Raw genomic sequence first — 144,179 nt, 5'->3', positions numbered from 1 at the left:
TTCAAAATTACTTCTACTGATGCACCGGCATACATCCGAGTATTGTGTCGTATTACGGAATGCCGTTAGGGCCATCGCTTGTGAATGTGTTGATTTGAAACGCGATACTCGATAGTACGATGGTGAAAACTCGAAATCACGAAACTACGATGGTGGAAACGCGACAGTTTGATGATGAAAACGCGATAGTACGACAGTACGATAATGATAATGCGATAAACTATGCGTTAGCAAAATGTTGCCTTCCGACGTTGCAATTATGACGCAATTTATCACGTGGTATGTACACACACCGAGAAATAACGTTCTGCCTCAAGTTATAAAAGGAGTCGGATAGCAAGAGAAAATAGAGTGGGCTGGGAAACCGAAAACAAACATTTTTTTTTATTCGCGCCTTATTTTTCTGTTCCATTCTTCCGCGTAATATTGGACAATATATTGAATAACAGTCAAAGTTTGTTTTTGTTTTACATGAACCATCCAGTGGCATACATTATACATAACTGATCTTAACAGAAGTGGAAAGGGGGCGAAAAGAAATGGCAAACTTCGCCATCAGCTGTATGACCCTTCTTGGACTGCATGCGCTACAAGTGCATTATTAAATTATATCTTTCACATTGGCTTGAGATGTAAAAAAGGACTAATTTCGATGGTCAATGTATTAAGTTAAACTCATCAGTGTGAGTACACCACGTCATCAATGCTTCGCCAGAAGGCAATATTTTGCTTCGAATGAAGACTTTCAGCAAAGATATCTTTACTACTTCTCCACCAGTTTAAATGAAATAAAGCGCAGTCTACGCTGCTTACAGAGCCCCGCCTTAGGTCTTTTACAAGAGTTTAGTATCTGAAAATACTTCGACAAACTTTCCCACAAAAGCGCCGCCTGATGGAGCACTGTCAAAACATTACTTTAGAAAGAGGTTTACCGAAGTGTTTCGGGAAACTAATCACATAATCAAACTCCGATAATTAAACGAAAGCGGGGCGCTTTAAGCCGCATAGACTACCCTTTGTTTCATTGAAAATGGTGAATAATAAGAAAAGTTATCTTGATATCATTCAGTTAAGCAATATCGTTTTAAATCAAGTCAAATTAATAATGTTGAAATTATTCACAGTGCTATACAATAAGCCCTTTTCTGCCGTGGCATTATGTCTCCCTTCTGCAGCAACCAGTCCTTTTTCAAAATCTGACTCAAAGCCTAGCATTCGGAACTCCTCGGCCATTTTCCATCGAAAACAACCTCGAATGTATATGGACGGTTTACAATGTCAGAAATCTTGACATTTTAACTACGCCGTAAGTGGATCGCGTAGTAATTTCAATTTAGCAGTTAAACTTAATGACTTTACTCTTGGGAATCTTAATTATTTATGCACTAATTCACTACATTTGCAATCAGTTTAAATTAGATCTACAACGTACATGTTAAAACACTTCAATTAATAAATACATTTACTATTATTCAAAAATTGAAGAACTACTTCTACTGATGTACAGGCAAACATCCCATGTTGTTTGTTATGGGAAATGTCCGAGGAGTTCTTAATGTTATAAATACTCCCGTTGCAGTGCAAAACGTCGATGCTCTCCAATGTTACTCTTGTAACCCTTACATCTCCTTGTTTGGGGGCGGCGAGGAATGTAAGGACCCGTTTACCGGTGTCGATGTCCAGAAAGAGGAGTGCGAACCTGATCAAAATAGCTGCTTAAAGTTCAAAGGAAAAGATAGTGATGGAGTTGAAGGTAGGATAATAGTAAATGGTAGTTGTCGCGGTTTCAAAGTCACTAAACCGCGGGATCTGTTTTTTTCACATATTAAACCGGAACTCGTTGTAATATACTCGTTCACATTTATTCCATACAATCAAAAAGTCAATCAGTCAGCATAACAGAACGTAATTGAACGCTAAGGGACGTTGGAACGTATGAACGTATGAACGTATGAACGGTTATCTGAAATAACCCAAACACAATAATCAAGACACATACATCATATACACAATAATAATCCAAATAATGCAATTAACATAGCAAATAGATGTTCACAGAGTATTTTCAGGACATTCAGAAATACTTAAAGTTACGAAAATGCTCTGAAGTTTTGTAGCTATCAAAATTGCCTTAACTAACCTTTCCGTTATATATTGTAGATTAACTTCATTTATAAAAAACAAAAATGTTACAAAATATAACTTACTAAACATTGGTACGTATTCCGATTTATTTAACCAAAGCCCAAACATTCGTTCATGTCTTTTCACTCGCACCTCACTTACTGACCAAATTTACTTTCGCCCAGAGCCCTCGCAGCTGCCAGCCAATCAAAACACAAAACATTCTCATGGTAACCATGCTAAATATATTTTGTATACGTATCTTGCATATCCCAAGCAAATAATCTAAACAATGGGTCTGATTAATTTGTTCTATTATTACTACAATGAATCATACTCGTTAGCGACCTACAAAGCTGATGAATTTAATAAACATATTCCTAGCTGCGGCACATCGCCCCTCAATGAACCTTCATTTTGAAGTTCATTCAATAATTTACCTAAAGCAACTAGGAATTAAATGCTCCAAAAACAAAATAGGATCTTAAGGTTATACAATGCGTGATTATAAGACGTACACAAATACATGTTGTATACTTACCAACCAACATACACTACAAGATCAACGGCTTACTTGAAAACTACTTCTACCCTTCTATCGTTTTAAACATGAACGTGTTTATGCACTGTTATCTAGCAGACATAACTTCGTAATAGGTCTCACCTTCACTGATCCATTCACACGTACCCTACATGAGCGAACCAAACCGTCTCGTCCCTTACTTACCTCGTTTACCAATCCAAGAGGCCAACATCCACGTGGTAGTGACTCATCACACACCAGAACAAGATCATTTACCTCGATATTTCGTTGTACATCTTGCCATTTTTGCCTCTCAAGAAGATTTGGTACATACTCTTTTACCCAACGTCGCCAGAATACGTCTGCAAGATACTGAGCTTGACGCCACCAACGCTTACAATAATTGTCATTCCTGCTAAAGACACCAAGTGGTATACACCAATTTTGGCGCAAAAGCAACAGTTGGCTCGGCGATAGTGCTTCTGGATCTCTGCTATCATCACTTACCTTTGTAATCGGTCTGTCATTTACAATCTTTCTGTCTCCGTCATGAGAGTATTTAGTGCTTCGTCATTCAAAAGCTGCTCTTTGACTACCGATTTTAAGGCTCTCTTTACTGACTGAATCCGTCTTTCCCACACTCCACCCATATGACTCGCATATGGCGGAATGAACTGCCATTCTATGTCTTTCTGCACCAATTCATTCATGATACGACTCTGGTTCCATTCGGCAATTTCTGCTCTTAATTCCCTTTCTCCGGAAGTAAGATTAGTACCATTATCGCTGAAAATCTTTTCTGGTTTTCCCCTTCTACTCATGAAACGTTGCAATGTACATACAAACGAGTCTGTTCCTAAACTATGTGCGATTTCAATATGTACTGCTCGTGTCGTCAAGCAGGTAAACAGGCACCCGTATCGTTTCTGTTGGCTACGACCGACCTTGACAGACATAGGCCCGAAATAGTCCACACCAACATACGTAAATGGAGGTTTGTCCGGAGTAAGCCTCTCAACTGGCAACGGTGCCATCTGCTGTCGTTGTGTTTTCCTGAAGCGCCGTTTACAATCCATGCATGCACTGACTACATGTTTCACTGTCCTTATTCCGTGAATTATCCAATACGATTGTCGAGTCAACGATAATACATGATGAGCTCCCATGTGATGATTAACCTCGTGATATTTCCGTACTATAAGTTCTGTCACGTGGTGTTTGCTTGGTAAAATGATCGGATGTTTGCTATCCTCGGAAAATTCAGTGTACTGAAATCGCCCGCCAACTCGTAACAGACCCTCATTAAGCACTGGACACAGTTTTACTAGCGAGCTTGATGTTGCTATCTTCTTATTTGAAGTCAGTTTACTAAATTCGTCAACGTAGGCACTTTCCTGCACCTTCATTAGTATCAACTTCCTAGCAGTTTTAATTTCTTTCAGTGACAAACAACCACCTGTAAATATCTCCTTTGTTTCATGTTTCAAGTATCTGTGTATCATAAATGTCTTCAACCTAAGCAGCCAAGCAACAGCTCGTTGCAGTTTATACCAATCTGAATATCTGTTTAGGATATCAGATACCACGTCCTGGCATTGAGACTGGACCATACTAGTCACTACAGCTGGTTTCATTTCAACATCTTCGTACTCCGTCGTGATTCCATCAGGTTCATGTGGCCAATCATCTTTCTCCATGTTCAGAAATTTTGGTCCGTTCAACCATATGAAAAGTTTCCCTCCTTCCTCCGGGTGTACACCCCTGGAAGCTAAGTCAGCTGGATTCATGTTTGTGGGCACGTACCTCCAATCATGTGTTTATGCACTGTTTTCTAGCAGACATAACTTCGTAATAGATCTCACCTTCACTGATCCATTCACACGTACCCTACATGAGCGAACCAAACCGTCTCGTCCCTTACTTACCTCGTTTACCAATCCAAGAGGCCAACATCCACGTGGTAGTGACTCATCACACACCAGAACAAGATCATTTACCTCGATATTTCGTTGTACATCTTGCCATTTTTGCCTCTCAAGAAGATTTGGTACATACTCTTTTACCCAACGTCGCCAGAATACGTCTGCAAGATACTGAGCTTGACGCCACCAACGCTTACAATAATTGTCATTCCTGCTAAAGACACCAAGTGGTATACACCAATTTTGGCGCAAAAGCAACAGTTGGCTCGGCGATAGTGCTTCTGGATCTCTGCTATCATCACTTACCTTTGTAATCGGTCTGTCATTTACAATCTTTCTGTCTCCGTCATGAGAGTATTTAGTGCTTCGTCATTCAAAAGCTGCTCTTTGACTACCGATTTTAAGGCTCTCTTTACTGACTGAATCAGTCTTTCCCACACTCCACCCATATGACTCGCATATGGCGGAATGAACTGCCATTCTATGTCTTTCTGCACCAATTCATTCATGATACGACTCTGGTTCCATTCGGCAATTTCTGCTCTTAATTCCCTTTCTCCGGAAGTAAGATTAGTACCATTATCGCTGAAAATCTTTTCTGGTTTTCCCCTTCTACTCATGAAACGTTGCAATGCACATACAAACGAGTCTGTTCCTAAACTATGTGCGATTTCAATATGTACTGCTCGTGTCGTCAAGCAGGTAAACAGGCACCCGTATCGTTTCTGTTGGCTACGACCGACCTTGACATACATAGGCCCGAAATAGTCCACACCAACATACGTAAATGGAGGTTTGTCCGGAGACATTTCAATTTTGACAGATGACAACCTTGGCAAATTTGTAAGCCAATCACACCACTTTTCTATGTCGGATTCATTAAGTTTTTGATCCCACGTTAAGCCTTGACGACATGCGTTCTGTAGTATCAACTTCGGAATCAATGTCACTGGAGCTACAAATCCTAACGGATCGTATAAGGAGCTCGCTACAGATAAAACTCCTCTTCGTGTAGGCGCCTTTTCTTTCAGATGTACGTCAAAAAAGAAAACAACATCTCGGATGTTCCACTGAAGACCGAGTGTTCTTTCGAACTCGTTGTCATCTTCTAGATTGACAGTTAGGGACGGTTTTGCTCGCTCTTCCGGTGGGATTGAATCAACAACTTCTTGGCAGTTCGACATCCACTTTGTAAGTCTGAATCCACCTCGACCGAGCATTTCTCGGAGATCCTTACAAAGCAAAACTGCATTTTCCTTGTTGTTTGTTGACTTTAATAGATCATCAACATAGAAGTTCCTCTCCAGTGTTGTGGTTACTTCCGGTGCATACATTTCTGCATTGTCAGTCGCCGTTCTTCTTAATGCATACGCTGCGCAGCTCGGCGAGGAAGTTGCGCCAAACAAATGCACTTGCATCTGGTGGCATTCAGGCTGTCGAGTTAAGACCCCTTCGGGCCACCACAGAAATCTTAGCGCTTGGCAGTCTTCATCCATCACCCGCACTTGGTGAAACATAGCTTCAATATCTGCCACTAACGCGATCCTTTCCTCTCTGAAACGCGTAAGTACTCCGACTATACTATTTACTAAATCAGGACCTTGAAGCAGCCGATCATTCAGTGACACACCTTTGTATTTTGCAGCGCATTCAAATACTACTCTTACCTTTCCTGGCTTCCGGGGGCTTACAACTGGGTGATGCGGTAGGTACCAAATCCTGTCACTTTTTCTCTCTGTCTCACTTTCGCATACTCGTTTTGCATGACCTTTTAATACATATCCTTCCATTGTATCACTATACATTTTATGCAAATAATCATTTCCTTGCAATTTCCTTTTCAGGCCTGCTAGACGTGTAAGTGCCATGTGTTTGTTATGTGGAAGACATTGGTCATCGCGCCAAGGTAGTCCAATTTCGTAATGTCCATCCTCTTGAGTTATTGTCTGCATCATTATACCTAACGCTCGTCGGTCGTCTTGTGACATCTCTCGTTTAGCGTCAGCTACGTACTCCGGAAAGTCTGTAGACCAAAGTTTGTGCATTTGCTGTAATACATCGGCTTGTTGATAATGCACATTGACATATAAATTTGTAGACACCTTACCTGTAGGCCCAATGATCGTCCAACCTAAAATCGATCTTATAGCATATGGTTCGCTGCGCTTACCTCTTCTTTCTTCTTCCACCCAGAAGGCTTCCGGTGTGTCACTGCCAATCAATAGCCCAACTTCATTTGCGTCTATATTAGGCAACTCAATGCCAGCTAAGTGATCCCACTTAGCCAATTCCGATCTCCTCGGGAGGGAATCCAGAGACACAGGCAAACGTTCTACAGACCACACTCTTGGAAGGGTCAAATGCCCATGTCCGTCAATAGAACTTACCTCTGCATTAAACTCTATGCCCGTTTTCTTCTCCTAACTTCCATTGACAGTTGTTATAGAAAACTCTAAGGACTTACTTTTGGCGTCTAGACTTTTAACTAGGGAATCGCTACAAAGTGTGACGTCAGACCCGGCATCCAACAAAGCATAGGTTTGCACTGTCTTCGATCCCCGATGCACGGCTACCGGAACGATTCGTAGACATACCTTTGTGCCATAACCACTCACATTCGTCGATGTACAACTGCCCGTCGCTATACTCTGGTTACCTCGATGCAGCATGGCATGATGTTTCATTCTGCATCCCGGTACGTCACATCCGCTCTGCTTCCTACAAAACTTTGCAATATGCTTGAAGTTTAAACAATTGTCGCACATTTTGTGCTTCCTTACAAATGCTATTTTGTATTCAACATCCTTTTGTTTAAATTCATTGCAGTCTATCAGTTTATGCCGACCCTTACAGAATACACATGACAAGATACGCGCTGCTGGCCCAATGTCATTATTACTTACTGATGTGGCTAAAGTTGTAACTCTCTCACTTTTCGGCCCATTCACACCAGCTCTATCTCTCCCTTTACTGACCCCATCACCAGCTAAATCTTGCCCATACATAGTATTTGTAACGGTAGCCCGCTTCTTAACAAACTTCATCAAATCATTAAAGTTTGGTTCTCGGCCTTCGTCAATAATTGAACTGGCCTTATCAACCCATTTTGTTTTAATGTGCATAGGTAGGCGTATTACTATTTTCCTCAAATTTTCAGAGCTATTAACATCTGACATAAAACCTAACTGAGATAGTGTAATCTCACATTTTTCCATTTCTAGGGATAATCTCATGAGACCCTGAACATCATTTGCTTTTAACGGCTGACCATTAACTAAACGATCTACATGGGACCGCGCGACAAGATGCGGCTTACCATACCGTGAAGCTAAAATTGCCTTTGCTCTTGAAAACCCATTTTCAGGTGAAAGTACAACGCAGTCCTCAATAGATCGCTTAGCCTCACCTTGACAATATTGAATGAGATAAGACAGACGTGACCTAGAATCAGTAACTCTACTCTCAATGTTTGTTTCAAAAGTTCTCATAAATTCGCAATAATCTGCCGGATAACCACTAAAAGTTAAAATGTCAGGTCTCGGTAAATTAAAACTCTCCTGGATGGTATTGGCCATCGCTTGCAACCCCTGGAAAATGCTTCCATCTCCGCCGTCTCCTCGAGGTGCATTCCCGCTTCCACACCTAGCCGTCAGTTCGTCAGCACCGCCGTTCTGCTGCCCTACAACGTCACCAAACGTTATCCCCCTCGATGGTTGTTCAGTGAGAGGTAACGCTGCAACAGAGTTGTTCTTATCATCTGTGTCATCGTGTTGCTCCGTGAATATTGGCAATTGAACAACAGGTTTGATGTCTGCCAAACTGGGCAAGTCATCTTCGTCACATAAAGATTCTTCAAGTTTTGAACGTTCTATTTCATTGATTAATGCTTGTTCTTCTATTTTCATGTTTAACTCCTTTTGTTGTAACTCAAGTCTTTGTCTTTCCTTTAATTGTGAAAGTTTAAGTTCATACAGTTTTCTCTGCATAGAAATATCTCTTTTACTTTTGGACGACACCGATGAGCCAGTCTCATGTTCTTGTCTAACGCTCCGGCACCAGTCTATAATCATGTTATTCTTTTCAACAAATTCCATTTGTAACCTTTTAAACGACTCTCCCATTTCATCTCTGCCCTGCCCACTTAACGAGCTGATAAGCCTCTCATAGGTAACAGCCAGAACCTCGTATTGTTCTCGTATTTCTTTCTGTATGCCAATTAGCGAGGTGTAATTTGACACGCTCTCGCTCACCATACGTAGCTCTGCAGTTTTGTACTGCCTGTCTAACAAAGCCGAATTCCTAGCTAGATCATGATTTAGCTGTTCACCGTCGATCGCTGCTCTCTTACTGCCTTCTTCAGAGACGTCGACGTCACGTATCGAACCAGTTGACATCGTAATCCAAATAAGCACTTAATCCACTTTGCACATTGCAAACTTCAATGTTTAATAACTGTCGCGGTTTCAAAGTCACTAAACCGCGGGATCTGCTTTTTCACATAATAAACCGGAACTCGTTGTAATATACTCGTTCACATTTATTCCATACAATCAAAAAGTCAATCAGTCAGCATAACAGAACGTAATTGAACGCTAAGGGACGTTGGAACGTATGAACGTATGAACGTATGAACGGTTATCTGAAATAACCCAAACACAATAATCAAGACACATACATCATATACACAATAATAATCCAAATAATGCAATTAACATAGCAAATAGATGTTCACAGAGTATTTTCAGGACATTCAAAAATACTTAAAGTTACGAAAATGCTCTGAAGTTTTGTAGCTATCAAAATTGCCTTAACTAACCTTTCCGTTATATATTGTAGATTAACTTCATTTATAAAAAACAAAAATGTTACAAAATATAACTTACTAAACATTGGTACGTATTCCGATTTATTTAACCAAAGCCCAAACATTCGTTCATGTCTTTTCACTCGCACCTCACTTACTGACCAAATTTACTTTCGCCCAAGGCCCTCGCAGCTGCCAGCCAATCAAAACACAAAACATTCTCATGGTAACCATGCTAAATATATTTTGTATACGTATCTTGCATATCCCAAGTAAATAATCTAAACAATGGGTCTGATTAATTTGTTCTATTATTACTACAATGAATCATACTCGTTAGCGACCTACAAAGCTGATGAATTTAATAAACATATTCCTAGCTGCGGCACAGTAGTTCTATATTCTATTTTCGTTCTTTTAAAGTGAGACTCATATTCAAAATATTTACACCCCAACTTCCATTCCTTCAATGAACTGCCTTTCGGCAATTGCGTTTATCAATCGATGAACGCAACATCTTCGGATATGTTCGGATCGTAATTCATTGCATAACTATATACATGAACACTATTGTGTGTGTATGTTAACATGTATTTCTTTAGACCTTGCGGTCAAGGATAACCCGTGAAAGTGCAAGCACTTATTTCCAACGGGGTCCTTTGTTTTTGCTGAAGGGACAGCACGCTGAAGAGACAGTGGTGGGATACAAGGAAGTCCGGGTGCGATACCCTAGCTCTTTTTCGAAGAGACCCCTTGGTTCTTTTACGTGCTCGGTGTAAAGCACCGATACATGGGGTACAACTTTCCTGGGTTAAACCAGTACTGAGTACACCACTTTTCCAAGCACTACCCTTTAAATGCCAAGCGCCAGGCAAGGGAGCTACTTGTACCAATTTTTAACGTCTTTTGGTATGATGCGGTCAGGGATCGAACCCACGACCTCCCGCTTCGTAGGCGGACGCTCAACCACTAGGCCACGGAGATCTTGTTATTCTATGTATTGTGTCAGCAGGACCCGTAAAATATAAATCAACATTTTTAAAAGTGTTAATTTATTACATTTTAAATGTATTGTTGCCAGAAGTGTTTCAATTTTACGTTTTAAAGTGATTTCAAGTGGTTGATCTTTTCCCGCGTTATTGTGACGTCATTTGAAAAATGTTTCCGGTTACAGTCGGGTCGTTCTATTTACAGAATGGGTAAGATAGGATTACTGAAAGGTTTCCTTAAATGAAATGAAGTATTTTTTAACAATTCTTGAATGAAATAATGAACTATTGGTGTAAATATAAGGAATAAATTGCGGGTTTGATGTCATTATCGGGGATATGAACGCAATTGGGTTGGTCAAAGTACGCGTGGAGTCCTCCACACACATTGACCAACCCAAATGCGTTCATAACCCGATAATGACATCAACCCCGCCATTCATTCCTTAAATCAATACATGTATTTACACATGCATGGCAAATTTAAATTTTAAGTGATGAACCTGAACTACTTACTAAGTAATGCAAATTATGGAAAATATTAATTACTAATAACAAAGAATTATTAATAACAAGATATTGACCGTGTATCAATAACTGAAAACGCAAACATATCTAATGTTTGGTGAGTGCTTTAAGATTAACAGTGATTTACTATCGTCTCATAGGGTAGAAATAGCGTGTTTTCTGCCGCTTTCTTCAAAATTCAACTCGGTATACTTCATAAGAACCATTGGTTTCGACATGTATTCATCATTTTTGGTATATTAAAACATTTGTATTAATTGTGGTAAATCTTATTTGGGAGTAAGAGTGCATCTTTAATATGATAAACATATTAAAGTCAAATCTCACCTAAATATCGCCTCATTTAACCACATAAAAACCTACTATGATTTAAAATATGTACCACTTTACTCTTTTTAAAAGCGTATTTTCTAATAGAATATCTTGATAAAACTTCGTGTCAATATTTCAAAAACGAACTTGAGAAATTTCTCTTAAACAAAGTGTTGTACTCAATTGATGTTTCGGCGCTTGCTTTTAAAGCTGCACTCTGGTAAACAGTGATATAATACTGTTGATCAAAGATCAGATCGCAGTTTAACGTATAAATTTACGTTCGAAAATTGATGTTTTATGCCGAAAAGCTCAGTTTTCTTTAAGCGTTAGTAACGCTTTAGCCATTTAACTTAAATTTTGGACCGTAAATGTTAAAAACTTCGATCTGATATGTTGTCATCAGTAATAGGTATATCAATGGATTCCAAATATTTAGTCGAAAACTGGTTCATTCCAAGACAATAAAAAAAATGTCAAAGTGGTCAATCTGTGTGAGTGCATCTTTTTAGTAACTTTTGACTTTATATTTTAAAGTGAGTTGAGATTAATATTAAGATTTGACTCAATTTTTTTTCTAATATGCAACGGAATGAAAGGTATATAACAATTTGCTTCATTTGTTAATACATGTGTGTGTGTGTACGATTTAGTGATGTTGGTGCATACTGGCAGAGTTGGCAATATCAGAGATGGTGAAACACGCTTTGTGTGTGGGGAGGGCGTGTGGGCGTGTGGTAGTGCGTGTGTGCGTGCGTGTCGTGCCGTGCCGTGTCGTGCGTGCGTTGGTGTGTGCGTGTGCAAAAATACATCAAGAGCTCAATACCCTAGGTCTTCAAGCCGATACCTCTTGTTTTTTAGCGTTTTCTTTTACGTACTCGGCATACACTTTCAATCCTTCCTGGGTTAACACCAGTACTCCAAATATCCCAGTTGTACCTACCCTCTAGTGCTATCGGAACACCTCGGCAAATTTCTCAATCAAACATCTAGGCCATTTTCCAGTCAGAAACCCTCGGCCATTTTACCAATCGGATCACCTTGGCCATTTTCCAAATCGGAACAGCTCGACTATTTTCCCAATCAGAACACCTCGGCCAGTTTCCCAATCGGAACACCTTTGCCATTTTCCAAAACGGAACATCAAGGCTATTTCCCAATTGGAAACCCTCGGCCATTTTCCCAATCGGAACACCTAGGCCATTTTCCCAATCGGAACACCTGGGCCATTTTCTAAATCGGAACAGCTTAGCCATTTTCCCAATCGGAACACCTCGACTATTTACCCAATCGGAAAACCTCGGCCATTTTCCCAATCGGAACACCTCGAAAATTTTCCCAATCGGAACACCTCGACTATTTTCCTAATCGGAAAACCAGGCGCTCGCAAAGAAAAATGGCCGTTATTGACAGAAAATAAATAGCGAAAAGTTGTTTTGACTGAGTTCGGATGTTAACCCAAGAATGGTTGGGTTTTATTGATGCATTTACCAAACTTTGTTGATATATGTTTGGAACAGTCGATGAATTGTTGCTATATGCAGCCTGTGCATGATCTTGACTCTAATCACAGTCACTGTTTTACGTTGGGTTCTATAAACATTTCACACCCTTGAAAATCGCACTGACAGCATTAATTATTTGCTCGATCTCTTTTTGATTGCTTATCAAAAATGTTTAGATTCTGCCGGTTGTGTAAAAGAAAACAGAGATCAAAATTGATTTTGGGCGTATCCGTAATGCCGATCATTTCTTTAATGATAGTATTAGTGAGAGGTCTTTGTCCGAAATTGTTGTTTTTGTCAGTATTTGGTCATTTAATGACTTAAATATATCATTAAAAGCTGTGTAAATATCTGCAAACGAATCATTTAAGATTGCTGACAAAAAAAAGATCATAGATTTTCATATTTCCGTTCGAAAACTAATGTTTAATGGCTTAAACCGTCACTTACGGTTTAAGAAAGATGCAAAACATCAATTTTTGAACTTAATATAAAAATCTGCGATCTGATTTTTGTCAGCGTCTTATATAACTGGTTTCCATGGATTTTCGCAAAAAAAAATGGCTCGTTCCAAGGCAAATAATAAAAAAAAAGTTGTCAAAACGTTCAATCGGTGAGAGTGCAGCTTTAAGACCAAACACTGACTCTAATTCCTGTTGTTGCAGTGATATAAGACGAGAATACAATTGAATACTGCATGAAAATCGGAAACACCTCTCGTGAATTTCACTTGGTTCAGAGCCGGAATGTTCGTCATAACGAGACCCAGAGAAATTTTTCGAGATAACGAACATTCGATTTAACCGAAATTCAAATGTGTTTAACAATACAAAAAAAAACGAAAAAAGTTCGACATAACCAAAACATCGAGATAACAGAGTTCGACATAACATATTTCGAATGTATCTCCAAATTAATTTTCAAATTACCAACCATGAATAGTAAACCGAACATTTGGCTAAATAAAATTTTAAGCAAGCCGAATATGCATGACTGTAACTGCAGATGATGGATTGCATAAATGAATAAATAAAACATAGATTAGTTATAATTCATTTAAAATCAATTAAGAACATGATATGTTCGTATCATAAACAAATACTTCAAAACCATGCAATCTGTTCATCTTGATCTTCTTCGTGCTGGTAAGTCAATGGCCTAATCGGTCAACGCTGGGAACAACGATTTAAAACTTTCGTTCGAGAGCCACATTATCGCCACGTGCTAGCCACGGTGTCACCTTGATGCAAAACCGCTATGACACGTTTGACATGCCAACCGAAATATATCAAATTCGAGCGCATGTCTCGTTCCCGCCACGCTTTAGTTTTGCCCTCGTAATATTGTGCCACGTGGTGCCTCGCTATCCATCGCTGCAACTACGTTCAGTATATACTCGACACGTACATGGTAGCTGGTCTAACCATATAATTATTACTTATTTGACTGCCGCGCGAGATGTACAATATTGACGTCACTAACGGATGGGGGGGGGGCGCACCCGGCAATGACCCCCCTTCATAAAATCGTCTGTTTTGTAGGCACACGCATTCGAGGAAAAAATAGTTTCTATCTTCATGGTCCACGTGCCGCCTTTAAATAGGTTTTTATATCAGCAGGGCTCTGAGGACAAATGCATCGCCAGTAGTAGTGTAGAAGGGACTGTACCTGTTGTCATGTGTTATATTGTCTGATTTAGGCGAGGTGATGTTTCGATTGGGGACGATGCAGTTTCCGAGGTAATAGTCACTCCGGTGCTGCATGTTTGAGCGGGAAAGACGATGCTGAGTGCTGACTCACTGGAACTTTTGATCAGCGTCCACCAATGCCATATGGGCAATGGAGCGGTGTAATCGGCATCAACCAGTGCCATATGGGCGATGAAGTGGTATAATCAGCGTCCACCAGCGCCATTTAGGTGATGGAGTGGTATAATCAGCGTCCACCAGCGCCATTTAGGTGATGGAGTGGTATAATCAGCGTCCACCAGCGCCATTTTGGTGATGAAGCGGAATAATCAGCGTCCGCCAGCGCCATTTAGGTGGTGGAGCGGAATAATCAGCGTCCGCCAGCGCCATTAAGGCGATGGAGTGGTATAATCAGCGTCCACCAGCGCCATTTAGGTGATGGAGCGGAATAATCAGCGTCCACCAGCGCCATTTAGGTGATAGAGCGGAATAATCAGCGTCCACCAGCGCCATTTAGGTGATGGAGCGGAATAATCAGCGTCCACCAGCGCCATTTAGGTGATGGAGCGGTATAATCAGCGTCATCCAGCGCCATTTAGGTGATGGAGCGGAATAATCAGCGTCATCCAGAGCCATATGGGCGATGGAGTGGTATGATCAGCGTCAGCCAGAGCCATATGGGCGATGGAGTGGTATAATCGGCGTCCATCAGTGCCATATGGGCGATGGAGCGGTATAATCGGCGTCCACCATTGCCATATGGGCGATGGAGCGGTGCCATGTGGGCGATGAAGCGGTCTCCTCTAGAACGTGAATTTTTCCTTCTATTGTTTTCTTATGACCACGTGATTTTCGTTGAGTGCACCGATAGCAAATCAAAAGGCACCTGTTGTTAAATAATACGCAGCACCTCGTTAATCATCAGTAGCAGTGGGGATGTTGAAGAACTTTCAGAGTACTTGGATACAATATGTCTCCTATGGTTGTTTTGGCCATGCAAAAGATGATGGTATTGGCTACTCTTAAGGAGTACGTACATCAGGCGTCGACCCGCAACAGGATTCCGCTCATTGTCTTGTGTAAACGTGTTCCAGTTCACCACTTGATAATGAATTTGCGGACAAGATTTCAGCTTTAACACTATTTTTCCCACGAATTATGAACTCTTGTTAATATAACATCAGTAAAAATATTTTCATTTTTCTGCTATCATCATTTCTATACAGTCACTCTCTACAACGTCCATGTAGGCCCGATGATTCCATGTGACTTTAAAATTATGCACATTACATACTTGCAATGATTACAATAAAATCAAGCAATAAACACTGCATGAAGTTTAAATAAACACCAAACTTGCTTTGGTTAAAATAAAACAAACTTTTGAGTTGTTCAAAGTGTTTGTGTAGCTATTAGTTTCTATTGCATTTCTGGGTTATTGAAATTTTGCCATTTTTCAAAAATGTTGTAGGCCCATGCCTACAAGGCCTATATGCAGCTACGCCACTGCCTTTTTAAAGCATCTTGGTGTCAGTATGTTCACCAACTCCGGGACTTGGAGTCGCTAGACTTTGAGAAATTCTTGAAGGTGGTCTCTTCCTCGCTCCTATGAGTTGGCGGTACTGACCGAACTGTTCACGGCTCTTGGGTCAGTCGCTTCTTACCATGATGCGAGGTGCCCTCTCTCCTCTTCTTGTTCTTATGTCCTCTGTGTAGGGTAGCATTCGCGCGCTTGCGATCCAGTGCTGAGATTCAACATTTGGAATGATATAAATGAGTTCAGGTCCTGGCTGGAGGGGTATACATATAAACATATAATTGGTTGTCTTGTTGGGACTTACCGAATTATAGTTTAACCGTAGGAGAAATTACCGTTTTGATTATTTACATTTTCGTACAATAGGGCAAGTGATTTTGCTATTGTTAATTTTGACAGTTGTTTGTTGTCGTTTGTGACTTATGACGAGTGAGTGAAAACATGCAAAGAAACCTGATTTTGCAATGAGCAAAATAGCAATTGACCATTGCTTTTTAAACTTGGAACTGTTTTTCAATGTTTAGAAATATTAGTGTGTTTAAAGAAGACGAGATAGACAAAACAAGGTTCATTGAACTCGCGTCCTTTCAACCTCGAAGATTGTGACAAAGGTAGACGCTAGATAAACAGGATGCGGGCGTCTTAGGTGCAGAACGGTGATATTCACAGTGTTTGCTGTTAAAAAAGATATACCTGTCGTTGAGAAGAGAGTGTCTGTGATGTCAAGACGAAGAAGGACATTGTTTGAGGAATATGATGGCCCTGTTGCCCACATTACTGTGTACAAATATGGAGCCATGTTCACACCAGTGGAAAGACACAAACAGAACAGTAAACATAACATCAGCACACAAATACTGGACAGACCTGCCATCATATCAAAAATCTACCACCTTTTAAGTATTCACCGACAAAAAACAGAGGAAGCGCTACAACAAAATAAAATTCTTAAACAATGTCATTTGAAACCATGTCATGATTGTTCATCAAGTTTGCACATTGCTTTGCAAAAAGCTATACGTCTTTGTTATAACCAAAAAATTGGAGAAAGTCGACTTTATCCAGTTGGTGAACTTTTCCTAGAATTGTTCCATTGTGGCGGAGACACAAGTGCGTTGTTCAGTCCCTTGCTGGATGCAAATCTAATCAGGCGTTCACACTCAGGGAATGAAATCCTCTACCCTAAAAAAGATGCCGCCAATATTCACATAACATTTGAATACTACCTGAACCATGTATGCAATATCAACACCACTGTTATCAGTGATAGTCAGTTTGCTGCTAGTATTAAGAATACAGATCTCATCAATAAAGAAATTGGACATAATTCAGGTATTCTCCCTCTTTCTGCTGCCATACACAAACGTGATCCTGCCTTTGTGCTGATATTGCTCAGATATGGAGCTGATCCATTTCATAGTCTTGAAGCAAACAGTTCAAGTTATGAAGACCACATACGGAATCCCACAGAGAATGTTATTGATGATCTGAATGGGCTGTTCTTGTTTAAAAACACAGCTTTTAGTGACAATATTTGTGCTCAGTTAGCAGCAGAAGAAGCGAAAGTATGGACATGTTTGACATACATCAGGCGTGCAGTTCCAGGAATTGACTTGACGTCTTGTACACACATTATCACTTCTTCAGGTTATGATTCAGATGACAAAGTAAATGAACCCAGAAAGCCAGTACCAATGGGACCAAAGTACAATCTTCTGCCAAAACTAGCTGATAAGATAGATCTCAAGTTCTTTAAGAAAACATCCTCTTTGAAGCAGTTATGTAGGTGTGTCGTAAGACAAAAACTGCAAGCAAACTGTAAAACAATTGGCAGTATTCCAAAAGGGATCAATCTCTTACCCCTGCCTCGACTGCTGAAAGACTATCTAGATCTACAGACAGATTAGAATCTGTAGATGATACTAGATCCGTCAATAAACGAATTAAATTATGAAAGAGCAGTTTATTTAGCTGTGGTATTTTGTCTGTCATGGCAAGCCTCAGAGAAAATGTGCCTATTAAAATAGTGTTGCAATCTTGTGATAAATCAAATCAGAGAAAAAATCCAAGTACATGTAATATGGTTGCTGTTATATTATCAAAAATGCAAGTCAACTCTACAAAGCTACAACATACAAAATATTTTTTAAGGTATGTCTTGAATATGTTTGAAAGAATATAATTACTATTATGAAATCATATGTGATGTTACCAGCATGAAATCACAACATTATATCTTGTAAACATTCATTTAATAGTGTGATAATTTGTTACGTAAAAATGAGGGTGCTATATAGAGAATTTTATGTATTTACCACTGTAAATTAATGAAATAGTACTTATGATGTGAACAGGAACAATTTAAGAGTGTATTCTCATTGAGTGTAATATTAAAGAATATTTGCGTGCTCCAATTTAGAGTCAATCTTTTGCATCATAAAAGTAAAACTCAAATAAAATGTACATATGATTTCACATATAATATGAAAATGATTAAACCTGTTTACTAAAATTGATAAAAAAATCAGCATAACCAAGGCACATTTCCATCCATTTAAAAAAATCCATTTTGAATGACTTGTGTGATATCCTCCTCATATTTATGCCTTTCTTAGTTTTTTGATGCTAGAATTTGATTTTTAATTTGAGCATAACAATATTCACTTATTTACACTTGATAAAAGTACCCTCTTAAAGCTGCACTCTCACAGATTGAACGTTTGACAACTTTTTTAGTTTTTGTCTTGGAACGAGCCAATTTTTGCGAAAATCCATGGAAACCAGTGATATAAGACTGCTGGCTAAAAATTAGATTGCAGATTTTTCATATTTAAGTTCAAAAATTGATGTTTTATGCATTTTTTTAACCGTTAGTAACGGTTTAAGCCATAAAAAATTAATTTTCGAATGGAAATATGAAAATCTGTGCTATGATCTTTTGTCAGCAATCTTTTATCATTGGTTTGCAGTTTTTCATGCAAAAATTTGCTCTTTCCAAGACAAAAAATAAAAAAGTTGTAAAAACGGTAAATCTGTGAGAGTGCAGCTTTGAATTGTGTAGAAGAGTTTATATTGTGCCAAAAAAATTAGATTGTATGTCGGTAATTTATTTACCCTATCAATACAGCATTATGCTTAAAGACTGTAGTGAGAAATAATTATTTTAAGAAAATGATTGTATAAACATGTATTTTATCTTTTTGACTTCTCAATATTTGTTTAAATTATTTATTTATTAATAGCACATTAACATATCTGTGATCTCTACTATTTAACTTACATGTACAAATGTTCTTAAGTTTTATTTACATGTACTGTTATATAGGGTTTTTAAAGCCAGGTTTTAAAAAAGGACAGGATGCCTAAGAAAAGGGGCTGGGTGCTAAGGGACAAAAGCTAGGGCACATAGTATTGGGCTATGAATGATTTAAGCATTATGATTTTCATAGAAAATGTTAGAAATATGGTAGTTCTTATTTATGTAATGTTAGGTTTCAACTACTAAATAATTAAAGTCGGTTTCAATGAATTCAAAATCACATTTCAACTTTTAATCAAAACAAAAGTAATATTTGACTATCAAGAGCATTTAAATCTTTGGAGGCAGGAGGTTGCACATTCTGGTCTCCATGATCTTCCAAAAAAGAACAGGTTGCAACACCCTCCAATAATGCACCAGTTAATTGTAACCCCCCCCCCCCATATACCGGGGATAACCTTCCAGGTGGCACTGCAATGCCGGGTGAATGCGGTGGTTTTGTCTTCGCGCCAGATATAGCTGGGAACAGTTCTTACCTAGGGTTCCTGGGGTGCTGAGGCATTTGGCAGGGATTTTACCAGCAGTTCATCCCCGCAGGGAATTTTACCCGGGCTTGGCTGGAGCATAAATCATAGTTCACCCCTATTCCCCAGACCGGGGGGGGGGGGGGGGGGTCATGGTTACAATCAACTGGTGCATAACCCCCTAGCTAAAACCTTATGTAATACCACTTAGTGTTTACACTCATGCCTCCACCAATGAGTTTGCTTGGCAGATTCTGAATTTTATCATTTAGAAAGCCTACTTTCAATAACAACCACCATCTTTCCATTAAGTTGTCAATAGTTTTATTGATAGGGCTGTTTAGCAATTCCCGATAGCTAATATACATTGAAGACTGTCTACGCATTCATGCCGATTATAAGAAAGGTATTATTTTTATTATACATGGTGGGCACCGCCCTTAAATCGTCCAAGTTCCCTGTTTTTTTGTAATATTGGAGAAAAAAGTAATAAAATATGCCTAAAATGCACCATTTCAAACAAGAAATCATTAATTTTTTCTTGGCAGGGTACCCTCAAACCCCCTTGCCACCACTTCAAGCCAAAATAGTCTGAAGGTTCTGAGGGAAGGGTACAAGTGAACAGCTGACGTCCTTAAGTTTTGCCCCCTCTAAAGTCAAAAACTGGACCACCCCTGGTTATTACAACATCCTATTAATCACTCTTGTGGGCTTGATGTTCCCTGGTGAATATTGACACAGTGACTCAAACATGAGTGACTTACTGAATTATTTGTTAAAGTTGCACTCTCACAGATTTACCATTTTTATAACTTTTTTTATTTTTTGTCTTGGTTAGAGCAAATTTTTGCATATAATATGCAAACCTATGATATAAGAATGCTGAAAAAAGATCAGATCGCAGATTTTTATAATACCATTTGAAAATTAATGTTTTATGGCTTAAACCCTTACTAACGGTTAAAGAAAAATGCATAAAACATCAATTATGAACTTAAATATAAAAATCTGCGATCTAAGTTTTAAAATTGTCAGCAGACTTATATAACTGGTTTCTATGGATTTTCGCAAAAATTGGCCCGTTCCAAGGCAAAAAATAAAAAAGTTGTCAAAACGTGCAATCTGTGAGAGTGCAGCTTTAAGTGTAACTTTTAAAATTAGTGCCATTATGCTAGGCTTTATGCAAGTTTTAAAAAGGACTGGGTATTGCAGAAGAGGGACATGGTACCATGGGATTAAAGGGCATTTTAATTTGACCAAAAAGGATAGTGTTTAACTGAAGTAATATTAGGTTGACAAATAAGTATACTTTTTAAAGCTGCACTCTTACAGATTGATCGTTTTTAGCTTTTTTTATTTTTTGTCCTTTCAGGAGCCAATTTTTGCGTGAAATATCTAGAAATCAGTGATATAAGACTGCTGACAAAATATCAGGTCGCTACTTAATCATATTTATGTTCGAAAATTCATGTTATATGGCTAAAAGCTTTACTAACGCTTTAAGAAAAATGAAATCTTCAGCAGTTTACCAAACATTTGAGATCTGACCTATTGAAAATTATCTAATATGACTAAATTGAAGGCATTAAAGCCCAAATCAGCAGATTTTGAGACAAATATTTTTTAAAGTGTCAAAACTAACCACTGGTGAGAGTGTAGCTTTAAGAAAAAAAATCAATTCCATATTCAATACAAAGTCAAGTTATAACTGTTGTCAAGTATTTACTTTAAAGCAAACTTGGTCATGTGTTAGGGTTAGGTCAGTCTCTTTTCACTGAGCATAGAAACTGGAAGTATATGTTTCAAAATAGACATTTGTTATTATTAAATAGCATTAAAGCTGCACTCTCAAAGATTTATCATGTTTACAACTTTATTGTTTTTTGTCTTGGAAAGAGCATATTTATGCGTAAATACCTGCAATCCAATGATATAAGGTTGCTGACAAAGGATCCAATCACGGATTTGCATATTTCTGTTTGAAAATTATTGTTTTATGGCTTAAACCGTTACTAACAGTTTAAGAAAAATGTATAAAACATCAATTGTTAAACTTAAATATAAAAATCTGTGATCTAAATTTTTGTCAGCAGTCTTATATTACTGGTTTCCATGGATTTTCGCAAAAAATGGCTCTTTGACAATTGACAAAAAGCAAAAAAGTTGTCAAAACGTTCAATCTGTGAGAGTGCAGCTTTCAAGCTTTAAAAAGTGTGGTTTCAAGGTACATGTAGTTGTACATCTTTTATTTCCTATTTAATTGAATTGTGATTGTTATTTGATTGGACTTATTTCAAGTGTTTCCTTAGTGGGTAATGCTCATACTAGATGTATACTCATCAGTTTTTGTGTTGTTTTGCAAATGGTGCAAAAGATGTTTCTGTAAAAAAATGTATATGGCGTTTTTGTTTTGTTTTTTGATTTCATATCCATTTTAAAGCTCTTTTCAAAAGATTTTTACGGTGTGCGCAGACTGAACATATCCCAGACTTTATGTACAAAATATGTTGTGTGTGTGTGTGTGTGTTTCTTATTTATTTTCTGGTCATAGCAATATGCATGATTTAAGATAATTGTACTATTAAATGAAATGATGGTAAAACAGAAGCGGCACTATTCAGATATATTTCTAAAATGTAATTTGTATTTTAACTATGAAAATATATTTTAACAAACTAGTGTTTGGAAGCTTTTTAATTGTAATTTTAACTTATTTATTATATTTATTGAATGATGGAGTTAAACTGTGATTGACAAGGGAAGATCTTTTAAAAGTATTAAAATACATTATAACCTTTGGATTTTCTTTTGAATATTTGGTTGGTCTGTTTTGGAAGAATTGTCCATTTTTAGCTTGACTATTCGAAGAATATGGAAAGCTATACTACTCACCCTGGCGTCTGCTTCGGCGTCGACGTCACACATTGGTTAAGATTTAGAATGTAAGCTCCTTTAAAGCTGCACTAGCTCTCACAGATTGAACGTTTTGACAACTTCTTTATTTTTTGTCTAGGAACAAGCCCACTTTTGCGAAAATCCATGGAAACCAGTTATATAAGACTGACAAAAAAATTAGATCACAATTTTTTATTTTTTTAGCCATAAAACAATAATTTTTGAACAGAAATATGAAAAACTATGATCTAATTTTTTGTCTGCAATCTTATATCATTGGTTTGAAGATATTTACACAAAAGTTTGCTCTTTCCAAGACAAAAATAAAAAATTGTATATCTTTGAGAGTGCAGCTTTAAGTCAATATCTCAGCAAATACATCATGTATTGCATTGAAACTTTAGATATATATTCCCAACTATCTCACCTACTAAATTCATTAAGTAAGATAACACTAATTTGAATATAATGCAAATAATGGGCTTTTATTATTTTACTTAGAAATTCTGGTTAAGGTTTTGCATGTAAGCACACATAGGTTAATATCTCAGCAACTACTTGATGTATTGAATTGCGACTTAATACAATGGTACTCAACCATCCAGCCTACTTAATTAACCAAGTTAGATAACTCTAGTTTGCATTAAATTCAAATAATGGCATCATTCTAATTTAATTTTACAGTGATCCATGCATATTTCGACAAAAAATTTCAATCCTTTCACTGAAAAGCGGCGGAATAGTCGAGAGCGCTGTCTCTTTTGACAGCTCTTGTTTGTGTTATCCGTGTCGTCGTTATTGGCGTTGGCGTCGGTATTTTGTTGGCGTCATTATTGGCATTGACGTTATTATTGATGTTGGCGTCGTTATTGGTGTTGACGTCGTTATTGGCATTGACGTCGTTATTGGCGTTAGCGTCGTTATTTTGTTGGTGTCATTATTGTGTTGGCGTCGTCATTGGCATTGACGTCGTTATTGGTGTTGGCGTCGTTATTGGCGTTAACGTCATTATTGACGTTGAGTTAGTTATTGGTGATGACGTTTCTATTGGTGTCTACGTCGTTATAGGCATTGACGTCATTATTGGCATTGACGTCGTTATTGGTGTGTGTGTCTTTATTGGCGTTGTCGTCGGTGTGCAAACCTGTAACCATGGTCATTACTCAGAAACCATTCAAGATATTCAAATCAATTTTAGAACACATGTTGCCAGAGACAACACACACGGTACAGCGATATCTATAACCCTGTTTCGAATTATGTTTGAGTTATGGCCCCTTTTCAACTGAAAAACAACTGATGAGAGTTGGCGTTCGCTCAAACTCTTGTTAAGAAAGGTACAGCAAGTTCAAGTAGTGTATCCTTTCACCCAATTGCACAAAAGGAGGTCAATGGTATAACGTTAGAAAATGTATCAAATGCTTATAAAAAAATTCAGCACAGCACTGGAATGTGGTCTGACTTCAGCATTGTGTTTGATAACATGCAAGTAATAATTTAAAGTTTAGTTACAGTCAAAACTCGCTATGTTGAAGTCGTTGGGCCTCTAAAAATATTTGTGATAACGATCATTCGATAAAAGCGAAGTATATCAAGTTAATAATTAAACTGAAAAAAATGAAACAAGTTCGGTATAGCCGGAGCAACGAGATAACAGAGTTCGATACAGCGAGTTTCGACCGTTTTTTTCAAAATTCTTGGCCATAATGAATCCATTATGAAAAGGTCAAGAATGGATGTAACTTATGTCCTGTCAAGAAGCAGGTCACTAGGTCAAGTAACAAACAACACCACAATAATCCAAAGTTTCCATTCAATCTTTTATGATGAAACTTGGCCTGGTTGTAGGTCTATGTAAAAGCTCAAAAGTCGTTTGACCATCGCGAGTATGAAACTGCGGCACAAGGTAAGCGTGCAGACAAGCTTTCTCATACTCTTCGAGACGATATTTTTAGAAATCGATTGATATTTAACACTAGTGTGGTAATATTGCGTCATAAGTGCTGCGTCGTAAGGCAATATTTTGCTTTGAACGAAGACTTGAAACAATGATTTCTTTACTATTTCTTTACTATTTTAAATGAAACATTACGCAGTCTACGCCGCTAATAGAGCCCCGCCTTCGGTCTTTTACCAGAGTTTGAGTGAGAGTTTATTTTCTGAAAACACTTCGACAAAACTTTTCACTAATCCGCCGCCTGATGGAGCACTGTCAAAATATTAGTTTGGAAAAAGGTTTGTCGAAGTGTTTGAGGAAACTAAACACCTACTCAAACTCCGGTAAAAACACGAAGGCGGGGCTCTTTAAGCGACATAGACTGCACTTTGTTTTATTTAAAATGGTGAAGAAAAGCATATGTGACGTAGCTAATCACGTGGTATACGCACACTGAAGATACTTGGTGTATCTGTGAAATCTAAGTTTCTGTCTGGTTAAAAAGGAGGTCACTAAGTGAAGGTATCAAAGACTTCTGGTACACGACCGGTATATGACATTGAATAAGTTTTTTTTAAAGGGGGGGGGGGCTCTGTACGCAATAGCCAAAGAATCCTGGGATGATGATTAGTTAGCAGAGCTTCGAGTCCATATAAACAGCCGCTTCAGAGTCTTTGGTGATTTTTGTGTTGGCGACGTCTACGATAAGGGAACATAATCAATGGCCGAACGTTGAAAAAAATCCCTTAACGCGCATTGTTGTGGCTAGCTGAGCTCCATGGCAACGACAAGAAAAACAACAACAAAATCTATTCATGTCGAAAACCGATGGTGTGATTGTCAATTATTTCACATAAATGACACATTAATTGACTTAAAATAACTGCGTAAATCCGAAGTAAATCGATTCTTTGTTGCATGCGCAACATCCGTGAAGAGTTTCATGGTCATCTTTATATATCCCGACCTCAAGTGCACGATGTTCTGTAAAGTGTTGCTATGTTCTTAACAAGGACAATGCATACCATTTGCATAATTTTAAGTGGTTGAAATAAATCACATCATGCTTAGTAAGGGACTTGACACGAAACAATTGCAAGAAAAAATAAAATTGTCAAAAACTAACATAAAATTGACATCGTTGTGTACAATGCATTGAATCTTACTTACTGATGTATCACATCGCTTATGACGCATACATCTTTCGTAGTTTTTGCGCAATTTCCCAATTCTAAATTGACTAAGGATGTCTAAACATATACGATTTAAACTGGAAAACCATTATGCGCTATTTTTAAAATGGTAAACTCAGATGAGACAGCAACCTCCTACTAGCTTGCATTGAAGATTCTAGACATGTTTTGAGGAAATACTGTATTTGCTGATTTTTGGACAATCTGGTGTCTGGTCCCTTTAAAGCTTAAGCTGTAAGGTTAAGGTCATCGGTTGTATCCTGTTTTTAGAAGAAGCGGCATGCGAAACCCGTTGCAAAAATAAATAAATATATATAATGATACAAGCAAACTACTACTACTACTACTACTACTACTACTACCACTACCACTACCACTACCACTACCACTACTACTACTACTACTACTACTAATAATAATAATAATAATAGTTGTAATTATAGTAGTTATGATAATATAATAATAATGATAATAATAATAATAATAATAATAATAATAATATTATTATTATAATTATTATTATTATTATTATTATTATTGTTATTTTATTTATGATAATTTTTCAATAAATAACTAAATAAATAAATATATAGGTAGAAAAATAACTAAATAAATAAATTGATAAATAAATAGATAAATAAATAAAAAAATAATTGATAATAATAAATTTAGTTAAAGAATTTGAAATAAATTAATAGATAAATCAATCAATCAATCAATCAATCAATAAAAATAGTTAGTAAAAATATATATGAAAAAATAGTTTCAGAACCACACAATTAGGTGATGTTTTATTTGATTGTTTTTTAACTAAAATTTTTGGCGTTACGCCTTCATCAGTAAATAAATAAACCATCACAGAAAAAATATGTCAAGGCCATACAAATCACGTCGCTTAGCGTAAAACCAATGAGTTGAAAGAAACACACATGTGATATATAGACACATTTTTGAAAAACAAACAAACAACAACGCATTATTATATAAAGTTCCTACTTTCAAGTTTCAGAAATTGTAGAAAAATAACCATTACAATTATAGCTTTGTATGGACACCCTGAAAAGATGACGTAATGATATTAATTTCCTACTTTCATGAGTGAAACAACAGTGTCTTCGTGTCAATAAATGTTTAATATGCGCGTGGTCACAGAAACCTCTTCAAAACACTTGATATTTAATTATGGCGCATCCTTCTGAAGCGCATGAGAACATCATATGAGTAACAAAATGCTATTTTAATACATTTATTAATAGTACGTGGGAACTCCATTGTAATCATGATCTAAAATTATATAAGACAGTGGAATTTGAACAATCTTTACAATCTCTTTCGCCCCCTTCAACGGAAAAAATCCCAAACATCTTGTATATATAAGATCGTTGTTTTTAATTACTATAAACATTAGAGAGAGATTTGATGAAGTATAAGTATTGAAAAAACTGTCGGTCTTTGTGAAATATTTTACATATAACGTAACCAGCTACTGGATCTAGACGTTTCTTGACTCGAGTGAACGTCATATTGAGACAAGTGTTCAACGGAGGGGAAAAATAAAACACTTTTTTAGACGGCGTTAGTATCTTAAACATTACTGATTCATGGAAGTCACCGTTACCCAAATGAAAAGTTCTGAAGAACACGTTACATTGCTAAGTGAAGGTGAAGTGTTGCACAGCCTTCCTGTTTCTGAATGTTTGAAAATTATGATTTACGTTGGAATCATTCTGTGCGGACTATTTCTGAACACCCTTGTCGTTGTCGTGTTTTCCAAGACGTTGAAGAAGTCAACAGACCTCCTCACAACATGTCTGGCTGTTTGTGACATGGTCAATTGTGGGGCTCTGTCAATCGAAGTCGTGAAACTGCTGCGTGTTTTACCTACTGAACAAATGGACGTTTTGTGCGTTATTCAGGAGTACGTTACGTTCACTGGCACGGTGACGTCAGGAGGCCTCGTCGTGTGCGTTGCTCTTGACCGATACTTGCGCGTGCGTCATCCACAAACCAGTCTCTCCCGGAAGTACAGCTGCGGCCTTGCGTCCGTTTTCTTGGCGGCGGCGGCCATTGTAACCCTTCCCTACATCGCGGTCCATTCTTCAGAACTCAGACACGACCTGAGTCATCGTGATCACTCTAACTATGCAAGTGTCGACCATTTGTGTTTCAAAAGTACAGCAAGGAAATCGGACATTAACACCATGGAAAGAAGCGACCCCAATGTCGGAAGTTTGAATATTAACTTAAACGGTCATTTATTTTTGGTTGTGTTTATTGTTATTATTTTAGCGTGTCTTCTCTGCTGCATGGTCGCGCTAACGATCATATACTCTAAACTTGCCCGTGTCCTTTCTCAGAAGAAAATCATACGAATGTCGTCACAGCTGGTGTCTGCAACGTCGAGCCACGAGGTGTCCAGTGTGTACAGCGAAAGTGATGAGGAAAGCTCCCCTACCCCTGAGCGCCGCTCATCGCCCCCGGAACCGGAAAACAGGACAGTACGTGCCTCCCGGGTTGAATTCGTCGATGTACCCTATGGAACTGTACGGGGACAAACTGTCCACCATCAATTAACCGGAAGCGCGAATACTGAACTCCATTCAACAGACTTAGGATCTGTGCCACCGCCACCTCAAAGCTGTATAAAAGTAAAATACGAAAACAACGCCACCAATGGTAGGCGTGTCTCAAAAACACCATCCATCGCCTCTTGGTCAAAAACTCAAAGATCGTCATGTAGAATTGTTTCGATGATATTAATAGCCGTTATGTTGTTTCTCTTTTACTTTCCTGGGTTTTGTTTACAATTATTTTTGCTTGTGAACAGATCTACATGTGAAATGCTTTACGCGGACTATCATATAGTGTTCGAAATTGTGTTGCGCCTCAATGTTGTTTGTTTTCTTGGAAACCCTATTTTATATGCATTTTTGACCAGAGGGTTTTTGAAAAGAGTTAAATCTTGCTGTTCTAGTCAGTATCGAGGACATTTAAGAAGCGCTTCTATTTATTAAATCATTATGATAGTAAAATCACTCGTATTATCATTATGTATCCGTGTTGTAAATAATTCGTCTTAATTTATTTGATTGACTTTTTTTTAAAGAGTAAAATCTTACTGTTTTAGCCAATATCAAAGACAATTAAGACGAATTTCTATTTATTGAAATATAAAAAATAATCATTTATGATATCAATTTATATCCATGCTGTAAATTATATTAAGTTTTAATTTATTTGATTGACTTGGGGTTATAAAAGAGTAAAATCTTGCTGTTTAAGCCAATATCGAATACAATTATGATGAACTTTATTTATTTATTTATTTAAATATAGAAATAATCATTTATGTTATTCATATGTATCCATGCTGTAAATAATATTAAGTTTTAATTTATTTGATTGACTGTCCTTGTAAGTTTTGATGAAAACTTTGCAGGACATATACAGTTGAAAATAAAATCAAAATATTGTGTCCATCGACTTATTTTTCTAGTTCTGCCTAACCTTGGTAATTTACGGTATATTCCCTTTGAACTTTTGCCGCTGCTTATTCCGATAAGTCTGAAGACGATGGAGATATTTTTTCCACGAGCTTACGATACAATCTCAAAATTGGGACATTCATGAGAATACAGCGGTAACGACAGAAATCGAAAAACAGAATTTACTTGTAAATTCAAATAAACTTAATACAACATTTTTAGATGAACTATTTATTTCAAAACAGTTTAAGCTACAGCCAGCCAAGAATAAAGGAATCGAAAGTTCGATCGTAAGATAAAATGGTTGATTAGAGGGCGCTATTATTTCAGAACGAAAAAAATAACAAGTAAATGAAAACTTTTAAATAACTATTTCAAGTACGTAGATGTGTCAGACCAATTACAAACCCCATAACAATAGTCCCTTGTATTTGAAAAACGAGAAAAAACACTTGAACACCAGTTTCGTCACAACCGGAAGCCTATTATGTGGTTTCGTCGGGCCGTGGGCGAGAAATGGCTGTCGGAAGCCGCCTCTTGACACCACTGTATACCACTTGTCCCAGGGTCCACCGCGTGCTTTGTTACTGGGGCTGCAGCGCACGACTGTTTCTATTTTCTTATGTTTGAGCGTTCTGCATTCCTCCCCTTGAGCTTAGTCATTAGGACGTTTCTGGTCCATGACTCGCACAAACATGTATTATGAACTAGCTCAAGTTGCACTCTTACAAATTAACGGGTTTTTTTTTGACAACTTTTTTAAATTTTAGTTTGTCTTGAAACGAGCCAATTTTTGCGAATATGCATGGAAACAAGTTATATAAGACTGATGACAAAAATAGATCGCAGATTTGTATATTTAAGTTAAAAAAAATAATTCTCTCAAACCGTTAGTAACGGTTTAAGCCATAAAACATCCATTTTCAAACGGCTATATGAAAATCTGCGATCTGATCTTTTGTCAGCAATCGTTTTTCATTGGTTTACAGATATTTATGCAAACTTTTGCTCTTTCCAAGACAATTTTTTTTATGTAAAAACGGTATATCTGTGAGAGTGCAGCTTTAAGTAGCTATGTTTTTTGTACGTGTACAGAAGAGTGACCTACTTCTTAACACTGCATGATTTATACGGTTGTGTAAGCTGCACTCTCACAGATTGACATTTTTGACAGTTCTTTTAAATTTTGTCTCAGAATCAGCTGATTTTGGCATCAATGCCTTTTTATTCAGTCATAAACGTGAATCCACAATAGAACATACCTCAATTGTTTGTAAAACTGTCAAAAAAATCGTTTTTCTTAAAGCGTTTTTTCCTTATAGTATTTAAAGCTGCGCTCTCACAGATTGATTATTTTGACATTTCCTTTTATGTTTTGTCTTGGAATGAGCCACTTTTTAGGTAAATGTCTGGAAACCAGGGATTTAATCTTACCACAAAAATGCAGATCGCAGTTTTCATATTTACGTTTGCAAATTGATGTTTTATGGCTAAAAGCGTATCTAACGCTTTTAGAAAAATGAAATTTGCGGCAATTTACCTATCAATTCAGATCTGTTCTATTGTGGGTTATCTTATGTGACTGAATTGAAGGCACTGGTGCCAAAATAGTTCTGAGACAATTGTTTTTTAAAAATGTCAATTTGTGAGAGTTCAGCTTTAAATTCACTATATACATATTATTCGTTATTTACCAGCTTCAATTTACATGATTAATGTATTAATATCTGTAAGAAACTCTAGTTAAACCAAGTTATCCGACACATACATATATAAAAGTATTATATGCGTGGTGACCCCGTTTTGTTTTGGTATCATTGGAATGGTTTTGTGTGCAGAAATATAAGTTTTTACCAAAACTAATATTACAGTCATGTTTTCGAGGCCTGTAAGATTAGCAAAATATGTCAATGACTTCCGATAATGTGTAAATAAAGGGTTTTATATTATACCAAATGTAATAGCTTTATGTATGATGTACTTTTATCTATTTTACACAATAGAAATCAGACAGCAAATACTTTAAAGGCGCACAGTAAAGGTTTATTCAAAAAAGTTTTTAATGTTAATGCATTTTTCGGATTAAATTAATCAACTTTAATGACAAAATAAAAACAAATGGTTTAGGTGCAGAGAAAAAATATTAACCCTCATAAATGTTTCTTTTTTTATTAATAGCTACGTGTCCATATATTTCCAAGTTGAAAAGGCGCCCAAACATCGTCTGTACCTTAATTTATACCTTAATATACCTGTTTAATCGTGCAAGTCAAATGCATTAAACACGATAATGCATTAAAATAAAATGAAAAAAGCATCAACCCATACTGTGCGCCTTTAAAGCTTCGCTCTCACAGATTGAACGTTTTAACGGTTTTTTTTTTTTTTAGTTATTTTTTTTGTCTTGGAACGAGCCAATTTAAGCGAATTGCATTGAAACAGTGATATCAGACTGCTGACAAAATCAGATCTCAGATTTTCATATTTAAGTTCAAAATTTTATGTTTTATGCATGGTCCCATATAATATTGGTTTCCCTTTAAAGCTGCACTCTCACAGATTTACCGTTTTGACCATTTTGTTGTTGTCTTGGAATGAACCAATTTATGCGTAAATGTCATGAAACCAGTGATCTTAAATTGCTGACAGATCAGATCGCAGTTTTTCGTATTAACGTTCGAAAATTGATGTTTTTTGGCTAAAAGCGTTACTGACGTTTTAAGAAAAATGAGGTTTTCGGCACTTTTTCATATAATTGAGATCTGTCCATATCATAAATGACTGAATTGAATGCATTGATGCCAAATCAGCTGATTCTGAGACAAAAAAACAAAAGTAAGAGTGCAGCTTTAACGGTCCAAAAGAATGTTCGCCTGGTGGGGCTCAAATCCTCGTTCCTTTGGAGCACCTCGGCCATATCCCATCTTTTTTTTCAACTCCAAATGGCCGAGGTGTTCTGAATGATCCACGTCCCTTCGGATGAGAGGCGGTCACCTTTACCTCAGGACCATTCACATTAGCATCCACAATTGAACTTAACACACAGTCTCGCGCAACATCGTGCCAACGAGAGTGACTTAGTATAAGCTATCATAGCTTCCATCACAATCGTTGTAAAATATATAATGGTTAAAGTAATTGAACTAGACAGGCACGGAATAACTTAAATCTTTATACGAATCAAAGTGTTCTAACTTTATTATGCATCAAATGGGAAACTTCAGAAACAATGCGGAGTAGTGGACATGCAAAAGTATTCTGCAGAATTGTAAACTACATTGTATTAAGGCTGCACTCACATATGGACCATTTTGACCACTTTTTATTGTCTTGGAATGAACCATCTTATGCGTACATGTCTTGAAACCAGTGATATAAGATTGCTGTCAAAAGATCAGATCGCTGTTTTTTTTTATAATTACGTTCGAAAATTGATGTTTTATGCCAAAAACTCCTTTTTTAAAGCGTAAGTAACGCTTTTAGACATTTTCGAACGTAAATGTTAAAAAAAACCTCTGACATTATGTTACAAGTATTATATATCACTGTTTTTCAGATATTTACGCCAAAAATTGATTCATTCAAAAACAAAAAATAAAATAAAAAGTTGTTAAATTGGTCAATCTTTGAGAGTGCAGCATAAAACTTAATAAATATAAAAAAACACAATAAAGGATCAATAAAAAAAAGATACCAAAAACAATTTTATGGAAAGTACAATCTCCTTGTATGGCACTTGATCGCCTTTGAAATTTCGACGAGAAGTAATTTGCACTCCCGGCGATATTTTGCGTTCATGAAGCTGTAAATGATCGGATTGACAGCGTAACTGACGACAAACGAATACTTAGCGAACAGAAACAGCGAGTATCCCACATGAGACATATGTTTTGTAAAGTCTTGATTGACCGTCTCCACAATTGTTATGGCAGCGTATGGTAAGTGACTGACAACGAAGGCGATTGTTGCAGAAATAAACATGACCGTTGTCCGACTGATTTTCATGCGCCTTTTCAGCTCTTGTAGGCTCGGCATGGACGTCTTCCTACCGACGTTCGATGTCGCCCTCCGCGGCTTCCGTACCGGAAGTGTCTGCATTCCGTTGTTATGGAACGGTACGGAGGCACCGTCATCTATTTTGCAGAACTGATTCTTATCTAAAGATCGTGACAGTTCTCTCACATACACTGGCCTTTTGAAGGACGAGTCATTCTTAGCTTCTGCCGCCTCGCCATCGCTAAAGCCGCTCTTATTTTCTTCCGCGTTAGGAACAGGTCTGGCGGGTACAAATGTGAATGTTTCAGAAAATCTTGGTTCCGGAGAATCCGGGCTTCCGGTATCGTCCGAAATAATAGCTGTTTGAAAATACTCCGAGGAACGCACGACGCGATTTTGTTTAGATTTGCGACCTCTGCTCCAACGTCGAACTTTAATTCCCAGCAATATGTACACTGTCAAAAGAATTATAACTCCAACGACGAATGATATTAAAATCATTATGTTGAAGAAAAGAGGCCACACAGTGTCCTTTATGCTATCCGAAATTCCACACCTATGACCGTGAATGTTCGGATATTTCTCAAACGTGACTACTTTTGTTCCAAACACGAATATTGACAGAGATGAGATAGCTATTGATGCAATGCACGTCGCAAGAACCGCGATTTTCGCCCCCTTGACACTGAGACCTTGGTGGGGACGGGCAATTCGCAGATATCGGTCAAAAGAGATGCAGACGATTATAAAACCAGACGACAGATCGGCGGAGAAGCCGAAAAACCTATGAAAGCTGCAAATAAAGCGGTGTTCGTTGGTGAACGGGTTCACGAGATTGTAGATCTCCAGTGGCAACGCTATGGTGCAGTTAATAAGGTCAAAGGTTGCCAAGCAAAATATAAACATGTTTGTTGAAGATTTAGACACGCGTTTTACGTATGTACATATCACTAGGAAGTTACCGATTAATCCAACGAGCATTAATAAACAAATAAAACACAATACTGGAATCGACAATGCGAATCGCTCCCTCGTAAGGCTCCGTAAAAGCTCATCGTCCGCTGAATAGTTCCACGAGTTTGATAAGTTTGAAGTCTCCATCTTGTCCTTACTCCCCGACACTGGTATGTTGTTTTGTTTGGGGAAATATTTATAACACGGTACTTTAGGTCATTATCTGAACAATCAATACTAGACTGAAGTGTTTGACGTCCATTACACCGTTAAAATCATAAACGGAAGAGAGTCATATCAAAGTCCGTGTTTGTTGAATATATTTTCTCACGAGCTGAGTTCGTTGACATATGTCATGATAGTTTGACCAAGGTTTCTTATTTAGAACAGATATAAAGTACAAAACACTCACACGTAATACTTTTTTATACCGTATTCTTAAATGGTTTTCGATATACGTATAGCTGGATTCATTCCAGACTGTTAATACATGTTTAAAGTGCACGTACTTGAAAAAAACACACAGTGCAACGCACTTTCAATACTGCTTATTTGATCAGTCCCGAAAGAATGAATCGTCCTATTATTTCTTTATGTTGATGCACATTCACTGCAAAATTACATTAATCGCACTAGTTTCAAGTTCCTACGTCGAAAATGAACACACTGTACATTAACTGCAAGCAAGTTCAAGTCCATCAGATATAATCAGAAAATATTTACATCCAAATGAGCACAGTGCTGCAATTTCGACGAAACCTGGTCCAATTGGTTGCAAGCCTCGATTTTCACGTGGTTGAGATCTGTCGCCAGATGTACTTTGTCCAAAGGAACGTACTGCTGCTATGTCAACGAAACCAGATCACAATGATTATTATTATTAGACGAATCTGTTATCCGATGTATTCGTTTTACTTTTTTCAAATGAGCACGTTGCTTTTTTGTCGACGAAATCCTTGGAAAATCACATTTATTTACAAGTCCCGATGTTCGTAAACTATGTCATTATATAGATGTAATTAGTTTACTTTCTATGTCCAAGGAAGCGCGATGCTCCGTCTAAGACCAAATCCGCAGTTGCTGCTGACAATCTTTGGTGAAAATAAAGCTCTACTTGAAATCCAAGACTTTATATGCGGCACGATGATTGGTCCGGAGGTTTCGTCATAAGAGTGCGATGATTGTTTATGTTACACGCGGACACGTTTCTTGCTAAAACCTCATCAGGTCTAAGAGTGCACTAATTCTGTTCGAAAATTGGAAAATAAAAATAGCCCGTTTTCGTCCATATCCATTACATTAAACGTTTGGTCTTTAAACCCGCCTAGCACGGTCAGCTATCAAGAGAGTTTATCAAGTATCCTTTATAAATAGAGACGATTTCACTTCCGTATTTTGCTTCAAACACTTGTCAATTTCAAGTTAAGAAAACTATGACTGTCTGAGTTCGCTTTAACGTTTAGTACACTTAATATTTCACATCGAATACCGGTATAATCTTCCGGATTCAAATTTGTGAACATGTTTTTTATATAAATTCAAACTGTTTTGAATAAGGAAAATAATTCTTCCCAGGTATAATTACACATTTAAACAGGCGTTTATCGCATTTAGCAAACACTGAATAAATGAAAGTCATCGTGTTATCATGATAAAGGTAATGATATGGTGGCCTTAAGATGACAAAATATGTGCAATGTAATGGTTAACGGTTGTTAGTATGTACATATTAACAACCTTTAAAGTGACTTATTTAAAATCAATACATACACATGTATAACAAAAATATTTTTTGAGTGATAAACCTTTAACTACTTACTAAATACTGCATTTAACGAAAATATTAATTACTGATAACAAGACTGTAACCGTGTGTTTAATAGCTGTAAACGCAAAAAAAAATGTTTGGTGAGTGCTAAAAGATTTACTGTTATCTACTATCGTCTAACAAGGTGTAAATACCATGTTTTCTGCACCTTTCTTTCAAATTTAACACAGTATCCTTCACAAGAACCATTGTGTTCGACATTTATTCATCCTTTTCGGTAAATTGGAACAGTTTTATTAATTGTGGTAATTCTTATTTGGGAGTAAGAGTTCATCTTTAACTTGATTGTGTGGTCTACCAACTATTGTGTTATCTACCCACCCACTGTTTATATCTATCGATTCACCTGATTTAAATCAATAACGGCGGACTGCACATTTACTGAAATACATTTATTGGCAAATTTGAATAATACTGCCTTCTCATTGGACAAAAATTATGTTGACAACTAATGTATGTAAAGTGCTTGTTTTTGCATACAAATGTATTCATGACGTCATATGTTGGGTTTTTTAACAAAAAAAAGTATTAACTTTACTTAAATTGTAAAAAAAATCAATGTTGAAAAAAACGGGAGAGATAGCACGTTAAAATAAATAATCTATTTGTTTGTTCAACCACAGCCATAGTTAAATCTTAGCAAACTTAGAATAAAGAATATAAAAATGTTATCATGAGTTTAAAGGGGCATAATATACGTTGATGAAACTGTTTTTATTTTAATACACTATCAGGCGCGTAGCTGACTGTACGCAAGTGTGTAATGTAATGTAATTTTGACTGGTTTTGTCATACCAAACCCCCGAATTTGAAATAAAAACCAAAGGGGCTGGAGGGTGGGGGTTAGGGGGTAAAAGGAATTATAAGCTGTCCGTCATAAATCTGCGTAATCCTAAATTGGCCAAAAGCTGCGTACGCGCCTGCATTATTATGTTTAACTCATTTGTTTCTTATGATAAAAAGAAGATAAAAAGAAGAATATGATTTGTATACAGATGCAAAAGATAAGAGCGATATGTTGGCGCTTAATCAACTGGGGTGTTAATTGAAAAATCCCATTTATAAGGGATATTATTTATTATTTTCTTACACAAATCAAATGTTGTTATTTGTTGCTATCATTATTAACGTCATATGAGGTAAACGAGTTAATCCATTAAAATTAATATATACATGTATATGTTTGCAACAACATATACTCTGTCCCTTTAAATGTATCTAATCTAATCATAACAACCCTTGTTTTATTGCAGGGAAAGTCCCTTACAGATATAAAACTTAAAACCCAACATGAAAGAACATGCATGGATTTGAACTAATGTTAAAGTAATAAAACCTTAAATGATAACAATGATATCGCTATATTGATCAGGATCGTTAAAAAGTTCGTTTCAATAAACCAGGATGTCTTATTGTCCCTCTCCAATATCAAATATCAATAAAATTGAGAAAATTCCTCCAATTTAAAGATTAAACAGAAAAAAATGGATACAGTTAGTAACGCAACTTTATATAATCAATTTAGAAACTTATAAAGAAACACCTATTACTTAAGCTGGAAGACTTTTGAAACATCTATTAAATGAATTAATGATTTAATTGTAACGTAACCAAATGTAAATTATGTTTAAGACATTAACGAACGTAATTAAAATAAACAATAATTACTGTTGCATCGCATACATGATAACAGAAGCCCCTCTGGTTATAAACGAGTAACATATAGTGTTTATTATTAGTCTTTTAAACAAATAAGTCGGCAGGCATGGCGCAGCACGTCGCCGACTTATCGTTTATAGGACAAAAAATAAAATGATAACTTTCTTAGTATTCGGCGCAAAATGCCGATCGAACACCTCTATACTAGCTAGTGGGCATGTGCGAGCTTCTATAAAAAAAAAAAAAAAAAAATGACTGAATTGAAATTTGGTGGGTGTTTTCGTTTCTTCATGGAAAATTGGCGGTTATAATCGACTTAATCACTTATTGGATTTTTGGATTTCTGAGCTTTTCTAGATCTGTCCGGTGATCCTATTTACGGAGGCATGACGCAGAACACGCACAAAGCTAAGAACACTTATTACCGCTTTCATATTAGTATCAAAGTCATATTGCTGTCCTCAAACTTTGAATATAACGCTGCGTTCATATGAAAATGATGAAGATACTTTACAAACTCCAAAATACTTAGGGGTGTCAAGTAATCGACTATTAAGTGTCATTGTATCAAAGGAAAGGTTTAAGATGTGCTAATGACAAAGAGAATGCACCTTGAAAGTAAACTGTGACTTCGCTTTAAAACAGAGAGAGACGGAGCAGGTTATTCAGAACGAGATCGTAGTTAACTTTGAAACGTCAACTATTTGATCATGTGCTAACATATTTTTAAATAAAAGAAATACATTGTACAGATGAAACAGCCTTGCTAGGAATAATGCAGATCTGGCCCCGATTTCTCGAAACTACTTAAGCTTAACAGGCTTAAGTCGCTTATTTCAATTAGCCTAAATACATACTAAAAATGGATTTTGATAAATAAAAACATTTTATTGTCATTATTATTTAGAATATTCCTACATAATTTCTAAAATCTCTTTAAAAATTAGATAATACGCATTTTATAGAGCAACAAAAATAGTGAGATTAGCTTAATCCTGTCATAAGATATTTATAAGAAGTTTCGAGAAATTGGGACCGGAAGTGTATTCTTAAAACTTCCAAAGCAGTAAATATTTTAAGGTTAACAACGCTGACGTTAACGTCGTTGTTAACTTTAACAACGTTCGGTACAATCGACCCAATGTAGTATTAACAGGGATTCAAACAATTCGGAAATGAATTGCAGGGGTCCGTTTGAATATGAGGGATTCATGCCTAAGCAAGGTAAAGGGTCTTAGACCCTTTTGAAATGGTTTCAAAAGTTATTGATATTCATTTCAAGCTACTCCCTACTGTGTTGGATGCAAATATCCGAGCGTTAAACATTTTTTTAAATATTTTACAAGAGTCTGAAGTTAAACGCTCTCGATCCTGATTTCATGATTAATCCTGAACTTAAGAACCCCTGTGCTAAGTTACTCATACCGGTATGAACTACGGGCATGTGGCGTTATATTGACATTTCTGAGTAGCTATACTATCTATTTAAATACTTTTGTCTTTATATGTTAGGTACGGCAATGTTTGTTTGATTTTGCAAGCAAAAACTCTATTTTATTTGTGACATTCTCTTAACATTGATTTGATTTTGTTTTATCTTTTGTACCTTACGAAATTGTGTCGTACACTCATTGCACTTACATGTACACCATTGTGTCTCAGTAAGGTCATGCTGTTATGCATGAATACCTTTGTTCCGCAGTAAGGCCATGCTGTTATGCATGTACACCTTTGTTCCGCAGTAAGGCCATGCTGTTATGCATGTACACCTTTGTTCCGCAGTAAGGCCATGCTGTTATGCATGTACACCTTTGTTCCGCAGTAAGGCCATGCTGTTATGCATGTACACCTTTGTTCCGCAGTAAGGCCATGCTGTTATGCATGTACACCTTTGTTCCGCAGTAAGGCCATGCTGTTATGCATGAATACCTTTGTTCCGCAGTAAGGCCATGCTGTTATGCATGTACACCTTTGTTCCGCAGTAAGGCCATGCTGTTATGCATGTACACCTTTGTTCCGCAGTAAGGCCATGCTGTTATGCATGTACACCTTTGTTCCGCAGTAAGGCCATGCTGTTATGCATGTACACCTTTGTTCCGCAGTAAGGCCATGCTGTTATGCATGTACACCTTTGTTCCGCAATAAGGCCATGCTGTTATGCATGAACACCTTTGTTCCGCAGTAAGGCCATGCTGTTATGCATGAACACCTTTGTTCCGCAGTAAGGCCATGCTGTTATGCATGTACACCTTTGTTCCGCAGTAAGGCCATGCTGTTATGCATGTACACCTTTGTTCCGCAGTAAGGCCATGCTGTTATGCATGTACACCTTTGTTCCGCAGTAAGGCCATGCTGTTATGCATGTACACCTTTGTTCCGCAGTAAGGCCATGCTGTTATGCATGAATACATTTGTTCCGCAGTAAGGCCATGCTGTTATGCATGAATACCTTTGTTCCGCAGTAAGGCCATGCTGTTATGCATGTACACCTTTGTTCCGCAGTAAGGCCATGCTGTTATACATGTACACCTTTGTTCCGCAGTAAGGCCATGCTGTTATACAGGTACACCTTTGTTCCGCAGTAAGGCCATGCTGTTATACAGGTACACCTTTGTTCCGCAGTAAGGCCATGCTGTTATACAGGTACACCTTTGTTCCGCAGTAAGGTCATGCTGTTATACAGGTACACCTTTGTTCCGCAGTAAGGCCATGCTGTTATACAGGTACACCTTTGTTCCACAGTAAGGCCATGCTGTTATGCAAGTACACTTTTGTCCCACAATTAGGCATTTGTTCCACAGTAAGGCATTTGTCCCACAGTAAGGCATTTGTTCCACAGTAAGGCCTTGCCATTTTGCATCAGCACCTTTGTACCACAGTAAGGCATTTGTTCCACAGTAAGGACTTGCCATTTTGCATCAGCACCTTTGTACCACAGTAAGGCATTTGTTCCACAGTAAGGCCTTGCCATTTTGCATCAGCACCTTTGTCTCACAGTAAGGCATTTGTTCCACAGTAAGGCACTTATTCAAAAGTATGGCCTTGCCATTTTGCATGAACACCTTTGATCCAAATATGGCTTTAATATGCCAATTTGTAAAGCTCCCGAATGTGTCTATGTTGTGAGATTCGTGGGCCAAAAACACACCATTTTATAGGGAACTTAAATAAACTGTATCATCAACTGCGTCATGCTTCGTTGTGTACCATAGGCGTTTTTTGCCAGAAAATCTTGAAATCATGAATAATTAATGAGGCGGTTTAATTGGTTCCGCAGTGCGGGAATATGCACATACACTCTTACTATTTTTCCCGTAAAAAATCATTCAGGCGAAAGCTCGACATGAGCTCGGTCCGCCAGATCACTCAACACATATCTAAACAGCACTTAGACCACTCGCCTGCGAAGACAACTGACAATACAGGGTTATTGAAGAGTATTTAATTGTAACATGCGATTTCATTGGAAGAAAAGATGCCCCCCCCCCCCCCCTGCCTCATGCATAGTCATTAAAACGGAATTTTGTCAGTAAACTTTCCCACAGTATGTATGAAGTGTAGCCAAAGAGAGTACCGGGATTGCCGACGATAAAAGGCTATTAAGAGCTGCTAAGAGCTACTAGAAACTTCTAGGTGCTACTAGGAACTACTCCTTATACATTGTATCGGGCTGTAAAGGACTTGAACACTCTGTAAGTTTACAGAAAATGCTAGGAAGATGTTTAATTGAAGTACTATGGGCAGAAGGCTCGATGAGCGCTGATGGCTCTACCAAGGACAGGGTACAGCAGCCTTCTCATAACACTTTAGCTGTAACCCCAAAATATGTACATAGGGATGGGATACCTTAAACATACACTATTTATTACGAAATAAAGTGCGGTAAATCATTAGGAATGTTTAAACTAAGATACTAACTGCTTTAACCAATCACAATGTGTTGATATATGCTCAAATATTATCTTTGAAGTCCACAATTTTGAAATGCGGTACTAACGGGATTTAACAAAAAGCTGTAGTGTGATTGGTTGATTGATATGATAACGTGGTGCTACCTATGTGTTCAATAAAAGTTTAAATATACATTGGCTAAGAATGAGTCCCTGTGGGTTAGTGGATAAAGATCTGGTTTTCTATGGTTTTCTTGACTGTACCAGTGTGAGGTTGGTTCTTTCAACAACCAGGTTTTTTTGCAATTTCGAAATCGAAGGGTAAACTAATTATGATATAAGTGTTTTCAGATTCATAACCGGGAAAATTAGTTTTCGTGCCAGCACATGAACGAATCCCTCTAATCCTTAAAGTTATTTAGACAATGGGTGTCACCTTATCAACCGCACGATAACTTTTTAGGTTGAGTATTTCTGACTCGATGTATCATATATTATTTAGTTTGAATCAAAGAGCTAGATTGGTCAGTTTAGAAAAAGCTTATTCGATTTCACAAACAAAATTTTCAAGTGCATTCTGACGCTCGCTCAAGTTATCTGAAAGTCTTCATCTATCGATGTTACTGTTCGCTCGTCAGAGTCTTGTTAACTGTTGCCTCAAATGTACACTAGGAAAACTCCACAAAAGGCAGGCTATGCTGGTGCAGATTTCTTATGAGGTCGAGTGTTTGAGGAAGCCCTGGGTTTAAATGCCTGATGAAGGAGAGTTGATAATTCCTATCAGCAATTTTCACTCATTGCATACTTTGCTTGGCATCTAATTGCCTCTCAAGACGGATGATAATATTACATTTAGTTGACAACAATAGCACTTGACATGAAAATGTGACGGTCTGTCTGCATGTTTTAAGCCCGCCCAGCACGCCGCATGGATACCTACAATATTGTGACATGTCGAGTTGAGGAAGTAAGCAGTAAAATGCGAATTAAATGGAAGGTGTACCTCAGCCTATGTCGGCCAATATTCTATTTCCATGAAGTTTCATGAGTGTAGGTGTAATATAGTTGGCGTTATATTTGACAAAATACTTTCAAATTAATTTTCACTAATGCAAGGGTCTTAACTCTTGCTAAACAGGAGATGTCACAGTCAGGTGACAAATGCCCCCGATTTGGTCTTGTCGGATGGACAACCATTTTTAGAGCACAAGAGATGTCTGTAAAACACGTATGCCCTCCACCCACCCCTCTATTAACAGCCAATTTGTCATTTTACATTGGATGTCTGTGTGTTAATTTAAGGATATGACCAACATCACTACAGGTTTGAGGATAAAAGGTATAGCTGTAGATCAGTCAATGATTTCGTGTTCAAGGTCACTGTGGTCCTGAACTTTGACCAACCTCCCTTTCACGTTTGACAACGATATCCCAAAGCATACTCAATCAATCAATCTGAAATGCTTTGTGTTCAAGATCACTGCGACCGTGACCTCACTGCAAAGTTTGAGGACTGTAGGCATACACTTGTTATCAATCATCGGACAGGTTCCTGTGTTTAAAGGCCTAGTTTAAGCCTTCTTCAAGTGACCCCCCCCCCCTAAATCGGTGGATAGTACACAACCTCTATGTCTAATTGCCTGGTGCCTTCCTACCAGATCTCCAATCTGAGTATCGAGCTGTGCAGTTATGGAGGTTTTATAATAATATTAGACCTCAAATAGTCCTAAGCCAATGAACCAACATACAGTAAATTGGCCCCGATTGTGACACCAGTGCAATTAGCAGAAGATGCACAGCAGGGGATTATCATGCCAAACATTCCTTAAATTATGCCTTTAAGGTAAACAAGACTGACATTTATTCTACTGACCTAAAATCAATAGAGGTCATTTGCTGATCATGACTTACCACCCTACCAATTATGAGGACAATAGGACCAATGCACACCCAAATTATCAATCGGACAAGCTTTTTGTCTCCAAGTCACCAAGACCGTGACATTTGACCTACTGACCTCAAAGCCAACAGGGGTCTTACCAGCCTCCCTTCCAAGTTTGAGGACCGTAGGGCCAAGCATACTCTAGTTATCAATCGTAAGGCTTTATGTGAGCAAATTCAGCATGACGTAGAATTTTGAGCTACTGACATCACAATCAATATGGTCATCTTCTGATCAAAACCAACCTCTCTACCAAGTTTGAGGAATGTATGACCAAGCAAAATGCACTTATCAATCGGACAGGCTTTTTTTGTCTGAGGTCACCGTGACCGTGACCATTGACATACTCAACTCCAAATTAAAAGGAGTGATCCTTTAAATTTGATATCCGTAGGATATTTGATATTCGTAGGATAAGGAATACTCTAGTTACCAATCAGACAAAATTTTGTGTTTAAGGTCACCACGACCGTGACATTTGACCTCAAAAGTCAAAAGGGGTCATCCGCTTACCACGATCAACCTTTCTAACAAATTTGAGGACCGTAGGACTAAGCATACCCTAAGTATCAATCGGACAAACTTTTTGTCTCCAATGGTCACCACGACCGTGACCTTCAAACCAACAACCTTAAATCAACAGGGGTCATATGGTGGTAATGACCATCCTCCCTACCAAGTTCGAAGATCTTAGGCACAAATGTACTCCAATTATCAACTAGAACTGTAAGCCAAAGGCTAACGAATACCCCCCAACGGATAGCTGAAAGTTTGAGAAAAATATATTGAAAAATGACAAAGGAGTAGGCCACCAAAGCGAATTTTGTAACAAATTTAAGGCCTGTATGCACCTAACTTCAGGACTTTTGATGGTCTTTTTAAGGACAAAATCAATTAAAGGTCTTTTTAAGGCCATGCAAACATTCTGATTAATACAGGTGCACCAAATCACATATTCAACAGTTCATATCATGGTCATTGACATCTGAAAGTTTGAAAAAGATTTATAGAAAAAATGACCAAGGATTAGGCTAGACAAAGCTGTATAATTTTTGCCTATTTTAACTTATTCAGGGGCCATAATTGGAGACATGATCATGTGATTCCAACCACAATCACAGGGGCAAATGTTCTCACCATGGCTAAAAGTTTGAAAAAGATTCATTCAAAAATGACGAAGGAGTAGGACGAACAAAACTAATTTTACCCAATTTAACTCATTAAGGGGCCACAACTCCACTCAGGATCATGTGACTCCCACCAAATTCATGGAGGCAAAGGTTTACATCATGGCCATTAATATTTGAAAGTTTGAAAAAGATTTGCTCAATAGCTTCAAAGAAGAATCCTGGACAAAGCTAATTTTGCCCAATTTAACTCATTAAGGGGCCACAACTCCACTCAGGATCATGCGACTCTGACCAAATCCACGGAGGCACAGGTTTACATCATGGTCATTAATATTTGAAAGTTTGAAAAAGATTTGTTCAATAACGACAAAGATGAATCCCGGACAAAAAAAAACGGACAGACAGACGGACAGACAGACAGACGGACAGACGGACAACCCGATTCCAGTATACCCCCCCAAACTTTGTTTTGGGGGGTATAATTAGACAAACTTGTTGCCAAAGGTCATCAATGAAACTACCTTTGACCTGCTGAGCTCAAAATCAATAGGGGTCGTCTGCTGATCATAACCAACCTCCCTTTTGAGAACCATAAAAACAATCATACTGTAGTTACCAATTTAAACAGTTTTTTATGTTTAAGGTCACTATAGCCATATATTTTGACCTACTGACCTCAAACCCAATAGGGGTCATCTGCTGGTCATGAACAACCTGCCTAACAAGTTTGAGGACCCTAGGACCAAGCGTAAAGTGGCTATCAATCAGACAAATTTTGATCTTACGGCCTACTAACATGTACAAAGCAATATACCCCCCGTTTTTTGAAGGGGTCATACCAATGCAAATTGTAAAGAAATGGCAGGTACATGAGATCTCATGCTGACCATGAACTCTTTAAAGTTTCATGTGTGTAGATGCAATACTTGAGGAGCTACACATGTTGATATAACACAATATTTTTCAGACAATTTAAAACTTTGTCTAGAAAAATAACTCTTGTCAGACAAAATTTAACATAAAAAATATTGCAAGCCCACAATTTCCCATGCTGATCAACATTCATGTGAAGTTTCATGAGTGAAGGTGCAATCCCTTTGGAGCAAGTCACACAACATTATTTGTTATCAGACCATTTTTAATATTTAAGTGTCAAAGATTCAGTAAAATGTCGCTGTAAGTAAATAATACTCCAAGAGGACCAACATCCCATGAAGTGTCATGGGTGTAAGTGCATTACCTTTTGAGCTACATGCAACAAAAGATTCTTCAGATCATTTTCAAAGACCATAACTCTTGTAAGCCTGAGTGAAATGCAACAGAAAAGGAAGGTTCAGACACCTCCCATGATGACTTACATAAGACACAGGTAGGATCTCAAGAACCCCATGCAGCCTTTAATGGAAATCTCTAGTCCAAACTGCTTTCCACTCTTATTAAATGTGATGGTTATCCAACATTTAATAACTTTGTTACAAAGTTTTGAATTCCTGGCAATATATGGTAATCCTAATGTCTAAATTTTATTAACAATTTCAAAGTGTCAAAAATAATTAACGAAATCCTTAAACATGCAGAGATCTGCTTCGTTTCAAAATCAAATTTCAACTCCCTGACAGAATAATATTGTCAGTTTATACTCATAATGTAGATGTCAAATGATAGAGAATTGCTCTGAAGTGATATTTAAGATAAAAAAAATACAGATAAGGAATCAGAGACTTCCCTATAAGCTATGTATGATAAGTGTGAAACACATGATGATAAGATGGGGAAATATTACTCAGCCTAAAGCGTTTTATGATACTTACCGATCAATTAGATAATATGCAAAATAATCATTTAAACGTACATTTGCAGCCACAAAGTTACACGGTGACTCATACCTTGAAGTTTGAGGAGTGTATATGAAATTATTCCGGTTGGCTCGAGCTCCAAGGGACAGGCGAAAATACCTCAAGCCTCGGGGAGTTGACGAGCCAAGCGGTAATTCTTACATTCACATTTTCGAAATCAGTCCTTTAGATTCAGTTCGAGCCAACAAAGAAATCGAGCCAAGCGATTTTGAGCCATCGGGGCTCGACTGTACTTTAATTTTAGGACGCCACAGGTCATAGGACACAATTCAGCTGCAACTCCTATCAAGTAAGAGATGTCTGTCAAACATTATGCCCCACTTGAGTGCCATGTTGTCAGAAATATTTGGACAATGGAATGAAATATGCATAGACCGAATGACCTATATGAGTTGTGACCTTCACCTTTGACTCTATGACCTCCAAATCCATAGGGTTCATCTACTGGTCACCCCAAACCTTGAACCGATGACCTCTAAAATCAATAGGGGTCATCTACTGGTCAGGCCCAATCTCAAAGTCAAGTTTGAGGGTCATGGGTGCAAGCATTGACAAGTTATGACTAGGACAACCTTTTCCCATTTAAAGTCACTGTGACCGTAACCTTTAACACAATGATCCCTAAAATCAATAAGGGTCATCTACTGGTCAGGCCCAGCCTCGGTGTAAAATTTGATGACCATAGGTCCAGGCATTGTTGAGTAATCACTTGAAGAAGTCTTGTCAACCTGATGTGTTCAAGGTCACAATGACATAGACCTTTGACCTGATGACCTCTTGTCTGGTCAGGCCCAAATTTCATGTCAAGTTGATCATAGGTCCAGGAATTGTCAAGTTTGCATTCAATGTCACTGTTACCTTGCCCCGATGACCCCTAAAATCAAAAGGGGTCATCTTCTGGTCAGGACCAACCTTCATGTCAATTTTGATGACCATATGTCCAGGAATTGTTGAGTTAAAATTGGTCATCTAGTGGTCAGGCCCAACCAAGTCAAGTTTGAGGGCCATGGGTGCAGGCATTGTCGAGTTATAATAACAAGCTTTGACAACCTTTTCAGGTTAAAGGGCACTGTGACCTTGACCTTTAACCCAATGACCCATAAAATCGTCATGGGTCTTTCTTTTGTCAGGCCCAACCTTCATGTCAAATTTGATGACCACAGGTCCAGGAATTGTTGAGTTATCAATAGGACAAGCTTTGGTCTATCAACGGTCTGTGGACGGACTGACAGACCAACCAACATGTGCAAAACAATATACCCACTCTTCTTGGAAAGGGGGGGGGGGGCATAATGAAGTAAAGGGTAAACAAAGTTCTCATTTAAACAATTCTTTTCAGTGGAAAGACAGTGGTGTTCTATAGGTCAAGTAATATTGTAGATAACTCATCAATTGTCATCAAAGAGGCAATTGATTAAAAACAAAACAATCAAAATTCAGAGAACTTTAATCTGAGGAATTAAATCTCCACTTCAATAGACAATGCACTATTGAAAAACAAACAAACATAAATCGAAAGGAAATTAATACAGCAAAACCCATTTCCCGATTATATTGAACGATTGAAGTGTTTACAATGCATGACCTATGGAACCTCATAAATTTGAAACAATTGCAAATTAGTACTTGTCACTTAAATCGTTACATAAAAACCTTTAAGGAGACATTATGTCAAACTGCACTAAGTAGAGTTCAAAATCTTGCACAAACCATTATTCATGAGGCTGCTATAATCTGCCTGTTGTTACCGATTTTGACCAGGCCGAGGTGATTTCAGTAACAGAAAATAGCTATAAAATCGGTTCTAATTATTATTTTTTTACTTTTTATAATTTCAGTCAAAAATGGCTTTGTCAGTAGCAAATGTGTATAATTTATACACATAGTTGATTAAACAGTCTGCGATGGTTTTAATTAGGTTATACTAACTTCTTCTTGCTTAATTGTGATGAAAGGCAAAAGTGTGACGAATGCCAACAGCTTATTATTATAGAATGGCGCTGGAGTCTGTTTTATGCATATAGATATCAATACTGATATCAATTTTGAGAGTCCATGAGAAAGTTGCCGTAGTGGGGATGGAACCCACCAACTCTCAGGTGAAAAGAGTCAAAAATCTTTAAAGCTGCTCCCTCACAGATTTATGATTTTGACAACTTTTTTTTTGTCTTGGAATGAGCCAATTTTGGCGTAAATACCTGAAAACCAGTGATAAAAGACTGCTGACAAAAGAACATGATTGCAGTTTTTAATATTTACGTTCGAAAATTAATGAATTATGGCTAAAAGTGTCACTAACACTTAAAGAAAAATGCATAAAACAACAATTTTAGATCATAAATATGAAGTCCTGCAATCTGATATTTTGTCAGCAGTCCTATATCACTCATTTCCATGCATTTTCGCAAAAATTGGCTCGTTCCAAAACAATATATATAAAACAAGCATTTTCAGTGAAAAGATATCCGCCGCCAACGATGGCTTGTTTGTGCTTGATGGCTTGTTTGTGTTTGAAGGTTAAAAAAAATCTCAGAAAGACTAAGATAAGCACATTGGTTTATCCCTTTCCGAGCCAAATTATAAAATATCGACCAGGACTACTTTATGATAAAAAATTTTAACGAAATAAATCAGAGGGATGATTAAATAAAACTGTCTTTTCCGAAACTGCTTACTCAGAAACATCAATCATTGTTTTCCATTGACTGTCAAGTGTAGTCGTACTCCGTTGTTGAGAGCGTACTCAATAGTTGAGATAAAAATGTAGCCGTAGAAATTCACCGAAGAAGTTCATCGCAGGATGTTGGTTCATATAACATTAAAGTTTCATTAAATTCTAGCAGCTAGTTACTGAGAAACGGCTGCAAACAATGATTTTTTAATAAATCAAGGGCAATAACTCTAAGGAAAATTGACCAATCCAAAAGAAAAATAGACAGGCATCATCACAGTATGTTGGTTCTTATTTATTCCAAGTGTCATGAAATTCTACCAGCTAGTTGCATAGAAAAGGCTGCAAACATGGATCTTTTAATAAATCAAGGGCAAATAACTCATATAGAAATTACACAATCCAAAATATAAATAAACAGGCATCATCGCAGTATGTTGGTTCATATTTATTTCAAGTTTCAAGAATTTCTACCAACTAGTTACTGAGAAATGGCTGTAAATGAGTTTTTCAAAAAATCAAGGGCAATAACTCCAAGTACAATTGACCAATCCAAAAAAAAATTGAACAGGCATCATCCCAGTATAGTAATTCATATTTATTTTAAGTTTCATGAAATTCTGCCAGCTAGTGACTGAGAAATGGCTGTGAATGTGCATTTTTCAAAAAATCAAGGGCAATAACTCCAAGGACAATTGACCAATCAAATTTTTTTCTGGACGGGCATCATTCCAGTATATTGGTTCATATTTATTTTAAGTTTCATGAAATTCTACCGGCTAGTTACTGAGAAAACGCAGGTGACGGACGGAAGGAAGGACGGACGGAAGGAAAGACGGACGGACGGAAGGACAGACGGACAACGCCATTTCAATATCCCCCTCCCTATTTCATAGGCGGGGGATAAAAATTGCAAAACATTCAATCTATGAGAGTGCAGCTTTAACACTCTCACCCTTGATTGTATTTTAGGAATGTGTGCAATGTAAATAAATTTGTTGAAAACAATAAAAGGGACTCACTCATAATTTGTAAAATGCACTTTTTAGATTTTTTTTAAATATGAAATCAAGTCAGTCAAATTATTAGGAGTGTTAAAACTAAGAAACTGACAGCTGGAACCCTTCAACAAATGTTCATTTATGCTCAAATATGATCTTTGAAGTCCACGATTTTCAAAACCATTGCTAACGTATTTTAGCAAAAGGCTGTAGCGTGATTGGTTGATTGACATTATCACATGATGCTTTCAAGGTATTTAATGAATGTTAAAATATCCAATAAGGTTATGTATAAGTCCATGTGGCCAAGTGGTTCTCGGTTCTCATTTTTTCTCGACTATACCAGCTGACCTCCACGATTTTCTTTTTAAACTTGAATTGTTTGAATTTTGTTGAATTGCAATTTCAGTATCAAAGAGTTAACTAACTACAATATAAGTGTTTTCCCATGCATTACCGGGAAAACTAATTTTTGGTGCCAAACATGAGCAAATCCCATTCAAAAAAATAATTACAAGCCATATCACAAGATATTTTTTTTTGATATATCTATTTTAAATTTTAAGGAATTTCATTTCATTTTCGCTTTCAAGATCTAACAGGATGTTACTTTAAAAACCAAGTACAAACCAACTATGCGATCTTTATCATAAAGACCTTAACACACTTTCACATGTTTTGATATTAATTTCCTGACACAAGTACAATTAACTTAAACCTTAGTACCAATACTTTCAAATTGAATTTATATAACGTTTAGGGCAGACATCGATACTGTAACAATAAGGAAGACTTACAGTGTTAGCCGGAGATTAAAAAGGACAGGGTGCTGCAGAAAAGTTACAGGGTGCTAAGAAACAAATGGGCACAGAATTTGAACCATATGAGTTTCACAGAAATTGTTCAAGATGCACTCTAACTCCCAAATAAGCAGTTGCACAATTATTGCCATTGTTTTGATTAATCAAAAAGGAAGAATAAACATCTAAAACCATGGTTCTTATGACGGAAAAAGGTGCAGAAAACATGGTATTTCTACTTTATGAGAAGATGGTTGATTATTGTATAGCTTTTAAGGACCCTGCAGTCTTTTAATATTTGTGCATTTTCAGCAATAAAAAGCACAGTTACAATCTTGTTATCAGTAATTAAAATTTTCCATAAATGCATTATTTAGAAAGTAATTAAAAGTTTATTACTCAACTTTAATGTATATTATAAAATGTAAAATATTAAATATGAGTATCACTTAAACAATAGTGCCCAATTAAAGCAATATTAGGTTTCAACTGTCAAATGTGTCTAATTTGTATGTGTTTATAATCATATATAAGTTTTATTAAAATCAAAAGAAATATTAGACTATCTGAAGCATTTAATTCTATGCCAATCGGTAGGAGGGTGCCCATGCTGGTGTCTATGAGGGCAAAATGGTGCTAGCAAAAAGCAGGGATGAGATTGACCTGGCAGCTGGAGGGCTGAAACCATTCGGCCATGGGTTCTTGGGGCGCTTTTGAGTCAAAAGCACACTGCCAAAGAAGAAAAACTGTTTTTTTGAAGCTCTTTTGAGGGTCCTACCCTCTCCAAATTTAAAGCAAACTGGAACATCATAAACAACCGAAAGAACCCAAATAACTTTTTTATCAGCTTAAAAAAACATATATATATTTCGATTTTTTCAAAAAAAATAAAATTGGGGGGGGGGGGGGGGTCCTTTTTTAGAGGGGTCCCTGGGGCCCTGTTCTGTGGACTTCCGCAACCACAGACAAATTACATCCCTGAAAAGGACAGAATGCAGCACCCTTCCAAAACTCATAAGCTAAAACCCTACATGTTTATTGTTGACTAATTCACACTGTATAACACTGTAAACTATAGACGTGCCGTCCATGATAGACATCAGTACTTTTCTTAAGTTCACATTTCCTGATGACAGTGTCAATGCACTCATATCTCCCATAAACAAATTTATTAAGTCCTTAAATTCATCATAACGATTCGGCTCAGTGTCGCTTCTTCCTCTTGAAACCTGAAAAACAAGAATGTTACAGTTACATGAGCACGGCAAGCAGCTATCAACGTTTTTCGTTTTTTCTTATGGTCACAGAATACTAAATAAATTCTCTATGAATTCTTTAGACTATTGACCAATTTGCATGGGAAATAACACTGATTCACGACCCCGAACACCACATATGGGGAGATAGTTCCACATGTGTACTAAACATTAAGCAAGGTTAGAAAAAAGTGATGTTTTTAAGAAGAAAAATAAAATCAGTTGAATGTAGCCACTGTGTATTTGATCTAGATACCAAATCCGGTATAGGAGTACAAACAATGCCTAGAAAAAGTAAACAAAAAAAGTGGATCAAGCAGATCCACCAGGATCAGCCTGATTTGAAACCACAAACCATTCACCTTCAAAACCATTATGACAGGACATAAAAAGTATGCATGTTTAAGAGACACAACCCCTATAGCACTACTATACACTATGACCGTTCTTTACACTTTTACAAACAAGAGCAAAGAAAAACAGCAAATTTTTCTCACCCTTTTTTCCCTTTTTCTTGCTTTTTCCTTTTGACTGAAACATTTTTTTTTAGAACATGTAATTATCTGTCAGGATTAAGGCTTAAAACGATTAAAAGTGTATTTAAGAATGTATAAAGTATAATTTAATATTAAAATAGTGTGTTATATCTTAATCATTACTTTAAAACAGAAGCAATGGTTATGACAATAGATATTCAAGGGGCTAGACACCGGATTGTCCCAAAACTGGCAAAAACATTATTTCCAGAAAACACGCCTAGAATTGTCAATAGGAGCTATTATGAGGCCCATATATGAGGCCTATAATACATAATTTTACATGATTAAAATAATATATCATATTTTCATTTTTGAGTTTACCTGCCTAAAAATATCAAATAATGTTTTCCAAGTCTAAGGTGTATATTAAGCATATAAAAGTCATGTGATTAGTAGAAATACATGTACCTATGCTAAAATTGAATTCACTGGGATTTATAACGTGGTAGACATACCCAGTAAATTTCAAATTGGAAAAATACGCAAGAACTGCGAAAGGTACATGCGTCATGAGCGATGTGATACATCAGTAAGTAAGATTCAATGCATTGTACAATACAATATCAATAAGTTTTTGACAATTTTCTTGCAATTGTATCATCTGGTGTCTAGTCCCTTTAAAAGAAAATTTAACAATATGACAATGTACTTTTTTAAAGAATACAACAAAACTTCAGGGGCACATAAATTCATAAATAGTCAATCTTAGTCCTAAATTTAAACTATCTTGGTGTCTTATTTTTTTTAATTTGAAAAATATTTTTGTGAATTTTACTTGAGCAAGTACTAACTAGAGCCATAAGTGATGGATATCCACAGGTGCCGCCTCAACATATTACTATGGTTAATTCTTTTTAGCTGTGGTTGACATTTGTAACATTTAGGCAAATATAAATTAATTCATGGATTTCCATCCAATTTTTCTTTTTAAATTTGGTCTAGGGGTGGGGGAGGAGGGGGGAGGGGGGAACATTTCATTTTTTTTCTTAGATGACTGTTTCAGCGTTCAATTAGTTCATGCTTTTTCTTCTTGTGGACCATATAGAAGTGCTTCTACATGAACCATAAACACCAACGTAACAATTTTCCTTTTAACATCTGAATGTTATACATCGCATTTTACAGATTTAAAAGTATTGAAGTAAAAAAACTAAGATCCATAAATAAAATTGGCTCTATATCATAAAATTTGTACATGTAGTTACCTTTTCAGCTTTCCTTCGTTTGTTGGGGACACCCTAAAACATGAAACAAATATTGGTAAAATAGAATGTTTCGGACCATATGGGTTTCAGTAGGAACTTGCAAAAGAAACCATTTCTAGCATCATCAGAATAATCAAGTCTCCATCTGTCAATTCTGAAGAGGTTTGAGGTTAATGGAACCACTTCAAGCCATCACATAAATCTTGATTAAGATATAATAATTATTTAACTCTTATGTACTCTTAAAACCCTTATAATACATTACTGATAAAGACAATGAACTCTTTGTTAACAAAGTTTACTGAGTGTACATGTACATGCGAATCTACTATGTACGCTTTTTTCGGTATAGTAGATAAGCATAATTATGTCATGATTTTTTCAAACCCCTCGTTAAAGTCTAGTTTAAGTAACCCCGCCCCCCCAAAACCTGGGAACTACACTGATTGTTCATTGGTTGTGGTGACTCTTATCAGATGTGATCAACAACGCAGGCAGATTGATTATCTTTGAACACAGCCTTAATTGGCCATTAGCACATAAACAATACACAGGAATTGTGGCTTACTGCTGTGAAACCTTGTAAGGTATTCATTGACATCTTAAGTCAATTCCTAACTTAAGTCAATTTTGAATTAAATATCTCACTTATCGTATGATAATACCACTTCATAATATCTAAAATATTTTACTATCATTTATTTGATTCAAAATACATACTTTTGTATAAAAAACACTTAAACTTTTCTTTTAATTTGACTATGAATTTTTTTAGGAAATCAACTTAAGTTAAGAAATGACTTAAGATATTTTATAAATACCAGCCCAGGGCAGTAAACACGGGATCCATAACAGGAAATGAGTCATTCTTTAAGACACCATCCAATTCTTTTCATATTAAGAACTTAAATTCCACAATACTTACACTATGATCGCCATCCTCCATATCCAGAGCGCTGATGCTGCCAAAGTGTGTCAGGGTGTTGAGAGAAGATATGGTAGCCACATGCTGCCGAGTTTGCTGCAGAAAACACGTAACTGAGGTTTAGTACAATACTGTATTATCTAACATGGCGATCCTCCATATCAAGAGTGCTGATACTGCCAAACTGTGTAAGGGTGTTCATTAAAGATATGGTAGCCACATGCTGCCAAACTGTGTAAGGGTGTTCATTAAAGATATGGTAGCCACATGCTGCCAAACTGTGTAAGGGTGTTCATTAAAGATATGGTAGCCACATGCTGCCAAACTGTGTAAGGGTGTTCATTAAAGATATGGTAGCCACATGCTGCCAAACTGTGTAAGGGTGTTCATTAAAGATATGGTAGCCACATGCTGCCAAACTGTGTAAGGGTGTTCATTAAAGATATGGTAGCCACATGCTGCCAAACTGAATAAGGGTGTTCATTAAAGATATGGTAGCCACATGCTGCCAAACTGTGTAAGGGTGTTCATTAAAGATATGGTAGCCACATGCTGCCAAACTGTGTAAGGGTGTTCATTAAAGATATGGTAGCCACATGCTGCCAAACTGTGTAAGGGTGTTCATTAAAGATATGGAAGCCACATGCTGCCAAACTGTGTAAGGGTGTTCATTAAAGATATGGTAGCCACATGCTGCCAAACTGTGTAAGGGTGTTCATTAAAGATATGGTAGCCACATGCTGCCAAACTGTGTAAGGGTGTTCATTAAAGATATGGTAGCCACATGCTGCCAAACTGTGTAAGGGTGTTCATTAAAGATATGGTAGCCACATGCTGCCAAACTGTGTAAGGGTGTTCATTAAAGATATGGTAGCCACATGCTGCCAAACTGTGTAAGGGTGTTCATTAAAGATATGGTAGCCACATGCTGCCAAACTGTGTAAGGGTGTTCATTAAAGATATGGTAGCCACATGCTGCCAAACTGTGTAAGGGTGTTCATTAAAGATATGGTAGCCACATGCTGCCAAACTGTGTAAGGGTGTTCATTAAAGATATGGAAGCCACATGCTGCCAAACTGTGTAAGGGTGTTCATTAAAGATATGGTAGCCACATGCTGCCAAACTGTGTAAGGGTGTTCATTAAAGATATGGTAGCAACATGCTGCCAAACTGTGTAAGGGTGTTCATTAAAGATATGGTAGCCACATGCTGCCAAACTGTGTAAGGGTGTTCATTAAAGATATGGTAGCCACATGCTGCCAAACTGTGTAAGGGTGTTCATTAAAGATATGGAAGCCACATGCTGCCAAACTGTGTAAGGGTGTTCATTAAAGATATGGAAGCCACATGCTGCCAAACTGTGTAAGGGTGTTCATTAAAGATATGGTAGCCACGTGCTGCCAAACTGTGTAAGGGTGTTCATTAAAGATATGGTAGCCACGTGCTGCCAAACTGTGTAACGGTGTTCATTAAAGATATGGTAGCCACGTGCTGCCAAACTGTTCAAGTGTGTTCATTAAAGATATGGTAGCCACATGCTGCCAAACTGTGTAAGGGTGTTCATTAAAGATATGGTAGCCACATGATGCCAAACTGTTCAAGTGTGTTCATTAAAGATATGGTAGCCACATGCTGCCAAACTGTTCAAGTGTGTTCATTAAAGATATGGTAGCCACATGCTGCCAAACTGTTCAAGTGTGTTCATTAAATATATGGTAGCCACATGCTGCCAAACTGTTCAAGTGTGTTCATTAAATATATGGTAGCCACATGCTGCCAAACTGTTCAAGTGTGTTCATTAAAGATATGGTAGCCACATGCTGCCAAACTGTTCAAGTGTGTTCATTAAAGATATGGTAGCCACATGCTGCCAAACTGTTCAAGTGTGTTCATTAAAGATATGGTAGCCACATGCTGCCAAGTTGTGTGTGTTCCTAAAAGATATGGAAGCCACATGCTGCCAAACTGTTCAAGTGTTTTCATAAAAGATATGGTAGCCACATGCTGCCAAACTGTTTAAGTGTTTTAATAAAAGATATGGTAGCCACATGCTGCCAAACTATGTAAGGGTGCTCATTAAAGATATGGTAGCCACATGCTGCCAAACTGTTCAAGTGTGTTCATTAAAGATATGGTAGCCACATGCTGCCAAACTGTGTAAGGGTGTTCATTAAAGATATGGTAGCCACATGCTGCCAAACTGTGTAAGGGTGTTCATTAAAGATATGGTAGCCACATGCTGCCAAACTGTGTAAGGGTGTTCATTAAAGATATGGTAGCCACATGCTGCCAAACTGTGTAAGGGTGTTCATTAAAGATATGGTAGCCACATGCTGCCAAACTGTTCAAGTGTGTTCATTAAAGATATGGTAGCCACATGCTGCCAAACTGTTTAAGTTTGTTCATTAAAGATATGGTAGCCACATGCTGCCAAACTGTGTAAGGGTGCTCATTAAAGATATGGTATTAAAGATATGGTAGCCACATGCTGCCAAACTGTGTAAGGGTGCTCATTAAAAATATGGTATTAAAGATATGGTAGCCACATGCTGCCAAACTGCGTAAGGGTGTAAATAAAAGATATGGTAGCCACATGCTGCCAAACTGTGTAAGGGTGCTCATTAAAGATATGGTAGCCACATGCTGCCAAACTGTGTAAGGGTGTTAATAAAAGTTATGGTAGCCACATGCTGCCAAACTGTGTAAGGGTGTTCATTAAAGATATGGTAGCCACATGCTGCCAAACTGTGTAAGGGTGTTAATAAAAGATATGGTAGCCACATGCCGCCAAACTGTGTAAGGGTGTTAATAAAAGATATGGTACCCACATGCTGCCAAACTGTGTAAGGGTGCTCATTAAAGATATGGTAGCCACATGCTGCCAAACTATGTAAGGGTGTTAATAAAAGATATGGTAGCCACATGCCGCCAAACTGTGTAAGGGTGTTCATTAAAGATATAGGCCACATGCTGCCAAACTGTGTAAGAGTGTTCATTAAAGATATGGTAGCCACATGCTGCCAAACTGTGTAAGGGTGCTCATTAAAGATATGGTAGCCACATGCTGCCAAACTGTGTAAGGGTGTTAATAAAAGTTATGGTAGCCACATGCAGCCAAACTGTGTAAGGGTGCTCATTAAAGATATGGTAGCCACATGCTGCCAAATTGTGTAAGGGTGTTAATAAAAGATATGGTAGCCACATGCTGCCAAACTGTGTAAGGGTGTTAATAAAAGATATGGTACCCACATGCTGCCAAACTGTGTAAGGGTGCTCATTAAAGATATGGTAGCCACATGCTGCCAAACTGTGTAAGGGTGTTAATAAAAGATATGGTAGCCACATGCCGCCAAACTGTGTAAGGGTGTTCATTAAAGATATGGTAGCCACATGCTGCCAAACTGTGTAAGAGTGTTCATTAAAGATATGGTAGCCACATGCTGCCAAACTGTGTAAGAGTGTTCATTAAAGATATGGTAGCCACATGCTGCCAAACTGTGTAAGGGTGCTCATTAAAGATATGGTAGCCACATGCTGCCAAACTGTGTAAGGGTGTTCATTAAAGATATAGGCCACATGCTGCCAAACTGTGTAAGAGTGTTAAGTGCAATATCGGATTATCTAACAGCAATCAGCATGGATGTTGCCCAACTATGCAAGAATGCTTAGGGTTGATTGTAAAAAATATTCCGTAAGCATAGCTTTAAGATAATACAGAAAGGATTTATCTGCAACAAAGCAAATATTGAGATAAGAGTGTAGTGTAGGTGTGTATGCTTGCAAATACATACTCAGACAATGTCTTAGACTTCTTGAAATTTAATAATATATACACAACAAACATGCATAAAATGCTTCACACATGTACATGGAGAATCAATCTTACACTTACTTTAGGCTAGGAAAAACTTTCTTTTGTTTCTCAGGCATAATTTAAACGAAAGAGGAGGGAGCGCAGGATTTTATAGATAGGGTATTTCCCTCTTTTTTTTATTATTAATTTTTCTCAAAGGGCTTTTGTCTGCCTGTGTAAATTTGTTTATGTCCTATATTCCATCATGCATGCCATACCTCCTGATTTGGATAAAAAATTCATTCTATTCATCACCTGGTAATTCAGTTTATTCTGATGGGGATTTTTTATTGCAAAGTCAAAAATCAAAAAGAATTATTGTCAAATGTTCTTTAAACTAAAACATCATGAAATGTTTATGAAATTTGGAAATAAGGTTTCATTAGAAGAAATTTTGGTTTTACAATTTTATCATCAAAATGAAGACTGGATTTCCAATGGAAAAATCCCTTTCAAAATGAACGTTCATGTGAATTTTAAATCTTTGCTTTAATACATTTTAACCATGAACACATGTCAGCTGACGCAATAGAATTTTAATGCAAAACAAAATAATTATCACCTTAAATCTTAGTACATCAGTATGTGTAACAACAAATAACAGGAAATCTCATCTTGAATTGTGCCCTTAAGCAGAACGTGAAACTTAAAGTATTCAACCACTTTAAGTTTCATGTCAGCTTGTAATTATACACAATTTAATGACAAGAAAATACAATATATATGTAATGCAGTGATTAAATACCATGGCAACAAAAACCTACCTGATCCTTCTTCATCGTAGGTAATCTCAGGAAGTTGTCTTCCTCATATCTGAAATAGAATACATGCAGATCTTTAATCATGACAGAGGTAGGGAAACATTCACTTTCAAAGATTGACAGTTTTGACTTTTATTTTAATTTTTGCCTCAGAATCAGCTGATTTTGGCATCAATGCCTTCAATTGAGTGATATAAGATAAATCACAGTATAACAGTTCTCAACTGTTTGAAAAACTGCCGAACACTTAAAGCGTGAGTAACCCTTCTAGCCATAAAACATAACTTTTCAGACTTAAATATGATAAAATGGTGCGATTTGATCTTCTCTCAGATGTCTCACAATCACTGATTTCAAGACATTTATGCAAAAATTGACTCATTCCAAGACAAAAAGTTAAAAAGTTGTCAAAACAGCCAATCTGTGAGAGTGCAGCTTGAAAGAGGCCATACTTGAAAAAAGCTAATAAAACTGTGGTCAAAAGCACAAGCTTGTAAGCTCTGCATTGGAAAAAATATTTTTAGGTGTTGCTCTTAATCTTGATTTTATATAGTACATTTTTGTACACCAGAGTGATGATGCTATGCATACAAAGTTAGATTTATCATTATGAAACCTCTGATGAATGAGAATGATTAAGTAGGGCTTATTAAAAACTTTGATACCAAGCAGCAGTGTTAGAAAGGGGGACATAGGTCAGTTAAATGCAGTGTTAGAAAGGGGGACATCGGTCAGTTACATGTATCTCCCTGAGCTATTAAATTGAGCAATCGCTAGGTGGCGCTACGGTCAGGAAAATCCCTGACACCATTGTTTACCCTGGCTTGTTAAAGAAATCTTATTCTGATGACTGATATGGGCTCAATTGACTAACACAATCTGTCTACCCTAGAAATGCTATAATCCATTGGGCAGCTTTTTCTTTCATTAAGCCTATTATTCACTTGTTCAATGTGAAGTCATCACTCAACCCATTTTAACAAGAGCATAAGATGCTGATGCAAATGCTCAGTCATGTTCTTTTTAGCCTAAGGGACATAAATCAATAACTGTTGAAGCCAGAGTTGTGAGCCTTGTTTGTGTGCAGTATTTCTAGCAACAAGTACACTGAGTTTCATGTGGATATCTAGAATGTTTTTGGCATAGTGGCTTACATAGGTTGAAGTTTTTTGTTCTATGAAAATTTAATGTCAATTTTTTTCTTCAATGAACAAACAAACTAGAAAGTAAAGAGAAAATCCAATGTTGAAAAATAGTTAAAACTTTCCAGAGAAATAATGGGTCGGCCAATTTCAGCGAACAGTTTTTGAAGGATGGCTCACATCATTGAACAAGAGCACCGCGAAACGGAGCATTATACGCCCGAAGAGGATTCGGCTTGAGGTCTTTAATAAACATTTAGGTTATGCTAGTATACTGCTTACTAGGTGTAAAGTGTTTACAACAAAGGCTTAAACTTCCAATATTGAAACGGAATTGCTAACGCCCCCCAGTGAAATTAGCCTTTGAGGTACGGACCTGGAAAGCATGCTTGACAAATCCTTTTAATGTAGAGATGATTTGTATAAAGTTATTTGAAAATTGCTTTAGTAGTAACCCAGTTATGGCCTGGACATGGAATTGCTAACGTCCCCCCCATGGTGATTCTAGTGTTTGAGGTATGGACCTGGAAATTGCGCGCGACACATCCTTTTAATGTAATGATGCTTTGTATAAAGTTATTTGAAAATGACTTTATTAGTGACCAAGTTGTGGCCCGGACACGGATTTGCTAACGCACCCCCATGGTGATTCTAGTCTTTGAGGTATGGACCTGGAAATTGCGCGCGACACATCCTTTTAATGTAGTGATGATTTGTATAAAGTTATTTGAAAAATCGCTTTATTAGTTACCAAGTTATGGCCCGGACACGGAATTGCTAACGAACGGACAGACGGACAGACGATGGAGGCCATAACATAATACGACCCTTCGGGCGTATAAAAAGGGAAATATATGCGTAGTTGTTAACATATGCGTAGTTGTTTTGATTTGAACCTCATCCTGTCTACTAGTTTATTTTTATTTAAGAATTATTTTTTTTATGAAATTAAACACTCATATAGCCATAACTACACAGGTTATATGTAACTAAATATGAAATAACACCAATTCCCTATTGTCCTCAGAAAAAGTATTAAGTTTCATAGATTGCATTTTTTTTATTGTAATATACGTGACTACAATTGAATACAAGTATTACTTGTGCCACAATAATCAATGTTTTAATAACAAAATTTCACTACTTTCAGATGAAAAATTACATAAAAGGATAACGGAAGTCTTGAATTTAAGGAGAATCCAGTTTTTATCATCTTATCTTTGTGAAACATATTTGATTTCAAACTGGAAGATATTTCCACAAAAAATTGTGATAAATTATGAAAATCTTGATACCCATTTGCTAAATTACAATCTTTTGCATGTTTATTTGTTAAAAAAAACAAAACAAGGAATTTATTTTGTGGGGAGGCTCTTATATACTAGCGAGAAAACAAAACTGTGCACGATTAGGAAATTATCTATCAGTTCACTGATTACTTGTAAAAAAAAATGTTTAACCAGTGGCAATCCAACTTTGATATAGAGGGGAACTCCCTCATTACATAGGACAATTTTCAAGATTAAATCTGCACTCTCACAGACAGACCATTTTTTAACATTTTTTTGTTTGTTATGAAAGGAGCCTTTTTTTGCGTAAATGTCTGGAAACTATATATGATTTAAGACTGCTGACAAATAACCAAAATGCAGTCTTTTATATTTACATTCGAAAATTGATGTTTTACAATGGCTAAAAGCGTTACTATCGCTTTCAGAAAAAATGAGTTTTTTTTGCACTTTTCCAAACAATTAAGATCTGTTCTATTGTGAATTATCTTAAATGACTGAAATGAAGGCATTGATGCCAAAATCAGCTGATTCTGAGACAAAAAATAAAAGAAATGTAAAAACTATCAATCTGTGAGAGTGCACCTTTAAATTGCCAGTTTAAGTTTCCATTTTAAAGATACAAATATAGTATCAGTTAGGGATCCATTTTTGCCCACAAATTGAGGTTTTTCTTGAAATACTTGAAAATTACTGAATTTTAATAAATGGGAGAAAGTTAGGCCGCTGATCTAAAAACGAATCAGTACATAATATTTATCATGTATGCTTTTTTAAGAATTAATTCATGTGCCAAATTTACTCAGTAAAATCCACTGAGATGACAGTGTACTGAAACTAATGAAAATTATAATTATAAAAAAAAAATCTCCAAAAATGATTTTGATTGACAATATATTTTATTTCTTTCTATTTCCTATAAAACTGAACATAATGCTCTGTTGAAACAAGAATTTTGGGGCGAGATATCTTTCATTTTGTAAAGTTTGAGTGGTACAAAATGACAACTTTCCACAAAAAGAAATACTAAATTGTCCTATAAGAGACATATGCCCTACCCTTGTAGATGGACTGGGGATCTTTTTGTGGGTTATTTTTCCAATTCTGTGACTTGAACTACACTAACAGTACTTCAACTCAAACTTGTTCCCAAGAAAAGCATTATTGGTATTAAAAAAGATGTTAACTGAATGTTTATTATCTAGATTTCTACTTTGAAGATTCATTTCAACTCAAGATGTCATTTGTATGAAAAAAATGGAATAGCTCAAAACATATTAACAGTTGGCAAATAATTGGTACAGGCAAAAAGGTGATCCCTTAGCTGTTTTCTTACACACCAGTTTTTTTTATTCAGTTAGTATATTTATTATCATTCTATTTCCACAAGTACATCTAATATCATTTTATTCATTTCAGAGTTGTTTTATAAATATCAACCCTAACTAGTCCATTTAATTATATAAAGATATTCTGAGAATAGTAGAAGTCATAAATAGAAGTTATCCATTGCATATAAAATACAGAACACTCTTTTAATCGTGATGGAAATAAAATAATGAAAAATTATCATCAATGTCTGAGTTCATTTATATCTTCAATTTACCAGCATTAGTTTTAAAACCCTACCTAGTTTTCTCTTTAGCTCTTTTGTTTTCCTTGAGTCTGTGCATATCGTGCGTTTCCTGAAATTAAATAAACAAATGTACAAAATTCAAAACTTAGCATTGATTAAGCCAACAAATCGATATGAATTCAAAGAAAAGAATACATCAATAAAAAGTCTAATTTTGTGTACATTTTCATAAGATCCCTTATACTGGTATGTTTTCTATAAGACACCTATGGGAAATACTGCAATAAAAGTTTACAAGTTATATGTGTATGTAATTATCATAGTAAGCACAAACCCAAAGGATTTACACTATTAAACTGTCAAAATTTAGGCTAAACATTTTAAGCCATGTACCAGTTTATACCAGGGAATTATCAATAATGTTAAAAAAGAACCCCAATCCAATCAGTTCACTTTCAAACAGCAAAGGCAAACACTCATCTGTTTTTTTTCTTGATCAAGGGACATAACTACTTTAGCATAATCCCTACCTTACAGACAACAAATATCCATACACCCATATCTCCATATCTCCAGTGGCCCTTCATTTGACTCTTCACAGAGGTTTCAAAGAATGTCACTGATGAGCGCATGCTAACAGAGGCACTCTTACAACAACTACTCTCTAGTATCCTGCCTTAAACCCAAGATTAAAGACAACAAATCCCCCCCATACCCTGATCCCTGTGCTCGAGTTCCTGGAGAATGTTACAGTTAAGTGCATATTTACGGAAGTGCTCAAACAACAACTACTATCCAGTTTCCTAGCTTATCCCCACTTTAAATACAACAAATCTCCCTTACCCTGATCTCCTGTGGCCCCTCATCATACTGTTCACGGAGATCCTGCAGAATGTCGCTGTTTAGGGCACGTTTACGGAGGTGATCCACCTGGCGCTGTTTCTTCTCCAACATTGTCTCATCTCCATCTAAAATGTCAGATACATATGCAATTTTATATGATTATATCATGGGGATATTCCAAGCAAGTTCCAAGCCCTACTTTAATTTAATGCCGCTTGATACTTTCTTTCATTATACGCATGATCTCACAACAATGGTCGAAATGCACAAGCCCTGCACTGGTAATGCCAAGCACTAGTATATGAATTCAGGCTTGTTCATCCAAAAGACTAATTTCGATGACTGTCACCATGGTAAAACATTTGAAAGACTCTCAAAAGGCCTGAGAAAATCCTGCTTAAATAAAAACACAAGGACAGATCAAGTTTGCAAAATTCACCTGCATTTAATCCAACTGCTATGCTGACCTTACCTGGTATACCGTTTTTCAGGCCAATGATTTTAAGAAAAACAATTTGATTCCTATAACAGTAACTTAATTGCCCCCTAGTCTTATGGTGAAATCATACTCAGGTTTAAGCCAGAATTTTAAAAGGACAGGGTGTTGTAGAAAAAGGGACAGGGTGCTAAGTGTAAAAAGAGCACATCAAACTATGAAGGACTAAAACATAATGAATTTGTCAGAAAATGCTAGAAATTGTGTTTAATCCATGTAATATTAGGATTAAACTGCCAGATATGTAAAGTGTGTATGTATTTATAATCTTATTATAAGTTTTAGACAATACAAAAAAAAATATTTGACAGTCTATAGCAGTAATATCAATGAAGTCAAAAGGGTTCCCATTCTGGTCTCCATGAGGACAGAAGGGTGTTACTGGAAATGGACAGAGTGCAGCACCCTTCCATATCTCTTCAGCTAAAACCCTTCATACCATACTGAACTTGTAGAGCATGTAAAATGTATTCAAATATCTTAAAATTTACATTCAGATAAGCTTGCACATTAAATTTGTGTACATTAAATATTAACTCTCACCGTAGTGTACTGCAGCCAGTTTTGGTGGTTTGTACACCTTGCTTTTGTCTTCTTCTTCCTCCGACCCACTACCACTGCCAGATTCATCCTCCAACTGCATGGAAAAAAAGTACAAGCAGCTTAACAATTATTAATTGTTTATAAATATTAATCTATTTCAGTTCAATTGTTTAGACAGCTAAAAGCTAATACCAGTCACCCTCATGTCCATTTCCCTGGTAAGACCAGAACTATCTTTCGCAGTTTTTGCACATTTTTCCAATTCAAATTTACTGGGGTTGTCTACCATGTAAATCAAGTAGGTTTAAAAATAGCATCAGTATATTTATCTGTACTCATATACAGACATGATTTAAACTGGAAAACCGTTATGCACCATTTTTAAACAGGGAAACTCAGATAAGACAGCAACATGATTGTTGCGTTTATTCTGTTAATCATGTTATGTAAAATAATGTATAATCTGCCTCCTACTAACTCGCATTGACAATTCCAGGCTTCTTTTGAGGAAATACTATATTTGCCGATTTTTGGACAAACTGGTGTCTAGTCCCTTTAAACACACAAGACACGGGGTGAATTGTGGCCTCCTATTCCACTAGACTTCATTCACCCTCCACAATTCACCCGTACTTAGAAAATGCAAACAGTAACTCAGTCTGCATGGAATGGTTTTTGAAGCATATTCACTCTGTGAAATAATGCTAAAAGGTATGAATCCATTACAGCTTACCTTGCTTTGGAGACTGTCAGGGTTTGCCTTGAATCTCATTGGATCATTAGAGCCTGAAAAAAAAACAGTATTTTGAATCATTTAATGAACTAATAACTGGCAATTAGCAACCTTTGAGAAAAATGTATTGGTCAGCCAAACAATGGTACTTCGGTGCAAAACTGCAGGTGCATTTATTAAACCTGAATGCATTTCACAATCACTACTGGTTAGTAGTGTTGGGAATCGGTTCCAATTTTACTATCGATAATCGGTTCCACTCATGTAACCGATTATCGTTAGTACCATCGCTTTTTTAAAATACTAGATAGAACCTGAATTGTAGTTTTATTCATGCACAATATAAACTCTTAATCATTATATGCATATATGTTATGTCTATGATTGGAGTCATTATTTTTGTATAAAAAATAATTCATTTTCTTGCTCATTGTGGCTTTCATCAGCCATTTTGTTACAGATAACATCTGAACACTTACTTTATTTTTTTTTAAAGTTTTTATTTTTTTCAATGATTGATTATAACCAAATATTGAAATACAATCGATTGCTGCTGATTCCAGGCACAACCATAATAGATTGCTGCTGATTCCAGGCACAACCAATCAATTTTAAGTTATAATTGATCTTCAGAACATCATTGCTGATTAGGTTGGCCTGAAAATTGGTGAACTTTGGCAAAGATCAACTGTATTCAGTAAGGAGACATCTTAATAAAGATATGGTATCATAATTTAGTGCTTTTATGTTGATTTAATTGATAATGCATTTTGGGGCCAAACTTTGAGAGATACAAGTGAATGGAAAACAGTTAAGTTGTTGGTTACGAGGTGGAAACTTGTTTAGTAACCGAGGTGTACATTTAAACTGTCCAACTTAAAAACCATTAAGAATGGGAAAAATAAAGTTTAAGTCTCGTAACTTTCATGCAGGTTTTCAATATAGACAATGTACTCTGTTGTTTCAATAAAAACATTATAAATGGCATAAGTTTTGGTTGAAATGAACAAAATCAAAATAGCTGGCCATTTTACTTAAGCGCATAATATGTCCTATCCTAAATTGATCAAGGGGCTTAACTCAATGCATCCTTGGCATCCCAGCGTATCATAACCTATATGATACCCTGCGCAAATTGGCTAGGGAAACTTTGTAAATCTTGAATATCCATAAGAATTTTCCGACCAATTAAAAAGCCGATAACAAAAAGGAAAGAATCTCTTTTGTGAAGAGCTATCGGCATATTTAACAATATCCTGCCTCAAACAATTTGTAAGCTGTGATCCCATTGGATTATTTCAAACCGAGATTACATCAGTAACTTCTCGGCCATTTCCTCACCGCATGAGGTGTGTCTCATGCTACCAATCAAGCGACTGGATTTCACCTTATTAATTATTCATGAGTACCAGATTTTTACAGCTGATTTGCCCAGGGTATCATATAGGTTATGGTACACTGGGGTGCAGAGGATAAACTCAATGCAATGCCATGCAGTTCCAGACAGTGTCAGTGATGTATAGTCATATGCATTTATATATATTATAATGTCTGTTTTTATCATTATATCAATACCAAATAAAATATGACCTTTACTACAACTGTTATATAAAAGCTGTACAATATTAAAATTTGAGTACGACAATGTTGCAAATAACATCACGGCAATAAAACATTCTTCACCTTTTTCCTAAAGAAAAGAAGAAGCCTTAAACTACATTCTTTAGTAAGTATATCAATATATCATACATAGCTGCCTATATGCGAGTATACGGCTGAATCCACATGACTCTGACAAAAATAATAATATATCAGCCTAAGTTACAGTATGCATAGTTGACTACATGATTCTAAAGCTGTCCATTTTCCAGTACAAAATAAAGCACCTCAGAAAGCCCAGGATGCACCAGATTGCACCTTGCTTTACAAAATTTTCTGAGGGGCTCCCGGACCCCATAGCACAATTATGAATCCACATGAATAGAGGGCTAGCTACGCCCCTATCATATATAATATGCAATCTATTTGAAGAAAGAATCAAGCATAGCCACACCCTACCTGCCCCACCAGTGGCGGCAAGTCTGACCACCTTATCCACCTGGTATTTCAACTTCTGGTCAATCGGTCGCATCTTCTCCAGCACCTAAACAATTTCAGACATATTTTGCATCATATATATAACTTATATATTTTTACAATAATTACAATAATCATTACAATAATGTGTATACAAAAATGAACATAATTTATTATGTGTTCTAATGGTTAATCAAAAGATAATTTTCTTGAAACATTTAAATTAATTAAAAGATTCAATTATTTTTGATATACATTGCTTTTTAAGATGAAGAATATGTATTAATTATCTATTTGATATTCAGAAATGACATCCAAATACTAAGCTCTTCATGTTCAATATGCATGTCAGAATGATGTTGATATTACAAATAATAAATTTAACTGTACATAAAAAAAATCTACAAGATAATATGAACTTAAATAACAATGTTCTACTCAACAAGCATAATTTACCTTGATATAACAACTTATATTAAATCTATGACTAACTGTTCTGATCTCCACGAGCCTAAGTACGGCCCTATCTCCGTTGATGCTCTGTCCCCGAGCCTTCTGCAGCAGGAGGTACGTCAGATTGACAAGGTAACTCAACAAGAGCTGGTACTTCACCTCCAGGAAGCTGATACCCTGATAAAAACATTGAAAGTTTTAGTTAATGCTGCCTGTAGTAAAATAAGAACTAAATTTAACTCCATATTTTATTGCAGTCCCAAACCACACAATAATATGATTATTAAATATATGCACATTATGTTTAACTTCTGATTTAAGAAAATTTTCAGAAATTTATTAAACATTAAAAGTTCTAGTAAATGCTGCTGGTTTATAAGTACTGGATTTTACTCCATATTTCATTCCAAACCATAAAACAACAATAATACAGTTACATGAATGTAACTTATATACATGTATGTACATCATATTTAACTACTGAGTTAAGAATAATCTCAGAAATTCTTTATCACTGACTTGCAAATTCTTGTTTTCCTTAAATGATTTCCTCGGGATGTTTTCAACATTTATCTTATATTGTTCCCATTCTTTTAATCTTATCCGTGCTTTGATATTTTATTAAATGTTGATGTTGGTCTTAAAAAAAGATTTACGTAAAAATCAAACTTAGTAAGGATCTTCTAAAAAAATATCCTCAATTCTAAGCGCGAATTTAAGGTAACATTGTAATTCTAAGATACACAGTGAATATTGCCCCTGAGCATGGTGGTTATGTGACTGTGACTTTTTTACTGTGGTAAATTAAATGACATTTTGTATTGTTAGTGTCAAAATATGGCATATATTCATGTGTATTGTTTAATAACCTAAGTAACCAAAGTAAAAAACATGTACACATTAATTTCTCCAAGGGCTTCCCTGTTATTATTTCCATTGATCATTATAAATGGTAATTCCATTTGACAAGAATTTCTTTAACCCCCCCCCCCCCATTAACTGGGGTTCCAACAGCTAGGTTGTCAATCCTGAAGAAAGCTGAGGTTATAAGGAATTTATACCAAAAGCCAGATGAAGGGGCTTAGACATATTATGAAATCGTTTCCATTCAATTTTCAAGGTAATTTCCTACTATTTTTTTATGCAACTGTCTGAAAAACCGACTGTACAATAGTCTTAAGCTAAAGCTCTCAATACTGAACTTAAGAATCACTGATTAATATTAAAGCTGCACTCTCACAGATATACCATTTTTACAACTTTTTTATTTTTTTGTCTTGGAAAGAGCAAATTTTTGCATAAATATCTGCAAACCAATGATATAAGTTTGCTGACAAAAAATCAGATAATGTTTTATGGCTTAAACCGTTACTAACGGTTTAAGAAAAATGCATAAAACATCATTTTTTAACTTAAATATAACAATCTATGATCTAACTTTCAGCAGTCTTATATAAGTGGTTTCCATGGATTTTCGCAAAAAATGGCTCGTTCCAAGACAAAAAATAAAAAAGTTGTCAAAACGTTCAATCTGTGAGAGTGCAGCTTTAAATCCAATGACAACATTTTTAAGTATTCCTCACCTTTGAAGTGTTAAACTCTCCATTTTTGGCCTTGGTGCACAAGTCATTTATGTGGTTTGAAAAATCACGACACTTTTGATGAATGTCTTTAAGTAACGTAGTTGCTTTTTCAACATCACCTTCCATCTAAAAATAATGAACAATAATTGAACAATAAAATGTTTTGACTACCATATTCCCAACTTTTTGGGGGTACACTTCTGACATAGAGTCCTCATAAAAAGATGGTATTGTGATATAAGGACAATTCTACAGAAGAAATTGAAATCTAAGCAAATGACCACAGCTACCCCCTTTAATAAAACCATCTTTGTTTGTAGTGGCCAAAATGCAATGCCTCAATTTTTTGACTTCTGAAATGAGTCAGTTAACTTAGTTATACATTGCATGTTTTTAGAGTTTTAAAAAGTAATAAATAAGTTTTAACATATTGTATTACAGTATAACAATAAGTCTAATGTTGAGGTTGAAAACACAGTCTGAGGTGAAAAACAAAGTGCTGGAGGAAACTGACTTGTGTTGTTTAATGACCATGAAAGTAACCCATTCTTATTTCTAAAGGGTTAATCCCTTGTTATTCTGAAGAGACAGCAGAGATATTGTAAGAAACATGGAGGTTTTGGTAAAGACTGTAAAGTACCCTATCTACATGTAATATATTAAAATGGCCTCTTCGTTCATTAACCTGCACATTATGATGCACAGGTCTTTACATGGAAGGCAACTTACCCAGACTTATCTGTTAACTGAGTGACTGTGAGTATTCCCAAGTTCACTAGAACAAGGTGATATTGTTTTTTTTTATTATTCATTTATTTACGTATTTTGATATGGTGACTGGACCATTGGCAGACCCAAATGCTTCAAATTAGGACTTCTTGCACGTGGAATTAAGCAATTGAACAAAAAATTCCACCACCTGGACACAGATAATCTGATAATGGCTATAATAACAGCCTTGCAAACCATCGCTGAATATGAGCGGGAAGAAAGACAAGAAAGCTAGACTAAGTCACTGTACTAGTAACCTTAAGGACACTCAAGTAATAAATACATATGCAACGTTCTCAATAAGTTTCGGTTTAACTGTCTCAATTAGTAAACTAACCGAACAGCTACTACTTATTCTACTTAAAATTAATTTCTTTTTTCAGATTTGAACCGGCCCAATTGCCATTTGAACTGTCCATTTTCTTACTGAGCACTGCATATGTAAAATTGTTTTGATATGATGTGGTTGTAACTGTGGAAACAGAACCAACGACTACCAGTCCCAATAGACAGTCAACCAATGGGCTATAAGCAAAGCGTACAAACAGCTAATTTCTAATGTTGTCCGAAATCTAAACTCAACCGAAGTTGATCTAGTTACGTAAACAATTAAATATTTAAAAACACACTACTGTTTTCAACAATTGAGTAATATTAACAAAATCAGACGAGAACAAAAACAATACAAACATTCAATAATTACTTACTACCTTAACTTAAAATTAAATATTTTGGTGTAGTTTTGTGTTTAAGGTGCACAACACGTTTTCCAAATTTGACCGGAAGTTTACAAGTTGTAATCGGAAGTACTTTCATATCAGGGAGGCTGCAATATAATCATATATAAACAATATAAAAACTAAATTATTAATACATAATTGAATGCAAATCAACTCGAAATAAATTAAATAAATTTTTATCGAAATGATGAGTACAATTTTTTTATTTTTTGTTATCTTTCAAATTCTTCTTATTCATTAATTTGCTATTTTTAATCCAGACTCCCTGCATGAATTTTTGACAGATGGTGGGAAAAAATGTCAAAATTCTATGTGCAATAAGCAACAGTAATCAGTGAGTTTTATTTCTTATGTGGATTATTTAAAGCTTCGTTATTTTAAAGTTACTTGAAGGGTTTGAAAGAAATAATGAAAATAAATCAATTGTTGACATGCTCATTTTAAAGATGTTCAGTTCAATTTTAACTCCAATCCCACTTCTGACACAACATGCAATGACCAGTTAAAGGGAAATAAAGTGTATGCCCGAATGAGGATTTGATTCCCATACATTTTCCCCGCAGTCAACAACACAATAGTGCGTCTATAAAAGTATGTTCAGATTAATAATATCTATCATACATGTGTTTCTAGTGTGAGAAGAAAAATTTGACCTACATGTAGATAGGGGCACATACATGATGTACGTAAGCTTGAAACAAGGTGTGCTGAGCTACCATCCAAGCAGCGTGCTCAAAAGTTGGATTTTTTATCTGAATAGAAAAAGCATAAATGATATTTTTTCTTGTATACCTTAAATAGATTTGTGTAAAATTTGACATAGAAAACACATATTTTGTACCAGTAACTGTTGTTGTTTACTTATCTCTTTTTTTGATTTAAAATTTTTTATATACAGGTATTTAATTTCGCTTTTAAAATGTTATTTTCATTAACCATATGGTAAAATTAATTAGAACTGATATTACTCATGACCTGTTTCCTTCTTGTAGTGTGGATCAATTCACACCTTATTACCTAATATACTTTTAGTCCTCAGAATGGATGAAGATCAATATGTGATGAATGCAGAGAGTAAACACCTAATAAATGCAGTTGGAAGTGGTGACAGACAGAAAGCGATAGATATTCTACATGACATTGAACACAACAGCGCAAAGCAAAAGATATTCCTGGTAATTTTGAGTAAGATTGTACTAAAAACATATAACATGCATTCTTAATTGTTTGAATTTTACAATGTTCCTTTAAGCCTTGGTTTGAAATAGTGTCTTTCGTTCTATAAAAAGAAATTTTCATTTTTACAGCAAAATGTGTTGTTATACATTGTGTGCCTTGTGATTTTTTTTAGTTTTGTATGGTATTATATTGTATTTTTTCATGTTGTGGCCCATCAGGTTTACATACATGCCATATTTCTGAGAGGCTTCCCAGGGGATTTTGATCTGAATTCCAGGGGATTTGATATTACACCAGGGGATTTTTCCACAATGAAAATTTGCGCAATATCTGCATTTATAATATAAGAATAAATACAGAAATACTCTCAAATTACAATAATTTTGGACTTAGTCATCATGGAATTTCACACTCATAATATTATTGATGCTTTCCACTGTCAACCTTAAGCAAGTTTTGAAAAAAAAAAAAATCCAGGGGATATGCCCTGTAATAATTACAATCTGGTTTCAGGAGTGTAATCCCTATAATGAGCTTGTAGACTCTGTTCTCGAGGACCGATGTTCAGGTGCTACTGGTGCCCAGCTGGTGTATGCCCTGTCGCTTCATGCAGCTGACATCAACATGGTTGATAAGGTATATCTTGAATTTTTAATTTTTATGTGGCTTCTCTGAATTTTAATATTTATCAAGAAGTAACTTATGTTTTTAAGCGCTTTTATAGCGATAAACATTAACATTCAAGTTTTAAAATCTGCAATAAATATATATATCAAGAACCATTTACTGTAACTGGTACAAATCAGTGATGAAGATCTGGTCTGATCCAGGCTATTAAACATGACCAAGGGTCGGATTTTCCCATCCATGTCTGAAACAGATGATTATTACTTTTTTTACATGCTTTCATATTTTCTACATTTCATCAAAAGCACATGCATGTTGTTGACCTTTACAGGATGGTGACATTGCCTTCATGAGATACCTTCAGGAGGCAGTGGATGTTGACCTTGATGTAGTGAAGGCATTTCTTAGATGTGGAGCTGATATCTGTCTTAGAAATCAAGTAGGCTGGTACTCTTTTAAATAATAAGGAAACATTGATAAAAATGGTAGCTTTGTTGAGTCTTTTTACACTTTGTTTAATTCTTTGCAATCGCTCATAAAATTAATGTCGTTATTAAGCACTTATTGAAATTGTGTTTTTAATGCGAAAACTGGCAAACTAAGAGAAAATCCATTTCTCTAGCATATGTTGACTTCTAACCAATACACCTATCTTGTATATTATTCTACTGTTCTAGGAAGGGCTTGATGTGCTGCAATATGTGCTGCAGACGAGGGAGCTTGAAAGAGATGTGAAGGCCTGTGTCCTCCAATACATGGTACACATTTTCAATGGCACATGGTGATTGATGACATCTTGGTATTGGGTCAAAATGAACAAAACATGAAACAACTCTACTGAACGTCTTTTAAAAACATGTCAAACCCATGACCATGGCTCCACAAGACTACCATTTCACTGTAAAATCTAGCTTGATAGCTAGACAGCATAAGTGCTGCTATACAGATATATATATATCAGATAAAAGATACATTACTGTGTAACTGGGTATTCAATATATATATATATAATATATTAAATGCCCAGTTACACAGTCATGTATCTTTTATCTGATGTCTTTTCACTGACAAACATGATGGTGTCTAAGTAAAAAATGTCTATGAATATTTCAGAATATAATGTAAAACCTTTTCTAAGGGGAGTTCTGTTTTGTATTTTTATGTGTGATTTTTCAGCCTGGCATCTGGAGGGCAGTGAACTCTGATGATGTAGGCACAGTGAGAAGACTGGTTAACCAGTGGTGCCATATAAACATTATCAAGGTACCATGTCTCAGGGATCTCACTCACATATACTGTATGATATACTGGGAAGCAGTCTATCCAATTCAGATAAAAGCTTTGTTAAAGCAGTGCTTTGAGCTTTGCTTAAAGCAACTCAAAAGCAGAGCATTATTGGACTAAACTAATCGCAGCTTATACTTTTAACTAGGAAGGCACAGGTTTTGAAAAAAGCTGACTTTTTTGCAAAGGTGCTTCGTTTTTTAGTAGGAAAACCTGCAGCTTTTGGCATTATTGACTCAAACACTGTTCAGGATATTTCAATGAAACTTGTAATCTGTACACTTGTTGCCAGCAGCAATACACACATGTAAGGCAAGGCCCATAACTCTTGTTTGAATAATCATTGAGTTATGCCCCTTGTTTGGCTTAGAACCAACAGCTGTCAAACGCTCGGGGTTCGCTCTGCAGCGATTTCGTTTCATTTACTGTTGGCCTATATGTTCACAGGAAGGCATGTCTGTGGTACAGCTGGCCTATGAGAAGGGAACAGAGAACATCATCAGAGTCATCACAGGCATTGGCCCTTCAATGGTAGGTTTAGTTAACTAACTTCAAGCCACAATCTGGCTTTGGTCAATATATTTGTTTGTATTCATGAGAAACAGTTAACTGGTTGCATTAGACTCTTAAACTTTATTTATTTACCTCCTGCATAATATTGAAATAGTAAAAAAAGATTCAATTGATTTTGCATTGGCGTTCGGTTAAAGTTTGCATTTTCACTTACCAGTATAACTCCAACAGACGCTTCATTCAATACAATTAATACTTCAGATAATTGTTCCAAAGAAACCTATTTGCATAATTTATTGTTACAGTTCATTATATTGAATTCATGTAAACCATGTAGAAATGAGATTTTATTTTAATTTTGAGCTGGTCTGCTTATCAATGAAAAAACGTTTAGCCATAACTGAAAAAAAACAGATGAGATATTCAAAAGAAACTTCGTACACATGTTTACATATCACAGAAAATTTTGAACCAAAACTCAAAACCAGTCAAGTTATTCAAATGAAACTTGGTACACATGTTAACATATCATAGAGAAACTTTAACTTAAACACAAAGCCAGTCAAGTTATTCAAATGAAACTTGGTACACATGTTAACATATCTTAGAGAAACTTTAACTATAACTCAAGGCCAGTCAACATATTTAAATTAAACTTGGTACACATGTTAACATATCTTAGAAGAACTTACAGCATATTCAAAACCAGTCAATATATTTACTTTAAACTTAGTACACAATCATGTTTACATATCATGGTAAAACATTAACCAAAACTCAAAGACAGCCAAGATATTCAAATGAAACTTGGTACACATGTTAACATATCATAGAGAAACTTTAACTGAAACTCAAAGCCAGTCAAGATATTTAAATTAAACTTGGTACACATGTTAACATATCATAGAGAAACTTTAACTAAAACTCAAAGCCAGTCAAGATATTTAAATTAAACTTGGTACACATGTTAAGATATCTTAGAAGAACTTACAGCATATTCAAAACCAGTCAATATATTTAGTTCAAACTTAGTACACAATCATGTTTACATATCATGGAAAAACATTAACCAAAACTCAAATCCAGTCATCAAGATATTCAAATGAAACTTGGTACACATGTTAACATATCATAGAGAAACTTTAACTAATACTCAAAGCCAGTCAAGATATTTAAATTAAACTTGGTACACATGTTAACATATCATAGAGAAACTTTAACTAATACTCAAAGCCAGTCAAGATATTCAAATGAAACTTGGTACACATGTTAACATATCATAGAGAAACTTTAACTAATACTCAAAGTCAGTCAAGATATTTAAATTAAACTTGGTACACATGTTAACATATCATAGAGAAAGTTTAACTAAAACTCAAAGCCAGCCAAGATATTTAAATTAAACTTGGTACACATGTTAACATATCATAGAGAAACTTTAACTTAAACTCAAAGCCAGTCAAGATATTTAAATTAAACTTGGTACACATGTTAACATATCTTAGAAGAACTTACAGCATATTCAAAACCAGTCAATATATTTACTTTAAACTTAGTACACAATCATGTTTACATATCATGGTAAAACATTAACCAAAACTCAAAGCCAGCCAAGATATTCAAATGAAACTTGGTACACATGTTAACATATCATAGAGAAACTTTAACTGAAACTCAAAGCCAGTCAAGATATTTAAATTAAACTTGGTACACATGTTAACATATCATAGAGAAACTTTAACTAAAACTCAAAGCCAGTCAAGATATTTAAATTAAACTTGGTTCACATGTTAACATATCTTAGAAGAACTTACAGCATATTCAAAACCAGTCAATATATTTAGTTCAAACTTAGTACACAATCATGTTTACATATCATGGTAAAACGTTAACCAAAACTCAAATCCAGTCATCAAGATATTCAAATGAAACTTGGTACACATGTTAACATATCTTAGAAAAACCAACCATAACTCAAAACCAGTCAATATATTTAATTCAAACTTGGTACACATGTAGCCAGAGGTAATACACATCTAAGCAGCAAACCCTTTAATTCTGTCTTGAATAGTTATTAAATTATGACCCTTGTCCATGGAATAAAAAGACAATGGCTGGCAGCTACTAAAATGGCCTTTTTTAGCTCATGCATAATTATGTGTAACCAGGACTATAATAATTGTTAGGTTATGCTCGATTTTCGTTCAAAACAACATCAGACAACATTGACTTTAAAGCCATGTTGCTCTTGTTTGGTTTTATATATATTTGATACGAGACCTAATTTCTTTCGCTTGTGTTAGTAGAAGTATTTTCCATTAGTATTACTAGTTGACATTAGTAATATGGATCAATTCTCAAAGTTCCATGTATAAAGGGTTTCAATAAGACTCCAAATCAGAATTTTTTTGCCAAATTTCATGCAATTTTGTAAAAATGTATGCATGTACTGCCACCATAAGTGAATTTGAATATACAAAGCGATTCATTTCCATTTAATTCCTTTGTTTGGTCAGTAAAAATTATATTTAGAACTCTGGCAATTACAATTATATTTTGTTGTTAGCCCTCCTGTTGCCCTTGTTTACACCTCTGATGCACAAGTTACTATAGATGATGTCAGTTTGTGAGAATTATATGTGTACGATAGTCATGACATGTGTTTATTTGTTTGGGTTGAAACTGTGTCCAACCAAGGACATTGCCCACAGTGTCCTGGCTGTTAACTTCAGGAAAATACAGAGTATGCTGAAATTTAAGTCCTTACCAAACATGATTATGTTTTATACTATTTAGATTTGAAAATATGTGATTCAGTGATTTGCCCATAGATATAGTATAAAAACATCACCTTGATTTATTTCTGTAGGACTTTGCCCATGGTGTTCTGGCTGGAGACTACAGGCTGGTGGACCATGTGCTGAAATCCAAGTTAACCCTCAATGTCAACTTGAAAAACATGGTTTGTTTAACTACCATTTGAAGACAAATTCATGATTAACAGATATCATTATTATCTGGTACTTGTTGATGTACCAGTATTTTATGAATTTACTAATTTTAAGCTTTTTCTGATTTTTAAAGAAAAACATCCGGGTAAAAGCCTTTTTGTTCTGGGCAACATGCAAAACGATAGTCTCAGTCAGGACTCACATGAAACATTGCACATACATATGTTAACAATTTAAAGCAAGGCCCATAACTCTGTCACTGTTTAAATATTACCCTCGTTCAATAGTTTGAAGCTAGGCACTGGCTTACATATGCCCCTTGACAAACAATTTGAAGCAAGACCCATAACTCTGTGATAAGCTCAAATTTGCCCCTTGACCAACGATTTGAAATAAGGCCCATAACTCTGTGATAAGCTGAAATTTGCCCCTTGACCAACAATTTGAATCAAGGCCCATAACTCTGTGATAAGCTAAAATTTGCCCCTTGACCAACAGTTTGAAACAAAGCCCATAACTCTGTCAATGGATTTTATATGCCCCTTGACCAACAATTTGAAAAAGGAACCATAACTCTTTGAAAAGCTAAAATTTGCCAATTGACCAACAATTTGAAATAAGGCCCATAACTCTGTGATAAGCTGAAAGTTGCCCCTTGACCAACAATTTGAAACAAAGGCCATAACTCAGTGATATGCTGTAATCTGCCCCTTGACCAACAATTTGAAGCAAGGCCCATAACTCTGTCAATGGCTTTTATATGCCCCTTGACCAATTATTTAATTCAAGGCCCATAACTCTGTGATAACCTGAAATTGCCCATTGAACAACAATTTGAAACAAAGCCCATAACTCTGTGATAAGCTGAAAGTTGCCCTTTGACCAACAATTTGAATCAAAGCCCATAACTCTGTGATAAGCTGAAAGTTGCCCTTTGACCAACAATTTGAAACAAAGCCCATAACTCTGTGATAAGCTGAAAGTTGCCCTTTGACCAACAATTTGAATCAAAGCCCATAACTCTGTGATAAGCTGAAAGTTGCCCTTTGACCAATAATTTGAAACAAAGCCCATAACTCTGTGATAAGCTGAAAGTTGCCCTTTGACCAACAATTTGAATCAAAGCCCATAACTCTGTGATAAGCTGAAAGTTGCCCTTTGACCAACAATTTGAAACAAAGCCCATAACTCTGTGATAAGCTGAAAGTTGCCCTTTGACCAACAATTTGAAGCAAGGCACAACACTAGGTAACTGGCTTTAATATGCCCCTTGGCCAACACTTTGAAACATGCCAATAACTCAATTTAAATTAGTGTGCTTATCTTATAACTAGGGCCCAATTTTTCACTTATAACTGAATCAAGCTTAGCCCACTATTTTTATTTTGGTACAAGTTGTGTAATTGTCTAATTTCAAAGAGCCTTGAGACTTCAAACATAATGTTTTGAAGATAATACTATAAACTATACTATGATACAGATTATAAAGTCAGGTTAACCCAAGTAATTCGATTAAATCATATATGATACATCAGCCTGTTAGCTTATTTTTTCGAGAATTTTGCCCCATGGTATTATACCCCTTTCTAATAATAAATCTGATGACTTCAGGCTGATGGCGGTGTGACCCCAGTGTTTTATGCGATGTGTCAGGGGGACCAACCAATGGTAGATCATCTCCTGAAGCACGGGGCCCGGCTTGATACAGCTGTGCAGGGGGACAGTGAGGTATGAATTGATGGAATGTATGGGAAAAGTTCATACAGACATTGCCTTGTGTTACTGTAACATCTTTTCTTGCAGAAGATGTTCATATAAACTGGAGACAAAGGTCATAATCATTTTCTTGGTCTCTAGAAATGGACACCAGCAGTGCTTTCTACCTAGAAAGTGACCTTGAGAATAATTCATATCTGTCTATTGCTGCCTTTACTATCAAGATAAAAAAGTGTGTATGATATAATTCAGTATTTACTGTAAAGTTAACTGACCACCAATTTTCCAGCTGGACATGCCTCTGTACTTTGCTGCCCTGTCCTACAAGCCTCCCATAGATGTGGACATTCTACAACGCACCATCCCCAGGCAACCCTACAACATTGACCAGCTCTATTATAAGGTACTGATTTCTTATTAACAGGTTGTTAATTTTACCACAGAAGATAAAAGAACAAAAGAAACACCTGGAACAATCTATAATTCAGGGAAAAGTATTTCCTAAATGTTACAAGAATGTTTGACAAATGCTCATTTCTGGGTCTTTGTAATAGGAAATAAAATACAGGCAATGAGATGGCTGGAAACATAATAAGTTTAAGCTTGTCTTTTTTTCTAATTGGGCTGATAGCCTCTGTGACATAAATGTTTAAAGACTTTAATGACTGACTTAATGACTGAATGTTGACTATAACTGGTATAAATGTTCAAAATTGCTTCATATGTTGCCATAAACAATACCTAAATGTTAAGCAAGGTGCCCATCTCATGCTTAAATAATTATTGAATTATGTACCTGATTTGATTGAGTAAAACAAACAAGAACAGACGAGTTTACTCGACAGCCTTTTGTTTATGCCTTTTTGTAATTCTCTTTATCACTTTGATTTCTTCCCAGGGCAGAAATGTTGTGTTTCACTGTATGGACTGTGAGGTGGATATAAGACTGTTTGATCACATCCTACATGCCTGCTCCAGTGTAGTTCTCACACAGAGGGTACAGGTACACATCTAATCTTAGCTTGTCTTGTTTTCGAAACATTTACATATTTAGTGTTATAAATAGATATTTCCTTGGTATCATAGGGATGTTATTATGATGACCATATTGAACTATAAAATCATTCAGATACTCGCAAGAAACTTATTACTCATGTTTTCTGTATGATAATAAGCACATAATTATTCTGTAGGCCAATAACTCTAGCTTTAATAATTGTTAGAGTAATAACCCTTAAATCAGAATTCAAGCAGAAACTTTAACCTTGTTCATAACTCAAAAAACTGTTCAAGACATTTATGTCAAACATGTTTTATTAGTAACAGTAACCCTGCCTTAATAATTAATAAAAGTTCAATTCCTTGACCAACTGAGAACAAATTATGAGTTTTGACATCTGCTTACAGCCGCTTGTAAAAAATGTGCTTCAAACAATTTCTCTAATTTGAAACAGTGAGGGTCAGGTGAGTGTGTTCAAGTGGTTTATTTGATTCACCTAAGAGGTTGTGGTTTTGATCCCGATCAGGGGAACATTCTCATGGCCTTTCAAAATGGACATTAGTGCTGGTTTCCATCCAAAAAAATGGAATTTTGCCGAACCTTATAACCTTTACTTTATCACATTTTGTAACAACCAAGCTAAAAATTTAGTTTGTAAACTGAATAAAACACATGTGCATTTATATCACAGAGAAATAATATATGAAAACATTGAAAATTTGTGCAACTATTTCAGGGCAACCTGGATGCAAGAACGTACGCCCTCAGTCTAGGCCTTGCAGAATATGTTAGCCTTATTGACAAGGTAATTGGAAATTTGTTACAGTCTGAATTAAATATTATACTGGGTTGCGTTGCATAGGCAGAGTGTTATTCATTAGGATCAAGGAATGGCTATACTTACAGAAGTTAAGTCCATCTTTTCAAAAGCGCTTTCTGTTAAAAATAGAAATTAGTTTACCAATAGAAAAAGAACAGAGAGAATGATACCATGCCTCCAGAAAGTCTATGGGGTTTAAACAGTTTATTAAGGTTGAAGATTTTTAATGAAATGGTATGTTATTGAAGAGTGTTTTTCACTGGGCAGCAATATTCTTGCCACAGGAAAATACAAGGGACTTTCTTGTAACTTACCATTGCAAAAAAGACTTGGCATTCTAGAGCAACTGCTTAAGTTTCTCACCCTCGATTCTGTAGAACTATCAGCAAGTCAGATTAAATCACTAGATTAGACTTCCGTGTACTTGATCAATTCTAAAATGTCCGTGCACTTTATCATTTTTGTTTTTGCTCATTATTCACTTTGAAAAAAACTATTTTAAAAAAATCATAGCCTCTGAAACCTACAAAATGCAAAAAACTGGCTGAAAATATGATTATCGTTTGAATTATTACGGCAAACCCAAGTTTTAGTAATATATTTGTTAGGAGCCATGTACTTTGCTGATATTTTCAACTCTGCAAAATCAGTTTGTCAGTTTGTCATGATTTTTAGACAAAGTTTCAGATTTTAGAGAAAGTTCTATATAACCGTTGAAAGTGCTTTTTATTGCAGGGTTTTATATGATCTTTATAAATAAACATTTGTCCAACTATTAAAAAAGTAATCTTTATAAAAAAACTACTAAATCGAGACCCATTATTTACAATTTTTGCCTTACACTTGACCAATGAATCATGTGGGTTCTCCACCGTGTTTAAACATATTAAGTTTTCACATGTTGAATTATTATGGTTGCATAAGCTTAGATGCAATGTTACCTTATAATTCTGAGAAAATTACTGAGAAAAAAAGGAAATGGCTATTTTAAGGAAGAGATTTCTTATTGATCGGTCTCTTTATTCATGCATTGCATTCATGTCCATTTTTTTTTAAATATCCCATATATATCTTACTGTGTAATTTGTTGATTTTTTTTTTTCAATCAGATGGTTTTGGAGTGGGGTTGTGATGATGCTGCTCCTGACAACAGAAACATTCTGTGTCTCCATGGTTACCCATTTATGTTGCCATTGACAACAGGGAAGGCTGGCAACACTGATTCGTTTCTAACATTCCTACAGATGGTTAAAGAATATGAGGTAAATAAGCATTTGTTATGTATTTTAAAGGGATTTGCTCATGTTTTGTAAAATACACTTTTTGATGACAAAATAAAGTGTGGCAAGTCATTAGGATTGTTAAAATTATGATACTGACAGCTTAAACCCTTGAACAAATGTTATTATATATGCTTGGATACTGTGGGTGTTTTGTCATTTTATTTTTTTCTGTAATGGCATTGGTTCGCTCCCAACTGATAAACACTTTGTTAACTATAATGTTTAAAATCTTGAAGTCTGTCAAGAACTTGAGTGAAAAAAAAATGTCTGCATGAATTTTTCCTTTGCCTCATGAAAACAATTATCATGTCTGTTTTTCTATCTACAGAACTACAAGGCAGAGATGTGTGAGGCTGTTGAGGTTGGCGACCCAGAAACTGTCAGAGAGATGCTTTACACTTCATCCTGGTCAGAGAGAGGCTTGAATGTCTGCCATGCTGACTTCAGGTAGGTTATATGTCATAAAGATGCTTTACACATCATCCTGGTCAGAGAGGGGCTTGAATGTCTGCCATGCTGACTTTAGGTGGGTTTTATGTCATAGAGATGTTTTACTCTTCATCCTGGTCAGAGAGAAGCTTGAATTTCTGCCATGCTGCCTTCAAATGAGTTCTAGATCAGAAAGAGGTTTTACTCATCATCATGGTCATAGAGGGGCTTGAATGTCTACCATGCTGACAGCAGGTAAGTTCTAGATTAGGAAGATACATTAACCATCAGCATGGTCAGAGATTGCCTTGAATGTATGTCCTGCTGACTTCATTTGAGTTCTTGATCAGAAAGATTTTTAACACATATCATGTTCAGAGAGGGGCTTGAATGTCTACTATGCTGACAGCAGGTAAGTTCTAGATCAGGAAGAAGCGTAACACCTCATCATGGTCAGAGATGGTCTTGAATGTATGTCATGCTGACTTCAGGTGAGTTCTAAATCAGATAGATGTTTTACTCTCATCATGGTCAGTAAGGCTTGAATAGTTGTCATGTTTATTTTAGGAATTTATGCAAATTCACATTCTTCTTGCCAGGTGTGAGGGAGATGGTCAGCCCCTGTTACACAAGGCGGTGTTGAGACAGCATCATGAGGTGGTTGAGGAGCTGGCCAAGTACTACGTCAACACCTGGAGACGCAAACTGGACACTGTCAGGGATCAGGTTTGTAAAACAAAGTTTACATAACTCTCTGCATTCTACAAGTATAGCGTGCAATTATTGATGATATACATTGCTTCTCATAATATTTGAGAATGTACTGGTATATCTGTGGTAATATTAGTTTATAAAGCTTCATTTATTTTACAATTATGGAGAAATTTGTAAGAGTTTAAATTTAAGCTATGTCACTCTTGTTGACACAATGTTGTGCAAGAGCGTACGTGATCTAGAGTTGTGGGGGAAACTGGAGAACCCAGGGGAAACCAACTTGCAGGCTTGGTGATGACAAATCAGACTCACATATTCCCAGGCTTGGAATCAAACCCGGGACACCTTGGTGTGAAGAGAGTGCACTTAACACTGTGCTAACCAGACAACCTTAGTACTATTGAAAGCTGTGATATTTGTGTTACCAGAATTAAGCAGAATAAACATTTCAAACATAATAGAGAGACTGCAAATAGCAGAAATCAAGGAGGTTATGGTAATTCCATTGAAAAAAACAACATACATTAGGCCAATATAAATTTTTGCTAGATTTTCATCCATTTTTTTTTAAATAGGAGGGTGGGGTGACATTTTTTTTTTTTAAATTTTCTTACATGACTGTTTCACTGTTGTATATTTTTTAAGGGACCATATACATGTGTTTCTAGGTGAACCACAAACATGACTGTAAAAAATTTCCTTTTTTTACAAGTGAATGTTATACATTGATGACACTGCAGGTATAAATAAACGCCGTCCCTAGACAGTACCGGACTGATACTCAAATACAAATCCTAGTTCAACATTATTATTTGAGTCAATTCAATTTAAGGGGAGGCGGAAAAAAGAGGCGGTGGGAAGAAATAAAAATCTAGCAATTAAATTATAGTCGCCTTAAGGCATGTGGATTGCTTAAAAATTAACCTAAACTTCACAAATACGATTGGTTGTCAAAATATGTTTTTGTTGGAAATTATCTGCTTTATGTTGTTGCATTTTAGTGTACATAGTTATATTAATCAAACCTGCACCACTAGTAAGGTAAATGCCTTTAACCAAGTGGGATTTCTGTACAAACAAACAAACAAAATTTATCATGGAAATATTGTATGATATTCTATATGTATCTCTTTTTTCAAGCACCTCAGAACAGCTCTACACTATGTGTATGGGATGGAGAGGGGACATCAGCTTTTAGCAACATTGGAAGACTATAGCATGTAGAAGTATGGTGGTAGAGCTACATGTCATATGATAAATACTGGCCTTTTGTCTTATTCCAGTACTTCAGAACTGCACTATGCGTATGGGATTGAGCAGATTCAACAACTTTATGGGGCACTGGATGACTATGGCATGTAGGAGTTTGTAGATAGAGTGAAATAGTACTATGACCAAACCTATATTGGTCTTCTGTCTTATTTCAGCACTTCAGAATGGCACTATGTGTATGGGATGTAGCAGGATCAACACCTTAAAGGGCCACTGGATGACAGTGGCATGTAGGAGTTTGAAGGTAGAATGAAATAGTCCTATATTGGCCTTTTGTCTTATTTCAGCACTTCAGAACGGCACTTCACTATGTGTATGGAATGGAGAGGGAACAGCAGCTTATAGGGATACTGGAAGACTATGGAATGTCTGAATATGTCATGGACAAGGTAGATTATTATAAACTTAAAATGTATAATTATGACGCTCAATATTTATAAATTGATAATAAATAGAATAATTATGAAAAATTAGATTTGCAGTGTAACCGCATGAGTCTGAACTCAGACTTAAGACTGTTTATTATCATGGCTCCAGGGCCCATATTAACTAACGTCTGGAGTCTGAGTTTGAGACTAAGACCCAAAGAAGCAAACGGTATTACATCAGAAAATACAGTAAAATGGTTGTTTCTGTTACAAATTATTTTTTCTACAATCAAACTCCTTTTGTCGATATTACTTATATTATTGATATTCTGAAAAATAATTCAAACTCAGACTGACGACATTAGTGAATACTGACAAATACGCAAAAAATTATATCAAAATTTAACCAATCTACAGTATGTGACGTATGATTTGACAGGATGATGTTGTTTAGCAATTTACTGGTTTCCATGGTTACACTGCCATGATAACTTGTTTGAAGAGCCTCAGTTGAAGATTTGAATTAAATGAAATTCTATTTGAATGATGCTTGTATACAAATTACAACTATACAATGCTCGTTACTTATGTAAACCATAAATTATACAGTCCAATAACATTATTCAATTTTGATTGTGGACTATGATTTTCAGGACGGTCGTTCACCGCTGGGGTTCAAGGACAGAAGAGGCCTTCCTGAGATGAAGGAACTATTACAATACCATCTTATACAGGTCAGCGGAGAAATAAATTGAGAATACCAACCTCATTTACCATGGAAACTTGTGATTATTACATTTTATTTAGTAACCTGATTAAACATTTATACTCTTGGTGTTTGTTAAAATTCACTTTTTCTTTTAGTACTGAATTTAACACTTGAACTGGTGCAAGATTAAAGGCACACTGTACAACATTATAAAGCTGCATTTTAACTTACTTTAATATTCTTTATAGTGAGTTGTGTTTTTCTTACGTAACGGTTGTAACTTAGTAGGTTGAAGTTTATTTTTACATTGTATCTTCATATATTTTATGATAGCATACGTCAATTATTTTTTTCATTAATGTTCATGTATTTCAGGACTTCTCCAATCCAGAGCCTGACCCCTGGTCTGTGACCTTGCCCCTCCCTATCACTGGGTTTCTAAAGAAGTGTCTCCATGACAACCACTTGCACAGGGGTCATCACCATAGCAACAGGGGTCACAGCCTTGACAACAAAGATCAAAATATTTCAAATAGTGGTTACATTGACAACAATGGATATCAAGTGAGTAGGGGTGTCAAATTTGGTGATGTGAGTAATTTTCAAAGCAATAAACATGGAAAAAGTGATGGCGTTTCATCATTGAATTATGAAAATGGTAGAAATAAGGCAGACTATTTGATTCAGAGATATTCACAGCACTTACAATGTCAGCCAGATGGTTCTGAGTTTACAAGTTTAGATGCATTGCCATTGCACAACACTCCTTCCATTAGCACGAGGGGCATGTCGCGTACTGGCAATAAATATGCAAGAGCAGAGGTCCATGGAAGGAGAAAGGCTGAAAAGCTGAAATTAGAAAAGAGACACAGTGGAGACTTTGGGGTCTCAAAAACTAGAAATGTAAGTGATAGTACTACAGATTCTGAACCGTGTGTGTCGGACCATATCCATGATGCAAACGGGATATCTCGATCCCTTTCTGCAGAGGACGCCTTCAACTATCACAGATACACTGAAGAACTTGGACATGCTACTAAAGAGCTACCTAAGCAGGATTCTACCAAGTCTGAGGTGGATACTGGAGGTTATGACTCAGACATTTCCAGTGGGTTTAGTGAGGCTGGAGATGAATCTGATGACAACCAGTCCGAGTATGAAACTGACAGAGAACATGAAGACACCAGTCAGATACAAAACTGTGCAATTCTTTGATTTGTTTGTAAACTATATAATTATATTTTTATGTTATTTGTTATTGATTTTTCGAAATTGAGCATTATTGCAGAAATCTGTGATATGCTTTTTAGATCAAAGGATTGTAACAGTCCATAGATGTACATATAAGCTTTTGTTGGTCAAGCATGCTCAATTGAGAGCACGATAACAAATTTGTTATTCTGTAAACCAGTCATACTGTGTTATTCTATAATTAGTTTTTAAATGTGCAATTGAGAACAATATAACAAATTTGTTATTCTGTAAACCAGTCATAATGTGTAAGTCTGTAATTAGTTTTTAAATGTGCAATTGAGAACAATATAACAAATTTGTTATTCTGTGAACCAGCCATACTGTGTAAGTCTATAATTAGTTTTTAAATGTGCAATTGAGAACAATAAAACAAATTTGTTATTCTGTGAACCAGCCATACTGTGTAAGTCTATAATTAGTTTATAAATGTGCAATTGAGAACAATATAACAAATTTGTTATTCTGTAAACCAGTCATAATGTGTAAGTCTATAATTAGTTTTTAAATGTGCAATTGAGAACAATATAACAAATTTGTTATTCTGTAAACCAGTCATAATGTGTAAGTCTATAATTAGTTTATAAATGTGCAATTGAGAACAATATAACAAATTTGTTATTCTGTAAACCAGTCATAATGTGTAAGTCTATAATTAGTTTTTAAATGTGCAATTGAGAACAATATAACAAATTTGTTATTCTGTAAACCAGTCATAATGTGTAAGTCTATAATTAGTTTTTAAATGTGCAATTGAGAACAATATAACAAATTTGTTATTCTGTAAAATAGTCACACTGTGTAATTCCATAATTAGTTTTAAAAATCAAACCATAAATAAGCCAATCCATCAGAATACCATACAGATGTTTAATTTGTCTGGCTCCCTGTCTTCTATGTACGTTTGGTTTGTTTTTGTTATAGATTAGTATTAGTAACGATTTGTTAAAGATTTGTTTAATTATAGCACTGAATTTGTTCATTTTCTTGATATGCTTGCTAGTAACATGCATTTTAGGTGCATGTAACATACTGGGGTTGTTGACAGATACAATCGTTGCTATGCAGAACACTTTAACCTCTCCACTTGCATTATGTCTTAACGCAAGAAAACTATTATTTATATTTCCTCTTAAAAAAGTGAAGTGAGGGCTACCTAGGAATCAAGCTCCATGTCACATCCAGCTGTCCATCGGTCATGCTTCCCAGTCCCAGCCTTTACTTTGTCATTGATGGTGAAATTTCTAAAGTAGTTTGCATAAGTGACCTTAATAAATTGATGACGTATCACACCCAAGACCCGGGTTCCTAGCTTCAAAGTCAAGGTCACTGCGTGACTCAGATCGTTGCCAACTTTGCTAAATAAGCCATACTGAGAACTAACTTTGTGGGATTTAAAAACTATTTTGCATAAGTGATCGTTATAAGGCTACCATGTGTTGTGCACCACACCTGGCTCCCTAGCTATAATGTCAAGGCTATTTTACGGCTCTGAAATTGCCAGTTTTTCTATATATAACCATGACAGGTCCATAACTGACATGATCAGACAACACCCAGGTTCTTAAGCCCCAAGGTCAAGGTCTCTTCATGTCCTTTTCAACTTTTCAATTAGAAACAACAAAAACAAAACGATGTCCGGATGATAACTCGTGACAGGGTCTATGGATTTGAATTGTTTGGTACCCATGGTCAATCTCATAGCCTACAGATAAACTTGGAATTTCTTCACTAGCTGTTAATTTTGGAGGGAGTCATGGCCCCTTTTAAACTTAGAATTTGCCAAAGTTTGGTGTCCGGACAAAAACGTATGACAGATACATGTAGAAGTGATTTCAAAAATGAAATACAATCCATTGACAGAGTTAGTACAATGTAATTGAATATTTCAATATAAAAGTCTTGCGCATGCACCTGGATGTAAGGGTTATAGCCGCTGGACATTAGTTTCATTAATTTCTGTTCAGACTAGTAATAATGGCCCCATACGGCCAGACGATAGGAAAGACGAATGGACTGACTAATGCCAAGTCTATGTCCCTCTACCTAAACATTTCGGAGGGCCCGAGGGCAACAGTCATATATTCAAATTATACAGTAACTAATTAGTCTGGTTATACTATTTACAGAGAAACAACTCGATTTAATATTTTTGTCCAAATTTAATCAACGTGTTTCAAAGGTTCTTTGGGATTTCTACATTCCAGTTGGGAATAATATATATAGCAAACAAAAAGCCCTTGGCCAGTATTCATTACAAAGTTTCCAAAGTCAATTCCACGCTTAAATATTTAATCAAAATTGCAGGGGAAAGCCCAGTTGTAGAAAATAAAAAAGAACCTTTTTAGGGGCACAAGGCCAGGTACAAAATGACAAATAAATAGAAACACAAACATACATGTATACACAAACACAAAACGCCACAAAAGTCATTTTTATAATTTAAGTTTCTCATTGGTCACTTCAAAAATACTATTATGTCCATTGACTTTATTCAATAGACACATTTTATGTTAAAACAGGTTTTTTTTTTTGGCGTGGGGGGGAATTTTCAGAAATGACTTAAAGATGCATACTTATGCCCAAATAAGATTTACTATATTTAATATATTTTGTTTTAATATACCAAAAAGAAAGAATAAATGTCGAAAACAGTGGTTCTTAGAAAGGATACCAAGTTAAATTTGAAAGAAAGGTGCAGAATACTCGTTCTCAGCTATTAAAAACACAGTTTACAATCTTGTTATCAGTAATTAATATTTTTCATAAATGCATTATTTAGTATGAAGTTAAAGGTTTATCACTCAAAATTTATATTTGTTATACATGTGCATGTATTGCATTGATTTGAATAAGAGCCTCACTTTAAGTTGTATGATGAATACGGACCAACCATGATTTCTATATTGTTTACCCTATTGTAATCAGTATCAGTTATTTATTGTTTGTTTTTAACGTCTACCTCAATTTCAAGCATTAGGAAATTCATGTGCATTATATTTTTCATATTGTTATTCCAGCATGTTCATAAATCTAGTAAACATCTTAACAATATTAGTGCAATTTTAGGGTATATATTTTCTTTCAGATTCAGTTCATATAACAATAATGTTTATTTTACAAATTAACACATATTATGCAATATTACCTATTAGTTAAAACTTACCATGATGTTAATAAAGATCTGGATTGTTGTCCTGTTTTCCCAAAGAATAAAACCTACCACACACACAACTTACAGTTGGAATAATTTACAGTATTCAATCGATTTTTGAGAGACATTATCAGTGTTTGATTGTAAAAAAGGTCATATGTATAATAGTCAATACTTCCGTTTCTCTTTTTCCCTGTGACAAACATTAAGCAAAGTCTTGATAACATACAGAACATTTTTTTTTGTATTTCTTTTAAGTAATACTCGTATTTAAAATCAATTAAACGTGCATAAATTTTGAGTGATGAACCTTTAACTACTTACTAATAAATGCATTTATGGAAAATATAAATTATCGATAAAAAGACTAGCTTTAACCGTGTAGTTAATAGCTGAAAACGCGTAAATATAAAATGACTGGTGGGTCCGAAAAGAGTTACAGTGATCAACGATCGTCTCAATACGTAGAAATGCCGAGTTTTCTGCATCTTTCTTTCAAATAAAACACGGCATCCTTCATAGGAACCATGGTTTTCGATTATTATTATTAATTCTTTTCGGTAGATTAAAACAACTGTATTACTTTCGGTATATCTTATTTGGGAATATGAGTGCATTTTCAAGTGTTTTTTAGTATGTAGTTCAAAAAGAATTTATAAAAACAATTGTATTAAATGTGGTACTGCTTATTTGGAAGTAAGAGTGCATATTAATGGTGAGCAGTGCAAAAGATTTTGCATTCAAATTACAAACCTTATTTAACTGGTCTTCAAGCATGAACTATAAAGACAAAGCCAAGGAGATGGCAAAACTTTCATCGCAGGACCTGAACTTTACCAAGTGTTTTTATCACTAAACCAATAACCATATATTAAACTCTTTATCTCACATTTACAAGTACAAGTATTGAACATAAACAATATCTTCACACGTTCCAAAACTAAAACATATCTGTAGAAAGGGTGCTGAGCTCCAAATGTTGACGAATTGCATACCAGTCATGGACACCTAATGCACAATTTCCTGTAAATGTTTCACTAATTCAACGGTCAAAATCCTTGTTTTGTTGTAACAAATATCGAACGAAGCTGTATGTACATACATACCTTCCGGTGCTCAGCAACATACGTTACATAATTATAGTATTTCATTTGTTATCGAAAAGTATCCATTTAACTGCTCGTTGTCGCCAGTTTAAAGGCAACTATTTTGAACGAGTTACGAAAACCGCACATGCTGATTTTGTTGACAAGAACATACAACACTTGTTCTTCCTCTGATTCCTTAATAGCAACTGCAAGTGATTTTCCTCCCAGTCTTTTTTCTCGTAAGAAGTTATTAAATATCCACTGTCCATCTGGATGCATCAGTATTACACCGTTGCCTGATTTCGATGCGAAAAACGACAGGCCATCATTCCTTACCGCCATGCCATTCACTGCATAACTGTGTGCTACCTCGAAACAGAAGTTACTAAAATCGTCATTTTGAAACACAAGAATCTCTTCATTATTCTCATCACTGAGACACATTCTAAACTGTTCACTGACATGTATCTTTGACAATCCCTTTGCGGCATACAGCTCATAGGGCCGCAATATTGTTGTCACACATACTCCTTTCTCATGGTACATTTTCACGTAGCATTGAGAAAAAAATGGTGAGAACGTTGCGAAAAGGTAGTCTCTTCGAAAGAATATCCCAAAGCAGCGCGAATCAACTGTAAGAATCCTGTTGAAATGAATGTAATCGCCAAAAACATAAAAAAAATAGACTTCACTGCTGGAAAATAATCGAGGAGAAACCGCTGCAAATTCGTTCTTCCTTATGACCGCTAAATCCTCATATCCATCACCCCTTTGGGTCCTCTTGTATATTTTCTTTAAATCGCACCCATACATTAGCAACACGCTAACCTTTCTTTCAGCCAGAATTATTTTTTCATCAACTACAATCATTGCTGAAATCTCTGCAATTTGATTTTCTAATGCAACCTCATCAATATATTTGATGGACGGTTTTGAATCTTTATTCATTTTTACTTAATCAATTTAACGTTAGTCCTTTTTATAATCAAACTGAATTTGTAATACCGTTTGCGTAGAGCATGCCAGGCATGTCACTCTTCAGAGATAACATTGATTGCAGTTCACAAGATATCTCATACAATGTCGATAACGGCATGTGGCACAAAACGTAAAATAGATCCTTCAGAACGCAATTTTCCTTCTTAAGGTAGTATAAACGTTTATGAAACAAAGCTCCTCGTATCCAACATGTTTTGAAAGTGTCATTTGCTCTTTTATCTATATATAGTTCCAAAAAGAGCTGGATCCATTGTTTCGGATACGTGCACAGGTCTTAGGTTGATATTTGATTATTGTTTATGATTGTCCAATTTTATTTTGACATTCAAAAATGTCCATTCATGTTATACAACTTTTATCAATACCTACACATGTACATGTACATGGCATACATGCTATCAACTCCAACTGCATACATGGACTGGATACCCTAAAACAAAACAAAACAGAATGATAATTCCTCATTTTGAAAAGCTAGGGGTGGTAAAGAAACAGTTGCCATGTTGACCCAGTTGAAATGAGCACCCTGCAAGTATGGGTGTTCCAACAGTCAAGAGTTTGAGCCCTATGATTATGCACCAGTCAATTGTAACCACGCCCCCCCCCCCGGTCCGGGGAATAGCGGGGACTTTGACTTTCGGTCCAGCAAACCCCCCGGCAAAATCCCCTCCCTGCGGGAACAGACTGCTAGTTAAAGCCCTGCCAAAAGCCCCCGCACCCCAGGGGCATCCTAGGTAAGGCCTATAATTCCCTGATATTTTCGGTGCGAAAACAAAAACCACCGTAGTCACTCGGCACTGCGGGGCCACCTGGAAGGTAAACACGGCTCATTCCCCCGCTATCCCCAGGACCGGGGGGGGGGGCTGGTTACAATTGACTTGTAAACATTACTTTACCTTTTACTGGTAAAAGAAATAAATGAAGTGACTAAGTTAGACAGTCAACGAATGTTCTACTTGTTTACTTATCATAAATGGGGTAATTGTACAGGCAGAAAATGTTTTCTTTCAGTACTATTAATTAAGACTGAAAATGTGGCAATGTTTCAGAAAAAAGTGGTTCCCCACCCACCCAGTTTCTTCAATTTCGAAAACTCAATTTGTTAATGCATAAGTCCTTTGATATACCGCTTACTGAATTAATAATGTTGCTTTATTCAAAGATATATTCATACAACTTACTGTAAATGGTGAACTTTTATCCGGATGATGTTTACGGAATGAAAAATCGCAATACGTTGGTCAAGGTCAATACTCGTCGAAGCTATTGTCTCAATCGGAACTCCTCGGCTAGTATCAAGATATGGCCTCGGATATAATACGGGTCGTAAGAAAATAGTCCATCATGGCCGACCAAGAAGATGTTCAAACAACCAAGAGATATGTTAGTCCAAAGACAGAATGAGGAGCGAACGTTTACCACTTATTTGTGTGTAAGTGTTATTTTTATACTTATTGTATTTTAATAAAATATAAAAATAGTTTTAAAAGAGCCCTAATGAGAAACTAATTGGAAATGTCATTAATTCTTAGTGGGTGGGGTAAAGTCTTCTTTCATTTGACAGATTTTAATTTAGTAAATAACAATTTTGAAGCTCCAGTGATCAGTGGCAAAAATTAAGAAAACAAATACTCTATTTGTTTTGTTTTTTAATAACAAATAAGTCTGAATCTAACTTTACTTAGATCGATAATAGGTTAGACTTTCTTTCTCAGTGTATTTATCTCATACATTTCATATCATTAACTTTAATTTTTTATAATTAAAATTTACATTCTTTTAACCAAGGATGTATGGTTTATATGTCCGTGAGTGTTGGTAGCGAACAACTTAATGTAATGGCACAATTGAATACCTCGGCCCTGTTCACTAATATAGTTCTCTAAATAAATTAGATCTTCATTCTATTGGTTTAACAAAATGAGTTTGAACGCATAAACCAGCACACATTTCTTTCAAGACTAAATTCTTTGATATCCACCGGTGGTGGTGATGCAGAAACATTGAAAAATGCTGACATTTTTACTGTGCCAATGAAATGCAGACATTTAAATTTTAATCTTATTGTCATTTTCAGAGAAGAGTATGGTACCAGGGGTGCAGCTGACTCTGATTCCTGGCTTGTTCTGTTGAAAAAAGGCAGATGAGGTAATGGTTGTGCTATTTTCGAAATTCGGACAATAATTTAACAGTCAAGTATCCTATTGGTTTAAGCCCAAAAGTACCTGCATGTTTGTACAATTAACCAACAAGGATTGACAGTATTAAAATATCAACATTGTAGATGAATTTAAACATGATAACAATTTCATTTCATATTTTTTAATTAACCAGTAGTCCAGAGCTAAAAGCTGCTCTCTCACAGATTGACAGTTCTTGGTCATTCTTCAAAAGCCCAAAGGAGTAATTAAATTAAATTTACACATATAATTAATTAAATGGCTTAAAGCAATAGCAAAAAAATACTTTCCAAACAATTGAAATCTGTTCTATTATGTGTGACCTTATATGACTAGTTGGAGGAATTTTTACCAAATTTTCAAACTTGTATATGAAAGACTGTGATCTGATATTATGTCAGCAGTCTTATATCACTGGTTTCCATACATTTGCACAATAATTGCCAATTGGCTCGTTTAAAGACAAAAATAAAAAAGGTGTCAGAACAGTAAAACTGTGAGGATGCAGCTTTAAATTGGTGTTGCACTTAATGTTTTGTGAATACTTTTCTGTTGTTGTACAGGCTTTTAAAATAATTGATCTGAAAATATAATTCCTATTATTGTTGTATTTTCTGTTTTCTATTTCAGGCACTGGAATCCGAATGTAATCAAAAATGCCATTGTATGAGGATTGACCTGCAATGCATGGCAATCATCTTAACACAACTGCAAAGCCTTCCTTGGAAAAATGAGTGCAAGATGGAAACAAAGCGTTCAGTGGAACATCTTGTCATCTCAAATATTTGATGACTTACATTCTGATGTGAAGTTGAAGATAAAAGTCATCTGTTGGTCCGTGATAATTAAATAAATCCGAACATATATTTTAAAAGGGTAAAATGGTAAAGGATTTATATACACTTTAAGTGGTTTTCCTATATTATGGAGGGAAGATAACTACCAAAACAGAAACAGATGGCATCGGCAGACCAAATAAAGGAGAACTATTTTGTTCATTCAATTTTTAAGACTTCAGAAAATCTGTTAATAGGGCACATCCTTGCAAGTGCCATATTGTAAACTGGGCTCTTTAAAATGTGAAAAGGTGAAAGTGGTCTAGAGGATAAGCCCCAAATTTAAGGTTGTGATTTCAAGACCTCCAAGATACTTTCTCTTGACCTCAGGAAAAGGATGTCCATACTTGTTTTTTCTTAGGCAACAGACTGATTTTCACAGAGTGATTTTGTAAGCTTCTAGCTTGCATAGCAATCTGATAAGGCATAAAATAAGATACTAGCTGACTTGCAAACTGTTTTTTCATTTGTGTTGATTTATTTTTCAGTCTGTTGGAATGTTTATTAGAAGTGATGCGCATTGCTTACTGCAACCAATATTTATTTTCTTTATTAAGTTGAATTTAACGAACACATAACATGACCTTTGATTTTACAGATGCATGTTTATTTCGTTGATTGTATGAGTTTATTTTCTCAACTGATGTAATAAAAGTTATTCTGAATGACTGTCCTTTTTTGTTTGAAGAAAATTTGTTGAGGTTTTGGCATAGCATAGTGTCATCATCATCATCATCAGTAAACATTCAAAACCATGTATTAAAAACCAAACTGTCAAGCCAAGTACTCAAAGAGGCACAAGGAGATTGCTAAAGAGACCGGTAATACAATTAGAAAAATAAAATGTAAAGAAAGATCTATAATTCTGACACATGGTAATGCTTTAAATAGTCCTCTCATTGTGTGTTTATGGTTAAAGTGGAGACATACAGTATATTTTGTAATGAAGACTTAAATTTGTATGGCAACTTAAAGCCATATATGGGGATTAAGCGCCAGAAATATTGTGAAGTCTCCCAAAAGACTCAATGCACTTAAAAGGGCTTATTACTTGACTAATATTAAAAATAAATTTAAGAGGCATGTTGATCCAAACTGTAATTATTCTTGTTTGCATTTTATGGAGTTGGACATAAAAGAGTCATTTGGTGAAGAGTGATCTAAAGGCTAATTATTCAAAATAGATTAAGTATTATTGAAAAAAGTCTGGTATACATTGATGAAAAGCTTAGTAACCTGGCTAAATATTTGTTTAAGGCTTTTATTTACAAAAAATAAATCAGTTGAGTATCTTATCAGTTACTCTTTTGGTTGTTTTTAATAAAAAATGACAATTTACTCAAAGATATTGAGACTAATAATTATAGATTTAGACAAGTATAATGTGTAAGGAAACTTCTAATGAGTGGCTTTTATCCACAGCCTAGGAGGTAAAGTGAAGCATGATCTGCCTTGAACAAATACAATTTTAAGACAAGATCTGTCAACTTAGTGCACCAGTCAATTGTAACCCCCCCCCCCCCCCACCCCAGGTCCGGGGGAATACTGGGGTTAACCAGGGGAAATGGGCTGTGTTTTTACCTATCAGGTGGCCCTGCAGTGCTGGTTGAATGTGGTGGTTTTATCTTCGCTTAAAATATAGAGGGGAATGGACCTTACCTAGAGTCCCTGGGGTGTGGGGGCATTTGGCAGGGATTTTGCCATTGGATCGTCCGCGCAAGGTGGGGATTTTAGCCGGGGTGGACTGTACTGAAAGTCAAAGTCCCCACTATTTCCAAGACCTGAGGAGGCCGTGGTTACAATTGTCTGGTGCATATCCACATGAACGTTGTATTGGTACTCTAACAATTGAGCATACTGCGTGGATAGTCACCGCCCCACCTCAACCCCACAGAACTGTTGACACAAAAAAAAATCTGCAGCCCAAACCCAATAATGCTGAAGTGAAGGCATGCATAGATTTCAGCTGGTAAAGCTGACTGGGTGACCAGCTCACACCCATCCTACCACAACCCACAAAACTCTGCACAAGGCAATCAATGATTTTACAGAATAGTAATGTTGTTTTAATGGCAAGGCATGGTGTGAAAAATAACACGGCAAAGTATGACTTAAAACTTACATTTCATAGGGTATTCCTATAACTGTTGAGAAAATGTTGACATTTAGTCCATGCATGCATTTAATCCGATGTAATGATTCATGCATGCCATGAACCGTATGATCATTTCAATGACTGTCAAGTACATTTTCTGTGTGCTCACGATTTTTATAGAGGAAATAGAGTGCTTCAACTATAAGGAAACATCTAAATATTCATAAAACGAACATTCTTTAAGGTTACAATAAATATTTTCTCTTAAACAAGCACATTTAATTTAACACAATCCACTTCCTTGTTGTTACAATGGGCCTTCTTTACGCGGATTGAAAACTGTGTTAATCGCCGGCAGCCGCATCGCACTTTCGTATATCCTTACTACTATTTACGAGGTCTATCTCGAAGCTTGCCGGAGATGGCCGAGTTGTTACGATTGCTATTGTCTATCTCAGATTATGGGTCCCTAGACTTACCGAAATACGATTATTTACCGAAAGACGGATAAAATTACCGAAATACGCATGAAAGTTACCGAAAGACGCCTTCTAATGCATTTATATTTAAATAATCTTGTATATATAATGATTATACGCATTGTAGCAAAAAATTAAAAAAAAATATTTAGAAATAATGACTTTATTGACAAAAGAATTTCGATTTATGGATATGGTTAAACTGGAGTAAATATGATAGAAATTTACCGAAAGACGCTTGCTATTGTATTTATTTTTAATATTCATATATATTTGATGATTTTACACATTGTATCCAAAAAAAATAAAATAATATCTAGAAATAAGTTTTTTGACAAAAGAATTTCCTTTATTTAGCCAATACGAGTATTCTCCTGTTCTCAACCAAAATACGATTTATTGATATGTTTAAGGTGAAGTAAGAACAAATATATACAGTTAACTTAATACTAAATTTTTATTTTATTTTTCATCATTTCTCTACATACATGACATATACATTTGATTAACATCGAACATGGAAGGCTGCATAAAACATAAGTCATACACATAATAAAATTATATGAAATATTGAATGCTGCAAATACAAAATAAAATGATTAACTTACAATATGTATTTAAATCATTGACAAAGACATATACATGTTAATGACAAAAGCTATGGTAAATGTACATTGAAAATTCACCTTGTGTTACAAACAAATGTGTCAGACATACAAACAATAAAATTGAGATTGAGTTATAAGAATATATTAATAATTACCTTTGAATGCACCATGCGTATATATGTCCATGAAGAAAAGAAAGTTGTTGTTACCTAAGTTCATATGTGCATGGCAATAATGTTGCCCGAATTGAATTATGTATCATTATTATGTGCAATATTTATTATTAACTATGTAGATATCTTCATCGTTGAAATCAAACAGTTAAAGTTAAAATACTTTATTTTTTATGGTTTATCATGGTGCGCATTAGAAATAATAGCCTGCATTTCCAGCACATATAGCACAAGGAAACTCATCCATCATTAATGATTTCAGAGTGTAAAGTTCTATTAATTTGGACTTCTTTAATACTTACAGCAATAACTAACCTTTTTACTCGCAATTGTTATTTATGAATCTTCAAATGAAGCCGTCAATTTGTGTGAAAATCACCCGCAATTATAAATGTACACGTAATGCGGTCCTTTAATGCGTAATTATTATGGTATTTGCTCAACACGTGTCACAGAGCCGAAAAGGGTTTACCCAAATTAACACACTTTCAATAATACCAAACTGTCCCCCAAAAAACGTGCCGCTACTTTGTGGGGTGTCATACACTGGGTGATAATTATGTTGTTTTAAACATCGCCTGATTGTGTGTATTTGGTATTATTGTCCATAAGTAAGCTAATTTATCTGAAGATGAGAACTTCGCTGTTCAAAAACTTCTTTTTTTTCAATTTTCATATAAACAAAAATTAAAATTTGAAAGCCCTGAACTATACTGTAGATCTAAGTTAGTTAAAGAAAATGATTTTAGCGACATTTTCGACCTATTTCAAAGGCAATGTTTCAAGTATATTCCAAAATACTTTCAAATGCTGTATATACAATTGATCTAACATTTACATAAGAATATAAATGCTATTATTTGAATCCAAATTCATAATCATTTTCATAATACAACAACTAATAAATTAGTTTTACCTACGTTAAATCGTCTTTCGGTTGGCGAAGGGAGACAACCATTTCACTGACACATTGTCTTTATTCAATTGAACAATAAGTAAATATTTTCATGAACTTTTTCATTTTTATGAGTGTGTTTTAGTTATATGGATATTATGAGATTATCATTAATTGATTATTTTGGAAGCTTTTATCTGTCTTTCGGTTGGCGAGTCGGCACGCGGAATTCGATCTCGAACACTGAAATTTCAACTGCCTATTACATCATTATATTTTAATATTTTTCTCTAAAATTTGGTTTGGTAATGTATTTGTATAATATTAATATAAAAACAATAAAATAAATGCATTAGAAGGCGTCTTTCGGTAACTTTCATACGTCTTTCGGTAATTTTATCCGTCTTTCGGTAAATAATCGTATTTCGGTAAGTCTAGGGACCGTCAGATTATGATACGACCTATATTGTCTATCACAATTATCAATATCTAGGCACATTGAATGTTATTGTTTTGATTCGGTCTGTTCGTGCATGCCTCAGCAATTTCGTCTTGGTCTTTGGTCTGCGTCTCTATTCAAACAAAACAAAACGTTTAAAAAAGCAATCAATTATGTTTTTTAAAGGAAAATTCGAAAATAAAGTGAATAAACTATTTTTCACTTGACTAAACTCATAAACATAATAATTTATTGATATAAAAAAATAACATTTCAATGACAATATTTTGTTCTTATTCTAAATTGTATGCGTTTCTCAACATCCTTCTTTGTGTTTGTTGCATGCTAGTGTGAAAACCCTTCTTTGCCTATGTTGTATGCGTTACTCTATAATAAATAATAAATCTGTAATAAATGTTGAACTATCTGTCATAATATGCTTTTAGGGTCTAACCATTGATACCGAAAGCCAGCATTCTATAAAGATAATACAAACATACTTTATTACCATTTATTATTTTGTCTGGTAGTAGATCTACTGGTACAGTACCATTTTAACATCTCGGGATGACAATTAACCTTACGACAGGATTAGATTGACAGGTCCTATCAGCCAATCAGAATACAGCGCTGATAAGCCGTGTTATCCGCCATTTTGTCCGTCAAACTGACCAGAGTCCGTCATATACATGCATTGGCATTTCCTCGCCTTTTTAAGTATTTTGGTAAAAAGGTATTGTCAGTATGGCACTTGTAATTCGGATACAAGGTAGCTAGACCGGCGTGTTAGTCGTTCCGTTTTTCGAAACCAGCGAGTCATTTAGAAAAATGCAAGCGCTGGATCAGACTGTGGAAGACCTCACCAACAGTTGAACTTGGAAAATTTGAAAGATCGTTCAAAGGCGAAACATCTATACGTCTGTACAAAAGTATGGTTCTGAACAAAATTACTTATTTGCTTATAAGGGGGATGGGGGGGGGGGGGGGGCAAATCAATCCGCTTTAAATTTATTTAATAATGAAGTTGTCCGTCCGTGACCTATCTTAGTGTTACTATTTTCAAACTTTAAACATCGTACATTTATGCTTTCGCTTGTGTTGTCAAATCGGCATTAATGGCCATTTCATATCAGGTTATCTATCTTTGAATACTGCCGAACCCCTCTTTCGAGTATTACTGGCAGGTGCGCGCCGGACTGTTAGTAAAGTGAAAGAAAGAAATAAAAGATAACATTGTGAGACATGGAATAGAAAAACATAATCCAGTCATGGTTAAAACATGTTAGTCGTGAGAACAATTTTAAAAAGTAAAATATGATAGTACGTAAAACTAATATTGTAAGCTTGACACTGCCTGTTTGAACCTATCAAGTTCTGTTGCTGGCAGAGTTGCTACATTGACGGGCAGGCTATTCCAAAGAACTATGCTATGGGGGTAAAAGGACCACTTGTGATAATCGGATTGGACTTGGATTTGCTGAAAGCTATGGGGATGAACGTGCCGGCTAAATCTGACAGGCTTCCGGATATAAGGTGGAAGGTTAATGGCCACGATGTTGTGTAAGATTTTGAAGAACATGATGAGCCGCATGTCATTTCTGCGATATTCGAGTGACCGCCAGCCAAGGCTGTTTTGCATCTCAGTAACACTTGCAAGAGGGGAATAGTTGTATTTAACCCAGCGGATGGCTCTTCGCTGGACCATTTCGATTTTATTTTTATTTGACTGTGTGTAGGGGCTCCAGACTGTTGATGCATATTCAACTTGCGGGCGAACTAGGGTTTTGTAAGCCATAGGAGTTGTATGAAATATCTGATGAAAGGTCTAAGCCGAGATATTTTGCACAGGGGATAGATTGGAGTGTTTGACATGGAGTATGTAATTGTGCTTAATGACTTTTTTGTTTTTGGTGATGTGGAGTACTTGACATTTAGAGGGGTTGAACTCCATGTCCCAATCTCTCTCCCATTGTTCCATACATGCCAGATCTTCCTGAAGCATTTGAGAGTCAGACAGTGAATTTATTGTAAGATAAACTGCCGTATCATCGGCAAAAAGTCGTATTTGGGATTGTACTGTAAGGGGAAGTGTATTTATATAGATCAGAAAGCAGAGGGGCCCAAGGACAGAGCCTTGGGGCACACCTGAAGTGACTGGTACTGCTCTTGATTGATCGCCCTCTAGGACAACTGTTTGGTTTCTACCAATAAGAAAAGATCTAGTCCAATTAAGAATCTGGGATGAAACACCATGTTCCTGAAGTGTATATAGAAGTTTAAGATGGTTAACTTTATCGAAAGCTTTCGAAAAGTCTAGCAATATCAGATCTGTCTGTTTCCCTTTTGCCAGATTATTAACAAGAAAGTCTGTCAATTGAAGAAGCTGCGTTTCACAAGAACGCCGTTCTCGGAACCCATGCTGGAGGTCGTAAAGAATTTTGTTTTCTGTAAAGTGAGAAGATAGGGCAGACGCAACTGTATGTTCGAGAGTTTTGCATAAGATTAAGGTCAAAGAAATTGGGCGGTAATTTGCTGGGTCAGTGATGTCTCCTTTCTTAAAAAGAGGGCAAACAAATGCAGAAGTCCAATCAGATGGGATTTTTCCAGAAGACAAGGACTTTTGGAATAAGACTGACACAACATCAGCAATTTCATGGCTTAGTTCTTAGACAACAGGTTTAATGAGGTCAGGTTCAGCATGGGCACGATTGATTTCATTCAAGATAGAGGTATTTTTGTTGATACCGTTATATATATGCTTATAAACTGCTTTGCTTTCAAAGTAAATCAGGAATTATTGTACAACTAATTTAATTTTTGTCCAAACCATCGCATGCTTCCGAATCTCATCTACTCGTATGGTTACTATATTAACAATGGCTATTAATTGTAACTGTCATTTCGACACAATTTCATAGATTTCTTATTTTCATATCAGAACTTCGTCGACGGGAAACCCAATCAAGAGAGCCTTGAACCTCAAGCAGCTACTATACTGTATTTGACCAGCTAACACCGGGACCGGTTCACATCAACTAGACCTCCTCCAAAAATCAGATTAATATCCGAGCCACCCCGAAAAAACAAGAACAGAACGGTCTGAATCGTTTAGGTTTTATTTGCTGTATAAATCAATTTATTTCACTGTACATTTTAATCAATTATTGAGTTCACTTCTGCCAATCATGTGCTGTAAAGACTTACTGTACAGTAGACTCTTATTATGAATAAAGAACAAGTCAAACATGTACATTATTTCAATGTTATTCTTATATTTGGTGCCATTTACGTAAATCTATAATCTTTAATGATAGTTCATCTTAAGACCTATGTTCAGCTTCCGGATCACATGCACATACCGATTACCAGTATTCTTAAAGTTGCACTCTCACAGATTTCTGTTTTGACACTTTTTTGTCTGAGAATCGGCTTATTTTGGTATTCTTTAAATTAAGTCCTAATATATAAACCACAAAGCAAACCTCTTTAATCCAAAATATTATAAATGCAATCGGATCTTTTGTTAGTTGTCAAAGCGATCAAAATGTGAAATTGCAGCTCTTTAACAGTGAACAATAACTTCTGCTTATGCTATATATGTTAAAATGTATTTGCCATTGCAATAAAGAGATGTACACCTACAATATCATACATAAGCACCAAAGAAATATCAAAGTTTAAGTAATGTTTGCAAAACAACAATGTATTTAATAAATCTGATAATAAATGTGCAACAACTGGTGTTATATTCCACTAACACCATAGAGGTACATCCTTCCAAGAATCCAACAACACAACATGCTGAACAACTTCAAGGACTCTCTTCAAAAGACCACACTTTCCTGAAATAAATAGAAGATGCCACTATTAAAATAAATCAGTTACATGTCTTGTTAAATATTTACTAAATTTAATACCTTCGGCGAAATGCATGCTGCAAAGGCGGTCATGAGCCGAAGGCTCCCACAACTTAACATGTTGACGGTCGTTCAGGCTCCTTCTCCCAATAGCGAGTTACCACTTCAACCTTCTCTCTTTTTCTTTATGAAATCTCAAGAAACGAATTCCAGAATATTTTACAAAACGTTGTGTGCACCCTGGTCCGCAGAACAACTGCTCGTGTTACCACTGATATGGTGTACCTGACTATCAAATAAACTAGAACTCCACGAGTCGGATCTGTCGCCTGACGAATTATTTACTGTCGACATTATAGCTGTTAGATTGGCATTTTATTCATTTATAGACAATGATGTTGCCATTTAACTTTCAAGTGTAGGTGGCATTTGAACCCTCAATCAGATATACCTACGGAATAAGTTTTAGGTTGAAACCTCCTATAGTTTACGAGATATGCCACGGACAAAACCTAAGCAAGAAAATTAACAAAGGGCAATAACTCTAAAAATATGGCAGCAAGAGTAACGGTTCTCGTGCACTGCACTTGCCCTCAATGAGATCTATCTAGCTATGAAATTTCAAGTTGATACCTCTTATATTCTTCAAGATATGCCCCGGACAAAACTTTAAGCATGAAAATTAACAAAGGGCAATAACTTTAAAACTAAGAAAGCAAGAGTTACTGTTATTGTGCACTGCACTTGCCCTCAATGAGATATATCTAGCTATGAAGTTTCAAGTTGATACCTCTTATATTCTTCAAGATATGCCCCAGACAAAACTTTAAGCATGAAAATTAACAAAGGGCAATAACTTTAAAACTAAGAAAGCAAGAGTTACTGTTATTGTGCACTGCACTTCCCCTCAATGAGATCTATCTAGCTATGAAGTTTCAAGTTGGTACCTCTTATATTCTTCAAGATATGCCCCGGACAAAACTTTAAGCATGAAAATTAACAAAGGGCAATAATTTTAAAACTAAGAAAGCAAGAGTTACTGTTATTGTGCACTGGACTTGCCCTCCATGAGATCTATCTACATATGAAGTTTCAAGTTGATAACTCTTATATTCTACAAGATATGCCCCGGACAAAACTTTAAGCATGAAAAATAACAAAGGGCAATAACTCTAAAAATATGGAAGCAAGAGTAACAGTTCTTGTGCACTGCACTTGCCCTTGCCCTCAATTAGATCTATGTACATATGAAGTTTAAAGTTGATACCACTAATAGTTTAGGAGATATACCCCGGACAAGCGAAAATGGGACGCGGACGCCGCCGCCGCCGACAAAAGTAACCCCTATATGTCGTCTTTTCAGGCGACACAAAAACGATCACAACAGAGACACCATCAAAAGGAAACACAGAAGAAGAGAATGAATCTGGGCATATAGAACTCTCTAAATTCTTATCACTAATATCACAGTGACTTGGAGGGAATGTGCTGAATTTTGACCTCTACAAAATTTAGTGACATTTTACCTAAAATATTATTTTTTTTCTTCAGATTCATCAAAGGGGTCACTCATACCAACTATCTAGCATAAATAACTATGAATTACGGCACTTTTACAAAGTCAGAAAATCTCGATTTGTCTAAATAGAAACAACTCCAATTTCATCGAAATGTGACAGCTAAGAAAAACATGCCTACTAAAGCACCCAAACGAAAAGTTGCAACAAAAACATGCAGCCAACATTCAGATAAATCTTCAATCTTTCAATTGCAACCACTATTCTCACCTGAACATGCATCTAGTTGGAGAAATTTGATAAAGTTTCTGAAAATATCCCAAAAAAATCTCAACACAGACTTGCGTTGTATTAATGAAAATAAACCAGTCTATTTTTTTTTTTAATATTGTATTTAATAATACAATCAACCTTACTAATATTTCATCAATTACCTTTCATTAATAAACGAACGAGATAATGTGCAAATTAAAAAAAAAACACACACATGCAGTTTTGGTTACATTACACTATTACTTCTTCCCCGAATTGCTCCGAATGCCCTATTGTGTACACACCGGTCTTACTGACTTCTATTTTTGAGACCGGTGTGTACACAATGCCGAATGCCCAATATTATCATCCGGAACTCCTCGGCCATTTTTTCAAAAATAATCTCGGATGTATGCCGGTACATCTGTTGAAGTAGTCCGTATTTTTTTTTAATAAAAGCATATAATTAATGAAATGTAGTGTTTAAGAGTTGTATTCATTGCTCTCAGTTTAAATTGATTGCCAGTGATGTGTATTATTGCAAACATAATTACGATTCCCAAGAGTTAAGTCATAAATTTTAACTACTAAATAAGATTACTACGCGATCTATTTGCAGCGGACTTAAACGTACCACTTTTTAAGTATGTAAACCGTCCATATACATCCGAGATTGTTTTTGAAAAAATGGCCGAGGAGCTCCGAATGCAAAATTATACGAATTGTACATAAAAATACGCAACGTTTGCTAAAGAACGCAACGTTCATAAGAATTTATCACTAGCAAAAACATTCAATTATTTAAATACTCACAATGAGAATTAGAATAACAATTTTCACGGACGGACGATGATTTCATTTCAAGATGGCCGACTCTTACAAACGACTTAAGAATTTTTCTTAACTAATTAAGACACCTCCGTCGTTGTCTTCAACTTTTTGCCCGATTTATGAAAAAAACGGGGAAACTTATGAAAATATGCCACACTTAAGTCAACATCTTATCTTAAGAAGTTATATGAATACCGCCCCTGGCCTCAATTTCTCGAAACTTCTTAAACTTAACAGCCTTGAGAAGCATTTTTAATAAGCCAAAATATACACTCTACCTGAAGTTGAATTTTGATCAATGAAAAATGGTTTATTGTGATTATCATATGGATGATTCCTATCAGGAGTATAAAAACTCTTAAAGAAGTAAATACATTGTATTACGCAAATTATTGAATAACAGAAGATAGTGAGCTTAGCTTAATCCTGTTATAAGGGACTCAAGATGTTTCGAGAAATTGGGGTCATTTAAAACCTCACCGAGACAGGGTGTGTGCCTGTGCGAAATTTTCCAACCGTAAAACATACGTAAAACTTTAAATTTTACTTACGAATCATGGAAATTACGCCCAGAATTAAGGAAAATAAAGAACGATAAAATTACGTGTGCTAAACAGACGGAATCTGACCGTAAAAGTGGACGTAATATTTAAATTTACCGGAATTTGGGAACAGGAACTTTTATAAAATTCTGTGCGTAAATATTTTCGTACGTAAAATTAAGATAGAATTTACGTGTGCCAAACAGACGGAATCTGACCGTAAAAGGGGACGTAATATTTAAATTAACCGGAATTTTGGAACAGGAATTTTTTCAAAAATCTGACTGTAAAATGGCACGTACTATTTAACGTAACTGGAATTTACAACATTTCTAAAACTCAATTCATTGCTTTTCACTACATGCCTGCTTAAACTTTTCCAACTCTTGATTAAATAAAATAATATAATTTTCTTTCATATTATTTATTATATTATATACTTTATTTACATTTGCATCAGTTTATTTTTTTGTGATTTTAGAATCAATAAACTTATTATATTGATATAATCTGCAATATAAATTTATCAAGAAATGAAGAGACACTAAGTCTACAAAGACTTATTTGAAAATAAAAGTTATAGTGTTTTTGGAATCCTCTCTGAATTTTATGTCCATGGTTATTTTCACTTTCCTAACACAGACTCAGCTTGCTGAATTGGTGATGCCTTTATTCCAGTCAGATCCAAATGTATTCTGTCCAGCAACTATGACGTCACACAATCTGCAGTAAAATTTAATATCATGTAAAATTATTTTATCACTAGTATCAAAATGCATCATTTTAATCCATTTATACATTCTCAAGCACACTTCATCATCCTCAAGCTGCACTCTCACAGATAAAACGTTTTGACAACTTTTTTTATTTTTTGTCTTGGAACGAGTCAATTTTTGCGAAAATCCATGGAAACCAATTATTTAAGACTGCTGACAAAAAGTAAGATCGCAGATTTTTTTGATATAAGTTCAAAAATTGTTTTTTTATGAATTTTTCTTAAACCGTTAGTAACTATGAAAATCTGCGAATTGATCTTTTGTCAGCAGTCTTATATTATTGGTTTGCAGATATTTACGCAAAATTTTGCCCTTTCTAAGACAAAAAAGAAAAAAAGTTGTAAAAATGGTAAATCTGTGAAAGTGAAGCTTTAAAGTGACTCGCTCATGACTTTGGACCAAAAATAAGTTTTCCCGGTAATGCATCGGAAAACGCTTATTTTAGTTATTTATCATTATTTTACTCTATCATATTAAAATTGCAGAAAAAAATACAGTTAAAGCATAAAAAAGGATTTTGGTTATATTTGGGTTCGAACCAATGCCGGTTAAGTCAAGAAAATATTAGAAAACAGCAGGCTTGTCCACATGGCCACCAGGACTTATACAGATTGGTGGATATGTTGACAAGGACATGCCCAGCAGTCAAACCCTGTTTTATGGCTCTGGGCAATGGCTAGAAACAATGCAACAAAACACACAAATGCAAATATTCAATCAACATAGCCTGCATTTTAATTACCCGCTACATAAAAATGTTACTCATCACAAATGTGTTGTTGTCTTTTTACATGAGTAACAATACTGCTTTAATACTATAAGACTATAAAAACAGCATGATTTCCATATAGATATATTTCTTTCTGAATTAAAATACAATCCTTCACAAACCTTCTATGAGGGTAAGTTCTGCTTTATATGCTCCAATTGTTACTTTCAGATCTTGTTTTCTCCCTAGCGATTGAATATTAAAGCCATCTACAAGCATTTAAACAAAGAATAACATACATATACAGAAAAACATAATTAAAACTCACAATTTTACTTGTCACTTACAGTTTCTTAAGTTGATAGTTATTTATGTTATTTATACACTTTATTTTTTATTATGCAATGTATCATGCATGTACACGTATATGGCTTTATGATACACTCAATTTAAACATTTCCCTTTTCCACATACAAATGTAAAGTTATGACCATGTTTTCTATACAAATACAATCTGAAATACCATGTGTTATGAACTCACAGATGTAAGGGGAAAAGCATTATTTTGCTTATCTATAGCATAACTTTTTAAAAGACTCATAATTATGTAACAAATAGGATAAAATGAATGACATATAATTTAAGATACATTTTGAAATAAGTGTTTACCTTCAAACCATGAGAGATCCTGATTATATCCAGCAAAACAATAGGAATCTTAAAAGGTTAAATCACCATGGCTGCGTGTTTACATCAAGAAAACCGCCTGAACATTTGAAATCCACTGATCTTATTGGTTACTGAGCCCTTTTTCTCTGCATACTCACTGAAATTTTCTGCCTGACCTTAGATAAACTGATAAGCCCAGGCAATGTGTACTGTGAGAAATAGCTTGGTCAATAAACTAACAGAGCACACTGATAAATGGCTTCTAATTTTTAAAGAATACAAAACTGAATTATTTTATTTTTTTATTAGTTCATGTTTTGCTTTAGAAAAGTGTATAGTGTGTAAGAAAGAACAATTAACATTAATAAGGTTATAAACCAATAACATTAGAATGTAAGTTTATCTTTTTGTGCTTAAAAATCTTAAACTTATGAAATGAAAATTTAATAATAATAATAATAATAATAATAATAATAATAATAAATAATAAAAAAATAAAAAAAATAAAAATAATAGTAAATAATAATAATAATAATAATAATAATAATAATAATAATAATAACAAAAAACAATAATAATAATAATAATAATAATAATAATAATAATAATAATAATAATAATAATAAATAAATAAATAAAAATGATACTAAATAAATAATATTAATAATAATAAGAAGAATAAAAATAAAGACAAATTCTGATGATGCACCATTAAACATAAAAGTCATTAAGAAAAAAATGGAAGTCCCTATTTACGCCCAGAAAAGTGAACTTGTGTCATGGAAAACTTAGTCTGTTTCAGCAGTGAAAAGTATTTCAGAAATTTTCTAAGTTTGAAATAACGGCCAGAATCAGTTTCCAACCGTAATTTTGTAATATTTTGTAAATTTTCCGTACGTAAATGAATGAAGTTCCAGTCCAGGTACATAACTTTCCTGCCCACAAATAAATTACTGCCAGATTACGAGCGTAAATATGATATTCCTGCCACTTTCCTGCCAAATTCTGGCTGGATTCCTGCTGAAAATTTCGTACGGGTGGTTATGCAATACTTCTATGACCACGCCTTCTCACCCTATTAGAGGCTTAAAAATAATCAAGGGTGAACTGTTACTAGTACTGAAATACTTTAAATATACTATTATTATTCTATTATTATTATTATTATTGTATAAGTATTAGTATTATAAAATACGTAATATATACTTATAATTGATAGTGGCGGAGGCGTGGCAATATGGGTATGTCATAACCACGCACTTTCCAAATATCCAAATATGAAATATTACTTTTGTTATCGTTTTTAAACATCTTCTACATCCACATTAGCACTACCTCCACAAAACATAAAATTCAGATACAATTATACATATAATAATAATTTGGCGATGAGAGTAGTTTTCATAGCCAGCAAATTGCATAGATGGTTTGAAGTGTAGATCCTTTTAAGGTCCTTTTATCGTTATATATATATATAAGTTAGTGAGCATATGTTATATAAAGGTTTTATAACAGTGGTTGTGAAGTGAAAATAAGTGTCCAATTTGGCGATGTGAGTAGTTTTCAAAGATATGAACATAAAATCAGTGCACTCTTTTATTGTTTTCTTAGCACCTCTCGTCTTGATAGGTTTTGTTTCCCTGCATATTGCGCATATCAGACAACCACGCCAAAGTGTTCCTTTAAATATCTCACTTCATCAGTTTCAAGAACATCACTGTCCCCACAATAGAAGCAGATATCGTCAAAAATCATTGTTTGACATGAAAAAGCAAACATTTTCATTTGTAACCTTCATTAACTGGGTTTGTTATATAGGCTCGAACAAAGCATTATGGAGTAAATTAAATTGTCAGTCACATTGAATAACCAGGCTACCACTAAAAAGATGCTTTGCCAACAATCATTTTTTAAAATTCATGAGAATAAACTGAGCACTGATGAGGCTTGTATTCAATTAGATGATTTTCAGGCTATAAAAGTTGAATGTCCAACTACATAATAAGATGCCTCTATTAAAGTACTGCATTACAGGCCTTCCTTGACAATGATTTGGTACCTGTAAGTCCGAGTGTGGAAGAGCGGATCCCCGCATATTTAAAGAAGCTCTTCCTCAACTCTGGTGACCGACTGAGCCTCAGATGATGTCAATGTTGCTGGGCCTTACACAATCCTACGTTTACCACACTCCCGGCACATAATGAACGCCATGACCTTGGCTGAATCATCATTTAAAGATGAACATAAAATATAAATGAAAAAAACTGGAATCTTATCGTCCTTTATAGATATTTTCACAAAAAGTTTCCGTAGAATACCTTAAACAGATAATCAGCAAATCAGAACAGTATTTTGACATGTTCAAAAAAAATATTCTGGCAATGAGTACCTAATTGAAATATATATGTTTGATAAGGACCAAGAATAAAGTTTCTGCAAAATGCGGATTTGTTGTTGTTGTTTGTTAGTTAACTCTATAAATATACATGCAATAGACTGTTTCATAACTCTGTTTCATAAAGCTCTATCAGCAATGCTCAACACCATAATGTAGTTATACAAAAAATGTCTTACACAAAAATAAGGTTGTTTTATTACTTTAAAGGGTAATAACTCTCGTTTTACTGACCCAATCCAGATGAGTCTTACGCATACACCGTCACGCATGGGTTATGCACATTGGACACAAGTTTCATTTATTCCTGTCCTGACCAGTAGTAATGACCTCGTATGAATGGACAGTAGGAAAGACTAACGAAAAGACGTACGGAACAAGTCAACGCCTCTACCGAAACATTTTGGATGGGGTTTAACTGTTACTCAATTAAAATATTTAGAGAAAAAAACCTGACTCGATTCTTTATTTTTGTCCAATTTTAGCATTTTTTTTTCAAAAATGCTTTGCAGATTACACATTCCAGTTGGGACAATCCATACTTTTGGCAATTTGAATACAGCCAAAATCACACGTATAAACAAGCAGCTAATGAGCTGCAAAAAAGTCCTGGGCCAGTTTTTGCAAATTTAAAAAAAAAAGAGTTGTGTTATGAATTCCGGCCCTGACTTCAATAATGTTTACCTTGTCGTGATCAGTATCCATTATGTGTATTGTTTGTTTAAAAGGAACATAACATAACATAACATAACATAACATAAGTTCATTTTTATTCAGACTACATAGTCTCTCGTCAAACAATCACATACGTATACAGTTAAAAGTAAAAACATGCAATACATTAGTTATACAATAACTAAATTATAATACAAACGCATACACATACACATCCATATAGTACAGTCAATAATTCAATAATACAAACAAAAACAATGTGGATGGTAGTATTTAGTAATAATTAATAAACAATACCGTATTGTACCTATAGGTATTGGTCAAATTATTTCTAGTTTTAATTGCACATTTGATGTAGCAAGAAAGGTTGTTTAATTCATTTTTGTTTTCACTTTGTAACTGTTCTATCAGCTTAAATATACTAGGATTCTCCCGTAGTAACGACTCATATTTGTTTTGCTTAAGTTTATATATATATCGCACTTGAAAAAAAAGTGAAACTCATCTTCAATGTCCTTGCTATCACACAATACACATATTCTATCATGTCTTTCTTCTCAGTTACCCCCGTAACGACCAGTCTCAATTTAAATGTCTACCTCAATTTAAGCGTGAGGAATTTTGTCGAGTGTTATATTTTCATATTCTCCCAGCCAGTTTCCTTTATATTAGTTTTGCGATAGTTTTGCGATAAAACCAAAACCACATGTATCTAATTAACATCATAACAATGTTTGTGCAATATTGGGATATATATTTCTATCATTCGTATAATAATAATGTTTATTTTACAAATTTTACTCATATTATGCAATATTATAGTTTTGTTAAAATTGACCATGATGTTAATACAGATCTGGATTGTAGTCTTGTTTTCCCAAAGAATAAAACCTACCAGACAAGTTTTATTTTTATTTTATTACCACTTAAGATTATAGTAAAACGTTAAACAACAACTTACTATACCTAAGAATATGCATAGGAGTTCAATGGGTTTTTTTTCAATGAGCAATTTCCAGTCTATTGATTACAAAAAAGTCGCATATATATATTATAGACGTTACTCTTTCTCACTGCGACAAATAATAAACAAAGTCTTGATAACATTGCTTTAAAGATAAGCTTTCGCATTCAAACTATAGACCTAAGAGCATGACCTATAAAGATAAGACCCAAATCATGGCAAAATTTCCATCACTGGACATCAACATCAACATTCCCCAGTGTAAATTTCACTAAGCCCGAGACCATATAACTCTTTATTTCATACACGTCTAAAATGTTGCATGCTTTTAACATTAAATATGGAAACTGAAGTAAAATCCGAATAACCCACTGTGATTCTGATTCCGTATCACACAGTAGAGTAGTGCCCATGCACAAATCCACTTCTGCAATGTCACCCGAAAAAAAGATGACGTGTCTCCTCAAATTTAAATGCCTAACGATTACGATTTTTATTTTTAAAAAGACTTGAAAGGTATTATCTAAAAGAAATACTTTATTAGTAGTTAAATATGTGGAATTGTATCACTTCTCGTTGCTTGCGTAAAGATACATCATACTCGACCTTTGATCTCGTGCAATATGGACTTGAGGCAAGCAGCTCGAAGTGATAAAACCCCATGGATCAACTAACATAATATTTACTAAATATCTCACTATGACGAATACATGACTGTATGGAACATAAATTACTATGTTCCCCACTTAAAATGCTAGAAAAAACGATCTGAACAAGACGCGTGACACAGCATCCGAGAATGGAGACACAGGTGCTAAGCTCCAAATGCTCAATAATAGTATACCAGTCATGAACAGTTAATGACCTCAAATCAAATACTTTTGGAGATACACATATGCACAATTACAAGTAAATGTTTCACTAATTCAACGTCACAACCATTGTTGTGTTACAACAAAGCTGAAGATACAGGTATATTTCTTCCAAAGATGAACAATAAACATGTACGTTCTACAACTATAGAGTTTCATTGCCCATTTGTGTTGTAAAGTAGCCGTTCAACTGCTTTTTGGTGTCTCCAGTTTAAAGGCAGCTATTTTCCGCAAGCTTCTTGTGCCGAACCAGATATTTCCGGGTTTTCTCACAAGAACATACAAAACTTGCTCTTCCTCCGATTCTTTAATAGCAACTGCAAGTGATTTTCCACCGAGTATTTTTTTCTGATAAGAAGTTATTAAATGTCCACTGTCCATCTGGATGCATCAGTATTACCCCGTCGCTTGATTTCGATGCGAAAAACGACAGTCCATCGTTTCTTACTGCCATGCCATTCACTGCATACCTATGAGCAACATCGAATAAGAAGTTCTTAAAATCGTCATTTTTAAACACAAGAATCTCTTTATTATTCTCTACACTGAAAAACATTCTGAACTGTTCATCGACATATATCTTAGACAATCCGTTTGCGGCAAACAGCTCATCGGGCCGAACTATTGTTGTCACACATCTTACGTCCACATCATACATTTCAACGTAGCAATCACCACAAAGTGGAGAGAACGTACCAAAAAGGAAGTATCTTTGAAAGCATATCCCACAACAGCGAGAGTCAATTTTAAGCATCTGATTAGTTTCTCGAATTCGATCCCCTTTAGCATCAAAGAACCAGACTTTACTACCTGCAAATAATCCCGAAGAAACCACTGCAAATTCGTGCTTTCTTACGACGGCTAAATCCGAAATTGCCACACCACATGGGTAGGGCATGTTTAATGGCATTTATTGTTTTTTTCCGTAAATCGCTACCATATATCAACAAATCGAACCCTGTCGTCAGAATGATTTTTTCATCAACTTTGTCTATTTCAACCCCTCCAATGTATTTGCTAGACAGTTTAAAATCTGTATTCATTTTTACGGATACCACTTCAAACCTTCATTCCCCTCTCGAAACTAAAACTGGATGCGTAATACCGTATGCGACTCTGCAGAGATAACCTTGGTTTCAGTTAACAAGATATCACATGCAATGTCAATTACGGCATGTGGCACAAAAAAAGCTCGTTCAGAAAAAAACCCATACCAGTCCTTAATTTTGTAGAAACGTTTATGAAACTAGTAGCCAACATATTTCGAAATAATTAACTAATTCTTAAGACACCTGGAGACAAATGTAAAACTAGATAAGTTATATTTTGGTCAGTTTGCACGTGCAAGCACTTAAAATGTTCAACAGTAATTTTTGGATAAATATTGATTCATCAATAAATATTTCAACTTACTTTGACCAAACAAAGGAAAAAATCGTTTATATTCAAATGGATGCTGGTGTTTACCTATCTAAAACCTCACCAAGACAGGGTGTGTGGTTATGCCATATTTTATGGCGGCGCCCCCCCCCCTCCCCCCATCCCCCACATATACTATCAATTAAATGCTAACACATAGGCTTATTGTCACTTACTGGTAATTAATATGCAAAAGCGGAAGTTCATGGAAGGAGAAAATCTGGAAAACATTTGTTTTTAGAAAAAAAAACACAGTGTGGACTTCAGCGTTTGTAAAAAATAGTACTACGATTCTGAAACATGTGTCGGATTATATCCCTGACGCAAACGCGTTATCTTCATCCCTGTCTACAGAGCACGCCTATGACTATCAAATTGTAATGTGCCGGCCGTATGTTCAATCGGTGTAGTAGAGCTTAAATATGGATCGCTCTTATATATCAATTTCATCAGACTACTTTGCATTATGATTGGAACAAACGGTTGAATGAGTGGTAAGTTAAATCTTTATCGACCAAATAATTAGTGTTGAAAGATTACTCATTAGTTTAAATAAACTTCAATCACTTATTTATGAATGGTCTTCTCTAACGGAAACTTATATATTGGCGATGCAAAATACCTAATCGTTTGCTAGCACCGATCCCAATGCTCTGTGACAAACGAAGATATCAAGTATTTGGCTCCTGGAAATCACAGAGAGGAAATATTATATCGAGAACCTTATTCATTTTATTCAGAGAGGGCAGTGGTTTTACAAGCAAGTCCTTAAATGGACTGTACTCCGTATGATAAAACAGCGAAAAAAATATGTTAGTTTTGTCCCCTCGCAGACACAAATGCGGGATTGAAGAGCTCCAAATCGTTAAAAAATCATCATACATGTCAATGGAATATTGTTTAACAATTGTCCAATTAGAACTTCAGACATCATTACACAGTTTAGGCAAAAAAAACACCTGTGTTTCCGGTGACCCGACCGACCCTATTTTTTCCTCGCCGACCCTAATCTTTTTTTTAGACATAAAAGTAAAAAAAAAATTATATCGTATATTTTTTTAAATATATCGTCATTATTTTCGTTCTATGTCTTTCTATGTACCAGGAGAATAAACTTTCCTTCCTTTTTATGTATTACCGAGACGCTATGTCAACAGGAATACAAAATGGCGGAGGGCGGCGAACCCTGTCCGATATCTTCGAATTGGCAAACGCATGTTTACGGTCCAAACACGTAGTTAATCACAAGAGACATATTTGCAGTCTTAAGAATGAAAATATTTAGGATTATAGCTCGCGGTGTTATTTATTCATGTCCAAAATAAAACTTTCTTTTTACGATTAGGCATTGCGTATATCATACAGGCTTCATACGATTAAGCTTTGCTCCATCTAATGCAGGCTACTTGCCAGGTTCCAATACACAATTCACTAATCGTTACATTAATTTATCCGCAATTATCAATGGTTATTTATTTCGCCTTATTTAAAATAAGTCCCATCAACTGAAATCCAATTAAAAACCTTCGAAAGTTAACGACACATTTGTTGGAATGAGTCGGCTGCAGATCAAACGGTACTATTTGTGACGTCAGTGCACGAGCGGTGATAATATCAAAGGCGCGTGGCTATGGTTTGTATTTAATTCGGTCAGTCGGATACCGTACGATCCCATTTGATTGCCAAGATTTCGCCTAGGCTGGTAAGAAATTACCATACGATCGAAAAAATAATAATCAATAATCGTCGTCTGGGAATCTTATAACAATGACCGAAATGTTTGAATTCACTATAAATATGAATGAAACTTTGATTGTACGAAAATAAGATAAGTAAAATAAATCCATATCCGCGTTTACTTGTTCTATTTTTAACCTACCTCCACTTGAAGGCCTAGTTTAAGGAGCTCACTGTTGACAAGAAAATCGGCGATTTTCCTCATGCAAATTAACAAATTAGTTGATAATTGACTGTTTGGGTAGAACATTATCACAGATCTGTAGAAATTGAAGTGCTGGATTTGTTTTCTAAAAACCGATCGCGACATATAAACGAGTATTGTATACAAAAAACACCAGATTTCATGGGCAAAATTGGCGGGAAAATACGGTAGTCGAAGGTGTTTTTCTGTGACTTTTTGTAAGTTATGAAACGCTAAGATATAACATAATTGTTATGATTCAACAGAAAATTTCATGATATGGAAACTGTAAAAAAAAAAATCCCGACCGACCGACCCTATTTTTTTTTCGCCATGTCACCGGAAACACAGGTATTTTTTTTGGCCTTAGTCTATTACCCGTATTTAAAATATAAATGACATGATAGTCTAAAATGCATTTTAAATATGTAAACAATTTACATACTTGAAGCATTCCTACGAAAACAATCGATAACACAGTTTAAGTTGTAACAATTTTAAGTAATGGTTGGATTGTTTTAATTGTGTTTACTTAACGACGACGACGAATGTGTAAAACTGGATAAAACGTCGTCCCATCACGGTCCTAGATTTTCGGTCATTTCACCAACTTGGGTTCCAAATGGACAGATAAAGCGCGCGTCAGGACTACTTTCTGCCGATCGTTGTCACACTTTGTCTTCTGTACATCAAACTTTCCCAGGATACTCAAAAGCGGTGTTAGCCGCAATTGTTTATACGCTATATGACCAAGGGACATACATCTTGAAACTGTATTACAGTTCGATATTTTAGTTATTTCCCATACTGGTTGTATTTCTGGTATATTCGTATTTGTTTGGTTATTTTACTCAACTTAATTTCATTTTAAAATGTGGGATATATAAAAAACGTGACATTATATTTTAAAAGAAGACAAGTGATATATATTCACAACAATAAATAATGACGACAGAATTTAGAAGGAAGCTTAGTAGCTTTTACTATGTCACGCTTTTGTTACAATCACTGTTAATGATAAATGCAAAGACAATAAATAAAAAATACCCCTAAGCAAGATAAAAAAAGCCGAGATATCCAAGTTTTCACAATAACAATGTTATTTTAGTTGTTGTCTTTTTTGCCCATAGACTCTATATAGCTGTTGATCAAGACTGGTAAAAAATTGTTTTCAAAAGTTCAAGACTTATTATTCAGATTTGGCTACGCATACTTGTGGTACGATCCACAATCTATTAATTGCAATTATTTAGTTATGCAATTTAAGAAAAACCATGATCGGCAATTTTATGCATTTTAATGCAGGAATGGCATAGAGATTTAGAAAATAACATCATAGTATCCTTATTATATAAATAGATGAAAACGAACTTTGAGTACGAACAATATATGGACGTTATAATGAGTGCATTAAAGGGACGTTATTGTCGTTCAGATGATAACTTCTACATGTTCTATCTATTAGTTAAGAATGGAAACCAAAAGGTACGGACAGTACCGTATTAAAAGACATGAACGTTCATGCCAAAAAATATAGTTTGTATATACTATTTCGAGGAGTAAACGTTCGTCTTCTTCATCCCAATTTCTAACAGTTTAGATGTTTATAAAATAAAATACTTATTAGCGGACTGAAATTGTTCTGAAGTGCTTCGAAGGCATTCAATAGTGACAACTGCGCATTGGTGCCCAAAATAAGCCATCTTTCTGCTTGGGGCGAAGGTTGTATGCTTTAAGTAACAATCTCTTGATGGGTCCAATCACAGCTCCTATCATGTAGTCTGCATAAATTTTAAACTAATGCATTAAAGTGAGTAATTTTGATAATAGGCCAATAGGGATACTGATATAAATTATAATATAATACCGACTTCCTTACGTTATCATATGAAAACGTGTAAGTGTTAGTCTAACTTGAATAGTCTTATAGTGAGTATAGCTAATAACTTGTGTGGCTACATTTCTGTGGCATGTTGACTTAGTTTAATTCCATTTTCCTCAAGTTTAAATTGCTAATCTGTTGTTTTATTGTAATTTAAAGGTATATTTAAACTAAAATATATTATCTATGTGGTTCTGTATTACATATTATTTAACCATTTGATATATGAAATGAACTCTGAGCTGATGTCGAAATATTCTAACACAAAAAGTAAACAATTAGATACATTTCGAGTGCAAGATGGCCGCCGTGTGGATTCTGGTGTGCCTAGTGTCGGCTGCTATGGGCTTCGATAAAACTTTTCATGGACGTCCACCAGCGTCAATGTGTGAGTATCGACGTTTGTATTGCATATTATATAATTTGGCATCTTACCCTACGTATGATGTTTGATGATGGCTGCGAATTCTTTTTACAATATCAAATTTGCGTATTTTTTGGTTTTTAAAAAGTAAAATAAAAATGAGTGGAAAACGACCTGAAACAAATTGCATTTACAGAAATGTTCTACATTTTTGATAGATCACATTACAAATATAGAAAGCATAAAATGAAATGTGATAAACAAAAGCAATTAATTAACATTCAGTTATTTACTGTTAACAGTTTCAAAGAATTTCATAGTCCATATTTGATCCAGTGATTCTACGAATCTGATACTTGTATTAGTAAATACACGACAAAAGCAATCTTGTGAAAAAAGCAATTGTTAAAAACGATATATATATATATATATATATATATATATATATATATATATATATATCGCCGCGAGCATATTTTCGGAAGTCGTACGCGATAGCGGAGATGAACGCGGCGATGAGCATATCAACGCGATTTCCCGCAATGACACAATATCTCGCGCGGTGGCAACGCGTTTTTTTGTTGTTGTTTTTTTTTTTTGCAAAAATCGCGTGGTTGGTCATTCGGAACTCCTCGGCCATTTTTATCGAAAACAACCTCGGATGTATGCCGGTACTTCAGTTGAAGTACTTCGTATTTTGTTTAATTATATCATTAATTAAATGTAGTGTTTAAGAGTTGTATTTATTGATTTAAGTTTAAATTTATTGCCATTGAAGTGTATTATTGCAAACATAATAAAGATTCACAAGAGTTAAGTCATAAAGTTTAACTGCTAAATAAAATTATGACGCGATCTATTTAAAGCGGAATTAAACGTACCACTTTTTGAGTATGTACACCGTCCAAAAACATCCGAGGTTGTTTTCGATAAAAATGGCCGAGGAGCTCCGTATGGTGGTTGATAGTGTACCTTTCCTTCGTTGATATAAGCTACATGTTTATTTGCTGTAAAGTTTAAATTTTCTTTTTAATATTTAAGTTCAATAATATATTTTGGTCAAATATGGAGCAATAAACTCTTTGGAATCTATTAAAAACTCAGCAACAGCATTAGATAAGTCACAGCTCTTATTACGTTTCAGACTTAAAATGATTTTATATATCTCATCAACAGTGAAGTCGCAATCCAATTCATTGGTTTCAACAGTATTCACAGAATCAGGATAATCGTTAACATGGAAATTGCTGGGGTGGGGTGTATTTGACATATTTTTGAAATGCTGAATAAATTCATCAATACTTATGTCATTAGAATTTATATTTCTTTACCTTTATACTTATTAATATACTTCCAAAAGGATCTAGCATTTGTCTTGCTAAGTGTAGCTAATGTACATTTTCAATAAATGAATTCCTTTCTTTTATTTCACAATAACAATGTTATTTTTGTTGTTGTCTTTTTTGCCCATAGACTCTATATAGCTGTTTGATCAAGACTGGTAAAAAATTGTTTTCAAAAGTTCAAGACTTATTATTCAGATAATGAGTGCAGAAAAGGGACGTTATTGTCGTTCAGATGATAACTTCTATCTATTAGTTAAAAATAGAAACCAAAAGATACGGACAGTACCGTATTAAAAGATACTCTGTTCGTATTTGTTAAAAAATATGTTGTATGCATTGAATTATGTTGAAATGTTTGATCAAGGGTCATTTTGACCTTTTTTTAAAAAAAAAACATAGTTTGTATATACTATTTCGAGGAGTAAACGTTCGTCTTCTTCATCCCAATTTCTAACAGTTTAGATGTTTATAAAATAAAATACTTATTAGCGGACTGAAATTGTTCTGAAGTGCTTCGAGGGCATTAATAGTGACAACTGCGCATTGGTGCCCAAAATAAGCCATCTTTCTGCTTGGGGCGAAGGTTGTATGCTTTAAGTAACAATCCCTTGATGGGTCCAATCACAGCTCCTATCATGTAGTCTGCATAAATTTTAAACTAATGCATTAAAGTGAGTAATTTTGAAAATAGGCCAATAGGGATACTGATATAAATTATAATATAATACCGACTTGCTTTTGGCTAAGCATTTTGATTTATCATTTATTATGTTAAGGAAACTTCAAAACTTCAAATTTAAACGTTTACCAGTCTCTTATGTTTAACGTTGCCACATCCATGTGAAGTAGTAGATAATAGATTGGCCGAAAGGGTCAGAAAGAGAAAAAAGATCCAAACGCATGAAATAATTTATATTGTTTTTATTATGCCCAAATTACTTTGATATATTTGTGTGTTTTTTTCACTGTGTTTGCTGACAAGGACACATGAGTACTTCATTGGAATGAATTGATCTCATTTGTCAACCTTGCAAAAACAAAATTCATTTGATGTTGTTTTTTTTAATTTACCTGTTTAAATATTTTCAAGATTATATATTACGAAATCGAGTACAAACATAAGTAGAAAAATAGTTTTTTAAGCTACAAATTATCATTAAACACTTGAAGAAGTCCCACTTATACGAATATGTATCATTTGATTAGAATAATAAATCCTTTTGCAAGACCACTTACCTTTCCTTTCAGCGGTTGCTTATAAAAATGCCTCATTATAGTGACTCGAGCAGTAGGAACGAATTGATCACAGAAACGGTAAGCCGCTTTATCGGTAACAGTTTTGATTGATAGAAGATTACAATCATTTCATGTCACCGATAAATTTGAAAACTTTCTTTTTGCATATGTTTTTCATTCATTAAAATTTAATTGTAAATGGGATAATCGAACAAAAATAATGATTTCCTTCGTAATTAATTAATTTCATTCTTTTTCCGTACAGAGACATCACTAATGCTTTTGTTATACGAATGAATTTAATTTCAATCAAAGTTAAAACATTTGACTCCTTACATGAGGCAAATGAATGTACAGGTATACATATTTTAAAAAATGCATTTTAAATTAATAAGTTTTATAACTTGTTAATTTTGATATAACAATCCGTGAAAAATTAACAGTCAGGCGCGCATGTCTACGGTGGCACATAAGTGACAAAGGTTGTGGCCGAAATTTACTAAGTTGTGGCCACAATATAAATTAAGTGTTGCGGATGTCACCTCTATGCCAGCGTACATCGACTCTTGTTTTTCCCAAAACATATTCAGAACTGTGAGCAGAAAGTTTTACATGTGAAACATAACAAATAACATCAAGTGATTTGACAATATTTGTATATTTTTGGAGCATTTGAGTCAAACGTGCACACATGTTTTCTTTTTCAGAAAATCATGAGGGCCGTTCTAGTTCTGGTCATTGTAAATTGTGTAATTGGTTTGTCACGGGCAGCAGGTAAACACTAGCTTCTCTTATCAAGTAATGGTTTACGATCTTCTGATAGTATACATGTTTAAGCTTTTAATGTGAAAAAAGAATATAATATATTACTTTCCAAATACCTTATCAACATATCGTAAATGTTTAATGTGACTTATACATGTTTAAAACACATTCTAAACGGTCCATGCTTTTAATTGTACTATATACTAATTTCGAAATTGACAGCGTATAGAATTGCACTCGAGTCAGTTTACTGGGTAAAAGCTAGTTATGGTGTCAATTTTGACTGGTCATCAGAAATTTCCCTTGGTGGAATTTAAACCCAGAACCTGTTGGGTCAGAGGCGGACACCACTAGACCACGCTCAACCTGTCAATGTTCCTAATAAAATAGAAGAAATTGAACATTTTTTTAATATCCTGTGAGAGAAGATCAGACTGTATTCTCCATTTTTTTATTCCAGTTTGTATCAAATTGGCATTATCATACTGTTTAGAAAGCTTAAAAATGAAATATTAATTATTATCTTGCAATGAACTCTACATACCCGTAACGTTTGGCGAGATGATAAAATCAAAGGCTTCTAAACACAAAGTTGTTCTACCCTTAAAAACATTTTTTTCTTATAGTGAACTCGACATGCTCAGCAACAACAGCGTGTGACGACGCCAAGAATGAAGTTTGCGAGAATGGATATTGTAAGATAAGTAAGATATATAAATTCTTATGAACTTAAAATGTTTCAACAAAAGTTTTTGCTGGAATCGCCAAAAAGACGCAATCAATTTTCCTTCATTTACTTAAGCATGTTTATATACGTACACACTTTTTCTCAAGATTGTCATTTTAACCACAACCAAAGAAAAAAGAAAAGAAAAACGTTATTTTTCATTATAAACTATGCCTTATTTATCAGGTTTTTTTTGTTAAAAAAATACTGGTTTCCTCATTCAGAAATTGAGGGTACGTGCGAAGTTGAACAGACTCAACCAACGACAACAGCCCCTGTACAAGCGCAAACTACAGCCCCGACAGCAGCCCCAGGGCAAACATCAGCCCCAACACCAACCACAGGGCAAACAGCAGACCCAGGGCAAACAGAAGCCCCAACACCAGACCCAGGGTTAACAGAAGCCCCAGAAGCAGCCCCAGCAGAGCAATTAGCTGGAAATAATGAAAGAAAGCGTCGTGCAGCACCAGCAACCATGACCATGCCACCAATGACGAACAAACAAGAGTGCGTGGAAAATTCGTGGTGTAGAAAACCGACTGGGAGTACGGAGTGGACATGCCAATGTAAGGATGGATATGACAAGGATGACAACGGATTCTGTGAGGAGGGTAGGTGTAGCACCTTATCGTTTGCTCTAATATTTTGATAAATCATATGTTATGATTGAAGTAGAATTTTTTTTAAACACTGCCCGTGTTCAATATAAGGCAAAAGAAATCAAAATGTATTTGGGCAACAAGATTACGTGTCTATGGAATATATTGAGATATCAATACTAGTAAAAGTACAATGTGACAAAATAAATGAAATATGCAAATCTACGAAACATTACATACAACCGTTCAATTATATAACTGTATCAACGATAAGCACATGTACCATTGAAACAACTATTGTATTTTAACTAACAAAATTACACATAGACATTCCGTCTTTGTTGGCATGTTAAATTTGAGCAATCATACTTTGTTGCTTTTCTTTCAGCTAAAAGCTCAGCATCAAGTCTTCGATTCGGAATTTTCACTTTTGCATTGGTGAATTTATTCCTTTACATCAGCTTATAAAAAAATATTCGTAAAATTTTCTACAGCCTTTGTCCGTAAATTTTCCCACAGCCTTTGTCATTGGTTACATTAGTACAGTTATAATTCAATAAACACCTCTAGTATAATATGGTCAAATGAATATAAAAATAATTTAAACGTTTTAAAACCCTTAACTTAATACTTCCGTAAACAAAGATTAATCCATATTGAACGAGTGTTTAGTTGTACCCAAATAATTGTAATTGGCGAAGGCATTTTTGAACTTTTCTATACAGTATCTGTCAACAAAATGGCTTGAAAACATGTATAATTACAGTAGAACATTGTGTATTGATTTTCTATAAGACGAGTAACTTGTAATATTCTTTACCTGATGACGCATCTTGCAGAACCATGGAGAAGAGGATCTACAAGCAACAGTGTGTGGCTTTGACTATTAAATATTGTATTTTGTTTTCGCCTTTTGTATGTTTGAGTTGAGTGAATAAAATAGACTTTATTAATAGGTCTTCCTTGGTAACTTAATGGGGCAACAATTGACCTTTGTAAACGTTTGAGTAGTGATGCTGTGATTTATATATGTCTTCTTTATGTAACCATGGTCTTGAGCATACGCTTGATTGAAAAAAAACCCCATTAAAATCATAGCAGAACTAGTATTTGAAATCATTACATGTAACACATTGTGATGAAACCACTAGTATTCAATGTCAACTGTCATTACCGATATACATGTATCTGTAAACCTTCTAAAAGTGCGGATCTGATAAATGAATTTCATGGGAAAAACACTCACTGTTTACCTGATTGAGACAAGATGTCACAAAGCCAAACTCAAGAATGCAATGTCAGTATGACAATGAAACCTACACGGATATGTCCAAACGTTGAAAGTCTCAAAACAAATCCTAATTAGAGACTTATGGCAAGGTCCGAAACGACAATGAATTAGAGACTAAAACGTATAAACAACAAATCAATGATGTCTGATTAGCTTAATGTCAATGCAAGTAGCCACAATGTTATTTTCATCAATATCAGAGATTAGGTTTATTTATGGTAGCAATATACAATAATTACTACAGGGCCAAGCCCAATAGCCAACGAAGACCCTGTTCAAAGGCACAAGTTATAACCAAGCATATGCTAAACGAGAGACACAACGGTGAACCTAACAGTAAACGATAACTTTAAGCAACACGAAATATAAAGTAACTGAATGGTCAAAACATTAGTCATAAATTTACGAAGACCCTGTTTAAAAGCAAAAGGTTAAGAAGGATCTGGCATCAAACAAGAGACACACAGTGTCACAATAAACGATATCAGTAAGCAAGAAACGAAAGAAAAAGTGTACGATTGCGTGCTTAACGCACTGTGGGGTAAAATTAAGAGTGTTTTGCTTATGGGTTTTATTTAAATGCTATCAAAGTCATCCGGGGTCATTTACTGACCATGTCCAATGTGTATAGCAAGTTTGAAGATAACAACTCATTTGGAAGTGAAACGACGGCGTTGAAAAAGACAACAGCGACGGACAAAGAAATGAGTATGAGCTAAAACGAGCTTATATGGATATGAATTTCACTGATGGTTCCAATGCGTGGTCATTCATTGATTAAGCTATTCTGATGCGTGTGGTCCGTTTGTTTGTGGTGTTAATAAAAAAAAAAATATTTGTGTCATTAGTCTAAACAGAGTTAATACTTGCATGTTTTACAACTGCCTGTTTCTCGTTGCATTATCAAAAACAAAATTGAAATGATAATTCCTTTTTTATTTCCTTCTCTCAGAGGAAAAGTAAACTGCAATAAAAAATATTGTTGTTGTGAAAACCCAAAAAGATAATGATTTAAAGCTGCATTCTCACAGATATACCGTTTTTATAACTTTCTTATTTTTTTGTCTTGGAAAGAGAAACTTTTGCATAAATATCTGCAAACCAATGATAAAAGATTGCTGACAAAGGATCAAATTGCAGGTTTTCATATTTCGGTTCAAAAATTATTTAATTGCTTAAACCGTTATAAACGGTTTAAGAAAAATGCATAAAACATCAATTTTTGAACTTAAATATAAAAATCTGCGATCTATTTTTGTCAACAGTCTTATATATCTGCTTTCCATGCATTTTTGCAAAAATTGGCTCGTTCCAATACAAAAAAAGTTGTCAAAATTGTCAATCTGTGAGAGTGCAGCTTTAACAGAGTTAATACTAGTATGTTTAACTATTGGCTTGTTCTTGTTGTTCTCGTTGCATAATCGAAAACAAAATTTAAAAGATAATTTCCTTTCTATGGCCTAGTTGATATGAGAGTTCCGAACAGTTGTCTAAGTAAGTTTTGTATTTCTTTCTGTCTGAGGAAAAGTAAACTGCAATAGAAAAGAATATTGTTGTTGTGAAAACCCAAAAAGATAATGATTGAAACGGAAAATGTCATTTTATTTTCTGACATTGATGCAATTAACTAGATTGAATTGAATAGAGCTTTAAATTGCATAACATCGATCGAGTACTATTTGATGACGACCAATATCTTCCAATTCAATCCGCCAACCTAACAACGAAGCAGATTAACGCCATAGGGGTGATTTTGATATAATAATTTACAACTCGTGTAGAAAAGAAAACATAATATAAATGATACACAAAACAAGTAGAGTCAGAGTATTCCTTCTAACTTTATAAATAATCATTTATTAATTCATTTCATTTGTTATTATTCTAATTTTGATAAGACAGAATCCGTCATATATAAAGTTGTTTTAACAATCCTCCTATGAGCCTATTGATTATAAATGTTGTATTGGGGTAGGGTTACCTCATGAAATTATTTGCTTGTATTCTTCAAATGTGCTGGCAGAATAACAATTAAATAAATTGTCATTCTGTCAGCACTTTCGAAGATAAATAAATGCCAATAATGTAGATAAATTTATTCCTTGATGCTTGCTTGTGTTCTTTTGGAATCCGAATCCATTTGTTATATACGCGTAGCTCCAATAGGCACGGTAGGCCCGGGCCTACACATCATTTCCAAAAATGAAAAATACAAAAAGTCCAAATCTGCTATAAAAACTGAAAGTAAAGGGGGTGACAGCTTATGCCTACTTTACATTCAAGTTAACACTCAAGGTTAACTAAGCATTTTTTTTTGCAAACAAGTTTAGTGCTTTTTTTTTAAGACAGTCGAACCGTTTAACAAATCAATTCGATAACTTTTTTACAACAACCGGCAAGCGCGTGATTTCAATGAGCGTCTGTTTAACTCGGTTTTGTTTATAATATAAGTTTCGAAGCGGCAGCATATTTTGAATATCATTCAACATGTTTCCCCCTTACCCCGACCCTGGAGATTCCGTTGGTTCGTGGAATGATGAATTCAAACTCAGACTTTTATCACAGAAGTGGGAGTTGGTCAGTGATTTCAAATTTCCATCGAGGTACGTGTGGCTGACAGATCTTTAATCGGAAAAGTTTCGAAAATTTCGGACAAAAATAAATTATTATTGTCTTAGTTTATCATAGAATAAATGGTAGGAAGAAATTACATTATACACAATGTAACCTTAATATTTGATATTTTGCATTTTTCTGCTGTATGGTTATATTATGATCGTAGTTACTTTTTAGTTTAAAGGGACGATACTGTACACCAAATTGGCTCCAAAAAAGTTTTTTCTCTGTAACGAATCTCAGGACAATTATTTAATAAAATGTTTTACTCTTTGATGTCATAATTGTAAAGAAAATACCAAAATGTAAAAAAAAAATCGAGTCGGAGACAGGGTTCGAAACGGTGTCGCCAAAATTGCAGTCCAGCGTTGTATCCCCTGTGCTACAAAGGCTTACCCTTAATTCATGGAATATTTAAGCTATACCTAACTTGGTAATATCACGTGAAAATATCGACTAGCCAATACGCATAAGAATGAACTGTAATAGGTATACATACCTAGTAGTTTTTTTAATGGAAAAATACGAAAATAAACTGCTAAAATAAATTAATTGTTAACTACATGTACGTGGTACTTCAGTAAGTTAGTTTCAATGCATTGTACACATCGATACCAAGTTTATGTCAGTTTTTGACAATTTTCTCATCATACGGTGTATAAAACTTAAATAAACTTATGCCAATTAATGTAAACACGGTACGACGACCCACCAAAGTGTGGAATGTACCTATTTGGAAGAAGAAGAAGAATAACGCTACAGTACACTATTCTACAGTTCATAAATAATCAATCCCTCCGTTCCTTTTATCACAATGGCCTATTCACCTTTTCATCCGTCACGAAAAATGTATAAATATATACTGCTCAGTACTATGTTTTACTGTTACTTTGCCCTTCCGTTCGTCCGTCAGATCGTCCGTTCGTTCACCCATCTATTCATCTATGCATCCGCACACATGCCCGTCAATGCAATATTTAACGATTTACTGTCATTTTTTTCTATATTCTATGGCATACTACTGCCGTAAGTTAACTTGACTGTGTTTGCGAATTGTTTCGTGTTAACCATTTAATTTTCGCGTTAATTATCTAGCTATCTAGTTAATATTCGGGATCCTTTTTTTGGTAAGATAGATATCTTATCTAGTTAACCAGTTATTATGTTACTTATTAATTGGTATTCTCAAATCATAACTAGATAACCAGTTACTGCTAAAAGCCAAAAAATGCATTAATAGAGAAGTGGTAATACGAATCTTATCATTACCAGTTATTTTGTTACTTATTAAGTGAAATTCACAAAACATAAGTAACTAACCTGTTAATGGTGTTCAACTAAAACAGGTAACAGGTGGGAGTTCTGGGCACTTTCAAGCCAGGTTTTAGTTTAGTGATATTTATGTTACCGAAAAAGTTTCGCGAATATTAACTAGATATCTAGATAATTATCGCGAAAATTAAGTGGTTAACACGAAAAATATTGCGAACGTTCACAGGTTATCTTACGGCAGTTATATGCTACCATAGTATTCTGCTATGCATGTTATGTTGTATAATTATAATGCTTCATGTCATTTTAGAAATATTGGCGGTAAGGAGAGAAAGTTTAATGCTAGCTGGTTGTCCAAGCACACATGGTTACGACAAATGTATCTTTCACAGTTTTTGCGTATTTTTCCAATTCGAAATTTACTGGGTTTGCCTACCACGTAAATCCCAGTAAACTTAATAATAGAGTCGGTATATGTATCTGTACTAACCAGGTGACTTTCACATGCTTAATATACATATATTCCGAGTCGGAACACTACTTTTATACGGGTAAACTCAGCTGAGACAGCCACAAACTATTCTTTTAATCATGTAAAATGATGTATAATAGGCCTCATACTAGCTCGTATTGATAATGCTAGGCTTGTTTATGGAAATACTATATTTGCCGATTATGGGACCATCTGGTGTCCAGTCCCTTTAAAAAAGAACTAATGTGCTTTTCTGAGCTTGTGTCTTGAACCACATGTGAGACAATCTGTTAACATCGGTCCAGTGCCTGACATTATGAATTTTGATGTAGAATAGGAGATAATGGATGCCGTACCTTCCATCATCCGGGTCGGTGGGAAGCAGCATGTTGGCGAGATATTGGCGAAGCCGGTAGTTGTTTTCAAAGTCAACATGGAATGCTGTAACGGGAGTGAAACTCGTTGACAAAGTTGCAATACTTATGTAAATGTACATATTTATCTTGAAAGTTAAAACAGTAACATTACAAGTGTCTTAGATGTGAAAAGGAACCATCCAAACTTACATTTGTATGAAAAGATTTTTGCAAGTATAAAATAAGTTCAAGCATCTAAAACATATTCCGTCAAATTCTAAATTCAGCACAAAGTTTTTATTGTTGTTTTTTTAATCTTATTAGTTTAACCATATTTCCTCATATAAATTGCACAGTAACAAGTACATATTACACATGTAAGATGAAAATATACAAATGGGTCGGGCCACAAGTTATAACAACATTTATATTGATTCAGCAAAAGGCTATATTTTTCAATCTATATTTCTGTGTAATAATACTATCGCTCTTTTGAAAGAAATAGTAAATGTCAGTTAAAACATAGTTTATTTAGTCTACAAGCCTAATGTTTAATTGAGTTTGTAACACTAACATAATATCAGACCCAAATTCAAGACCTGATGATATTTTATAAATGCACGTTAATAAGATGGCCCCAGCAAACAACAAAGCCCATCAAATAATATTGAAATTCACCGTGTCCTTTGTATTGATAATACTTTACGTTCATATTGTATATTGCACAAAGAGTTATGACGTCATTATTTACTTCAATCACAGGGGCAGGTTGCGTTGTTTTGACACACCACACCCCCGTCCGTTTTTTTTATCAATTTTTTTTATCAAATTTTAGTAAGAATATGATGTGGTAACTGTAACTTGTGAAAATTGGCCAAAAAAAATATTTTTTTATTTTTTTTATTTTATTACTGTGGTCATACATCATAAATGCGATAAAAAATGCAATCAATCCTTAAAAGACTCACTTTTGCTAAAGTTGAACTGTATGTTATGGTATGGCTTGGGTTTGGGCAGTGAAAATGGCGTCTCTGTCTTCTCTGGATCGATACCGAGGAACTTGTATTCCACAAACAGCTGCTTGATGTTGTCGTTGGCCATTGCCGCCGAGTCCTCCTGTAGAGACACACGGTTGATGGCCACCGTTACAGAGTTGCCCTGAAATACATCGACGATTTAGTAGATATCATAACTCTATAAATAGCTGCTTGATGACATTGTTGGCCATTGAGGTGGCCATTGCAGCTTGGTCCTTGTCTAGCGATAAACAATGTTATTGAGTTGCTCTATTCAAATAATTGTCACCAACTACAAGTTTCCACGGATTTGAATATCTAACCAATGTGAATTACTCACAGATAAGTCTAATAACACAAGGATTTTTTTAAATACATTGTAATAGTCCACTTAAATTATGCTTATCATCTATATTAAAAGTAACTTACATTCAGTATTTCTGTCATCATTTCATGTGGCTTCTAGCTTTACATATTTGTAGCTTTACATGTCCTAAGAAAATAAATGCAAAAGATATATTTATTGTTAAAAACATGAATTATTTTACATTCATTATAATTATATTGTTTTGACAATGCTCACTTGTATGTATTTAAAACACCTTATTAAATTGCAATCTGGGAGTTGAGCCAGTGAAGGGTCCAAAACCCTTGTTAAAACCGTCTCTCTCCACAACGGACCAAAGAGGTTAAATATCTCATATATTGGTTCATTTGACTAAGGTTGCATACCATAAGGGGGGTCGCAGAAATAAATAAATTGCAAGGGTTAGTATTTTTGTCCTTTTTCCTTAAGACGAAAAACACATACACACTTGTCACTTCGCAACCGTCCGAACTTCAAGTCCGAAGAGCCCGGTTACAACATATTAAAATATCCCTATCAAATAAGTAAAAAGTAAAACTTAATGATAATACCTGGTAATACTTCATACAAGTAATAGCAAGTTTCTATTTGCGCTTGGAGGGTTTGGGTGCAATCATAACACCATCACTATCAGATTCAATGGGTGGAGTCTCGCTCTCGGATTCTGTGGGTGGCGCTTCCTTCTCCTGCAGGGTGCCGCCCTGGCTTGCAGACGGTGGCACGTTACCTTTTTTATTTTTGGATCAATTTGAATAAAATTTGAAATATAAACCTATTATGACGCCTTTACAGTTATTTGATCAACAAAAATAAATATTTCTTAGAAATAAATGAGTTATGAGTGGATTTCACGTCTCAAAAAGTGAATTTCACTTCTCAAAATGTGGATTTAACTTCGATTTTGGATCAATTTAAATAAAATTTGAAATATAAACCTATTATGACGCCTTTTCAATTATTTGTTCCACAAAAAGAAATTTTTGTTAAATTGAAATGAGTTATAAGTGGATTTCATGTCTTAAAAAGTGGATTTCACTTCTAATTCCGATCATTTTTCGAAAAATTGCTCTTACTTCTTATTTTTTGACAAATTTCAGTAAAATTTGAAATATAAACCCTTCATGTGGCACTTTCTAATATGTATACAAAAAAGAAAAATGATTTATTAAAATAAATGAGTTCTGAGTGGATTTCACTTCTCGAAATCTGGATTTCAACTCGATTTCCAATCTATTTTCGAAAATTGCTCCAACTTCTTCATTTTTTTTACCGATTTCAATAAAATTTGAAATATTAAGCATTTATGAGGCACTTTCTAATAAGTATTCCAAAACGCAAAATTATTAATTAAAATAAATGAGTTATGAGTGGATTTCACTTGTCGAAAACTGGATTTCACCTCGATTTCCGATCTATTTTCGAAAAATTGCTCTAACTTCTTCATTTTTTGACCAGTTTCAATAAAATTTGAAATATAAACCCTTCATAAGGCACTTTCCAATATGCATACAATAAAAAATAATTATTAATTAAAATAAATGAGTTCTGAGTGGATTTCACGTTTTGAGTGGATTTCACGTGAAATGCAATGGATTTCTGTATCACCCTGTACCCGTTTTGCGGTTATCCGGACCTGATTTTGTCCTGACACGACGAAAGTTTCCTCGCGAAGAATGTAAAGCATGGAAATACCTTCCAAAAAAGGCGAAGTCGATGTTGCAGGTTAAAATTCTAAGTAAAAGAAATTCAGAAAATAGACGAACTTCAGAAGAAAACAAATAAATAATATGCGCGGCCAAATAGTTGTGCGGGCGCATTTTTTTTTTCGTTCTTCGACTTTTAAGTGAGGCAAATCCAACAAATGATCAATATGTTGTGGCCTAAAGGGATATTTTATTTTCACATCTTGCAGATTAATTTACAGTTTCATTTACAACTTATTTACAGATCTCATTTACATTTAAAAGACAAATTACAATGTTTTCCTTTATACTCAAGATAAAAAAATAAAATAAAATTAAGGGGCCGAAATATCTCTGTTGAAAATCAGTAAGGGGCCGAAATGTCTCGAGTCAATTTAATTAAGGGGCCGAAATGGCAGGACCGAAACGTCTTAGGGGCCGATTTGGTAGTAGGCCGATTTGGTAAGGGGGCGATTTGTCTCGCTCCCACTTAAAGGTACCATCTAATAACTAATCTTAAATTATTTAGTTTTTAAATCGGCTATATATTCATGCATATAAAGAAAAAAACGGTTGGCAAATAAAATAAGATAAACATATATTATTTATAATTTTCTTTAATCAGCACTCCTTTTGAGATACATATATAAAAAATATTTACATCCATGTATATATATGCATGCAATTACAAACCAAAAGCCATCACGATTTCCTAAGAGTGCATGATTATCCTTGAAGGATCAGATTCTAATTTATTAAGTTCTTCTTATATTTTAATATACTTGATAGAACATATATTTTGTTTTTAAGGCTCAAATATCCCTGCTATGTAGGACCTTATTATTCCCAGATCATATTCTTCACAAGTCTGGGAAAAATAGGATCCTATTCTTCACAGTTTCAAACTGTGACATATATGATTGACCAAAATGGTGGTAAGCAAGAGAATCATTTTCTTCACAGATTTTGTCGATGACATTGCTGATTGATAAATTTGATATTAAAAATGTAATAATAAAAATAAATAAAAAATAATAAAAATAAAATAATAATAATAATAATAATAATAATAATAATAATAATAATAATAATAATAATAGCATGATAAAAGTAAGAAGAAGAAGAAGAAGAAGAAGAAGAAGAAGAACCACAACAACAACAACAACAACAACAACAACAACAACATCAACAACAATAGACCAGACCTAAGCATTCACTAGTTATCATCATACAAACTTTTACTTATACGGTCGGTGTGACATTGACCTTTGACCTGGTGACCCAAAACCATGCCAACTTTGAGCATCATAAGCCCAGGCGTTCTATAGTTATCAATAGGACAAGCTTTGGTATACCGACTGACCGACCGACGGGACCACCTACCGACCGACTGATATGTACAATACAATATAAAACTATATGTACTTCTTTGAAAGGAGCATACTTAATGTAATAAGTTATTTGGCTTAACAAAAGGCTTAGATTTGTTATACGTTATATTTTGGCAAGCTCCGAAGGTTATATAATATGTCCCCCAACGCCGAACACCTACACAGACCACTTCTATGTCATTGAAACAAACAGCAACAACAACAACAACAACTCATATTCTTAAAACTACGCCTTATACAAAAACAATAAAACATATTCTTACAACAACAATAACAACAACACCACCACCAATTCTTAAAACTAAAATTTTCTCTATATTTATCTTGGTCGGATTGTGTTCCCGAAGGTGAATTGTTACACTATCGTAAATGCTCGACCATATCAGGCAACAGAACTATCTTTAAACCAAAGCTCTTCTAGCACTGCGGTATTCACTGCTTGCCCGAAATTTAGCCGTTGGAAATACTTTTTCCAGTACATCTGTCTATGCCAACATAACCCGAGACAACAAACACAATGCCATCTACCTTTACTAGGCATACACCAACTATATTACGGTGCCAACAAGAACCAATAATATTCCTACTTATACCTCGAATACCCGTACAGCAACAACATAAACAAATAAAACTACTATCTCTACAACAACCGCCAATGCGCCTACAAATGCAGCCAACTAACAGCAACAACAACAACAGAAACGACAACAACAAAATCAACAATTCCTTATGACTAGAATATAACCGCATACATGTATATCAGCAAAATATATCTGCAATACTGGAAATAGCAATCTGTGACAAATGTGACACAGTTGTATAATTTACTTTTTTTGTTAAAAAATGATGCAATTTTTTACCTGTGAGGAATGTGATTTCATGGTACATAAAAAACCGGCTTCCTTCGATCACAAACTTCCCAGGAGCTGTAACATATATGTTCGAAATGTGTGACAAATGAGATGTAATTGGACCTAAGAACGATGTAGCTAATCGGATTGCTCGATATAAATAACAGACCTATACAGTACATGGCGTCAATGATGTATGACTGTAAGATTGACTTAAGGTTCATATTGAATTGCACCTATGGTGTTATTATATTATTTAAACATTTTTTAATGAATCCAAGTTATATTCATAAAGGGCATAAAATTATGTAAATTCTTGATGATTTAGAAGAGCTTAATTGCTGGCTTGCTTGGCTCTTCTTAGCCGCTTCGATTTTACATAATATGTCCTAACTATTTTTTATACTGCAACTTATAATTATTCATGACCTCAGCATTAAATGGGCATACATAAACTATGGGCTATTCCACATAGACATACAACAAACACAAGGAAGGCAAAAGCAAAAACAATATATATATATATACATATGTTAATAGTGGGAGCTAGAATCATGTTTGTCCTTCAACGTCTATTGGGACTAGTAACCAGGCCCCAATTTTAATAAAATTACTTAAGTCAAATCTCAATCTCAGTCTTAATACATTTTAGTGATTTTACCATATAGCATCAAAAGTTATCAAAAATCATATATGTTTTAACACCTTTTAAAAAACATTCTATCATAGAATATGTTGATTAACCCCTTTGATCAAGATTCCAAGGGAAAAATATTCTACAGCCAAAGTGTATTTGAGTACAATTCATTGTTTTTTTAACAACTACTAAAGTTACATTAAAAGTTACTTTACTAAACATTTACATGTAAAAATATACAGTTTTTTGAACACACGAAAATGTAATATGAAACAAGGTATGAAAAACAGAACAAAACGAACAAAAGGTAATGAGTTATATACAAATACTATTATTGTAAAAAAAATAAAGCATAAAATCCTTTTGAGACCATCTTGATGTTTGTCCATACCTTTTTCAGGGGTGGGGGACGGGGATCTGACTGGCTCCTCTGCCGACCGCTCTGTAACGTTTCACACAAACATGCAACGTTTACACATGCGTGATGATGATATGGGATGTACATGGATGACTACATGTATAATGGAAATAGGAAATGTCTGTGATGATTGACAGTGTAAGTGGGGTTTTAGCTGAAGGGTTATGAAAGGGTGCTGCACTCTGTCCTTTTTCAGTAGCACCCTTCTGCTCTCATGGAGACCAACATGGGTACCCTTCTGCCTTCAGATAATTAAATGCTGAAGATTGTCAAATACTTCTTTTGTATTGTTTAAAACTTATAATAAGATTATAAATACATACACACTTTACATATACATACACACTTTACATATACACACTTTACATATACATACACACTTTACATATACATACACACTTTACATATATATATACATACACACTTTACATATACATACACACTTTACATATATGGCAATTGAATCCTGATATTTCTTCATTTAATCACATTTTCTAACATTTTCTGCCAATTTCATAATGTTCGAGTTCTTCGTAGCCCAATTCATTATTCCCTCCTTACCCTTAGTACCAGTCCCTTTTTTGCAGCACCCTGTACTTTTTTAATCCTGGCTAAAACCCAAGTGTATGTGTCATCTGATTTTAACAAAAGGATGCCAAATAATAACTTTAACTTTCTTTCTTTTTCTTTCTTGCCCTCATCCTATTAATTTGCTGGTTTCTCATGACAAATTTTTAACAAAGAAGACTTACTATTCCTTTAATAAGCAAGAAAATGAACTTCAATTAGCGTTGTCATGGTGTCAAGAGCGTGGATACGGCGTGCAATACAGCCTCGTGAACCATGGAGTCACGCTGAATAGCCGACGGCTTTGCGATATCTTGAGGGCTCCTGAATCAACTGGCGCTGGAATATTCATACAAATGAAATGAGATAGGCTGCAAAAGAAGATAAAGGTGCAGGAATATTCATCGAAATGAAGTGAGATAGGCTGCAAAAGAAGATAAAGGTGCTGGAATATTCATCAAAATTTAGTGAGATAGACTGCAAAAGAAGATAAAGGTGCTGGAATATTCATCGAAATGAAGTGAGATAGACTGCACAAGAAGATAAAGGCGCTGGAATATTCATCAAAATGAAGTGAGATAGACTGCACAAAAAGATAAAGGCGCTGGAATATTCATCAAAATGAAGTGAGATAGACTGCACAAGAAGATAAAGGCGCTGGAATATTCATAAAAATGAAGTGAGATAGACTGCACAAGAAGATAAAGGCGCTGGAATATTCATCAAAATGAAGTGAGATAGACTGGACAAGAAGATAAAGGCGCTGAAATATTCATCAAAATGAAGTGAGATAGGCTGCATAAGAAATTCTAAATGCAATTCTCTGACAACTTTTTTGTGCTTGATGTACATGCATACAGTTTTTTTTTGTTTCTAGATGAAAAAAACTTAAATAATTAAAGAATCATGTACGTGGCCATTTTGAGCAATTTATAGGATTGGTATTGGAAAAGAATTATGTTCTATACTTACATCATATACTCATAAGTTATAAGGTATTGGAAGCATCACGAGTCTAGGTTGGCGTTATGCAAGAATAACTCGAAGCCAAGTTTTAAATAACAGAATATTGATTGTTCTCAATCAGAAAGATTAAAACAATGTGCACAATTAACGGATAAGTGTGATAGTTTGTCATTGTGATCAATGTTGCCAAGATGCGTTTAATTTAAATTACATTTAATTGTTCATTAAAATGACAACAGATATTGAACTTGAAATTTTCTGGACATAGCCAAAATTCAACTCTTCACATTTTTAGTTGCTCTCTTAAAAAAATTAATTGATAAGATCAGCAATGTTTATGCATCAATGACCGAGCGCTTTTCGTAACTGATCCCCCCCCCCCAGCTAAACTTTCTTTTACTTATAAAGACTTAAAGATGCACTCTTATTCCCAAATAAGGAGAGACACAATTAATACAATTGTTTTAATTTACCAAAAAGGATGTACAAATATCAGCAGCAATGGTTCTTATGAAGGATACCGTGTGGCGTGTTTAAATTGAAAGAAAAGCGCAAAAAATGATATTTCTACCTTATGAGACAATAGTTGTTCACTGTAAATCTTTTGTGACCCACAAGTCATTTAATAATTGTGCGATTTCAGCTATTAAATGCACGGTTACAATTTTGTTATCAGTAATTCATATTTTCCATAAATACTAGTATCACTTTAAACTTAATCTTATCATTATTAACCACCTACCCTTGTTGGCTGCATGGGTTGTTTGTGTTCCCTATCCTCCATGTAGTCCCATGGTTTGGCGGCGGGTGTGTAGTGGGCGGAGGGCCCGGGGAACTGGGGCGCCATACGCTTACCCACCCGGGGCTGCTCTTGCATGCTACTGGTGTCCTGAAATGCTACTAGCTTCTCAGGGGGCTCCTGGGGTGCCGCTTCCAACTGAAAGGAGGGTAAGAGAATGATGTTTATAGAATTATGTTTTAATACCTCTAACATAACAGGATAAGTTATTTATCCTTTTTTTCAATTATTAATGAACCCTACACGTCCTCTGATTCCTTTATAGCAACTACCATTGATTTCCCTCCCAGTCTTTTTTTCTCGTAAGAAGTTATTAAATATCCACTGTCCTTCTGGATGCATCAGTAAATAATTACACCGTCGCCTGATTTGGATGATAAAAACGATAGGCCATCTTTCCCTACCGCCATGCCATTCACTTAATAACTAAGAGCAACCTCGAAATAGAAGTTATTTAAAGCGTTATATTTAAAGTTTTTAAAGACAAGAATCCCTTTATTATTCTCATCACTGAGTTACATTTTGAACCGTTCGTCGACATGTATCTTAGACAATCCCTTTGCGGCACACAAGACATCGGGTCGAAATATTGTTGTCACATACTTCTGTCCAAATGGTACATTTTCACGTGGCAATGAAAGGCAGTTTCTTTGAAAGTATATTCCAAAAGAGCGCGCGGCAAGTTTACAAAGTTTATTGGTACACTTAGCACATACATACATACATGTGATATTAGGTGATACAATATTATACTAATAAGTTAATAACCAGGCTGTGCGTTGTTACTATCAGAGGGAAGAAATAATGTGGAAAAGTGGTTACTCATTTATCAAAAGGAAAATACATGCTTCTATGATTATCTGACGGTTTTATGTGTTTGAAATGCCGGTAGGGTTTTTAAAATAATTCATTATAATAGTTAAGAATTTGCCTAATTGACGAAGTTTGTTCATTGTTTTCATTCATATGAGATTCGAAACTAAGACAGTTTGTGTTTCTGTGGAACTGTGGAGTTTTTTTTTCGTAATTGATAAAATAAAACTGCATTTGAATAAGTATTGAAATTCGTCTCCATCCTCTCCAGAATTACAAACATTGCAAATTCTATCGTTACTTTGAACATTAGCCCATCTAAGTTTTTCAATAGGAAGATGATAGTTACACATTCTAAAATAAACTAGTTGTTTTACAAGGTAGGGTGACAATATATCAAAATAATGTTCATATTTATGTTCATGTTTGTACATACGGTAATTAAGACATTTACTGGAATCAAAGTAATGCAAGTTCTGATTAGTATTGCATATTCGTGCTTCATTACGACCGCTAAGTTCCACAATTACCACAAAGTAGAAGAGCATGTTTAACTTTAATGTGTTCAAATACTGTAAATTGTTACCATACATTAACAGCACGCAATTGCTTCTTTCATCCAGAAATAATTTTCCATCAATTACAATGTATGGTCATTGCTGAAATGTTTGCATTTGGCTTTTCTAATTCAACCTCACCAATGTATGTGGTAGACGGTTTTAAATCTTCATTCATTTCCGCTTAAATCAGATAACATTCAGTCCTTTTTATAATCAAACTATATATGTAATATCGTTTGTGAAGAACTGAAATACATTATCACGATTCATAGGTATTCTTGATTGCAGATTACGACTAAGACGGTTCCCAGGGTGTGTGGTTATGCTATTTTAAATTTATCAATTGCAATAAAGGAAAAAATATAGGCTTAAAAATACTAGTGAGTTAGATGGATATTTGGTCAGAAAACTTGAATGCAAGACAAAAAATACCTATAGGTATGCGCACTTCATTGCTAACTTGTGGCTTGACAAGCCCTCTTTATCGTATTCCGTGTGTTTAATTTGCAAACGCGTTTTCTTTGACAAAACCGAAGATATTGTGTTTGCTTGTCCGTACATAGGTGTAGTATGTGGACGTTTTTATAGTGATCTAAACGTGGTATTTGGCCAACATGTCGGAACCGACTTAGCTAAAAAGATTCGACCATTTTCAGAGATTTTTTTTTCAGAAGCAATTTTATACAAAATGAAGACTGTCATCCATTGCTCTAATGCAAGCTCAGTTTTCGTTATGTGCAAGATGCATTCAATATATACAATACTTTCGCTTGTGTTTAAATAATGGTTCAACATTGACATGTGTGCTTGCATTAACGTTAGCTGAGTATGTTTATATGATATGTGCATACAATCGTCGTTACTATGTCAATAATATTGTACTATTTCCTCTAACTTATTTATTCATTTTCATGTATAAACAATAAAATTCGATTTCAAATTCTCTTAATAATTGTCAATAGTAGGCAGAGATGCAAGAAGGTTTGTGAGCCAGACTCAGTTGTAGAATATTTTCAGTCTTATATGTTACGGGAAATGTAAATAAATGTTTGCAGTGCTAAATCCGCCTAGTTCTGCTAACGCATGATGCCCAAGAACAATTTGGTGTGGGCAATAATAGGTACTGTCTTATTCCGCTTTTAATTCATGATAAGGTAGTTTAGTTTAATTGCACGATGCACTCCGTGCTGTCTGTTGTCTCGAGTTTATACGCATCTATTCTACAAGAACGTTTGAAGCCGAAGATGTAGGATTTGCTAATAGCAACATAAACGATTCGTTCTTGGTTGGATTCCTTCACAGCTACAGCAAACGATTTTCCACCCAGTGTTGCTTCTCGTAAGAAGCTATTATTGATCCACTTGCCACCATGGTGCATTTTAATAACACCGTCGAGTGAACTGTTTGCAAAGAAGATCCCTTCTTTACTTGCGGCCATGCCCTTAACTGCATAGTCGTAACTTGCTTCGAACTGCATCTCATCTTTGAACGTATCTTTCTTGAACACAAGTAGCTGTTTTCTTTTTTCATCAGTGAGGAATATTCTAAACTTATCATCAACGTGTACTTTAGACAAACCTCGATGTCCCAATAACTCTTCGGGCTGAAATATTTTCTTCGTACTTCCGTCTTCCATATCGTACATCTTCACGTAGCAATTTTTCCAAACTGGAGAAAACGTAGCAAAGAGGTGATTGCTTTGGAAACATATCCCAAAGCAACGCGAGTCAAGTCTAAGCGTGGTCTTAGGACTTTCTTGTATGCTACTCTCGTGGACTTTGTAAAACACCACTTCACTTTCGACAAAGTTACCCGGAAGGAGCACGGCAAAGTTGTCGCTTTCAGTGGCCGCTATGTCCGCGATACCCCAAAAGAGTCTGGGCAGACGAGATGAGAATTGAATCCTTTTTAGCATGCGTAAATCGGTACCAAACATTACCACTTGTCCTGCGTTCCTGTCAGCCACAATTATATTGTCATCAATTATAATTATTCCTGAAATGTCTGCCTTCTTATTTTCTAACTGGATGCTCCCGTGTACCTTCTTGACAGAAACACTATTCTGTTTTCTCATTTTTGTTATTAAAAATATAAAGAAACCTAATCCCTTTTCAATGTCGTTTACTTGCAGAGAGATTGCTTGCCTGCGTGGCAGACTAGGAGTGCGATGCAAATAAAACACGCTGATAACCTAGTTTCCGTACACAAATGATTTTGCCATATTGATCACTAAATCAAAATTTGAAAGCGGCTTTTTAAAACATTAAGATAGTGGTAGGTATATGTTATAAAGATGACATAAGTTTGCTTTTCCTCAGGGGTTTGGGTCTTCTCTTATTTAGAAATACACATGTATTAGTTTATTCCACAAACAGTGAAAATAAAATTTTACAAAATGATTTTGTTACATGTTTAAAGATGATGTACTGTCTTTCAGACCAATGCATCTCTTTCTTTCCATTCTAGTGTGCATACCGTCTATGATACATAACTGTTGTAGACGGCAGAGGGCAAAATTACTGTGGTATCTTTCGGTACTGGTACCCAGCTAGTAGATAAGTCCAAGGGAGATTACAGGGAACCAGGACCTGGGAAGAGGGGTGACGAATCCGAGGCATGAGGCCAGGAGCATGCTTGCTGTAGTTGAAGGTAAAAAGCCACTTTCTTAGACGAATATATGCGTTATGCAGATACCTTAAGGAGAGGTTATTGTCCCAAATAACCTATGCTAATTGGTATAAGTAAGCTGAAAAACACCACATTACATAAATCGGATAACACACCACATACAATGCAAGTTAAAGATTGGGCATTATTAGACATTTGACATGGTGACCCACTTTATAACTATACACGACCTATACTTACATGTGACCTTATTTCATTGAGAAAATCATCATGACCAAGTTTCATGGTGATTGGATAAAAAATAAGTGGTATCAAGGTCTTAAAAAGGTCTATCGAAAATTTGATCTGGTGACCTTCGTTT

At 35.2% G+C, this 144,179-nt stretch overlaps 6 protein-coding genes and 1 long non-coding RNA gene across 9 annotated transcripts; 4 read left to right on the top strand and 3 right to left on the bottom strand.

Annotated features, from left to right (window-relative positions):
• Positions 1–3,174: 3,174 nt before the first annotated feature.
• Positions 3,175–4,434, bottom strand: LOC128244270 (uncharacterized). Its single transcript, XM_052962288.1, has one exon. It carries the CDS (start codon positions 4,432–4,434, stop codon positions 3,175–3,177), a length of 1,260 nt encoding a protein of 419 aa, XP_052818248.1.
• An 11,889-nt stretch (positions 4,435–16,323) lies between these two features.
• On the top strand, positions 16,324–22,502 carry LOC128245062 (uncharacterized). The gene has a single exon (XM_052963267.1). The coding sequence runs from the start codon at positions 16,652–16,654 to the stop codon at positions 17,837–17,839; it is 1,188 nt and encodes a 395-aa protein (XP_052819227.1). The 5' UTR covers positions 16,324–16,651; the 3' UTR covers positions 17,840–22,502.
• Positions 22,503–32,404: 9,902 nt separating this feature from the next.
• Positions 32,405–35,547, bottom strand: LOC128243183 (alpha-2A adrenergic receptor-like). The gene has a single exon (XM_052960783.1). It carries the CDS (start codon positions 34,319–34,321, stop codon positions 32,930–32,932), a length of 1,392 nt encoding a protein of 463 aa, XP_052816743.1. The 5' UTR covers positions 34,322–35,547; the 3' UTR covers positions 32,405–32,929.
• A 12,361-nt stretch (positions 35,548–47,908) lies between these two features.
• On the bottom strand, positions 47,909–71,801 carry LOC128244630 (neuroguidin-A-like). 2 transcript variants are annotated; one of them, XM_052962646.1, is made up of 13 exons: positions 71,707–71,801; positions 70,226–70,351; positions 68,682–68,819; positions 68,172–68,256; positions 66,114–66,166; positions 65,381–65,474; positions 64,342–64,466; positions 63,552–63,607; positions 59,495–59,543; positions 54,877–54,972; positions 53,952–53,984; positions 52,705–52,738; positions 47,909–52,180 (listed from the first exon to the last, which is right to left on the bottom strand). In XM_052962646.1, the coding sequence occupies exons 2-13, from the start codon at positions 70,349–70,351 to the stop codon at positions 52,155–52,157; spliced, it is 915 nt and encodes a 304-aa protein (XP_052818606.1). In that variant the 5' UTR covers positions 71,707–71,801; the 3' UTR covers positions 47,909–52,154. The 2 variants fall into 2 exon arrangements, with proteins under 2 accessions (XP_052818606.1, XP_052818607.1); XM_052962647.1 differs by having other exon boundaries at positions 71,704–71,782.
• Positions 71,802–72,000: 199 nt separating this feature from the next.
• On the top strand, positions 72,001–91,046 carry LOC128244585 (uncharacterized). 2 transcript variants are annotated; one of them, XM_052962579.1, is made up of 18 exons: positions 72,001–72,070; positions 72,769–72,911; positions 73,429–73,551; positions 73,874–73,981; positions 74,220–74,300; positions 74,719–74,805; positions 75,274–75,357; positions 78,209–78,301; positions 79,902–80,018; positions 80,296–80,409; positions 80,905–81,009; positions 81,743–81,811; positions 82,936–83,088; positions 83,438–83,556; positions 84,138–84,264; positions 85,812–85,913; positions 86,546–86,626; positions 86,977–91,046. In XM_052962579.1, exons 2-18 carry the CDS (start codon positions 72,777–72,779, stop codon positions 87,814–87,816), a joined length of 2,538 nt encoding a protein of 845 aa, XP_052818539.1. In that variant the 5' UTR covers positions 72,001–72,070; positions 72,769–72,776; the 3' UTR covers positions 87,817–91,046. The 2 variants fall into 2 exon arrangements, with proteins under 2 accessions (XP_052818539.1, XP_052818538.1); XM_052962578.1 differs by lacking the exon at positions 72,001–72,070 and adding an exon at positions 72,095–72,327.
• A 3,409-nt stretch (positions 91,047–94,455) lies between these two features.
• LOC128242233 (uncharacterized) lies at positions 94,456–96,631 on the top strand. The gene is made up of 3 exons (XR_008262560.1): positions 94,456–94,525; positions 95,171–95,241; positions 95,904–96,631. It is a non-coding gene; the product is annotated as an uncharacterized LOC128242233 (long non-coding RNA).
• Positions 96,632–123,737: 27,106 nt separating this feature from the next.
• On the top strand, positions 123,738–126,047 carry LOC128242147 (skin secretory protein xP2-like). Its single transcript, XM_052959213.1, has 5 exons — positions 123,738–123,799; positions 124,417–124,494; positions 124,742–125,128; positions 125,505–125,554; positions 125,956–126,047. Exons 1-5 carry the CDS (start codon positions 123,739–123,741, stop codon positions 126,004–126,006), a joined length of 627 nt encoding a protein of 208 aa, XP_052815173.1. The 5' UTR covers position 123,738; the 3' UTR covers positions 126,007–126,047.
• The last annotated feature ends 18,132 nt before the right edge of the window (positions 126,048–144,179 follow it).

The sequence above is a fragment of the Mya arenaria genome, chromosome 8, assembly GCF_026914265.1.
Source record: "Mya arenaria isolate MELC-2E11 chromosome 8, ASM2691426v1".
In the NCBI taxonomy this organism is placed as follows: domain Eukaryota; kingdom Metazoa; phylum Mollusca; class Bivalvia; order Myida; family Myidae; genus Mya; species Mya arenaria.
The sequence above is the reverse complement of the archived record's forward strand: the minus strand, read 5'-3'. Positions and strand labels throughout refer to the sequence as shown.

Bases quoted from the DNA above. Each gene is read 5' to 3' on its own strand.
- LOC128244630 (XM_052962646.1), bottom strand. From the start codon at position 70,351: ATGGAAGGTGATGTTGAAAAAGCAACTACGTTACTTAAAGACATTCAT. The intron at 66,167-68,171 runs GTAGGGTGTGGC...TTTTTTTTTCAG, and splicing joins TGCCGCCACTGGTGGGGCAG to GCTCTAATGATCCAATGAGA. The intron at 53,985-54,876 runs GTAAGTATTGTG...TTCATGTTTTAG, and splicing joins TGGAGGATGGCGATCATAGT to GGTGTCCCCAACAAACGAAG.
- LOC128243183 (XM_052960783.1), bottom strand. From the start codon at position 34,321: ATGGAGACTTCAAACTTATCAAACTCGTGGAACTATTCAGCGGACGAT.
- LOC128242147 (XM_052959213.1), top strand. From the start codon at position 123,739: ATGAGGGCCGTTCTAGTTCTGGTCATTGTAAATTGTGTAATTGGTTTG. The intron at 125,129-125,504 runs GTAGGTGTAGCA...CTTTTCTTTCAG, and splicing joins CAACGGATTCTGTGAGGAGG to CTAAAAGCTCAGCATCAAGT. The intron at 125,555-125,955 runs GTGAATTTATTC...CGCATCTTGCAG, and splicing joins GAATTTTCACTTTTGCATTG to AACCATGGAGAAGAGGATCT.
- LOC128245062 (XM_052963267.1), top strand. From the start codon at position 16,652: ATGTCAAGACGAAGAAGGACATTGTTTGAGGAATATGATGGCCCTGTT.
- LOC128244270 (XM_052962288.1), bottom strand. From the start codon at position 4,434: ATGAATCCAGCTGACTTAGCTTCCAGGGGTGTACACCCGGAGGAAGGA.
- LOC128244585 (XM_052962579.1), top strand. From the start codon at position 72,777: ATGGATGAAGATCAATATGTGATGAATGCAGAGAGTAAACACCTAATA. The intron at 73,552-73,873 runs GTATATCTTGAA...TGACCTTTACAG, and splicing joins ACATCAACATGGTTGATAAG to GATGGTGACATTGCCTTCAT. The intron at 86,627-86,976 runs GTCAGCGGAGAA...CATGTATTTCAG, and splicing joins TACAATACCATCTTATACAG to GACTTCTCCAATCCAGAGCC.